The sequence below is a fragment of the Apodemus sylvaticus genome, chromosome 8 (genome assembly GCF_947179515.1).
Source record: "Apodemus sylvaticus chromosome 8, mApoSyl1.1, whole genome shotgun sequence".
NCBI classification, from domain to species: Eukaryota; Metazoa; Chordata; class Mammalia; order Rodentia; family Muridae; genus Apodemus; species Apodemus sylvaticus.
This window is the reverse complement of record NC_067479.1, coordinates 69,844,266-69,969,772: the sequence shown is the minus strand read 5'-3', so window position 1 is coordinate 69,969,772 and position 125,507 is coordinate 69,844,266. Positions and strand designations below refer to the sequence as shown.

Below are 125,507 nucleotides of genomic sequence, written 5' to 3'. Positions count from 1 at the left end.
ACTTTTATCAACAAACTAAAACCACCAAATTAGATGAGTAAGTAGTGGGAATGAACTAGCTTTTATAAATGCTTTTATATATTTTCTACAACAGCCATATATTACTTTTAGTCAGAAAAGAATTGCATAATTATCTAGAAGAAAAAGACAGATCACCTAAAGAATAACACTTCAAATGCATGCTACTTATCTGTAGATCAAGCTAACAGTTGAAAATGCATAGAGAAGTCAGGTGAGGTGGCTCACACTCGTGATCCCAGAACTTGCAGGTAGCAGGAGATCAGGAGTTCAAGGACAGCCTTGAACAAAACAAAAAATATAAACATACAAGGAAGGAAATGCTGAGAAAGTGCCATTAGTTAGAGTGTGTGGCATAAAGAAAGGGAAGGTTTTTACACGGTAGTTTCAAGCCAGGTTTAAGAGTGGGGTGATCAAAAAACTGTAATATACCTTAAAGGATCTCAGCCGGGCACAAATGCAAAAACTGAAACAAACAAACGAGACATAAAACCTTTCTCCATTTAACAAGCGACAGGAAAGATGGGCCTGTTACCTCAGTCAGCAGACAAATGTGAGACCTTGTTATTCAGCTGATACTTCAAAATACTTAGGTTAGGGGTTTTCCTTAGTAGGTTTTTTTTGTTTTTTGCTGTTTGGCTTTTTGTTTTGTTTTGTTTTTTGGGTTTTTTTTTTGTTTTGTTTTGTTTTTTGTTTTTTCAAGACTGGGTTTCTCTGTGTAGCCCTGGCTGTCCTAGAACTCACTCTATAGACCAGGCTGGCCTCGAACTCAGAAACCCACCTGCCTTTGCCTCCCAAGTGCTGGGATTAAAGGTGTGTACCACCACTGCCTGGCCAGCTTTATTTTTTATTTATTTATATTTTAATGTGTTTGAAGGTCACAACTTTAATATGAAAAAGATAAAAAGCATGTTTTTCAGGATGAAAAAAATATATTGTGTTCAGATTGCTGTTCACCAAGGATGCTTCTATGGTGGAATAACAAGACCTTCTTTTGCTGACTTTTCCATGTTGTAGGGTCATTTTGAGAACAGATTTATTTTTTTAATTTCTACTTCTTTTTTACTTTAATTTTTTTTTTTTTAAGACAAGGGTTTGCTATGTCCCTAAACTCATCATGTAGTTGCAGTGGGCCTGAGGCTGTTGGATCCTTCTGCCTTTGCCTCCTGGGTGCTAGGATTACAGGCAAATACCATTACCTGCCCCACACCTACTTTTTATATGGCTATAAAATACAACATGCATAAAACTAGAAATTGGCCTATTCTTAAAAATTCTGTCAACTTTCCATTGTATGCTTAGGTTCAACTACACCTTTTATTGAAATGATCCTTTTTTTGCCCACCATAGAACCGGCTGGGTTCAATGAAAAGAAAACCTGTAGGGTGTGTCTTGTGGACAGGACATCACTGTCCCACTACCTGCAAACCCCTTCTCTGACCACCAGGCAGCCTGCTAGTCAGAGCCGGGACAATCAGTGCATCCTGTCCTAGGACGTCTGTCTGCTGTCTGCTCTTTCTCCCTGGAGTTCTCAGCTCCTGGCTGTGACAGCAGGCAGAGGGAGGACAGGCCCCACAACTGTACACGCCACCCCCCCACTTCCCACATGGCTGGATGCATTCACTTACCCAGTTCTCCTCTATTACTCCAACGTTATATTTATCACCCTCTCCTGGGTTGATGGGTTGCTTCTGCTCAGCATAGAACTCCTGGAGAGCTGCTAAGGTATGGGCTGAGAGCTGGGGTGTGTCATCGTCTTCTGAATCACTCATCTCACCAAGTGTCTGCGACCTGCAGTGCAAGAATGTACCTTGTATGGACTTGTTTCCTGTGCCCACAGATAACAATGAGTTTTTTTTTTCCTGAGGTGGGGTTTGTCCATGTAGCCCCCAGGTGTTCTGGAACTTGCTCTGTAGATGAGGCCTCAAACTCACAGAGGTCCACCTGTCTGGAATTAAAGGCATGACCACCCTTGCCTAGTGAGAAGTGAATTTTCAACAGAAAGCAGACATATTTAGGACTTCCTGGGATGGAAGAAATGGCTTAGCAGGTGAAATCACTGGCTGTGCAGCCCTGGTAACCTGAGGTCAATCTTTGGGATCCCTGTAAAAAAGTCAGATAAAGGGTTGGAGAGATGGTTCAGCAGTCTCTGCTCTTCCAGTGGATCTGGTTCTAGCCTCAGTAGCCCACAACCTTCTATAACTCCAGTCCAACTCCAGAGGATATGATGCCGCTTCTGGCCTTTATTGGAAACCAGGCATGATGTGGTGCATGGACAGCTATTAAGGCAAATGCTCATACACATAAAATGCAAATAAAACCAACAAACCAACCAACCAGATGGGGTGGCTTGCATGATATCCCAGACGCAGTACTGTTAAGAGATAGGAGGTAGAGACAGGAGGTGGATGCAGCAGAAACCCTGAAAGAAGGCATGATAGCCAAGCATGGGCACACCCCTTTAATCCCAGCACTTGGGAGGCAGAGGCAGGTGGATCTCTGAGTCTGGCCAAGTCTACATAGCTAGCTTCACGACAGCCAGGGTTACACGGGGACACTGTCTCAAAAAGCAAGCAAGCAAACAAACAGGCCTGGGAAGGAACCCACTCTGGAGAGTGGTTCTCTAACTTGCCCATATGCCTGGAGCCACACCTATGCTCATGTGCATGCACACACCATGAGCTCTAATAAAAGCACTCTCTCATATTCTTCTGTGTCTTTCTTTCCCAGTGGTCTCTAAGTTTTTCCTATTTATTTCTGCCTTGGTGCACTTTTTACGTGTTTTTAGTACTTTGGGTTTACTGCGGTTCTTGGATATGCAGAGTTTATAGTTTTGCATCAGATTTGATAAAAAGCCTTGGCCATGTGCATTCTGGGAATCAAACTCAGGGCACCAGGCTTGCCCAGAAGAAACTTTACCCATTGAAGCAGCTCAGCAGATTCATCTTTGATACACAGTTTTCATGTCTACAAACAGGAAGTCTTTTTCATAGCCATACTAAATGTGTTCAACCTTTTCTTTATCTACTTTGCTTTTTTATTTAGGTGTTTTGCCTTCACATAGTCCACACACCACATGAATGTCTGGTGCCCAAAACCTTGAAAACTTTGTGTATACATAGCCTAGATGTCCCTTAACTTCTTTTTTTTTTTTAAAGATTTATTTATTTATTATATGTAAGTACACTGTAGCTATCTTCAGACACCCTAGAATAGGGCCATCAGATCTCATTATGGATGGTTGTGAGCCACCATGTGGTTGCTGGGATTTGAATTCAGGACCTTCAGAAGAGCAGTCAGTGCTGTTAATCTCTGAGCCATCTCTCCAGCCCCCGTCCCTTAACTTCTTAAACTGAGGGTTACGACCTCATACATGAGGCTTCACAGATAGATGTGCAATGGCGGGCAGGAGTGTTGGCATCAGTGAAAGGTTATTAGATATGCAACAAGCAAAAGATGAATGAAAGCTCAGCACCTGGGGAGCCTGAGGTCGGTTCACGCAGCACTGTCCCGCACAGCTCGGCAGCCTCGGCTCTGCACACACAACTCGAGGCGTGGCATCAAGCCACACAGCACATTAGGAACTGTGTTGTCTGTACTGTGCTCAGTTTTCTCCTCTTACAGACACCAGGCTTGGCACTGTCCTACCGGCATTCCTCAGTACTCAAGTGTCAAGTCAGTATTTTCACATTGGACTGCAGCAGAGTATTTGATTTTGAAAACTGTTGTTTGTGAGGCTGGAGAAATGGTTCAGCAGCTAAGAGCTGCACAGACTTTTCTTTCGGAGGGCCTGAGTTGGGTTCCCAGCACACACACCGGGAGGCTGATGACCCTAACTCCGGTTCCAAGGGACCATGGCCTTCTTCTGGCTTGCCCAGGCACTGCACACGCCCACAAAAGGACACTTAATTTTATTATTATTATTATTTTTTTTTTTTTGGTTTTTCGAGACAGGTTTCTCTGTGTAGCCCTGGCCGTCCTGGAACTCACTCTGTAGACCAGGCTGGCCTCGAACTCAGAACTCAGAAATCCGCCTGCCTCTGCCTCCCAAGTGCTGGGATTAAAGGCGTGCGCCACCACTGCACGGCAGGACACTTAATTTTTAAAACCTGTCTCAGACAATTAAAAATCTTTTTAAAAGGTGCTGTTGTAACTGGTCACTTGAGTTTCATAAAAGTTCATTGAATGAATTTTGCCTTGGAATTAACATTTCTGAAGTGGCACTAATGAGACACCTACCACTCATAGTACATACTTATTTGAAGTGTTCTTCTTAATGACAACCACACCAAAAAACTAACCAACTCCAGGAAATGTTGGAGACTCTACAGCCTGCAATAGTAACAATTCAGCCATGACATAATTCATTATGTAAAAAGAATTAAGTCTATTGTGTGCAAATCTGTCTTTAGCTTTAATAGTAAAATTACATATATACCAAAGAATTGCTTTAAAATAAACTTACAGAGGCTAGAGAGATGACTTAGTGGCTAAGAGCACAGGCTGCTCTTGCAGAGGACCCAGGCTCAACTCCCGGCACCCACATGCTGACTCACAACTATCTGTAACTCCAGCTTCAGGGGATCCAATGCCCTCTTCTCGGCTTAGCAGGCACTTGGCATGCACAGGGCACACATATGTACATACACGCAGGCAAAGTGCCCAAACATATTCACTTAAAAATTAAATAAAACGTGTGTAGGTACCATCAGTAAATGTTTGCTTTGCTTTTTTTTTTTTTTTAATTGCCTATGTATGAAGAGTGACAAAAAATTTAGGTGAGGATCACTAGTGTAAAAAGATTTTTATATATTGCTGTATTTTTTAATCCCATTTATTTCCAGAAAAAGGGCTAAAATATTTTCATTTTGCATTCATAGCACTCTTGCCTATCACAGTTTGTCCTCTTTCTTTTTTTTTTTTTTTCTTTTGTTGTTTTTTCCACATATGGTTTCTCTGCGTAGCCCTGGCTGTCCTGGAACTCACTCTGTAGACCAGGCTGGCCTTGAACTCAGAAATCTACCTGCCTCTGCCTCCCAAGTGCTGGGATTAAAAGTGTGTACCACCACCGCCTGGCGTTTGTCCTCTTTCTAAAAATCTATTTATTCTATATACTCATATATATATACAGAATATGAATATACATACATAAAACTCAGTGATATCCTGTAGTAAAATTTAAAATATTAAGGGCTTGAGCTATGGCTTGCCTAGCATGTGCAAAACCATAGGGTTAATCCCTAGTTCTACACGAAGAAAATATAAATAGCTTCATTTAAGTAAAGTTCAAAACTGTGAAGATTAAAATAAAAGTACATGAAAGCCGTAAGTTTATACAGTGGTTACCTGTGTGTGTGAGAACTATGCTTGGTAAAGTTCTATCTATTAAGGTAGTAGGGGAAGACAGAAGTTCCTGTCATTACTAACCATTTGGGGGTGAGAGTGGGGGAGAAATACGGAAGACAGAGTCTCACTATGTCACCCAGGCTCTCTTGGAACTCACTACATAGCTTAGGCTAGCCTCAAACTCATCATCCTGCTGCCTCAGCTTCCTGAGATTACAGGAACCTGTGTGGCTGTTTTGTACTGCCTTTTTTGTAATATCAAAGGAGGTTTGTGAAATTGATTTAAGTGGGTCTGAAAAGGTCTGCGTCATATTATCCTGACTTGGAGTGTCTACTGGCTCAGATTCTAGACCAGTGGATCTCATGGAAGAGCCAGGAGTCACTCTTCTTCCAGGAGAAACACTTGCAAACACCTGAAAACAGTTTTGTTATCATAATCAAGGGCATTGCTGACAACCAGTGAACAAGGGTCAACTATGATCTGAACTTTCTATAGTTCATAGGACAACCCTCTACTCCAAGGACATATCCAGCCCAAAATGTCCTTAGTGCAGAGGTTCAGAAACTCTAGAGACAAAGAAATGGCAAGGTGGGGATTGTTCTACTACAGAAATGTGGCTCAGCACCGTAGGGCAACAGAGAAGAACCTGATGAGAAGTAAGTCAAGGCAATTTGCCTTGACAGGGAAGAATGGAGACGGGGTTAGAGAAAGATGGACTACCATGAGCGAAGGAGATTTGCAATGATCATCATCACCAGGGATTCTTCATTTGTATAAAAACCTTTTATTTCCATGTATCAAATCTACCAAAACAACAACAAAAACTAACAATACTGTATGTTTCCCCAAAGTATCTAAGTGCCTTCTCCAAGATATTTAGGTCAAGACAGTGTAAGCCAGCAGGAGGAGAATGAACCAAAGATTCATTGCAGAGCTGTTAGTAAACTGCAAGAAGGGTACCTGGACTAGCAGGCGAATGGAGGAACATGGAATGCCAGGAATGCTCCACCTGCAGCTTTGTTCCAGAGCATGAACTCGGTAGACGACATTTTGCAATGTCAAAAGGCGTAGATATTCTCACGATAAGTAATCTTATTGATTCAAGCCAGGGTTTGTGTAGCCTTGGCTGTCTGGGAACTTGCTCTGTAGACAAAGCTATCTATCTATCTATCTGTCTGTTTGAACTTGTTCTGTAGACAAAGCTATCTGTCCGTCCATCCATCCATCCATCCATCCATCCATGATAGGATTTCTTTGTAGCCTTGGCTGTCCCAGAAAATACTCTATAGACCAGACTGGCCTTGAACTCAAAGATCTGTCTGCCTGTGCCTCTTGAGTGCTGGACTAAGGGCATACACTGCCAAACATCCAGCTATCAAAATCTTGTGCTTTTATTTTCCTACAAGTCTCTGTCTGAGGTAAGCCCTTTACTTTCTAAATACTGCTTATTTTGTTAAGTATTTATTTCTTATTAAAGAAAGATTGTTGAGTGTGGTGGCACGGGGAAAATGAGGGATCAGTGAGTTTGAGTTCAAGGCCAGCCTGACTACACAGTGTGACAATCTCAAAATAATAAATCCCACCATGACCTGAGATAAAATTTCCACAGAGAAAGCAGGCCATAAACACACAACATGGTAAATTCTGACGTACAGCCAGGCCAGCCAAGTCCCAGGCCAAGGCTCGTGGCTTTCCCCTCCTCCCAATCAGGTTAGAGCACCATTGGACCGGACCACTAAGGACTTGTTTCCGGTTCAAGGTGTCCAAGCCCACGGACCCCGCAGGAGCGAGGCCCCTACTGGGAAAGTCTCAAAGGGTCTGTGTGGAACCGGCTCGGCCACCGCAGTCTCCACTGACCCACACCGCAGTTCGGAACCCACCCGAAACAGCCCTTAGTCCTCTGCCGCCCCACTCCGCGCCCACCACTCACCACTGACACATGCGCAGTCGTAACAGTGCGGTGGGGGTGAGGGGCGGGGACCTCCGCGTTTGCGCTAGTGCAGACCTAGCCAATGAGCGTCTAGTCCCGCCCCGTCAGCTTCCGGCTTCCACAATCAAGGCTTTAATTAGGTTGGCGTAGTCAGGCTGGTACTTAGGAGTCTTAGTATTGAATCACTGACTAAAACAATAAAGGATTCATAATATTGAGATTCAGAAAAACTTTTCAAACCCATTAGTCTTTCAGAGCTTTCAGTGTTGAATTCGCAGTATATGAACACACATTTTACCAATCTGTCATGGTAGCTGGCACACAATATACCTTAATTAAAACTAAAGCTCCCTTTCATTCGGCAATTATCAAGTCACATGTAATCTTTTCTTTCCCAGGGGTCGGCAAACTACACTACGTTCCTGCTGTTCTCCCTCTATCGATTTCATGATCGGGCTGAGCAGCTTTAAATCATCGCTCAGATGCTGGCGCCATCCAAAAGGCAGCTTGACGATGAATAGTGTCACAATTTCTATATACAATAGTGTTTCATCTGTAAAAACATTTTGATTTCGATTTGTCTGACGGAATGACTACCCTATTAAACCAAATAGTTCAGATCAAGTGTAACATCAAAATGGCAAGAAAGAAAAACTATTGAATATGAAGAAACCATCTATTTTTATGACTGAATTTAAAAAAAAAATGAACCCATGTGTTAAAGCAAACTATTTTGCACTTTATTTTTTATTTTTACTTTTTGGTTTTTCGATACAGGGTTTCTCTGTATAGCCCTGGGTGTCCTAGAACTCACTCTAGACCAGGGGGGCCTCGAACTCAGAAATCTGCCTGCCTCTGCCTCCCAAGTGCTGGGATTAAAGGTGTGGGCCACCATTGCCCAGTCTGCACCTACTTTTTTTTAAAGTTTCCATACCTTTTAGTATGTATAGCACAATGATTACCTTCATGTATTCAATTATATGCTATTTTTAAATATTAAAGTGTCACCAGAAAGCTCAACCCTTTTGTTTTTCAATGAGAGTTTCTCTACGTAGTTCTGGCTGGCCTCATTTTGTAGACCAGGCTGGCCTCAAACTCACAAAGATCTGCATGCAACTGCCTTGAAAAACTGGCATTAAAGGTGATTACCACTACCACCTATCTAAAACTGTTAGTTGGTGGCCACTTCATGCAATACATAAAAGTTAATATTTTCTCCATGAAATTTATGCATTGCAATTAAATGTTTCTCAAAAATCATAAAACTAGTACAAAGGCAAACTAGTCCTTATTGAAGTAAAAAAGTTTTTCAGTCAAATTGGATCTGTAAGATGCTTTCAAATCACATTTGAATTAAGGAATTATTCCTTTTATATTTAGTAATGGTGCAGAGAGTATACCTTGAAAGATCTCATTTAGAAATATGTGGTTCTGGGGCCCCAGTGGTCAGAGGAGGCAGGTAATTCTCTGAGAGTTTAAGGTCTGGACTACACAAGTTCATGGAGAGTAGCACTACATACTAAGACCCTGTCGCATAAAAACAACAAACTAACTAACTGAGTTTTTCTTTTTCTTATTTATTTTTTTGCACTGGGACCAAGTTGAGCCTCCAGCTTTAACCTTTAAAGGAGAAAGGACTGGCAATTCCACAATGCTTGGCCCTTTAAAAAATATTTTTTTTAATAATATAACACATATTACTGAAACATAAATCCAGACTTTACCATTTGAGAACTTTACCACAAAAATCACCTTAAGTGATAAAACAAAGGGAGATCTCTAGAATTCTAGTTCCACAAGATACAAGATACTAGACTGAATCGAAAGAAATCCAATTAAGGTTTTAACTTCACACAAATTAAAAATAATTAAAATTATTAATCAACTCAAAATAAGACTTGATAATGAGTTAAGCCATGCTAGTGTTGGCAGGAAAGTCAAGTTTGGGAATCAGATTTTTGACTCTTAGAAACAGCAGCACCAGGTGCACAGCAATGCCGTGCTTTCAGTGATACCCCGCAAAGTCCAGCGTGGCCACCGCACTGAAGTGGTGACGAAGTCTAAAGGCTCATCATTCACTGATGACATCAGCCCTTCTAAAGGAACTGGACAGAAGGTGCTGCTCACAATCCTTCCCTCCCTCCCTGTCTCTCCAACTTCAGCCCTGTGAACAAACAAAAAACCCTCACTAGACACTCATGCCTTCATCTTGGACTTTCTGGCAACCAGACCATGAGAAACAATGCTGTTCTTTAAACTAATCAACTCTAGTTGATAGCACTCCCGAATAGCACAAGTGGACCAAGACAGCTGGCGGAAAACATGGTCATTTTGAAACAAGAGGCAAGTAGTATATGTAACATAAAAATGTTAAGGACTGTCTATGGAGAGCTCAGTGAAGAAAGTGCTGCCCTTTCATGTGTGCCTGAACCCACCTGAGGTCTTATGCACACGCAATGTTTAATGACTGTTAGATGTTGAGCCTTTGTTAGAATAAATTTACCAAGTGAGTGTACTTATAAATAGTAACATAGAAGTTAGTGAGCATCCAATACTACTTTTCACTGTTTTAAAGTTTTATTTTGGGAGACTGAAGAAATGGCACCGTGGGAACTGTTCTTCTAGAGGATAAATTCGGTTCCTGCCGGGTGACTCAAGTTCCTAAAACTCTGGCACCAAGGGATCTCACCTCCTTTTCTGTCTCCCAGATACCAGGCATGCACATGGGGCATATACTCTCGTAACCACTCACATAAACATTGGGGTAAAGTACCTTTAAGAACATTACCACTCTGAGAATAAAATACCCCATCCCTACTAAGTTCCACTAATATCAGTTTTTTCTCTTTTTTCAATATTGTATTACTTTGTGGTGTGTTTTGTGTGCATGTATGCTATATACCATATGCATCCAGGGGCCAGTAGATGTTGGATCCCCAGGGACTGGGATTATGGATGGTTGTGAGCCATATATGGGTGCTGAGATTCAACCTGGGTCTTCTACATAAATAAGTGTTCTCGCTCCATCTTTCCAGCCCTCACAGTGTGTTTCCTCCCCATCACTTCAGGAAAACACCAGAGATTTTATCAAGTTGGGTCTCATGCTCTCGGCTAAAATCCACTCAACAGAGAACAACTCAGTAGGTTGATGATGTGTGTGCTCAGATTTATGTCAAACTGTGTGGAATTTGATCCACAAACTTCCCTCTTGGATGTCACCAACTATGCCCTTTGTGTCCAGTTAGTTCTAACGTAAAGTTTAAAGGCTCAGAATCCCATCCATTCATAACCCATGGATGGTTCCTGCCTATGTGTATGGCTCTACCTTTAATACATAGAAACAAAATTCCAAACACAAGAAACATTGATTATTCTAAGCAAAATCAGGTTAAGATTTATTTTCAAGATACATTTTCTTCCTTTAAAAAATTAGCTTCTGAGCCAGGTGGTGGTAGCGCACGCCTGTAATCTCAGCACTCTGGGAGGCAGAGGCAGGTGGATTTCTGAGTTTGAGGCCAGCCTGGTCTACAGAGTGAGTTCCAGGACAGCCGAGGCTATACAGAGAAACCCTGTCTCAAAAAAACCAAGTACAATTTTAAAAAAAAAATTAAAATAAATAAATAAATAAATAAATAAATAAATAAATAAGCTTCTGGGCTGGAGAGATGGTTCAGCATACAACAAGAGGACTGGAGTTCCCAGCACCCACATATAAAGAAAGCCTAATGTGCACATCTGGAGCCCTGGCACCACTTATGGGAGGGAAGATAAAAGATTCATCTAGGCATTTCTGGTTGCCAGGCCAGATCTAAGTTCTGTAAGACACCTTGTCCCAAGGGATTAAGGCAGTAATAGAGCAGCAGGCCACCCAACATCCTCCTCTTGCCTTTCAGATATTAAAAACACACATTGCTCCCACATCAGCTCACAAATGTTTGTAACCTGAGCTCTAGGGGGTTCAACTTCCTCTTTAGGAACTTCCCTCAACTTCCCTCTTAAAAATAAATTATTTTAGCAATATATACCCAGTGTAGTATCTACACATCATTTCATAGACAATAACATTTCAGTAATTGTCTCCCTAAGTACCCTTAATGGTTTGGATGGGAATGACCCCACCCCTACCCCCCACGGCCTATAGATTTGAATGCCTTTAATCAGGGAATGGCACTATTTGAAATGATAAGGTGTGGCTTTGCTGGAGGAAGTATATCACTGGGGATGGACTCTGAGGTTTCAAAAGTCCAAGACAGTTGCAGTGGTTCTTTCTGCTGCCTGCTGATCCAGATGTTGAACTTTCAGCTACTTCTCCAGCACCATGCTTCCAACCATGACTAAAGCCTCTGAATCTATAAGCCAGGCCTACTTAAAAGCTTTCCTCTTTGTAAGAGTTGCTGTGGCCATGGTGTCTCTTCACAGTAATACAACACTAAGACATAAATTGGTACCAGAAGTGGGATATTGCTATGAAAAAGCCTGACTATGCTTATTGGTGGACTTTGGGCTTAACGAGCCATACCTGGGGCATGGAAGAAGAGTGAGGCTCAGAGAGGTTATGATGGCCTGGGCTCAAGGTTTCAGAGAATATTAGTAAGTGGCCTAAAGACTGTTCTTGTGATATTTTGGAGAACATGGCTGATTTATGCTCATGTATGAAAGCATACCTGAAGCTAAACTGAAGTTCTGGATTACTGGTATTAGCAAAAGAGATTTCAAGAGAGCCTAGTTTTGACAGTCATATGGTTATTAATGGTCATTTTTATGTAGATCTGTAACAAAAAGGTGCAAGCTGAGCAAGAAAAATACAAAATGTACAGTTTGAGGGGAAAAAGGACCATCAGGAAGTACAACAGAGCTAACTTCAGTGTTCAGCAGCGTAAAGAAAAGCCTAATGCTAGGTGGAAGGACAGTGGTAAACTAAGGGCAGGACCACACCCAGCTGAGCTTCCGACCTCTGAGATGGAGCAGGGAGGCCACTGTGTGAAGCTGTGAACATGAGGCTAGGACTTCATTGGAGACCCCAAGATATTAATGTTAGAGCTTCGAGAAAGCTGCAGACCAGGTGGGGGGGAGGGGGGAGGGGAGAGAGGGGGGATGGGGAGAGAGAGAGAGAGAGAGAGAGAGAGAGAGAGAGAGAGAGAGAGAGGGAGAGGGAGAGGGAGAGGGAGAGGGAGAGGGAGAGGGAGAGGGACAGGGAGAGGGAGAGGGAGAGGGAGGGAGGGAGGGAGGGAGGTTGTAACCAACAAAGCTGAAAGGAGTTGGAGACCTGAAGAATGCTTTGATATCAATGAGATGTAGAATTTGGAGTTTACCCAGCTCCCTTCTGTTCTTGTTTTAGCCCAGTAATTCCCCCCTATGCTCCAATTCTTCCCTTTTGGAATGATAATGCACATCCTATGCTACTGTATGTTGTAAATATATGGTCTATCTTTTGTTATTTTACAGGGGATTACATTTAAGAGTTGTTTCTATGAGTCTCAAAAGAGATTTGGGATTTCTGAAGTGTCGAAAATGTTATAGACTATGGAGACTTTTAGTTGGACTGAACACATTTTTGCTTTATGATATTGCTACAAGCCTATAGGGGCCAGGGAGTGAAATGTGGCTGTTTAAATAGGAATGCCTCCTTCCCCTTCAGGTCCACAGATTTGAATGCTTGTACACCAGAGAGTAGCACTATTTGAAAGGATTAGGAGGTGTGGCTTTGTTGGAGGGAAGTGTATTATTTGGAGTGGAGTTTGAAGTTTCAAAAATCCAGTCCAGGCCTAGTGATTCTCCTCCTGCTGCTGACAGATCTGGATGTAGAACTCTCAGCTCTTTTTCCAGCACCGTGTCTGCCTGTGTGCTGCCATGCTTCCCACCATGGTGATAACTGAACCTGTGAGCCAGCCCCACTTAAATGTTGTCCTTTATAAGAGTTGCTCTGGTTGTGGTGTCTCTTCACAGCAGCAGAACACTAAGACAGTACCCATGAACAAATCACACATGGTCAAGCCAAAAATGTAATAAAAATATTTAGTGAAAACACATATTTTAACGCCGATTGATGGATTAAAAATACAAATAGTTTTATCAAGTTGATATTCAGGTTATAACTGGTTGTACACATAGCCTTGGTTTATTTCCTAAAACCATATTGCAGTTATCTTTTGAAAAATTAAATGCCTTCATTAGTTATATTAATAGAGGTAAATATTTAAACAGTACACACTCCCTGGGTCTCTTAAAAAAAACTAAAAAGTCTTAGTGTAAGTTTAAAATTTTAATATTTATAAATTTAAAAACGTTACACGTGCTGAATGATAGCAGTGCTGGCGCTGTGACCACTGAGCCACAGCTCACGGCACAGAGCTTCTTTCTTTGTACAGAGAATAAGATCACAATACCAGGATTTGCAATTTGTCATAATTTCGTGGTAAAAGATACCACTCAAGGAAACCCGGGCTCAGAGCACACTTGAGGTCAGATTCCCCACCCCACCCCCACCCCTGGTAGGTACATAGTGCAGATAAGGTAAATTTCTTCAGGCCAGGGAAATTAGCCACCAGAACACACCTGACAGCTCCTAACAGTTAAGAGGCCTAAAAATGCAAACAGGACCAGAAATCCAAACCTTCCCAAGACTGGGAAGTTCTGGGAACAGGTGAAGAGCAGGCCACAGTGGGGACAGGGAGCTGACTAGTGTCAGTCACACAACTCCCACTCGACAGGAGGAAATCATCACAACTGAACATCTCAGTCTTTACAGAGACTTCCACATACACAGCTATAGACAGAAACATCACTTCATCCATCTTCAAGACTAGCAAAATGAATGTCCATAATTAATCTTTTAGTTTTACCTTAACCAAATATATTCTTTGGCTATATAGGTCATGGTTTCCCATTATAATCAACCAGGAACACTTCACAATTTTTATGCCTAAGGTAAAATGAAGTTCAGCTTGAGCCATGGCCCTTTAAATCAACTTGAATTCAACAAGATGTCGAAATTGGACATTTTCCTTTCTAATTCTAGAAAGCCAAGTTTTAAAGAAATGCAGTGATTTTAGAAAAAGTCAAGAGAAAATCCACTTACATTTTAAAATAATTTAAAATACTATTACATACCCAAGTCATCTATGTTACTCTGTGGGAGATTTTGTAGAAAATTATAATATTAAAAACCTATCTAGCCGGATATGGTGGCACACGCCTTTAATCCCAGCATTCAGGAGGCAGGTGGACCTCTGAGTTTGAAGTCAAAAGAGTGAGTTCTAGGACAGCCAGGGCTACACAGAAAAACCCTGTCTAGAAAACCAACCAAACCAAGCCTCCCTCATATCTGAATGAGTTCCTTACTCTTTCTTAGAAAGAAAGAGTCCCTCTGTACAACACTGCAGTTCCTTCAGACTTGAAATGCTATGTTTTACTCAGAAAACAATATTGATAATTACTTGCAAGGCAAAGCTAGGAAGGGCCGATGACAATCACCTCTAACAGCAGAGATGGCAAGCAAACATATGTAAAAATATAACAAACAAAAGTATTTTCTGGGTTCAAATCAACACCACTAATCCCCTAGGAAGTTCCAACCTGAAATTATCAAAATGAAGAGCTAGCTTTCCTTCAGTATTTGAGGGATTCATACAAGTATTAACAGAAATAAGAGACAGGTGAGTATTCAGATTTGACTTCAAAGAGTGTTGAGTGGGGAAAATTATAGATTTGTTTACAAGTGAAATTGTGACAAAGAGTAGTATAGTTACCCTCTCATCTGAACATACTCAATGATTATCATTAGATATTTTTCCATACAATAAATTTGAAAAATTTAAGTTAAATTTAGGGTAAGAATTACAAAATGTCATTTCTAGCTAACAAAAGCAATACAGTCACGTTGACATACACAGTCTTCCATCAGAATCAGAAAGAGTCAACCACTATGTTGGAAAAGGACACTGTCTGAGAGCTGAACTATCCAAAGAGCCACGGACACAACACAAGGACAGCAGATGAATTACCCTTTCCAGAGACCCGAAGGAGCAACTGTAGGAGCTGTTACGTTAGCACCAGTGTTAACAACCTCCACGTGACTGTGTAAATTACTTAGTGATTGTGCCCTGAAAAGCGAATGGTCAAGAATCATAAAATGAGATAAACTGAATGGAAGTGTGGAAAAATAAAGGCTAAAAGGTACTGTATGAACAAAAAGCTGAAAAATTAAATACTTGACAGTGTCCCTTTACGTGTATTTTTAAAAGGGCACATATAATTTTTTGTTTTAAAAACACTGTCCAACAACTTAACAGTCTGTTTGAGCATGAAGTCAGTGGCCTCAACACCCACTGGGGCATGAACATCAGGGGGGCAGGGGAGTGGGACACTAATACAGTTCAGAAGTCCATGAAGTGGTAGGAAACAAAGCAAAAAACAAAACTGGGCCAAAAACCAAACTAAACAAATACTCAGTAAAGCAAACAAACACACTAACACCCAGAAAGGTCTAAGTGGGACACTTAACAGGCATTCCCATTATCTAAAATATGGTGGGGTCTTTTTCTCTCATCTTGCCACTAATCATTCTGGAGATCATTTAAGAATTATTTGGTCCTATCCAAAATAAATCTTCCTTCAATTAATAAGGGTGTAACAGAATTGGAGTATATTATCCTAGGATCTCATCAAATTTAATAAATATAGTTCTGTCTGAATACAAGCTATCATACACAGATAGATGCCTTATTACTTACCAAAGCATCCTTTCCTACAAATCTCTGCTTGAACTTGATAACTGCTTTGTCCTGGCCAGTGACCTATTTATTCAGTCGGATCTCAAGGCCTTCTGTCAAAAGGCCCATACCCTTCATACACACACACACACACACACACACACACACACACACAGGTACACAGAAAACACACCTACTGAGGAAACAGAGACAACAAGAACAATACAAAATAGACTGATTGCTGCTGCAGATCAATTAAAGAGAAAAAAAATCTAAAAACAACCTTTCCAAGTATTTAAAATACAAAGCATGTAGAATTATACTTCTTTGCAGTAGAGATATTTTTTCCATACTTACTGTTACTGAATGGTGATCAATTTAGAAGAAAGGACTCTCAACAAGTCATGGCCCTAAGCTTTGCATCCTCACACACCTGCCATCACAGGTACAGGATGGAGTTTAGATGCTCTGCTTCTACAGTTACACAGAATCCCCAGAGCATCAGCTATTAAGATGCACAGACTGTGCAGTTCAGGTAGTACCTGCCAGATGGTTCAGCAGAGGTGTCAGGAACAGCAGAGGAGCCTGCCCTTCCATGGCAGTCTCAGATGCACCTAGGTCAGAGGCCTCTAGTTGCCACTACATTGTCCTGCAGTGGGCAGTGCCAGAGGCCTGCTGTTTATAAATGAGCTTTCATTTTCATAATTAAAGCTGACACAAAAATTAAAAGGAGCACGGGAGCAGTATAAAAATCCTGATTAGAAAAGCCAGAGGATCAAAGAGAATTTTTCCTTTTTTAAAGATAGATCATACATTGTAACCCAGACTAGCCTGGCCTTCACTCTCAGCTTCCTGAATGCCAGGAGTATAGACATGCACCTCCATGACTAGCTAAAGTTACATTTTTTAAGTCTTTGAAATTGAATTAGTGCGGCTCCTGTGACATGAGGATAACGCCCACTTCAGCATAATTATTGCCCCTAATGCCCCAATGTGCAATAGTCTGTGTGAAATTAGTAATTCACACCCATTAAAAAGTTATTGCTTAAGCAAGCCATTCCGAGTAGATGCGGGCTGTGTGGCTGGACAAAACACACTGAGAAAGGCAACCACGCTGGGATGCTCTTCCATCCACTGAGAAACATAAATACATGATCAAAGGGGCAAGAGGTTCATAGCAGCTAATACCCAAAGCCAACTCTTAAGTGTCAAGACTTAATTTCTCTCTAAAACAAATCTGGTTTGTCTTTTCCTCTTAAAATTAAGGCAATGAAATGGCTACAGTTCCTAAAGTTATCTTTATGGAACAAAAATATACACGTATTTTCCTCAAGTTCAGGCATCACAGTCTGATTAGAAACCTGAAATAATTACACAAAACCTGCAACAGTTAGGCTGAAAGGGAAGGGAAGGAAGGAAGTGGAGAGAGGGTGAACTATGAAACCAACAGACACTCGTCCGGATCTTCTTCCTGCGCAATTATAATCACTGAAGGGTGGAAATGTCGGAAAGCACAAAACCTGTCACCAGGTTTCAGCATCTCTTGCATTGATTCAAAACTTTTAGGGTAACGAAGGGGAGGAGCTTATTAAAATGGATACTCTAGAGTCCAACAACCAAATATTCTACTAACACACAGTAGGGACCATGAATCCCCTCCTACAACCAGCTCCTCAAGAGATGAGGATCTATGGACATTTTGAAATCTAATGCCGAGAACAACTTTGGCTAGCCACCTATGCATTGATGAAAAGGGAAAAGGCACTGAATATGAATTTCATGGTGCCCATATCTGTTTGCACATATATGGAATTGCATTTTGAAAAATGTAAATCACCATTCAGAATCTAGAAGACAAGTATATGGCATATCATGGCTACACTTAGTGACAAGCTGATTTCAAGTTGACCTCTCCTGTTTCACCGAACTCCACATCAAAGTCTCAGGCTTTCCAAAATCCAAAATGGCCAAACGAACTGAGGAACAGGACAAGACTCAAGTCAACTTTCAGCAATTCAGTGCACTTTGCAGAAAGGATCTAAGTTAAGCATATAGCTCTGTTGTTTATTTTACACAAAGGAGACCACCAACATTTGCCATGAATTCTTCTAAACTCTTCAGGAAGGCCATCTTCTGTTTCCGGTCCAGCGTAGGAGGAGTGCTGCTTGCTGTGAGCTTGTTGAAGGCATCTGCTAATCTCTGGTAAATGATTGGGTCTTGTTGACTTGATAGTAATGTCTCAACCAGTTCAGAATACTCAGCCTGCAGAAGAAATAAGGTAGCCATAAGAATGTTTTCCTTAGAGATCCTCACAGGGAATGTGGGGTTGGTTCTGAGACAGGGAAGACAAAAACTCTAACAGTTCAATGTTCAGGTCTTATTCTCACCTTATCTATGTGCTAATTAATTTAATATGTATGCTACTATGAAACTGACACTATCAATATTCCCATTTCCGGACGAAGGTTCTGCCAGACTGAGTAATATTGAGCATCACACTGCTACAAAGCAAAGTACAGACATTCTGGCTCCAGACCCACATGGTCTCAGCTTTGCTTTATTGCCTCTTCTGGTTCGTCTGCATTTTGTTCTTAACTTCTGTGCCTGGAATGTTAAGGTGAACATTCTCTAGTGGCTCATGCAAATACACTGTCCTCCCAGTTCTGAGGGCAGCAGGAGCATGGCAAAGGGTTGAGAGCTCTCTCAACGTTGAGGCAGAACACTTTGAAAGTCCCAAGACAGCACTGTAGCAGTGGCTTTGACCTAGGACAGAGAAGCACTATGGAGAAAGCTGATCTGCCATTAATTTTCATGAGCTTCTGAGAATATCACAACATCCAAATGAGGGCATAAGATAGTATATAAAGCAAAGAGAAGTAGGGTACAGCCTTCTAACCTCCCACCCCACTATCTACAACACAGAGCCAGGGTGTGGCTGCCTGAACTGCCTTCTGCAAAGGATAGGCCTGCTCAGTCAGGAGGCCAGGATAATCTCCTGACGGTTAAGAAATAGTACTGCTTCTGAGCAAGGCAGCAGGAATCACATCAGCTATTCTAAAGTGCCCACTCTCTTTAGATTGTGTGTGTGTGTGTGTTGTGTGTGTAAAAACATCTTGCAGAGTTGGTACCCTCCTTCCAGCAATGAACATAGGACTAAGGCACCTAAAGCATCCTCTGAGCCTCCCTCCCGGGCCCTTTGGAGCTTCTTTAAAATGGAAAGTCTACAAAGGCTCTTGACAAGGGAGTCAAAATGTACTGACTTATACACATGGAGAAAGAAGCCCATGATACCTTAGTAACCAAAGGTCAGAAAGACAGAAAAGGCGCACACATCTGAAAGGAAATACTTGTAAGTAGTTGCCACAAGAGAACAGCACAAGAAAGGAAGGCCTAGAACACTTTCAGCCTGGGGTACACATTGCTACAGTAATCCCATAGCAATGATGTTTTAGGACCTTTAAAGTTCAACAAAAAAATAACACATCATTTAGAAGGAAGGGCCTTACAAGTTAGGATCTGAAAATCCTACTTTTTGGAAGGCAAAGCTTCTCTAACTAATCACTTAGCCATACTATGGTATGAAAGGAATGGGAAATTAAGCCATACCCTTCCCCAATTTCCTCTTTTATTACTTGATAGGCAGTTTTTTAGGAGGCTGGTGTTCCTCTGTTACATTAATCCCATAGCAATATTTTAGGATCCTTAAAAAAAAAAAAAAAAAAAAAAAAAAAAAAAAAAAGAAGAACAACAAAATCAAACAAAACAAAAAACCCAACCAACATTATTTTAAATCAAAAATAATACTCTGTTCTTTACATTTACAGGCAAACTCCTGCTCCCAATCTGATTCACCTTGCCACTTTATGAAATCTGAATTTCTCAAAGATAACAATCACTCTCTTGTATACATACACCTGGCTCCTAGCACAATCGATTAAAGCCAAGCTTTTGGATGAGAAAAGCATCAGAGAATGGCTCCTAACAGAGATGGGATCTTTTGATTTGAGAAACAGATGTCTATAAATATAAAACATAACCCTAGAGCACATGAGGGAACTAAGAAGCGCCTTGAGGTCATGGACTTAGGTGTCCCTGGACCCACGAAGAGCTGCTCTGCAAGGGTTGCAATACCTGGTGTAAACACACCAATGTGTAGAACGCTTCGCCTGCTGCAGTAGTCATCTCCGTGTTGTGCTTTTGCAAGACCAGCATATCAAAAACCAGCTGAAAGTACATAATAAGACACATCCATAAACACAGAATAATTATTTAAATCTCTAGTCCCTTTCTGGTCTGAAAAAGGGAATCGTGGTTATAGCTGATTTCTTACATTAACACTTCAATTATTAAACCATTACTTTTAATCCACAGAAAACACACAGATGTTACTTTCTTTGGAATCTAAATTAAAATTATCAAATTCCTCATAATATTTATAGCATCATTCAAGAATACAAAATGGGCTAAGCAGTGGTGGAGCATATCTTTAATCCCAGCACTCAGCAGTCAGAGGCAGGTGGATGTCTGAGTTTAAGGCCAGACCGGTCTATAGAGTGAGTTCCAGGTTAGTGAGGGCTACAGAGAAATCCTGTCTTAAAAAACAAAACAAACGGCCGGGCAGTGGTGGCACACGCCTGTAATCCCGGCACTTGGGAGGCAGAGGCAGGCAGATTTCTGAGTTAGAGGCCAACCTGGTCTACAGAGTGAGTTCCAGGACAGCCAGGGCTACACAGAGAAATCCTGTCTCAAAACAAAACAAAACAAAACAAAACAAAACACCCCCCAAAATCCCAAAACAAACAAACAAAAAACCAAAACAGAAGTGGAAGAGAACATGTTCCTGAAGAATTGGTTGTTACACACCTTTCATCTCAGCGCATAGGAGGCAGAAGGAAGCAAATCTGAGTTAGAGGCCAGCATGGCTTATACAGCAAGCTCAGTAACAGCCAAAGATACAAAGAGAAACCCTGTCTCAAAAGCCAAAAATCAAATCAAACCAACACACAACTACAAAAAACAGTGAATAAAATATTTCCTTTTCCCTAACCGAATGTAAGTACATCTTAATTTGAATTGAGAGTTTCATGGGTCTGGCAAGATAACTCAGGGGTTAAGAGCACTGGCTGCCCTTCCAAAGGACCCTGATTCTATGCCCAGCATCCACATAGTAGTAGTTCCCGACTGTCTATAAATCCGGTTCGTTCCAGGGGATCTGATGCCTTTTTCTGGTTTCCACAGACATTAGACATTCATGTGATACAAAGACATCCATCCAGACAACACCCATACACCTATAAATAAAAAGGCTCCCTCTTCGTAGTTTGAGGACGGCCTTGGTCATTCTGTAACCGAGCCTGGACTTAGCCGCAGCTTCCTGGTTAGCTGGCATGGCAGGCTAGTCCCAGGCGAGGGCTTCACTCAGCTTGGCTAAGTAGATGGTTCTCCAACTTATGCACCAAACATCTTACCTTAAGGAAGTGTCGTGTTGCTAGAAAAAGTGGTGAATCCGATTCCTGTGCTTTAGCACACTGTTCAGCTAAGGGCGTCAAGGCCTCGAGACAGAGCTGGCATACTTCTGAACTCATTCTGAACACAACGGTCAAAGAGCAAACTCTATCACATATACCTCACTTTATGGAAGATCAAAAAAAAAAAAGACAGCTATATTATACATAGGACTTTTTGTAGGAAAGAATACAGATGGTGGGGGTAGGCCAGATTGCAGGGTCTTGACTGAGTTAGAAAAGAAGTATTTCCATACCAGATGGCCTCTGAGAGGTTCCTTGTCCAGTAATGTCTAGCTTGTATAATGATGACATTATGTCAGCAAACTAAGAATAGAGAACCAACTGCAATACATCACATGACCTAATGAAGGAATGACCCAAGGACCAGGTGCTAGATGTATGAAAAGAAAAAAAGATCACAGAAATTCACAAAAGAAACAGAATTAGAGCCAGGCATGGTGGTGCAAACCTTTGATCACAGCACTGGGTAGGCTGAAGCAGGTGGATATCTGAGCCTAGGACCAGCCTGGTCTACAGAGTGCATCCAGGACAACCAAGCTACACAGAAAAACCCTGACGAAGAGGAGAGGGAGAGGGAGAGGGAGAGGGAGAGGGAGAGGGAGAGGGAGAGGGAGAGGGAGAGGGAGAGGAGAAGGGGAGAGGGAGAGGAGAAGGGGAGAGGAAGAGGAGAAGGGGAGAGGGAGAGGAGAAGGGGAGAGGGAGAGGGAGAGAAGAGAAAAGAAGAGAAAAGAAAAGAAGAGAATTGAATTAAAGCAGTTACAAATTGAGCTATAAAAGAAAAACAATCATTTTAAAAACTCCCTCCCCTAATGACAATGTTCATTTAAAGGATACGATGTCATTCCTAGTTCTAGGGAATACATCAGACTCTTAAACAGGTCCTCTGGAAGCTGGGGTATCTTTTCAGGAAAAATCTCACAAATAAATGTGATCAATTTGTAATATTGATTACAAAGGGTTGGAAACTGAAAAAGAAATATTAAATATTTTTGTTTAATACTGTCTAATAAAACAAAAAACTAACAAGCTCATAACCAGTATAACAATTTTCAAGATGTATACAAAATATAGATAACATTAAGACCTGCAGAAATGCAAAATACGTAACAATAAAAGAAATCTTTTGGTAGCTGCTACTGAAAAAAAATACATAGTAGAAAGAATTCTCTTCCTAGAGGCTAATGGGAGATACAGAAAATTCCTGATATTCTATGTTGACCCTGAACAAATAAACAAAGCAGTCAAACAACTAAATGATCCAGGAACAAAGGCTCTAGTTAATGCGTATTCCCATTTAAATGTGTTAGAAACATGTCAAACTGATACACAGCAGCCAGAGAGTGGAGTAGTCAGTCCTTTCCCATCTTTCTGCGTGGCCGACCCTGAAGAACTGAAGGAAAGCAGGTAGTCTAGTCTAACCAGAGAAGATGGACACCAAGTGTGCACAATGGCTGATGTAGGGTGGAGAAATACTAAAAGCAAGCCAGTGTACAAAGCTGAGGCTCCCCTCAGAGTAGTTACAAAAACTCTTGGTTCATGGGTTGGCAGGCATTGCCCAACAGACATTCCTCAGGGAGGGAAGTACACAGGAGAGCCTAAAGTTACCCGGAAGTCTTGTCTCCATCTCCCGCCCACCACCTGCCCCACCCACCTTATCAGATCCAGTTAGTGCACAGGAGCATGGGAGACATTCCTAGACACACACACCCTTCTCCTTCTTCTCTATGTATCCTTCTTGCCTTATCCTTCTGTGATAACACACATACCTCCCCACCCCCCCCAGAGTGCTTCTGGAATGATTAACAGGTACCCTCGGTGCCACCTACCTTAATATTAACTGATAGAACCAAGGCACAATACAGCCATAATGTGAAAAAAAAAAAAAGATTTAAGTTTACCTTGGTTTCTAATATCACATTTCTGCATGGAAGGGCTTGGAAAATAGCCACCATCGCTGGCTCCTTTGGCCAAGAATGAAGTTTACAAACAATGACAAATTTAAAGAGAATCAAAACTGCCAGAACTGTTTTCCTGTGGTAGTCCCTGATAAAATGAATCACTAACTATCTGCACACACAGGACTAGGGCTCGTGTACTAAGAATAAACTGTAGTAGAAATATAGAACAGAAATATTAATACTCTTATGTTCATATTATTTTAATTACCTTCAAAAGATCTTGTGACATTAAGGGCAGAATTAGGTTTACTCCATATAAAACGACATCAGCTGCTGACACAGATCTGCCCGCTGCTTGTCCTGGCTCATGTCCTCTAAACACTTCATCTATCAAAATAAAAAGCATACTTGTACTGTCATAACTTAAATCTCCAAAGCGAATATACCCTTATGAAAACATGAAAAGAGTCAAGCTTAAAGACACAAGAAATCCATTAATGGATATCAGAGAAACCTGATAAGCCCAGCCCACGCCATCCTTTTGTATTATAGTTGGAGGATCTGAGTACCCAATACAGTAACAGTGTATAAACGTAAGGGCAAAAGACATTCTTGAAATCAAAGTTAACATTAATGCCTTACTTTAGTACCTCCAGATAACTAACAGGGTAGACAGTGAACAAGAAAAATGGATCAACAAAATCAACAGAGCAGAACAACTTCAAGAACTGGACAAGCGACTAACGCAGGCTGCTATGGTCCCAGCTTAGAGAACCTCAACAGAAGGAAAAAAATCTCCCACCATGAATGCACAATAAGAGGCAACACTAGATACAAGGTTTTCTCTTATAAAACAACCCACTTCTATCAGGTTTGAAGATAAAGTTAGCAGATTGGAAAGCTAACTAGTGAGGGGAGACTGTGAGAACCTTGCACTGAAGGCAAGGGTAAGCATTTAACGGCACTGGAGATAGACAGCCCCTCAGCCTCTTGTGTTTGTAGAGCAGCTGCACTTCTTCCTGCCTGTTACTCTGAGAACAAACTTGTAGAACAAGCAAGTTTGGCAGTAGCGTATGAAGGAAGCAAAGATAAGCTGTGCTAATGAGTTTTACTGATTGACCAAGCTCTTGTCTGTAAGTACTCTATTTTTATTTCATTTGCATTCATGCTTTGCCTACATGTCTATGTGAAGGTGTCAGATCCCCTGAAATTGGAGTAACAGGGAGTTATAAGCTACCATGTGGATGCTGGAAATTGAACCCAGATCCTCGGGAAGAGCAGCCAGTGTTCTTAATGGCTCAGTCATCTCTCCAACCCTGTGGGACTCTAATGGCCCAGTGTTATGGAGGAAAGATCTAAGGAGCTCCAACCCCAGATGCCTCAAACAGGAATTGACTATCAAGTCTAAAATCCAGTACTTCCCAATCCAATGGATTTTCCATGCTATATCCATAAAATGCTGAGTTTGATGGGCAATCATCTCAAAAGACATAGGAAAGCCAATGAAAAACCCCTCTAAAGCAGTGAATCTCAATGCTTTGAATATTTGATATAGTTCTTCATGTTGTGGTTAACTCCAACCAAAGAATTATTTCATTTGTCTATCATAACTGCAATTCTGATATGCAGGATATCTGCTAAGAGGACTCAATGTACAGACTGAGAGCAGCTGCCCTAGAGCCCAGGTCACAGACACAGAGATCTGAAGTGAGCTCTAATGTACCAGCTATGAGCACGTGGGTGAGTGCACCACAACCTGTGATGCTCCCTCATCAGCAAAGTGAGCACGGCAATGGCGCCTGCGGGAACAGCAGCGGCTGGCTTTTATCAAGAACTGCATAGCTGAGGAGAAAAGGGAGGCAGAAGCCATTTTTTCTTTTAGATTAAAAAACATGTGTGATAGTTGTAGAATAAATTGACTTTTATACTGAAAAAGAAAATGGAGCAAATAAAAGTTGATATTCACATTTCTAAAGAAGATAAAGATCTTCATCTTTACCTTCACTTCAACTAAAGAAATTTACTACCATTTGTTTGGAAAAGTGAGCTTACTCAAGGGATTTTACTGGAAGAAAATAACTGCTTTACAAAAACAGTAATAACAAATATAAAGGGCACTGTAAGAGACTTTACCTGTGTCACTAAAATCTATGAACTCCTTTGAGAGAAGGTTTGTGAGCAGCTCCATGATGAGCAGCAGGTCCTGGTACTGCTCCTCCTCCGCTGTCACGTCTATCCTTTGCCGCCCTAAGTTATTCTTAGAATACACTTGTAACAAAGTAAGGCAGGCTTCATATAAATGCATAGCTTTGGACTGTAAGAAAATATGAGGAGTGGTATTACTTGGTAGGATCTAGTAGATGAGTCAAAGCGTAAATCGACTAAATTACAATAATAGCTCTACTACTAACAATATTAGTAAATCCTTATCTCAGAAAATAAGGTAAACACCCACCTTTGACTTCTAGCAGGCATGTGTGCATGCACATGTGCAGACATGCGATCTCTCTCTCTCTCTCTCTCTCACACACACACACACACACACACACTAACAATCAACAATAATAACAGGAGCTGAACGTGGTGGCACATGCCTTTAATCTCAGCTCCTGGAAGGGAGAGGCAGATGGAGTTTTGTGAGTTTGAGGACAACTTTGTCTACACAGGGAGACCGTCTCACAAAACCAAACCAAACCAAACACCCCTCCAACAAAAAGAAAACAATTAAAAATCAATAATAAAGGTAAACTTATAAAACAGCTATATTTAATATATTTAATACATTAGTCCTCCTATAACATTAACATTTTGGAGTAAGAATTATATTCATTCAGACTGACTCCCTATCTTGGAGAAATACAACTATGCATTAAATGTGAAGCAAAGAACAGAGTATCACTGATTCAGAGACTTGTAATGCTGAAGGAATAAAACTTACCTCTCCAAGGTAGCATATTTGTTTGTGTGCAACTTCAACAAAAACTTCTATAATGAGATTGACAGTTTCTGGAGTATTTTTGTAAACTTCCATTAAACCAATGCAATTATTAAGGAAGTCCATTAAAAAATTAAAAAGGATGGCTACATTGTCAATCTGGGTGGCCTCAGCAATGCCACACAGGGCCTCCAAGGTGGCAGTGATCTCCTGCTTGACTTCCTCCTGCTGACACATCTGCTGAAAGTTCTCCTGGTTTATCACTCTCAGAAATCTCTGCTGAAGAGGCTGAAGAACCTGCGGAAGGGCATCACAGCATAAACTTCCTGAGATGTAGAATGAACTCCTCAGCATGGATGAGGATGTTTCCCAAATATTCTCACTGGTGCAGAAGGAGCACACAAAACAAGGACTGCTGAACCACTAAGCTCCTACCCTGTAAGTCTCTGAAACAGGGTCATGCTAGATACAACAGGCTAGTCTCAATTTCACAGGAATCCTATCTCTGATTCCTAGCTGCTGGAATTCAGACTGAGGATCATCATAGTTTGTGCTATATAGCAAGAAATGACATCTAAGTCAGAGAATAAAGTTCCATTGGTCCCATTCAGTTATTTTTTTTTGGGGGGGGGGGATTTTATTCTCTCACAATTCTTTTTAGCATTGCACATGTGTTGGCATTAGGTATCCACTTTATTGAGGTAAGGTAGTTGCTGAATCTAAAGCTTGCTAATTTGGCCAGAATAGGTACCAGTTTGCCCTAGAGATGCTCTGTCTCTGTCTTACAAGTTAGGGTAACTTAAGGGGGATTTTAAGTGAACCCCCATGCATGCCCAGCTTTTTACGCAATGTTCAAAGTCTGAACCTTCGTCCAGCCCCCTATTTGTTTTTTAATAGTTTCACTATGCATCCCTGTCTAGCTTCAAACTGGTATTTGAATTCTCTTGCCTCTGCTTCATAGAGGGGTGGTTGTATGTGTGATTGTGCGCGCGAGCGTACAGGGTCTCTAGTCACCATTCATTTTTTGAATTCTGCTGCTTCTCCACATTTTCCCAGGTGATTGGCCAAATAAGTATAAAATGGAAAAAAAAATCAGAACTACTCAATAGGGAATCAACAAAGTTTTTCTCCATCAAGAGTCAGAGAGTAAGTACTGTATTCTGTGCAATTCAGCAGCGCTATATGAACATAGAGTGATAACTCAGTGAAGGCTTATCTATAGACACAGCAACCATGTTGGGTCTGAGAGCCAGTTTGCCAATTTCTATTGTAATACAGTCAAATTATAAAGCCCTTGTCTGCGCCCCCCCCCCCCTACAATTCTTGGCATAGAATACAACTTCAGATAATCAGTCCTGCTTTGGGTATTAAAAGTATTTATAGGGCTGAAGAAATGTCTTAGATGGTAATGTACTTGCTACACATGGTAGTTTGAGTAAGAATGGACCCCATAGCTGGGTGGTGGTGGCGCACACCTGTAATTCCAGCACTCTGGGAGGCAGAGGCAGGTGGATTTCTGAGTTCGAGGACAGCCTGGTCTACAGAGTGAGCTCCAGGACAGCCAGGACTATACAGAGAAACCCTGTCTTGAATGAAAAACAAACAAACAAATACTTGGTTCCTAGTTGGTAGAACTTTTTGGTAAGGATTAGAAGGCGTAGCCTTCTTGTTGGAAGAGGTAAGCCATCTTTCCTAGTTAGCTTCTCTCTGCCTCATGGTTGTTGTCTCAACATGTAAGCTATTGCTCCAGTGCCATATTTGCCTGTCTACTGCCATGTTCTCTGCCATGGTGGTTATAGAGCCATTCTCTGAAACTGTAAGCAAGCCCATAATCAAATGTTTTATTTTATAAGTTACCTTGGTCATAGTGTGTTTTCATAGCAATAGAACAGAACACCAACCAAGTCACTACATAAAGTGTTCAACCTGAGTTCAAACCCCAGCACTCACGAATAAACTGAGTGCCTCTAATTGCAGTGCTGGGAAACAGAGACAAGCTGAGCCCTGGGGTTTGTAGGCCAGACACAGTAAGAGACCTTATGTCAGAGACTAAGGATGAGAGCAACTGCCCCAAAGTTCCACGGTCAGTTTCTGTGTGTTCACATCTCTATGTGGGAGGTATGTTCACATGCACGCAGGTGCTCACACAACCAGAGCTATCAGCTCCTGTACCTGGACTTACAGGGAGCTGAGAGCCGCCCAAAGTGGATTCTAGGAGACAAACTTGTATACTCAAGAAGAGTAGCTTGTGTTCTTAACCACGGAATCATTTCTCTGGACTCCAGCACCAAAGGGAGGATTTAAAAAGTCATCCTGTTTTAGCTTAGCCATAAAAACATAATGACTGTCTGCCCTTGAACCCTTAACTTTGCAGGTATTAACACTCTAGACACAAGGACACGAGGCCAGACCTCTACATATACCCTTGATCCAAGAAATAAACTATTCTAGAAGGTGCCCACACTATGGCTGAATTAGAAGCTCAGAAAGTGACCTCATTTAAACAAAGTTGTTTGAGATTAAGTTAGAATTTGGTCATAATGGAATGTGTTCTACTCCAATACAGTCAGTATCCTATACATGGAGGAAATTTGCATGCAGAGTCCACAGAGAACCTGTAAACAACAGATGTGCCGAAGGCTGTCACTAACTACCAAAAGCCACAGCCTTGGCTTTGCAGACCTTAAGAAGAATTCTGAGTGTGTTCTTTGTGTCTTCTCTGGACGCACAGGCAGCCTCCTAAATGCAAGATAGCAAGAATCTGTTGCTAAGGCCACAATGGTAAGAGAAGTGCCAAGAAACAAAATGCACTGTGGTTTTCAAATCCTTTTCAAGACAAAGCAGGTCTGTGGCTCTTCTTGTCACAGTTTCTTTCACTTTTGGGGAGAGGCTGACTAACCCAAGGCCTTGGCACGCTAAAGCAAGTGCTCTAGCTCCTTGACACCCACCATGCTTTTTGTATTTCATAACGACACACCAATTTATGCTCTCATCTGGCTTGGAAAAATGTACCTGAAGCATAATAAATAATAATAGTAATAATAATAATAACAACAACAACAACAACAACCATTAATAATAGTCAATGTGTCAGACAAGTAGGGCTGGATAACCCTTGAGACAGTATTTATCAAATAAGCTTCCAATGGTTGATGAGCAGGAAAAATGTAAGGGAAGTTAATGCTGAAAGTTTGTCTCCAGACTCTTTTCTAATATCTGTAAGGTGAAAGAAGAACTAAAAGAGAAGCAACTTTTACCTCAGTCCAATACTGCTGCTTGGTTTCTGTGTCCATATGTGCAAACCCTCCCAAGACCAGAGCCTTCATCAGTGTCCTCTGCACCGGGCTAGAGAGGAAGTTAAGAGGTGGGCTTCGGCTTGCAAACTGCTTCGCGAGGTTCCACCAGTTTTCACACTGAATTACTAAGTTTGCCCTTCGGGTAGAAATAATAAAACAGAAGTTATGTTCACTACATATATATCTACAAAGAAAAGAAAAATTGGACAGGGCCAGAGAGGTGGCTCAATGGTTAGAGGTGACTACTGCCAAGGACTGGGTTCAGTTCCTAGCACCCACATGGCAGCTCACAACGACCTGTAACTCCAGTTTCTGGGGATCGATTTTCTCTCCAGGCATTTGCAGACACATGGTGCAAGTGAACTCATGCAGGCAAGTCACACAATAAAAGGAATGGAGGGTTGAGGAGTACATGGCATCTAATTTTAAAACCTGCTGAGGCAACAAGGCCTTGCTATGTTACTCAGATTGACCACATTCTTGTAATCTTCCTTTCTCAGCCTCCTTAGTACTGAGCATATGGGTATGACTGGATATAACTCTTAAATCTGCTTGTGTGTGGATATCTGAGTCTGTGTGCAGCACATGCATAGGTGTCTCTAGCAGACAGAAGACAACACCAGATCCTCTTGAACTGGAGTTCCAGGCAGCTGTGAGCCACTCGGTGTGGGTTCTGGGGAACACACGTTGGTCCTCTTAACTGCTGAGCTGTCTCTTCTCCCCCTCTGCATGCAAATTTCAAAGAATAGAATCATAAGCTCAATATGGACTCTTGAGTTACAATGGTCTTTATTTAAACCCAGTAATTGCTCAAGAACATAACATTTTTTACTTAATTTCTTTTCATCATCAATTTTCTGATGTAAAACGAGAATGGCTGTATAGTCATTTCCTTGTGGAAGGTGGGAAAGGATCAGGGAACTCCTAAGACTAAGGAAGCCCATCTCCCAGATTCTATCAGTGATGGTCAATTGCTAAGGAGACTCACTGGTGCTATGGTTTCCCTGAACTCATGCAAGGCGCTCCAGTGATGAGCATTTATTAGAAGCCATCCAATGGGGGAATGGGGGGGGGGGGTTACTTCTGGTGATGCAGCTTCCCTGTAAGTAACCCTTCACCACACTCTAATAAATTCACTGCTTCAGCCAACTGGGCTTGTCCCTTGGTCTGTTGCTATCCTCTCTATCTGGGATAGGTAGAATCAAATTCCCTAGGGAAAACATGGGACAGGGACAAGGAGATAGAACAGCCCTGAATCTCATGCTCAAGTGAGATCTTTACAAGCAATACTCAGAACAGCAGTCACAACCAATAGCATAAACAATGATAAAATTCCTATGCAATAAAAAAATTAAAATACATCTACAATTTGCTATAGAAAGCATTAAAAGTTTTACTTTGCAACATCAGTTTAAACATCAGTTGTTCTCACCAATAAATGGGAATCACTGAGCCAGGCAGGGTGACACATGCCTTTAATGCCAGGACTTGGGAGGCAGAGGTAGGCTATCTATCTATGAGTTGAAGCCACAGAGGTCTACAGAGTAAGCTCCAGGACTGCCAAGGGGCTGAGGGGGCAGAAAGGTGTGTGTGTGAGGCACACTGAAACATATCAAAGGAGAATATTACACATGAAAGTGGGTTTTTAAAAGATTATTATTTTGTGTGTATGAATATGTTTTGCCTGCATGTATGTCTATGTATGTCTCACACTGTGTGTGTCCAGTGGCCACAGATGACCAAGATGGCATCCAATCTTTTAGAACCAGAGTCACCTACACTTGTAAGCTACAAGTTGTGTGCTGGGGATCAAGTCAGGGTCCTCAAAAGGGCAGCCAGTGTTCTTTTGGTTGTTTTGTTTGTTTGTCAAGACAGGGCTTCTGTGTAGCCCTGGCTGTCCTAGAACTCAGTTTGTAGACCAGGCTGGCCTTGAACCCACGGAAATCTGCCTGCCTCTGCCTTCCGGAGTGCTGGGATTAAAAGTGTGCAATATCACCAACCTGCTTAGCCAGTATATGTAAGTTTTGAGGCATCTTTCCAGCTCCTGAAAGTTTTCAAAACAGGATTTCTGATGCCAACAGCCAGTGCAAGTATCCACTAATAAAGCAGAAAGCTGCCATTCGCATTCATAACAACACTAAGAAGAGGTTTTAAAATACCACTCTGAAAATAGAGACCTTAAATGGGCTGAGATATTGTAACCATTTGCCAGTATAAAGAGAAAACCGAGGTCCTTGCTTCTTCTCACTCCTTACCTTTCTCTTCTTTCTACCAAAGTGACAAGGAGCTGAACAGTATCATTCGCAAGGTCCTGCTCACTGCTCCACACTGACAGATTGCTGATGACCTTTTGTAAGAGGTAGCCGATAATCCACTGGGAACCCTCTGTATCCGCTCCAAATGCTGTGCTCAATGGCAAACTTATCTTAAGAGAAAAGGTAAGAATTTCTAAAATCAGAAAGATCAGCTAAAAAAATAACCCACAGAAAATCAACAAAAAAATTAGCATCGAAGCCTGAAGCGGTTCTCACTTCACATTAGTTTTATCATTTTTCATCTGTTGAAAAGATAATCCTTAATCCACCCATGTTTTCAACTCATTTTTTTCTGTCAGTTTTAGTCTCAGTAATTATTAAGAAACTGAAGTGACATATATGAAATAAATAGATGTGCATATCCAAAGACAATATAAAAACATATTATTCTAATGGTAAAGTATCTTAATATTGGCTAAAATCTATAGAAACAAATGCCATACTCTAAAAAAGTAAAGCAATAGCATTTGAGTCCCTTATATTTTTTTCTGTAAAAATCCTTTTCATTTCTTTATATCAGAGATGTCTCTCTCAAACAGGTTCTGTCGTCTTCATCTCCTCCTCCTCCTGTTCCTGTTCCTCCTCTTCTTTCTCTATTTTTCTTTTAAGACAGTTTCTCTGTGTGGCTATGGCTGTCCTGGAACTCAAAGATCTATTTAACTCTGCCTCCCAAGGGCTGGGACTAAAGGCATGTCACCAAACCCAGCTAACAGGTTTGTTTTCATATGTGAGACAGACAGACAAAATTATCCTACCTCAAAACTGCCATCATCATAAACCCAAGACTTACTGGTTTGATGTCCTCACCTGATCATACAGTTTTTCGTCTACCAGGAGGTAAGTCTTGGCCCAGCGTTTTAGAAACCAAACAATATCTTTGCCCATTTGAGGGCTGAGTAGGTGAGTGAGATCTGCTCTTATTGCTCGAGATTCAACTTCTGAGACTCTTAACACAGCAGACAACAGCCTGTGGGGAGAAAACACAAGTTGCTAACCCTATTTTTTTCCCCTATAAAAACCATTTTTGTTTCTTTCTCCTAGGCTATGTGTGAAAATTTCATCAATAGGGTTGTAGATAAAGTCCCCACATCATTTCTGATCTTCTAGAGTCAAGACAAAGGAGGGCTGAGAAGCATCCCTCTGCTCAGGGTGAAACTGCAGGTGTAACTCTCTCAGCATCACTGTCTAAAGCGTAGTTCCCAATTCAAAAATGAAGGAACACAAAAAATTAAATGTTCAGAGTATAAGCCAAATTATTCATCATTCCTCCAGTAGACAGTTTATATTTTTGTGTCACAAAAGACAAGTCCTGTTATGCTTTAAGATCGGAGAATTGACTTATTAGAATGTTGTAAGTACTCAACCTTGTCTCCAAGTCCCATAGTCCTGCAAATTGTCTCATAATCTTGATTCTTAATGACATCTTAAAAACCTTCCTAGAATGATTACCTACCTAAGTAGGTAATAACATACTGCCTATTCCCATGTTACAGGAATAGGAAAGGGACATACCAGAAATTTTATACTTTTAACTTGACTTTAGCAAAAAACAAGGAAACACAGGCTGTAAGAGTATTGGTGCCCAGACTAAGACTACAATTACTATGGTCTGGCGTCTGCTCTATACCTTCCTGAAGGCTGAAATTCCTGTGTAATCAAACTAGATGGACATGCACCTTCTTCACTGACCTGACTTCTCACCAAGAAGGACTTGGTGCTGCTGACCACCCTGACCCCTTGAAGGAGCGCCCTCCACAGTTGCCTTGGTCTTACTTCCTATGTCCCCATCTGTCTGCTTACTGTTTCCCAGTCTCTATGGAAGCCTCTTCTCTGGCCCGTCTTTAACTCAGAAGTGTCCATCATATACCCCTATACCCTGTCTACAGAAGTTTCCATCATATACCCCTGTATTCGCTGTCTACACGCTGTGTGAACCAGTGCTCAGATTTTCTAAATTTCAGAGTATGTGTGAACAAGAATAACAGAAATCCCAATAACTAACTTCATGTTCATCAATAATGATGTAATACATTTTTTTCTGTAATACTAAATTATTTTAAAATATAATTAAAAACCCAAGAGAATTTGAAATAAAATGGTTATATTGGAAGTTTAAAAGTATGCACTGCAATTTAATGTTTGTGGTGTTGACAACTACCACCATCTATTTAAAACAATCTTCCTTTATTTGAACTTTATTTCCCCCAAAGAACATTATTTACCAATTGCACTATTTTCTATAATACATTTATACATTCACATTTTTCATGTATTTTCAATGATCATAAAACTGTAAGAAGACCTTTAAAAATTAAAGTCTTCTGCATTGACTTACTATTGTTATACTTAACAGCATACTATAAAACAAAATATAACACAAATTTAAACTATAAAATAATTTACCCCAGTGCTAAGGTTCCAAACTAGAAGCCTATATACATGCTAGGCAAAGTGGTCTACCACTAAGCTACACTGTCAGCCCAATTTGGTATATTTTGGGAGATAACACAAAAGGGCCTTTGTATCTCCTACTTATGAATATTACTCCTTGCCGGATTGAACCAAAGGTTAATTTCTTTCTCAAGAGATGTACACTGGCGGGGGGCGGGGGGGAGACGGAAAAATGTGTTTCCTTTAAAAAACAAGTTATTTTTTCAAACACTAAGGTCATCTGTTATTTGAATTACTTAAGTAATATAACAAAACTCAAAATCAAGTCATTCCATCTGGCCAAACCCTTTCGGTGTTGTGTGATGCAATGTACTGCATGGTTGGCTACTTAGCCACCAACACCAGAGGACCTGCAACTGCCCTTCTTTCTCGTTGGTAGTCTCTGGGCACCAAAGTCTCTGCCATTCCAGACACACTGGATGAACATGAGCCTTTCTTTCATCTAGTGGAAGAGAGGTGAGAGGGCAGCAGAAACAGAGGTCAGGCAGTCCTTCAGAAGCGTCCTTCCTCATTTCCCTTCTCTATACCATGCCCAGAAATCAGCAGTAGCCTGGAGAACTCTCAAACCCAAGGGCCAAATTCTCCCTAAGACTGAAAATGAACTGCTTCCCAACTTGACCTGTCAGTTAATGCCACCTTCCACAAGACTATAAAATAGCTCCCTTTCCTCCTGCAAATCCTGAGCCCAACAGACCCCTCTCTCCTGCTTCTCTGACCTCTCCTCTCCTATGATAACAGTGCCTCTCTACTCCACAATGCCTTCCTTCCTCTCATCTGCCAAGCAGCAGTCGGCCAAGTATTCTGCCAGGAGATCGGGTGAATAAGACTCCTCAAACGTTCTGCTGTCTTAGGCATTCCATTCCATCCTTAAATCCCAACCAAAGGTTGAGTTGAAGAAACAACTGAGCCAAATACTTTTTAGTTGTTAATATTTCTTGATCAATACCCTAGTCAAGTTATACTGCCAAACACTTTATATTCCAGCAATCCTTGGCTTCCCAATCAGTCTGTTATTACATCTGCATCCAAACTGTAATAAACCAAAAGTCAGCATGCTGAATCAGGCCTTAACGTCTCACAACCTTCTGCTGTGACCTAGTCTGGGTACTACTGATAACTATGGTTAAATATGACTAGACCCAAAGGCGGTTTCCCCACTTCTCCATTTATTACATTGGTAATCAGAGTAGGAATCAGGGAAAGCTCTGTGACTTACTTCGCTTTTGAGAACTGACAGCAACACCTCAATCTTCTTCAGTGCAAAGGTTAACTTTTCCTCCTACTTATTTCTATAATCCCATCTCCTTTAAAAATCTATTTTTCTTGGCTTGGTCCACAACAGCATTCTGGCCATAGCTGCTTGACCGTGCCAGTTATTTTATTTTATTTTATTTTATCTCTAGCTGGAATGTTCTTCCCCTGAGTACATTCAAGACTCTTTTATCAACAACTTCAGTGCTTGCTCAGGTGTCATTTAAATGAAACATGTGAATCACACTACTTAAGATCACAAGAAGTCCTGCAGGAGTGTGGGCTTCAGGTGCCCTGCCCTAGCTGGCTCATCACCCACAGCACTTCCTGTCTTCTAAGCCATCCCATCACTGCTACCCAGCTCTCCCTTAGCAAGAACTCTTAACGGGGGAGAAGATATTGCTTGTTTTGTTCATGAATGTATCCCATGTGCTCATAAAGTTTGCAACCCATGAAGATACTCAATAAAGGATTCTTAAGAAAAGAAATTCATTTTCTTTAAGAAATATGAACTATATTTTTAGTAGAGCAAAGGTTGTTTCTCCTATATATCAAATCAATTTCACAATCACTCTTTAGATAAAAACAACAGCAAAAACCTATTCTAACTCCATAGTTTGTGCTCTGAAATATGAACATGATTTGCTCTCACACCAGTATAAGGGAAATGGTCCTAATGGTGCCTGCTAGCCTGCTACAAGAAATAGGGACAGCGTACCTATGGCAGAGCTCAGAAATAAACAGTCCTAGAAATAACGTTCACCAGAATACAAACCAAAGCAAAAAAAAAAAAAAAAGAAAAAGAAAAAAAAAAATCACAAAATCTAATCACAACAGGAACCTCAAAAGAAAGAAACGTTTGCTTATATTTATGGCAAACAAAAGAATGTACCAATAAAGGAAATAAATAAAGTCCCAAACAATTTCTTGGTATCAGCTTAATATTTGACCTTAAAACAACAACATAACAGCAATAACCCTGTATCTTCTATTGCAGAGGTTTAAATGTTCTCTTATGTTTGCATTGAAAAAATAAAGTAGGACAAACTCTTGAGTAACTGACAAACCAATGCTATCATCTTGTCTACAGTCTCCAAGGCCAACTGAGACTCAAAGACAATGAAATAAAACTTAAAACCATTTTCAAATCAATTTTTAAGAATACAATTAATTCAGATTTACCCGCTTTAGTTTCACAATTAAGAATTAATGAAAACATTGCCTTTACTAATAGGAACACAAACAGTGAATCTTCTCAGAGACAGTCTTGCTGCCTTTTAATTACTGTTGACAGGGCTCGAGTTTCACATATTTAGGATAACTATTTCTATAATATAATAATGACAGTTTCCCTTAAGAAGCCACTGACATATAGTTTCCACTTTCATAAGCAATGCATACTTGTTAAGGCTCAAAGTTTAGAAACTGGTTTCTAAAACCTGTTTTTCCCTCGCGAAGGGTTGCTGTGCATACATCATAACTGCTTACTGATGGACAGACACTACGCTCTTAATAATTTATAGTGAATGCTGTTTCCAAGTCTTACATCCACTCAGTTCACATTTGCTCTCATCAGGACTGGATAGCCCTGCCAACCCCTGCTAGCGTGCCTTGCCACCCTTGTGTTTCGAGGCTGCTCTACGTTTCTTTCATGTATCCAATAAGCAGCGCAGCGCGCCTACCCTCCAGTCATCGCCCCATCAACTCAGAGTCTATGAGACAATAAATTACAAGAGTGCAGCTATAGAGTTCATATTACCTAATCACAGAATCTGTTCTGCTGTACCCTGGGATGGAAGAAGCCTTTTCTCCTGGAGATCCCAAAATTTGAAGTGTTGTATTAATGTCAACTTCAGATGAATGCTTAATGGAATATTCCATTATTTCTGGAGGTATTAGCGGAGTCTCTCCCTGAGTATCATCAGCTAAGAGGTAGCCTTCAGTTTAAAAAAAATTAAAAATGAACACTTAACAAATCTATTTACCAAATTGCACTATAAATGCTTTCAGTTTTGATTTATATACATCACATAGGTTGATGTAAAAGTAAATTATAATGTTAAACTGCTATTTCAAGATGAGGTGCAGCAACTATCAATTTCTTAGATAACTAAAACCCTCAAAAATACAGCAAAGGATCAGGACAAATGGCTTAGTCATCAATCTCATAATGCATGGTGACATGTAGGCTTTGAAAACGTGAGTAATTTATTCTGGTAAGTTAATGGGAATTCTGCTATTATATTAGGAATTTAGTAATATACAACTTTTTAAAAGTCAAGTGTTTTTTGTTTTGTTTTTTTCCTTGATTACAATATAGAAATATAGAATCAATAGGATCAGTGGTCAAGGAAAAAGATCCTAACAGTCAGGCTGCCTAGCCTTGCATCCTGGCTCCAGAACTTAACTGCAGTGTGACCATCTCTTACACTTTCAGCTTCTTCTTCATCTGTTTGTTGGGAATGATGATGGTGATGGTTAACATCACAGAACACTACTAACTCAAGGGGCTACAATGTGATCCAAAGCAAACACTTGGCATATAACAGGCCCAAATACATGATAGCCAGTGGTTTTTAAAAACTGTCTATCGCTCTACGTCAACCAGCATCTGTATCCAGGTCATTCAGCACTATATATGACATGTATATACTGTTGATGTCTGAGATGGGGTCTTGCTAGGTAGGCCAAGCTGGCCTCAAAACCACAATCCTCCTGCCGCAGCCTTCCTTTGAGCTGGAATTACAAGGATATGCCACCACACCCAGCTCTAAACTATTCTTTTTAATATACGAGGCTTCATTTAGGTTTAAATGATTTCACGGGCAACTACATTAGGAGGAAAAAGTAACTAACCTGTAACTAAAATAAGCCAGTGGATATCTTCATAGAGATCATCAAGCATTTTGTTGTTAATGGTGCTTGATCCAGGTGAAGCAAGTAACTGCTGCTGCTGCCGTTGTAATTGGCCATGGAGTCTTGTCACCCTTTCTTCTAATAAACTAAAAGAGGAAAGAAACAATAGCTTAATCAAGTGCAGGTTAGGAAGATCTAGGACAACTGATAACCTCCATATAACAAAACAATATAAATTAAAATGTTAGCACAAAATACATATATTTAAAAATATTAAAGTACACTATTCTCAAGAGAACTCTCAAGAGACTATTCTCAAGAGCACTAGAAGAAACATAATGCATATTTAATAAGATAGAATTAAAATAACACTTTACAAACAAGCAAGGTTTATGAGACAGGCATTTGAAACTGGTTATTCCAAGTCATTTCTCATGCCTGGTTTTCCGTAATTCCTGCAGTCGATAAATACTGTATTGCCTGAGCTCCAACTGTCTAAGCTAGAGAATGCAATCCTAACATGGTTCTGTCCACTGGGTCCAGTGTGATGGGGAGCTGGGGGAGGGGTTCAAAGCTCTCTAGGGAACTGTGAGCAGAAAGCACTTCTCCAGGGGCTCCTGGACTGTGTGTACCTTGTCAGAAGAGGCATACAGTGTTCGGCAGCAATTCTTCCTAGCATTCCTACACTGGCTAGTTGATCAGAAAACTGATCTCGATCATCTTCTTGGAGTTCACTTATTTCTTCTTCCTCACGAGAGGCCACACCATTGGCAGTCTATTTGGTGAAAGGAAGAGAGACAATAAGGAAGTTCAGCATCATGTTCCAGGAGGCGCGTGTGTCTGTGACCCTGTCAGGTGGCTTCAGGAAGAGCTGGACAGAGCCAACCTACACTATAGGTACAGCTTTCTAGGATTCCTTTCTAACATTGCTAGCAGCCCTGGTAGCTCAAATGGTGAGAAGAAAGGGGAAGGGGAAGGGAAAGGGGGAGGGGAAAGGGAGGGGAAAGAAGGAACCGCTTCTCTGTGCATGTGTTAATAGCCAGCTGCATATCTACAGTCTACCTCTTACACTAGAGACAAGTCACTTGCCATTAAAACAATCTAGCATCTTACAATTCCCTAGTTCTTTGAATATAGGATATTATTCAATACAGGATGTTACCTGTATTGAATGTTACCTGTATTACCTAACAAGAGAGAAGTGGCTAACTGGAAACTTGAAAAAGGGATGATTATAATTAACAGCCCACATATGAAAACTGGTAGATACACAAGGAACCACATTTCTCTCAGCAAATCTTTGAGGGAACCTATCCCAAATTTCTAGTGTTTTAAGTGTTTTATGTTGTCTAATATGATTAAATAGAGCCTATAATAATTTTGCATTCCACCTTGCTTAAAACTTACCAAATTCCTTGTGCCGTCTGGAGCAGCAAGGTGACACTGAATATAGGAATTGAACACCTGAACTGCATGCTGCGTGAAAAAGCCTTTATGGAAATGCTTGTCATCTCGGACCAAAGTTAGCCAGGACTCCAGCAATTTATCATAAGCTTCCATGTATACCATGTCGTCCTTATCAAGCTACAAGGAAAGAGGAGTCAGTAAACAAGTATCTAGAGAAACAAAATGGGCATTGCAAGAGGTATGCATCTATGTACAAAAACAATTTTAAAAATGCTTTTTAAAGTATTTCCAATTACTAAGCATTTATTAACCTTCTAAAATTTCCCTAATTCCAAAAGAAACAATTCTTTGACAATATGGAATTAAAGTTTATTTTAAAAGACTAATTGTTCAGTGCTTTGTGGAATGTATATTTTTAAAATAAAAGAGTTTTAACTTTTTGAAAAGCTAAAAAATAGACCATATAATATTATAAGTATTCTTTTTTTTAAAGATTTATTTATTTTATTTATATGAGTACACTCTAGCTGTCTTCAGACACACCAGAAGAGGGCATTGGATTCCATTACAGATTGGTCGTGAGCCACCATGTGGTTGCTGAGAATTGAACTCAGGACCTGTGGAAGAGCAAGCAGCCAGTGCTCTTAACCACTGAGCCATTTCTCCAGCCCAATTAAGTATAATTCTTACACATTTGTTTTTCTTGTGCTGGGATAAAATCCCAGTGACACACTTTAAAAAAGAAAGAAAGAAAAAGAGTAAGCAGGTAAGAAACCAAGGGGAAGCCAGCCAGGCCTCTCCTCATCCAGCTGAGCCTCTTACCCCATGGTGCAGAGACTGTTATGATCATAACTATTCAGGTGATTATTTGTAATTTTCATTTCCCATTCTTTCTTGCCCATGAATAGCTAATATTTCTCAGTTAAAATTTCATACTAAAACCATCCAACTGAGACATAAGGAATTTCCCAAGAAATACTTAAGATATACAAATAGCAGACTACAGAGCTATTTGTGGTCTAAAATCCCTCCTTAGATCGATCTAATATTCTGCTGGAAAACAAAAAACAAAAAACAAAAACCACTGTACTGAAAAAGCTGCAAAGACCAGGAAGTGGGCTGCTCTGGACCACAGCAGAGAATGCACTGCACCTGAGAAGCTAAGGCCTCACATGGTAAGATGAAAGGCAAGAACCATCCAGACAGCCTCGGGAGGACAGAGGTCAAGCTCCTCAGTTCAACTCCCAGCACCCACATGGTGGCTCACAACCATCTGTAATGGGATCTGATGCTCTCTTCTGGTGTGTCTGAAGTCAGCTACAGTGTACTCACATATATAAACTAAATAAATCTTTAAAAAAAAAGTAACTTCAATGCTCATGGAAGTACATTTAACAAAAGCACATGACACAGTTTTGTTTTTGTTTTTGTTTTTAAAGAAAGCCACACTGCCTGTACTGTGCAATATGGCAGGGGCTCAGGTGAAGATGATCGACGTACGTTACATACACGTGTGAAAACTATTCTTTACAGTTAATACACACTGCTTTTTAAAAAGTCAGGAAAAACAGAAACACAGATAAAAACCAAAGCACGCTGGTTATAAACAATGGGAAAGTGGCCTTGTTCCTTCTATAATTTCCTCAAATACAAAGAGCCAAGCATTGGAATCCTGAAGTGAATAGGATCCGTTCTTCCCTTAGAAACATCTGTGGCTTGTTTATATACTTAACAAGGCGTGTGCTTTGCAGACATCATTTGTCAAGTCTTAACAGTTTATCTTGCCAAAATAAACAGACTGCTAACATATCTAACAGGACTTCGGAGTAGCACCCTCTGATCTAGTCTCAAAAAGAAAAATACAGGACATTTTAAAGACCTACTATCATTTTTCTAAGTACATATTTAAGACATGAATTTAAATGTAACAGCCTTTTTTAAAAAGTTAAAACCTTACATTTGTATTATTAAAGGAATTCTCCATAATGCTTCCATTAAACTCTGATATTAGAATGATCAAGTAGAATACACAAGACCTTTCACAATGGATGCTGATTTAAAATAAAGACTGAGCTTCTTAGAAAAAAACAAATCTTTGGTTCCCTCTGTACACCAAGTACACCAATAAAGTAACTCATCAGGCAGTGTGAGAAATTTGGTTGATGACAATTGGCAACTGGATCTTCAGTCTAATCCCAGAGAAGTGAAACCTAAGCTAGTGCTTTTTCATAATGCCTTGGCTCTGCTCCACGGCCACTCTGGCCCAGACCCAGCAGCCTGCTGGCAGGCAGCATGTGCAGATGACTAAGGAGGCCAATCTAGACACTATGTGCTCATGCTCCGGGCGGGCACTGTCAGGCCCAGTGCCAGAAGGGCTTTGGAGAGGGGCTTAGAGCGTATGGGACCTACTTGACCCCACTTTACTCCATCTGAATATGAAGAGGGGAATGGAAATCAAGACACGATTATCAGCACTTCTCTCTTTGCCTGTAACTACCTGAAGATGTAGAGAAGTGTGAGGATCAGAGCTTCAGACACAGAAAAAGGGGGACACTTATGCTTTAGTAAATTTGAGTATATAATCCCCAAAATAGTGAAATGACAGGATCTGCTCTGGGCACTATCTGACAATGAATATAATTTCAGTAACTAAAGCCCAACATCATTCTATAATTCCAAGTACAGGATATTCTGGGAAGGGAAGATTATAGAGACAATAAGAGTCTCGACATGTCTTAGTCAGGGTTTCTATTCCTGCACAAACATGACCAAGAAGCAAGTTGGGGAGGAAAGGGTTTATTGAGCTTATACTTCCACATTGTAGTTCATCACTAAAGGAAGTCAGAACTGGAACTCAATCAGGTCAGGAAGCAGGAGCTGATGCAGAGGCCATGGAGGGATGTTTCTTACTGGCTTGCTTTCCCTGGCTTGCTCAGCCTGCTCTCTTATAGGACCCAAGAATCCCAGCCCAGGGATGGTACCACCCACAAGGGGCCCTCCCACTTGATCACTAATTGAGAAAATGCCTCACAGTTGGATCTCATGGAGGCACTTCCCCAACTGAAGCTCCTTTCTCTGTGATAACTCCAGCCTGTGTCAAGTTGACACACAAAACCAGCCAGTACAGTGGTGCACACATTTAAATTCCATCATTTGGGAGGCAGGGGTAGAGAGAAAAAGGGAGAGGAGAAAGAAAGAAGAGGGGGAGGGGGAAGGGGGAGGAGGCAGGGAGAGTGATGCTATCACCCAGTAGTTTCCACAACCTGGTATAGAAGAATGAACAGGTGAAGCTCACAGAATTTTTACAGATGTCAAATACTCTTTAAGGTAAGATTTATGTCATTAGGCATCTGTGCAAATCCAAAGCCTTTATTCCACCAGGAGACTGGACATGGTGGCAAAGGCCTTAAACCTAGCTCTTGGGAGGCAAATAGAGAAATAGGTGGATCCCTGTGAACTCTAGCCTGGTGGACACAAGTTCTACGACAGTCAAAACTACATAGAGACACTGTCTCTAGACATAGAGACAGAGACACTGGTATAATAATAATAATAATAATAATTTAGACCACCAGAAATGAGCCCCATGGAACCCATGGACTCTGAGAGACAACCATGAATCAATACAACAACAACAAATCTAGATTACCAGAAATGAGTCCTGTGGAACCCATGGACTCTGAATGACAGCCATGAATCAACGCAGGTACAGCAATAACACAGATACCACTCTAATACAGGCATAATGGGGCACATGATGATGAGGGAAAAGTATATGAGATCATCCTGTGTTTTCACTCTGGCCCTAGAGATGCCTTATTAAATGTAGTCTTTACACTGCTACCTATCTATGTAAATACATCAGATATTTTGAAAGTAGACAAATAAGTAGACTAACTTGCCTGTATTTACAAACTTGCTTCTTATCTGCAAACAACTCCAAATCTACCCCCCACCCAACAGTAATGATCCTGTCCACAACCCATCCCTCTGTGCTTCCCCACCATGGTAAGCAAATAGTCAATGCCAATTCCAAATTCTTCCATGAAATCAGAAAGCACTTTCTTCTCTCTTTAGAGAGGATCTCATTATGCATCCCTGTAAGCTGTACTGGAACTTGTTGTGTAGATCAGGCTGGCTTAAATTTCAGACTCCTGGGAACTAGTATTTGCCCACCTAGAAAACATTTTCTATCAAATACCAAACGTCTTCAATTCGCCCTCCCCCAGCCCATTTTCATATTAACAGAGCCTAAACTGAGGGCCTCAGGTGTGGTGGATAAGTGCTCTACACTGAGCTGCATTCTCAGCCTGTCTTACCAGTGTTCTGTTGCTGGGAAGAGATACCAACCACAAACAGGCAATTCTCACAAAGAAACCATTTCATTGGGGCTTGCTTCAGAAGTTTAGTGCATTATTATGGCAGGGAACATGGCAGCACACAGGCAGACATGGCGCTGAAGCAGTGGCTGAGAGCTCTACTTCTGAATCCACTGGCAGTGGGAAGAGAGGGCCACGCCTGCCTTAAAGCCTGCCCTCAGTGATTCACTTCCTCCCAAGGCCACACTATTCCATGGGCCATACCTCTTAATCCTTCCCAAGAAGCAGTGCTCCCTGAGGACTAAGCATTTAAATATGAGCCTATGGGGGCCATGCTTATTCAACCACCACACAGCGCCCAGCCTATTTTCCTAAGTATGGTTCATATACATAAAAATATGCAACAAAATTGATGTGAACAACTAATCTCACAGAGAATTTTATTTTTAAGGATAACTTCTAAGGAGTTCTTCCCCCACCCCCACAGGGTTTCTCTGTATAGCCCTGGCTGTCCTGGAACTCACTCTGTAGACCAGGCTGGCCTCGAACTTAGAAATCCGCCTGCCTCTGCCTCCCAAGTGCTGGGATTAAAGGCATGCACCACCACTGCCCAGATCTAAGGAACTCCAGAGTTTCCTATTTCCAGGCTATAAGAGCTTTGAGAATCAAAATAAAATCAACTACCACAGATGGCAGAGAGACAGATAAAGTGTCATATACACCAGCTGGGGTACTCACTAGCAGCAGCATCTACTTGTAGACAGGATGAACAAATCGTTTGGCAGAACCAAGGTATATAAGAGAAATCTGATCACAGGAGCAGGAGGGGAGCAGGGAACTAGACACACTTCAGATACACATGTGAGAAGGGGGCTCTCTCAATACACTGCTTCTTTGCTCTGAGGCCCTGACTAATCTCAGGCTGGCTGGCTGACCGACCATCTTGCTGCCTTAGCCTCCTGAGTGCTGGGAGTGCCAACATGAGCTATCCATTGTGCCACGCTCGGTACTCTGCACTTAATCTGCGCTGGGGATAAAGAGCTGTTCCCTCTGTATTATTCTTTACATTTAAACAAAACATGTGATAAAGTATTTCACAAGGTTTAAACTATTTTGGTACTGGCACAACCTCACACATAATAACACACCACAAACAAAATTTGCATTGTACAGTATAAAGCAACACACACACAGATAGACCATATCTTTTATGTTGTTTTTCTGTTGTATCATTCTGTTGTATCATCAGAAGTTAAATATGGCAATAATAACTTTTTTTTTTTAAGACAGAGGGGCTAGAGAGATGGCTTAGTGGTTAAGAGCACTGGCTGCTTTTCTACTGGCTGGGTTCAACTCTGGCAAGCACATGCCAGCTTACGCCATCTGTAACTTCAGTTCCCAGGAATAGGACACCCTCGCATAGACATATATACAGGAAAAACATCAAGGCACATAAAATAAAAATAAATAAAACATTTTAAAATAAGAAAGAATACTATATTAAAGAACAGTGAGATGGTAAATAAGTCTTACTCTAATGCCACAATACTTCAAATGCTTTCTTACAAGACTTAAAAAACCTATTTAAAACATTAAAATTGATTAACATCCAAGTCACAAAATATAGTATGATTTGTGATCCAACCTGAATTAAATATAAACAAAGCAAATTTTTTTTCTCTTTTTCATTCACAGATAGAAATTTTCTGTGTAGCACTGGCTGTCCTGGAACTCTGTAGACCAATCTGCTTCTCAAGTATGGGACTAAATATGTGTACCACCACACTAAGCTTTGCAAGTAATTATTAAAATACCTTTTAATAAACTTTATTTAAGATTATTAAATAGTTACAAGTTTTCATATAGAGCCAAAATTATCATTATTTTTTGAAAGAATATTCTTTCAACATGCAAAGCTTAAAGCAGTATTCTTATGTCTCATCTCAGCTTTTTCTACGAAAAAAGAAATGCAAGCATGAAGAGTGGGCAGGGGCTATGATGGCCTCTCAGGATCACAGGGAAGGAGGCTTCTCAACAAATCATGCACAACAAAAGGTCAAGTTACACCAAACAACATCGGCTCCTATTGCTTTCTGCTCTCTACTTCAAAGCCAATTAAGGGGAAAAAATAAAGAAAAAGAGAAAATAATAAAAAGTCCCTTTTATGAGAGTCTGTCTCACTGAGCACAGGCTGGCCTCAGATAGGCATTTTCCCATCAGAAGGAGGACAGGTAGAGGGCAGAGGCAGAGGCAAAGGCAGGAAACACAGAATGAGACCCAGACTCTAAAAACCCACCCAACCCACCATAAAACAAAATGGGGGCAGGATGGGGACATCACAAAGAACCGTTAGCCTGATTCTGCCAAGAAGGAAACATACTTAATGAAGTTGAAAAAGTCTCCCAACATCGTGTTTATGATCACTCAGCCCATGACCACAATCAACCTTCAGATGTATCTTCAACTTCCTAAGCTGTTTATTTACATACTCAATCTTTCCAAAGTTTCCTTAAAGGATTATTTGTTTTCCATCTCAGTACAACAATTATGCATTATAACTAGTATCTGGTAGCCAAGAAAACAAAAGATGACGCACATAAGTAAGAAGATCTAATCTGCTTTGACTGGATTTGTTTGTGACCCTCAGCTATTAATGGATTATTCTCCAATATACACAAGATTTAACTGCCTTTTAAGGAAATCTGTTTAGTATTCATACAAGTCACAGGACAGGGACAACCCCCAACCTTCAACTTCCCCAGGCCTGCCTAAGGTGGCTTCCACAATTTATGCAAAGCTGCAGACAACTTTTCTTTCTGTCCTATTAGCAGCCAGTTGCCCTTAAAAATAACTATTAAAAACAGATAAACTTCGAGAATTAAAAGACATAAACAGTTGTTATCCTTAATGAAACCTATTAGGTATAGTCTAACTTTGAGTTAGCATGCCTTCTGAGAGAAACTAAGAAATATCTGCTTCTGTGAAAGTGGATTTGGCTTCTTATATTCTGACATTTCTATGCCAAATTGACAGAAAGCCTCAAGTACAAATAAATTTCAAAGATAAAATATTTAAACCAAAAATATTACATATATTCTAGTCAGTCTACTAAGAACCCTCTTAGAGAAGCTAAAGGTAGTTGTGTGTCTAAACAGATGATCAACATACTAAATCCTGACTCCATCTTACTCAAAAGAGAAAAAAATAAAAAAAATCAAGAAATACAAGAAAGTCATGTTACATCAAACTTCACATCTGAGTCTGAGCCTGTGGAAGGGCTTTTAGGCTAAGACATTTAACTTCAATATGGACTTTTATGTTTAGAACAGAAATGACCATCCTGGAAAGTGCAAATTTCACATGTCTATAAAGTTCTACTCCTCTAATGTATAGTTTTCCATCACATACAGCCCTGCCTTCCCTGTTCACAATCTCTCATTAAATCCTAAAAGAGCCTAATTACATACATACAATCATTCCCAGATCCCTAACACTTCAGTAGCCTTATAAATTGCCAAATATTGCCAAAGACATAAACTAGGGATTTAACACGAAATTCTAAGAGCTATCTTCTTTTAATTTATAGCCAAAAAAAAAAAAAAAAAAAGAAAACAATTTCAACAACTAAGTAATAGTAGTCAATTATTTCCAATGATTATTATAGTAACTGCTACAAAGTAACTGTTGTCAAGAAGTTTTGTATAATATTTTCTAAAGTTAAAGATAAAAACTGGGAGGCAGAGGCAGGTGGATTTCTGAGTTCGAGGCCAGCCTGGTCTACAGAGTGAGTTCTAGGACAGTCAGGGCTACACAGAGAAACCCTGTCTCCAAAAAAAAAAAAAAAAAAAAAGATAAAAATTGGAAAGCATCTGAAAATGTGTATCTAGCCCTCAAAATCATTAATATTATTACCAGACTTAGTTTGAATATAAATCAGTTTACCAAAATACACTATTAAACAATACACACATAATTTCCAACTAAGTCTTAAATAAAAATACTAATAACATTGATAAAATTTAATTATACATAATTACATCCAACCATGAAGTTATTTAACAGTTCTTTTAAAACACTTTTAAAATGGACTAATCAACATAATTTAACAAAAATATGGAATTTTAACTATCTCAAAATGATTATTTCCAAGGCTACTTTAAATCCACAAATTTCAAAGGTCACGTTTCCATACATACTGCCACTCAAAAACATACAAAATGTAATTTTAATAACAGCTACTAGTCTTCAGTCACAATAACTGTCATGAGACAATGCTCTAGCAGCAGCACCAATTTTCTAAGACACAGACAGACTTTAGAAGTCACTCACCACTTCTTCCAATGCAGCACTTCGCCCAAAAGAACAAGTGAGGTGTGTGAGGCAGTTCACAAAGGAAGAGAAGAGCTCACTAGGGACGGAAGTTAAAACATTCCGAGGGAACACAGTTATCAGATTGCTGATAATGCTGGAGATTCCGACGGCTTCAGAATCTTCTATTTCAATTCTACAAATCAAATAATGAGGATTAATCCACACAAAATAAGTTACATTTCCAAACACAAAAATATTATCACTCATTCATTTCTAAAGGCACATCTCTGAATTAATCTCAAATTAGCCATACAATTCTACTTCAAAACACAGAACAGGAAAAGACAAAAATCCTTAGGTTTTTTTTTTCCCCCTTTGTATTAAATACTAGAAGAAAAATGTTCCCTCTCAGTTCAAAAGGCAAAGTATACCTACCCATTGATAGTGCTCAGCAAGCCCTCAATGAAGTGTGCTAGGTAATCAACCTGGGATCCTTCATCGGGGAAGACGGGTCCATGGAGAGAGGCTAACTGAGCAAGGCACTGCAGAGAGTCCTGTGCCATATCTGAATCTTCTCTGATTTTTCGATGTACCTGTTAGAAAGAATTACTAATCCATAAAAACAAATTCTTCTTTTGTAGGGGTCACGTGAGAATCATGTCGAATGAGGTAAGAGAAAAATTCACGGTAGCTGGTCATTTCTAGAAAATTAACTCTTCAGTTAAACCAAACCTGAAAAATCGTTCTTCAGTTCAACTGACATCATAGACCATGATTTTAGGCATTTCAGTTAACTTTTAGCTGAGGGCTACCTACATTTTGAAAATTGAACTGTCTCCAGTATATTATGACAAGGCGAGAAAACAGATGCTAGCCAGTCAGACATACTGCTTCTGCTAAAAACAGCAACGACGACAGTCATCTGTATTATGCTAACTATGCCCCGCCACAGCTTCTTGCTAAAGTTAGCAGACAAGTTCAATCCAGTATATAGATGCTGTCTTAGTGGAAGTGAACAGTTGCACACTTAGAAAACCTACCAGCCACCCCTAGATATGCCCCACTCATCGACAGAGAGCATCTGCTTAAGTTCTAAGATGGTCTAGCCTCCTTAAATTTCATTTTATATCATACTGTCACTATTAATACTGAATGTTTTTAAATTCAACTTGCACTTAATAGATCAATTTAAACGTACAACTAGATTTTAATTTAATGACAAAATATTGATACAGACAATTACTACCCAGTGTTTTAATATAAAGAAAAGGTTCTCAGAATATTGCTCCTTCAATACTCCTAAATTTTCAGATACTAAAGACTTCACTTCTATGATCTGACATTAAAATAGAACAGGAAATGCCAGAACAGACCTCTAAGGTGGCTATCCACATTCACCTCCACATGCAATACCAACCAGCCATCTGCCTCTTCCTACAGGCATTTAACTGAAGCACGCCCACACTCCTTTCTTTTTTGAACCACCACTGTTCTCTATTTGTTTCAAGTTATGTATCTTTGACTCTGTCAGTCATTTATGAATTACTTGACACCAGAATGTTTTTGTTGGATTTTAAATGCATTCATTGGTGCAGTGCGGGGCAGAGTAAACACAGTAAATCCTTCTTAACCAATTCCATTAACCTTAGCCTCTAGGCTTCTTGAGGTCAAGACAAGAAATTTAAACCAGCATAATAGATCTAAAAATTATAGTTAAGTGACTTACTAATAGGCTTAAAATATATTATGCTCTGGTCTAGAACAGGGGTTGTCAAGCCACTGACCCATGGCCCAATCTGGGTGGATGTAGAGGTTAAAGCGGGGCTTTTCTCATGTTTATACAGTGAGAGAAAGAAAGAAAAATAAATCAAAAGAAGATTAGACAAAGTACTTAATTTTAACAACCATCAGCAAAGTTTTCCTGTAATACCAGCTCTCCTTAATTGTTTATTTTTAACTTAGGACTCCCCACTACAATGAGAAATACCATCTCTCGATTTGAGTATGACCATATTCTATACAAGGCCTATAATATTTACTGTGGGCCAGCCCTGACAGCACATTGAAAGAGTTTGTTAACCTTGGTCTGAAAGAAAAATACTTTTCAATCTATATACTAATGAATTTTAGGCTTTACATAGTAACTTCAAAGTACAAACCACAAAATCATATGTAGATTTTGGTTGCAAACTCTAGAATACATACTTTTAAGATCTTTATCTTAAGAGCACAATTAATTCTGTATCTTTGCTTTGAATCCTAATCAACAGTTCACTGAGATGCCCAAGACCATATTCCACCAACACAAACAGTGCAAACTGGGACAAGGGAAATCTGTCACATAGTCTGCTCCACATAGAAGCCATGTCCACTCATACCTGGACCATATGAAAACACAAAAGAATGAATGTGCTTAATGAGAGAGCTAGTATTTACAATTAAAAAACAAAACAAAACAAAACAAACAAACAACAAAAAAAAAAACAACTGTTCTGGGACCAAGGATTAATTTGTTTCATGAAAAAGAGTCATAAAACTCATGTTAAACATGTAATTCTTGTGATACAGACTCATGGGCTGTCACATTGCAAAAGCATTCTCTCATAACTGAACATGGATTTCAATCTGAACAATAACATACAATTAAAAAACAGATCTACCACCTCTGTACAGAACGGAAATAAGGGGGGATCAAGTCTTAATGATCACCCAGGGAGACAAATGGAAATACCAGTCACCAAATAAGCATAGAGAAGGCACAAGGCAGCAGGAGGAGAGATTTTGGCTGAAGTGTGCTTGAACATCAGATGCCAGTGTGCCACCCACACCGAAACATCCAGTAAGCATACAGGTCACCATGAGTCTGGCACAGTGTGGAGGGCGTGGGAAGTAGAGAAGCGCTAAGAATGCCAAGACCCACACGGAGGGCAGACACTAGAGTCACAACCAGGAAAGTGCTGCCTGAAAGCAGGAGGGAAGGAAAAACTGACAGCTTTGTAAACTGCTAAGGAGCAGAATACAACCAAAACCATTTAAAATTTCAAATACGGTCAAGAAATTTAAATCTTCAGTACGTGCAATAGTACATTTATCTACTGAAATCTAGCATAATAATGATATCTAATGGAAGGAAAAATTAAACTGAGTAATTAATTCATATAAATGATGGTAAATCTAGCAAAACTCAAATAGAAAGATTAAGACATGTTCTTTGCAACAAATTAAAATTGTTTATAAATTGCTTAAATGCAAACAGCTATACTCATAAACTACCAAAATGTCAAAGCAGAAAAGAGTTAACTTTTAAATTCAAAATTATTTGCATGTATGTGGTAGTTCATAGCTGACAGCAGCAGCTGTCTGCTTTGTCTAGACAGCTGCTCAGACCTAGTGGAGATGTTTGCAGCACGCCAGCAACTTTTTCACCTTTTCATAAACTGCTGGAGTGGACCTACTCTCTGTCGAGCAAATACAAAGAATCAAACTTGGACTTGTATCAAAACAATTCCTGTTAGACGAGATGCCCCACAAAGTCCTTAAAATTTAATTTCTAGTACTGTTTGATCTTGGTTATGGTTTTAGATTTTCCCCCTCTGGTTTTAAAAAGGAAACTGAATACTCAGACTGAGGATTTTCATAGGAAACCCCTTAGGAAGGGCAGAGCAGAGGCCTAGAGGCGCAGCGCTCACCAGGCACACAGAAGAGCCACGGTGCAATCTCCACAGCTACAAAACAAGGCACTATGGTAGAAAGTACGTTTGTGTATGCCTAAGCATGGACAAACCAGTTTTAGACATTTTAAAATATATACCACAGTACTAAAATATAAGTGGCTTAGTCACAAAAAGCTCCTCCATGCTTCAAAACACATGAAAAGATAAGAAACTATAATGATTCTGATTAAACGAAATTCCCTTATTCTATTCTTATCGCTCTGATTGGTTTACTTAGATTTTATTTTTATTTTGTACAAGTCACTTGATCTAACTACACACTTATTCTGTAACTAAAAATTGGCAACAAACATATACATGTATTTTTTAATTCTAAAACTCACTGGCACTCGTGGGAATAGACTGCTTGCTTTTTGTAGTAGATATACTTAGAGGCCACTTTAAGATTAAAATTGAAATATTTAAGATAAATTGACCTTAAACATTAATGTAGCTCAGGTCTTGTGAATACAGCTCACTAAGGAACAGTTCTCAAAAGCAGCCCAGGGATCTGCCAACTTGCTAGCTACTGCAGACTGTGTTCATAAGAGCACTATCGCGTTTCTGCTCTTCATTACGCACTGCATACACGCACACAGAAAGCTTTCTCTAAGGTCACATGATTTAAAATATCAACTGAATGAAATATAAAACAGGAAAATCTTGACTTTTATTAAAGCAGATGCTAGAGAGATTTGCCAAAATATAAAGCAAACAAAAGCAAAACCCAGTTTGCCAGTTGTTTTCACGACACATTTCAAAGTATTAGTTCATTGAAGGTATTTATGTTATGATGCATTGGGTTTTTTGTTGATATTTTTAGTGAAATAATGCATGTTTTCAAATTTTCAGCCAGATCTCAGTTTACTTTTATTATGAGAACATGCTATATTTTAGTTATCTTTTTTGTCTATCAGTTTGACTTTGTAATGTTATGTAACAATAGCTACGTGACCCACAAAAACAAAAGCTAGTAAGTAGGAAGTTCTGAATTTTTAAGACTGCAAAGAGTGGTTAAAAGTCTAAGACATGTTGCTGTAGGATCGAAGCCCTTCAAAATGTGATAGCACATCAGCAACAACTTTGTCATATAATTTGTCTTTCAGCAAGTCAGTCCTGAGAAGAGAAACCAACAGGGGGGAAATCTGTCCTGTTTTACTTAAGAAAAACAAAGGCATTTCCTCTTACCATGCCCCTTGCTAACCAGAGCTGAAGAGAGGACTTACTGTGAAGAAAAGCTCCATGACTCTGCTGTCCAGAAGAGCCTCTCGCCAGGACTCTGTTGGCTTCAACAGCACGTTTTGTGAGGATTCAAACATAGCTATATAATGTCTGCCCAGTTATCTAGTGTCAAGGTCAACAACAATAACATTCTTACTTTGTCTAAACTATAAGTATACCCTAAATATAACAGCAGCCAGCCAGAAAGAATGCAATGGAAACAGTTTAAGCCTCTTCACATATGCTACATAATTCATGCCTGAAGCTAAGGAATAAAGGCATTAAGTGCTGAAAAAAGAATGTTATAGGAATGTTAGGTGACGGTTTTAGTCCCTATGTGTGCCATACCATGGTGGTGCAGAAACCTTTGGAATTAGAGATCTTAATAGAGGAAACAGAAGTGGGGAAAGTGACTTAAAAACAGACATCAAAAACTAAAGAATCAATTTCAATAAATTTGTCCCATTACTTTTCCCAATACTTTAAACAGCTAAAATCGTATACACAAACTGAGTCTCACATAGACTATAGGGAAAAATAGCAGTTTCTAAAAGAAATATGTTCACAGGAAAAGAACATGAAAGAGCAACTATATCTCATACTAAAACAGAAAAATTGAGATCACAGTAGCCCAAAACCAAGTCAAAACAAAGAATTAAGCAGTTGACGGAAAACTCATTTTTATTCAAAATTCCCCTATGCTCAAGGGAGGCAGAAAGGTGACTTCAGAAGCTGTCCTTTGTCCTCTACACACACACACACACACACACACACACACACACACACACACACACACACGCTCACGCACACACACCTTAATATGCATGAGCATATACCACACACACACACTGAGCAAGTAACATTTCCCATAGACTCAAACAGTATATAAGGTGTTGAGCTATTCAATATCAAATATGTTTCAACTGAATAAATTTGCTGCACATAAATTAATCATCATAATAAGTCTGTGTCTGTAGATGTTGATGGATGTAATTTCCTCAATGGCACTGCCACAGAACTGAGGCTTTAAGAAGAGCAGGCTGTCTGGAATGGAAATGGTTCTTTGTGAAGCAAGACTAAACTAGGCAGTATTCACATCATTCAGTGAGAAATCAATACAGGAATCTGTGATGACACTCTGCAAAGATCAGATTCAAATGCTACCATTTCCTTATACCCAACTCATTCTTTTTAGAGAGAAATTATTGTCAGAAAATACTGAAGGATGTACACAACCCTGCTCTGGAAGCATCCTTTAAGAGTCAATTGTTTACAGGACTGTTTCTTGTCTCCGAAGAGGGCACTGAGTGATCCTAAGAAAGGAAGTCACTGTCTCTTCTGATGCCATTCCCAAACCCCGAATTCTGACTAACAGAACAGGTTCACTTAGTATTTCCCTCTTCCTTTATCCGCCCCCTTGTGGACACAGAGAATGAAGCCCTAAGGAAAGGAAACGAGAACAGGACAAAGAAAAACCAGCCAATGACCAATGGAAAGTGATTCCTTCCCTCAAAGGTACTAGGGGACATCTGTCTCATTACCTTTTAGAAAAACAAACTGAGGGTCTTACTGCTGATATCTGTTGTCTATTTCAACTGCAGGTCTGCTGGCTAGTCTTTTCTAAGCTTTTGAAGTTCTCAAAAAGCAGGTGAGGGGTCTTTAGTGTTCAGAACAGATCATTTGAGTAAAGAAATCAAGACTTTTTATCTCCTGAAACAAACACCCATTTATCTTTTTTAGTTCTAGTGTCATTTTAATAAAGGTATTTCTTTTTATTATGTGAAGGGTCAGTAATGAAACAGAATCAATTATTTAAATAGTGCATAATCTGAAATGGTGTGATGCCCTCTTCAGTCTAGAGATCACAAGACACTGTGAGGGGAACACATACATGCAGATCTAGACATATCAAAATGTATGTAGACAGACCATACATATCAAAATAATGTAAAGAACGAAGGTAGTTCAATTTTTAAAATTTGTTTAAAAACAAAAACACAAAAAGCAAATAAAATCATTATATAGTCAGAATATAGAAATCTAACTTTTCTACTCTTACAACAATGTCCTAAAAAAATGCTGAGCCAGGTACAGTGACTCATGCTTTTAAACCCATCACCAGGGGAGGCAGAACTCTACATAGTGAGTTCCAGGACAGCAAGGATTACACAGATATCCTGATCTCAAAAAACAACAAACAAACAAACAATTGAGTGCTAACAAAAACATTTGGTAAGTAAAAGTACTAGCTGTGCACATCTGATGGCTGTCTAAATTCAATCCCTTGACCCTACTTAAAGGCAGAAGGGAAGCCATTCTCAGCTTTGTCCTCTGACCTTCGCATGCAGCACGGCACTTCAGCTGTGTGCCAAGAGAGATGTGCTCACGCTCACTTTCTCTCACACTATAACAACTATAACAGCAAAGGACTTTGAATTAAGAAATTACTTTAGGGGATGGAGAGATGGTTCAGCAGTTCAGAAGAGCATCAACTGCTCTTCTGAAGGTCCTGAGTTCAAATCCCAGCAACCACCCAGTGGCTTACAACCATCTGTAATGAGATCAGTGCCCTCTTCTGGTGTGTCTGAAAACAGCTACAGTGTACTTACATATAATAAAAGAATAAATCTTTAAAAAATTACTTTAATGTTAAATAAAGCAAATTTCATTAAAAATAACTTCAATAAGCAATAGTTGCTCTTTTATAAGATTACAAAGGTTTGATTCTTACTGACAAAAGAAATATGTTCTGGTTTCTAGATACCATATTTTCTTATCTTTTAAATACATGTCATCAATAAAAAGTGTCTCTTAATGACTGCTCAGTTATCTTCGGTGTCTGTAATACACAGAAGACAGATCTCATGAAGCACAAGAATCACAACAGCTATTACTTTGCCAACACAAAAAAAAAAATGTACAAATTCCAAAGTTTTCTGAGTGATAATTTTAAATACGTTTCTAAATATTTAAATATTTGTATAATTTACATTTTATATAATTCATTTGAACCAACAAAATATAACCTTATAAAGTAAGGTACTCATATGGAGCTGCATTCTGTTTTATAATAAGCCTGTGTCGCTCTGAAAATTTTGTCAACCTCATCTAACCTTCTCTTTTTCGTGTTTGACCAAAGAAGCTACAAAGTCCCCATGTGCAGGCTCTGCCTGTCACTGTACTAAGCACAAACCCACTCACTCAGCCAGGTTCTAGCAAAGGGCAGAACTGAAGTGCAAAAACTCAACCAGGCTTCCAAGCTCAATGCCATCTTAATCTCTTGGAAAATCAGTCAGAGCTGCATGTAAATTCTACTGTAGCTTGGAGCAGAAACTAATTCAATATTCTCTGCTCCTTTCCACAAAGAGTCTCTCAAACTTTCCAAAGGGAAAAAACTTACAGACTTCTGAGGAATCAAAAACACATCCACACCACCTGCCCTACTCTGTAACTTCAGTACCAAGACAAACACACACTAGGCCAAGAGCAGAGGACAAGTTTAATCACCCCCTACAAGTGATTCTCACTGGCTAACCCTACGAAGTCTTCTGTGTCAAGTTCTTGAATAACAGACTGCTCTCAGTAAATACATCCATCTCAACTGCAGGGCAAAGCTGCAGGTTGAAAAATATATGAGTAATTACTTAAAGAAATTAGTTCTTGCCAATTTACTAACAACTTCAGTAGAGGTATCATATTGTGACAGTGAAAGGAAAAAAAATATGAGGATGTGGTTCAGCTGGCAAAACGATCATTCTGTATGCATGCAGACCTGGGTTCAAACTCCAACTCCACATAAACAGGGAACACATGCTTATAATACCAGCACTAGGGAAATACGGGCTAGAAGGATAGCCACAGATATAATAAAACAGTGCTGAGGAAGATGCAATGTTAACTCTAATCACTGAACCTCTTCTCAGTGGGAACATGATCTCTATCTAAACAAATAGACAACACTACCAAGAGAACTACCAGAACATTTAAAACTGCCTTTGTATGTTCAACTGAGTGAACTAGTAATTTTCCATTAATGGCAATAGGTTTGTATTGCTGTCACCAGTGCAATTAAATTAAGAACCCAAATCTGCTAATGATACACTAAATGTTAAAAATTGCTTCAATTAGTCCTCAAAGGGGCTAAACTGAGGTGGTCATGATGTGCTTTTTACTTAGCAGCTTTTTAAAAACAGCAAAGACCCTGCTGCTTAGTTAAATGCATAGAAAGACCTAGGAGGAGTCAATTTAGAAATCAATACTCTCCACATAGCCCTTCTTTTCTTATGACTCACTATTCAGCAAACCTATAGCAGAGAAGACCTATATAATCCAGAGAGCGGCTCCATTCCCACAACTATCACTTTCCAAATTCAGCTGCAGAGCACACGCTGTGCCCTGCTGTGGCATTCGTGGAGAATGAACAGAAATAACCTAGGCTGGCAATTAAGAACCCAGCAGATTTCCTTACAAGTGTTAAGTATTTTAAATAAATCATTTTCCAATAAGAGACATAGTTAAAGTAGGCAAACCATATTTGCCTAAACTTACACCTGAATGAATGAACTTCCTGGCCCAAAAGGTAAGGGGTATCAAACAGTGCTGCCACCAACAAACACACAGGCCGCAGCTTCTCAGACACTTTTGACCTGTGTTTCCTAGGCAGCTGGATGAACGCTGTGAAAGCAAGTTCACTCACTGGATTTAAAAATATTTTTTTATTCCATCCCTTCTATTCTTGCACTTAACTTAAACTACACAAAGTACTACACGAACACTTTCTCTGCTCAGAGGCTTTCTCTGCCTCTGAGCACTGTCGCTCCATGCTCCTGCACTGTAAGTGCCCTCTATGGCAGTGACATAGAAGCACAGTGTGGTACAGTGGCACCAGGCAGAACCAAGGCAGGCAGGAGCAACATGTCCAAGAGCTACAAGACTAACCAGAACCTTCTCAGCAATTACACATACGGTCAGCACAGTCAACTGTACTGCTCTTTACTGACTCTCTCCCCACAATGGCCCAGAGTCAGAAACTCTGCTGTTTCTTTTTAAATATGTTTTCTGGACCATGGAAAACACTCCTGAAAAGGATAATGCACACATTATCATTCAAATACTGATTAGTCATTTTACCAACTTTCCAGTGTTTAACATCAGATAGCAATACAAACAAGAGTGGGAATGAAACTGACTACTCGGTGGACTGAAGAAAGTACTACACAACACTGCTTTATATCTGTACTTAAATATTCTATCAGGTTTCTAGATTGTGTTCCTCCAGTTTCAAGCCATCTTAGACAGAGCTGACCCAAACAAATTTAATAAAGCTCTATCATGACGTCATGCACCCCACACCAGCACGTGGCTTCCTACCTTCCTCACATCTCAGCTGGAGTCTATGCTATCTCAACATTTATATCACTGAGCAAACATTATAGCATCTCATCTTTCCCAAATCCTATTTCTCTTTTACTCTTGGACAATCAATATTCTCCTCTCCAATACTTCAAGTATAAAGCGTGTCCTCCTCTGACTCAAGCTCCCAGTCTAGGGACAGCACAGCTGACTGGTTCTATGGAGTGTCTACACTCACCTTTCGCAGTCACTAGACATGACTCCATCTCTAAATACGGCTTTGCCCTCTCCCTCAAACACATTTCCAACAGTTCAATTAAGTCTAAGCAGATGAGCTGTAACTGGAAACCATCTCCAAGTGACCCCTTGAAGCAGACTCTGACTTCCTTTATTTGAAAACTTTTCTTCCCCAGTTCTCCTGACCTGCTTCTCCCACACACTCAGTTGGTCTTCTGTCTCCTTGATTTCTTTCTGCTTTTTCGAGACAGGGTTTCTCTGTGTATCCCTGGCCGTCCTGGAACTCACTCTGTAGACCAGATTGGCCTGGAACTCAGAGATCTACCTGCCTCTGCCTCCCAAATGCTGGGATTAAAGGTGTGCGCCACCACCGCCCGGCTTCTTTCTGCTTTTTAAGACCCTGACTTTCTGTTATTCTTTGCAGGACTGATACCACTATCTTAATTTCTTTTCTTTCCTTTTTTTTTTTTAAGATTTATTTATTATTATATGTAAGTACACTGTAGCTGTCTTCAGTCACCAGAAGAGGGTGTCAGATCTCATCATGGATGGTTGTGAGCCACCGTGTGGCTGCTGGGATTTGAACTCATGATCTTCAGAAGAGCAGTCGGTGCTCTTAACCGCTGAGCCACTTCTCCAGCCCCCCCACTATCTTAAATGGCCCATATTACAGTAATGACTCCCCAAATTCTATCTTCATTCCAAATCATTCCTACCATACAATCCTCCTAAGGGATCACAGGGAGACGAGTGGCGATGACTAGTCAGTAAAGCAGCATGATAAACCTTGGCATGCCAGGTATTTTTAAAGGCTTCATGGAGACATAATTCACATACTACATGATTGTTCAGTGATGCAAGCGTTTTACTATGTTCACAGTTATGAACATTTTCATCATCCCAGCAGTGGCACGCTTTACAGTCCTCCCCCATGTCTTCCCAGACAGACACTAGTGCTCTGGGTAACCCTATGTATTCTGTCTCCAACTTGCTTATTCTGAGTGCTGCATATACAAGCAATCACGTATTAAAGTTCTCTCTAAATAGCTGCTTTCACAGTACTCTTTCTGAATATAATTTTTTCAAAGTTTACCTGTGTTAGTATGTCTGAGCACTTCATTTATTTTAACTAACAAATAATATATCATTATATGGATATGCCACATCTTATTTATTCACTTATCAGCTGATGGACCCTTGAGCTGTTCCTGGTTCATAGAGAATACTGTTGTGAGCATTCAGGGTTTTTCCCTCATATCTACAGTAAAAAGCATACCATGAAGCAGTTATATTATCAGTTTATATAGATAATACATCAAATAAAAAGATAAAAACCTAAAATATATTAAGAAAATTACATATCAAGATTTACGTGAATGAACACAGCATGGTATCATTCTAAGTGATCACATGCATTTGACACGAGATAGACTAAGACATTTCATAAGGCCTATTTGCTACATTTGTTCTCCCTATAAGATAATCATTTTGTTAAATGCAATTGATACCTATGTTAATTAAGCTTCACTATTTGACTCTCTCTATGGTACAAATCTAAACACTCACTTTTCCAACTTTGCCCCTACCAACTGAATGCTATAGATGGTTCTCCAAGCAACTGTCAAAAATATAACTCAGTCAGAATTGGGTTCTTGAGAAGGATTTCACTAATTAACGCCTAAACTGTACATTCACTTAATGTCATTGCCAAGTTCTTCTAAACTGAAATCTATCATTCAAGAGTACTCAGCTGGTATAGTCTAGCTTACCAATATATAGAACTACACCGCACTGGACACATAAACATTCACTCACTTATAAGTATGAAGGAAGTAGACAAATATTCTCATGAGCCAGGCACGGTGGTACATATCAGAACTTTTGAGGCTGAGGCAGGAGAAAAGAGGCCAAGGCCAATGTCTCTGATTTTTTTCTTTCTTTTATTTTTTATATTTATGTCTGTCTGTGCATGTGTGTATGGGTGTCCATGGAGGCCAGGAGAGTGTTAGATCCCTTGGAGCCTGAGCTGCCCAACATCAATCGGTGCTGGGAACCAAACTTGAATCCTCTGGGAGAGCAGCAAGCATTCTCACCAGATTAGCCATCTCTCCCATCTAGACCCTCTTTTGGGTCTCATGCTTCACAGGCTAGCCTAAAACTCATTATGCCTTGGACTTCTCATCACAGGCTGCACAGCTCACCCAGCAGCCCTCCAGACGGTTAGAGGAATTATGTCCTTAGGCAACACTGCAGTGGTGCTTATTTTCCAATGCTTTATCTAAGGACTTCACAAAGTATTTTATGTGTATCTTTCAGACAAACTTTGTTTTCAAACTCTTAGGAAACTGTTTCTCTTTTCAAAATAGTAACACTCTGCCAACTATATTTTCCCCTAAAACACTTTGAATTGGCTATAATATATGCACTGTAATTTTTATTGATTTTTACTACATACATAATTAATGTTTTGATAGCTCCATATGGACTGGAACTTTTAAAATCTGTTCCAAGTCTTTTCAATGTGTTTTTTGTTTTGTTGGTTTTCTAAAAACTGTCTTGCATTGAAACTCTAGCTGGCTGAGAACTCACGCAATCCTTCTTTCATCTCCCAAATGAATGCTGTATTTACAGGTGTGTGCTAACATACACGACCTTCTTATAAAAACTTATTTTGTGTACATTGGTGTTTTGCCTGCATATATGTCTGTGGACCATATGGGTGGCTGGTGCCTGAGGCGGCCAGAAGAAGGCATTATATCCTCTGAAATGAATTATAGATGGCTCTGTGCTAGGACTAGAACCCTGGTCCTCTAGAAGAGCAGCTAGTGCTCTTAACTACTAAGCTATCTTTCCACTCTGGTTTTGTTTTTTAAATTTTTCTCTCATACAATATACTCTGACATAAGTTTCTCTTCCCAGCCTCCCCTAACTAACTCCCCCCGCCCCAGATTCACTCCTTCAGAAAAGGGCAGGATAACAAGACACAGCATAACAAGTTACAATTAGACTGCTGGGTGGTGGTGGTAGTGCACACTTTTAATCCCTGCAGAGGCAATCAGGTCTCTGTGAGTCTCTGAGGCCAGCCAGGTTTACAGAGCCAGTTCCAGAACAGCCAGAGCTACTCACAGAAACCCTATCTTGAAAGTCAAAGCAACAACAACAAAAACAAGCGGCAATAAAACTAGGCACAAACTGGGCGGTGGTGGTGCACACCTGTAATCACACCTGTAATCCCAGCACTTGGGAGGCAGAGGCAGGCGGATTTCTGAATTCAAGGCCAGCCTGGTCTACAAAGTGAGTTCCGGGACAGTCAGGGCTACACAGAGAAACCCTGTTTGGGGGGGCGGGGGGGGGGCGTGCCTCGGCGGAAACTAATCACAAACCCTCATATCAGGGCTGGACAAGGCAACCCAGTAGGAGGGAAAGGTCCCCAAGAGTAGATGGAAGAGTCAGAGAGCTCCCACTCCCATTGTTAGGAGCCCCACAAAACCACCAAGCTAACAGCCATGGCATGCCTGCAAAGGACCTAGTGCAGACCCACGCAGGCTCAGTGATTGTCCCTTTAGTTGTTTTTTTGTTGTCTTGTTTTGTTTTTTAAACTAAGTTAGGGCAGTCTAATCTTTCTTCACAACAAGATCCTGCACAGTGGTACTTAAACTCTAACACTAGACGCTTGAATAAAATCTGCCAAGTCATCCTTTAATAAACAAAACAGGGAACTGGAGAGAGGGCTCAGCAGTTAAGAGCACAAGTGCTGTTCTTACAGAGGACCTGGGTTTGATACCTGGGACCCACACATGGTTCACAGCTGCCTGTAACTCCTGATCCAGGGGATCTGATTAACCTCATCTGACCTCTGCAGAGACCAAGCAAAAATGTGACCAGACACAGGCATGCAGGCACGCACACGCAAAGCAAAACATTCATACAATAAAGGTAAATAAAGGTATAAAATCAAAAGGAAACAAAGAAAGAACAAGTTGGATGTGGTAACATATACCTATAATTCTCCCATTTGGGAGAATGAAGAAAAAAAAAATCATGAGTTCAAAACCAGATTATGCTGGGCAGTGGTGGTGCACGCCTTTAATCCCAGCACTTGGGAGGCAGAAGCAGGCAGATTTCTGAGTTCTGGGCCAGCCTGGTCTACAGTGTGAGTTCCAGGACAGCCAGGGCTACACAGAGAAACCCTGTCTCGAAAAACCACACGCCACCAAAAAAGGACCAGATTGCTAGATTTGCAGGTTGTCTTACCTCATAAGAGAGGAGCAGAAAAAAAAAAAAAAAAAGTAGCCTGAAGCAAACCATGTGGCATTCCAAAGAAAAATGTTTTAAAAATGAAAAGTTAAGAAAGTATGTGCCTAGGACTCAGTATGTGCCTTGAAAACTCAGGCTTAAAATCCTGAGGAGCTGAAGCAGGAAGACAGCTGTGAGTTCAAGGCCAGCCTGTGCTACAAAATCAGTTCTCTCAAAAACTCAAAGCAAAAAAAAAAAAAAAAAAAAAAGATTGTAAAGAATCAAACATATATTCTAACAACATGAAACCGGCTAACAGGTGAAAGAGAAAGGACAGGCCTAACGGAGAGCGCGGCTAACTCAGCAGCAAGCTGAGTCCCCTTCCAATAGGACTGCCCTGGGCAACAACGCCCAGAGAGTGCCTACTTTACCCAGGCAATGGCCCACTTTCTCCCACACCACCTGCCTTTTATAGTTACTTTCCTAGTAGGTAAATATAGTAACTTGACAATGGAGATCACAGCTCACCACACGTCTCCCGGCTTTACAGGCCTCAAACCTACATATACGAAAGAAGCACATCTGGACTCTAATGGAACCAAGATGAGCCTCATCCTGAAGTTCTGATAAGATTTCTTCTCTTCTTAGGAATAGCATTCTTCTCTGAAACAAACTCTTCCAGAGCCCTAGGAAGATCAGACTAAAGCCCCCAGCAGCAGCTGACTCTGAGTGTGTGTTAGTCACCAGCCTCTCTTTCTGTTTGGAAAAATTAAGATTCAGAAAGGTTCAGCAATTTGTTGGAGATCAACTGAGGCTTGAACCTGGATCTGCCTAACTGAACAATGCTCCAAGCAGGCACCACAGCATTCCACGATACATGACGACGCTTAGCAGCAGACACTCAGGACAAAAGCAGGGTGCTTCTAACTAAGCAAAGTCAGCAGAACAATCTCATTTAATAACACAGCCAAGGAGAAAATGGTTCTACTGCTGAATAAAATGCATTTTGCACATTTTGTCTTTTCCTTCCCAGGATTACCATCCTTTTCCTCAATCAGCAATAGCCTTATTAGCCACCAAATGCTGTCACATATTCAATCCTCTTCAAAACATAGTAAATATGACATTATCCTTTCTATAGTCTACTGTACTATGGTATAATAAAATTCCATTTCTCCAAAAAGAAAAATGAAGCCTTCACTCAACAGAATGCTTCACACACACAAAAAAAGCCGATGCATACGACTGAGCTTCCTGATTCCATCTCCTACAGAGTCACCATGAACTCAGCCCTTCCCATTGTTAAAGGATATAATTTGGAGGGAGAAAATTCCAGCTCAGGACCTGGTTGGCGAGTGCAAGGTACCGCTGAAACACTGAGGACATCTGAGCGCTGAGGTTCTCCCGTCTGCTGAACTCCTGTAGAACTCCAACTGTTAACATGAAGATCTGGCGAAGGTCTTCTTCCTATGGACAATAAATCACATGCAGTTTTGCATGACGCTTACTCAAAGTGCATTCCTTTTTAGAATCATAAAACAAACAAGAACCTTAAGGTTTCCATTAGATGGTACTACTTCCTTAAGAATATTTTCCATCTTGAGTCTTCTAACATCAGTGTGCTTTCAAGTGACACCATTAACTGTGATCTAAATGTTCTTCCATGCAGGAGCCTTTGAGGGCGAATGTGACAGCAGAGCTGGCAGAGCCAGTTGCTAGAGTGCAGAGCCTCAGGACTTAAGCCAATGCCTTCACATAACTCTACTACAGAGCCAAACAATACACTCGAGAGACAAAGAGCCCACACCATCTGCAATAACATTTTAAATACACGACTTTCTTTGGCACTGGCCAGTCCTATTTTTAAAGCCAGCAGAATCCTATCAATTGAAATATTTATATCAAAACTTGATAAGAAAACAATAAACTAAGGAATATTTATTATAGCATTCTCTTTTGTTATTTAAAAATGAAAACTGAATAATCTCAACTTATCAATTACAGAAATCAAACATCAATATACTATATTCTATGAAATTTTAGCACAAGTTTTCAGGCATAAGCTACCACTTAAATATCTAAAGCAAATGCTCTCATCACTGGGAACAAACCAAATAAAAAGTGGACCGCCCAATAATTAAAACATAAAACAAAGGTACCAATACCTGAAAGACTCGTTTGCAGTTACCATGGAATTCCATACTCAGTCCAATGTTGCTAGTTTTACTTGAACTTGAAAATTCACTCAATAGAGCAGTTAGAATAGAACAGGCCAGAGTTTGCTATAGCAATAAGAAATAATTGTAAGTCATTACTTTTTTCAAAGCTTTGTTTCAATATATTTTGTTCAAACATAATTTCTGTGTTACAGCTTCAGAGCCTCTAACTGCCCAGCAGAACCCTGGATGTTACTAAGAAGACTGGCTCTCCTTTCAGGTAGTGTGGAAAATGCTAACATTACATCTGGACTCATGGAGGGCTGGAACCCAGGACAGGATTCTATTCAACCCTAGAGTGCAACTGACATTTTAAATGGTTGTTAAATAATTAAGTAATTGTTGGACACCTTTGTTTCATTTACTTTACACAACAATCCATTACCTTTATACACCTGAAACAACTGTGACTTGAAGAGGGTAGGTGACTGACTGCCAGAGGCTATCAACATTAGTGTCAGGCCTCCCACTCCCACTCTTACTTTCTGATCAATGTAAAATGTGTTCTCAAACAGGTGAAAAGTAACACTGACTTTAGTCTCCAAAATTATCCAACAGGTACTACCTCAAAACTTTTTAAATCAAAGAAAGAAACTTTTCCTTCTCATTGGGTCCACTAGATACACTTAAAATACCAACTCCTCAAATCTTAATCACAGACTATTTAGAGTCAAGGTAACAAGGATGGAGATAAGGCTATGAATTATTTTGGCACATTTCCAGGGGTTACACAGAAATATGCACACTACCTCTGAACAACCAAAAGATTAAAGTCAAGATGATACTGTTTCTGCTTACCAGCTTATACAACAGCTGAACACAGCGGGACCCACCCCACCAACTGCATCTTTGTTCAAAAAACGCTTCTGATGTTAGTACCTTGACCTTACAGATGCTTTAGTTTGGCAAATCTTAGCAAATATACATAAAGTGAAATTCCTAAAGGCTTGTAGAGCTAATGTTTAAGGTTCGTAACAGTTACATACTTTTACTTTTTAAAAATTTTTCCTTTAAAAATGTTTTTTAAAAGTGTTAAAGGAAGTAGGTACTGTTCACCTCTTAATCACAATAAAAATAAGCACAGATAAGCAATTTCAAAAATTCTGGAGAATCCAGAAGTATCTATTAAAGGTGCCTTCTATAATAATGAAAACTCTACTGCTTTTGTGCATACATATCACTTTTGTTACTATTTACTGGTTGTGCTGAGGACTGAACCAAGGTCATTACATCAGTAGGCAAGTGTTCCTCATCAGAAATTAACTTAGCCTTGTCCTCCCACACTCGTTTACTTCAAAATATACAGTCACATTAATACAAAAGTTCACTTATCCTCAAACTTCCAGAAACATATGTGCCTGTTTAAGTACCTTTGTGGGACTGAGGAAAACAGTCTGAAAAATCAGGCACAAGCACCTCATGCAGAAAGCAATCTGTCCCTGTCTACTGTTCAAAGGGATTTCAAACATTTATCAAGTTAAATAATCCTCATTTTAAAATGGCTTTCTTTTAAATGGTGATTAAAGTGTCAATCAGCCAGCACAGAGGCATAGGCCTCCGAATCCTCACTACTTGGATGCTAAAGCCGGGGGATCATTGGAGACCGGCTTAAGAGACTATATAGTGTGACTCTGCCTCAAAAATACTCCCCAAAAAGTTAAAAAGAAAATTAAAGCACCAGCCATCAATACTTCACAGATACATTAAAATAATGTCGTACATCTTTAAATGTGATTATATGCATAAATGCACAAACACACCTTTTTGGTGGGGGAAATACACTAAATAAGATAAACAAAATTATATTAAATTAATATAGTTTGGAGAAAAACATTAACTCACAAGACCTGATAACTTCTGAGATTCTGTAATTCTGAAGACAATTTTAGTAGTCTGTATTCTGTAACTCTTAGCCTTAGTTCTTAACCATACTTTCTAAGTAATCTCTCACTGACTAAAATATTATGAAGAAATAAAAAATTTGAAAACATGTCTAAATCAAAAAAATTAAACTCAGATATTAATCATTGAACACAATTTACACATTAACTTTGCTTTTGAAAATCCAGAAGCACTTGTTAAATGCAAACTGTCAACATCCTTACAAATAATGCGCTATAATTCTTTTCCATAAGTAACTTATCACAGGTTGGTTTCTGGGTATTTATACAAAGCGGTATATTTTAAAACTATGGTCATTGATTTTTAGTATAATACCTAATTAATTATTAAAACATTCACAATAAAGATTTTCTCTTCTATGAAATAAATGATTTCCTAAACTCCTATTCAGGGTCAAATGAATGGATGAAGATACAAACAAGGCAAAACTAAGTGGACCTTGCTGGGTAACTGAGGTCTTCAACAAGCATGTTCCCTTTAGCTGTACAGTACAGCTCAGCAGACAGGGAGCCGACAGGGCTCAGCTGCATCAGAAACATTGCCAGCCAACAAAGCAAACTCACCGGATGCACAGACACCCGTACAGGCGAGTGAAAGTACAGTTTCATCCCTCTCCCTTCCCCTCCCCCACCCTTCAGATGAATGTCCGTTTATTAAGGAAAAGGGAGAGAAGAGCTTCTGCGGGTGAGAGAGGTTCCTAAGGTGGAACCTCTAACCCTTACTGTCAATACACAAACATCGAGAACAAAATTATCACAGATTTAGCTTCCTAAACATGAGTATTTTTCAGCCTATGAAAATAGTATAGCATATCTTAATATTAGAAAAAAATAAAAGGTTAAAAAAAAGTTAAAAGAAAATAAAATTACCTATAATCTTATTGTCTGGGGATTATTACTGTAAATTATTTATATATAGCTCTTTAGTTTCTTAATGTGTGTACATACATTAGTTACAAAACATACAATTTATATACTTTATACTCCTTTTTCTGCTTTAGTTTTAAAACAAATAGAAATCTTTAAGTAAAAATTGTTTTGTATTTCACTACCTCACTTAGAAACATATGTGAAGATAATTATATAACATGTAAATATCAAATGCTATTTGACCCATACCTAAACTCATCACTTTTCAGAAAACTAAAATATAGTAATATATTCTCAAACACTACCAAAAAAAGTTCAATTTGAAAAACTTGTGTAGATATGAGATTAGCATCATAACCTCGAATTATACTATACTATTCTAACTAAAGGATACCAAATGAAAAACTCACTTCTTGGAGAAAGTACATTAAGTACTGATTATAAAGGAATGAAGCAAAGTACCCTGCTATATCACAAGAGAATTAATTAAGCACAGCATGGACGTGTAAGACTCAGATTCCTATGTTACTCCCGACAATACTTAACCGACAACTAATCAATCCCCCGAGGGTGAAGTTATTATACCCTCATTATATTGGAATGGAGACAGAAAGTAAAGCAAAAAGCAGCTGCGAGAAAAAATTTCCCTGACAGAACTAAGAACTGTCAATAGTTCCTGGGAGAGACTCTGGGTCTGACTTACCACTGGAGAAGGTTCCTGTCTGCTAGCTGCAGGCATTCAGTGCTCAGGGGACACAAGTGCAGTGCCTTTTACTCCCCCTCCAACCACCAGCACTTTCAAGTGCTATCTATCCCTGCCCTTTGTCAGTCACGGCTAGACAGCATTCTATACTATAGAGTGACTCTGATACTCAAGACGGTATCAGATACTCAAGAGAGTAACAAAAGCTGTCGTTAGAATTTTCAGTGAAATCTGATGAAAATGGACTGAGAAACGAGATTTTCATACTAAGGAGGGTTTTGACTGAAACCATAAGCACAAATTTTCAGAATTTTAAGAGGTTATCACAAGAATGCTTCATTTATCTAAGATCATAAAGAAAGAATAAGTTCATATCTATTATTTTCTAAGTATAACAAAAAATGTTTAAAATAAAACTTTGTCCTATATATTTTTCGACTTGTTATAGCAATTATATGACAATGAATGACTACTTGGAAGCCACTCAAGAAGAAAAGCCCTAGGTTGTTAGAGAAACAAAGAGCTATCAGATCCTGTTGATTTATGTCCACTTCACAGGGTTTCTCAAGTGGCCTTTGTGGCAGTCTGCAGCTCACTGTTGCTGGCAACAGGACAACACCAGCAGGCAGCTCTTCACCCGTCATCCTCCTTTGGTAACCATTTAGAAACCAAGTTACAAAGTCTATTGTGCCTGTGTCTGAAACACATTATCAATAAAAACAGCCTGTAGAAGTCCTTAGGAATACAAAAAAAAAAACCTACTGTTTAAGACTAGGGAAACAGAAAAATGTGAATTCAAACATTCTGTTTCCCATTTAACTGTAGGCAAGGCACTTGATTTATCATTTGGATAAAGTCTCATCTACTCTTTGCCTACCTAATCCAGTTACTCTGCATTCAAATTAAATGACTTCATGTAAGTGCTGTGTAAATGTAACAATTAGGATAAGGTAGAACAAAGGTAGTATTTTTGTAATTATCATACAATTGGGTTGTTTAGGTCCTACCTCTTGAATGCCAAAATTAGAACTACAAGATAAATTACCATTTAGAAGAGAGTATTAGATATTGCTTGAATAATGAATCTTCAGTTATTTGTATTTAGCACTATTAACACAGAAGGTAGAAATTAATATATTAAGTTTCCTAATTTTTTTAAAAGGTTACTTTCTATGTATCTGAGTATTTGCATGTATTACATAACCAGGAGAAGGCATCAAATCTCTAGCAGTTACAGACAGTTGTGAGCCACCATGCAGTGCTGAGAACCAAACCCAGATCCTCTAGAAGATCTTAACCACTGAATAATCCCTTACATCCACTCCCATTTTTGCTGTTTACAAATTCAGAAAGATAAAGCAAATAGAAAACAAGGCAATAAGGTCTCAATCATACAAAAGAAAAGTCTTCATGCGCTGAGAATGCAGCTGAGCTGGTTGAGTGCTTGTCTAGTATTGCATGAAGCCCTAGTTTTGGTCCCAGGAATTACATAAAATTGAGTGTTGGTGGTACATGACTGCAATTTTGGTACTTGGAAGATAATACAGAAGGATCAGAAGGCTGAGGTATCCATAGCTATAGCCCAAATTTTTAGGTCAACCTGGGATACATGACATCTGCTCTCAAAAAAAAAAAAACTGTTTTCATAGTATAGCTTCTTTCACTGAAGTACTAGAAATTCAGAAGTTTATTCACTGGCTGACAATTTTTAAAACTCTGTCTTCATCTTCCAGTAGCATTCACATTTCTCATCAAAGCCATTCATTTCATGCTCATGGGGGGAAAAAGGCTAAAAAAAAAAGAAAAAAGCCCCCCAGAGACAGATTGCTTTCCCACTTCACAAGTTACTAACTCCAGCTGACAAAATAGAATGCTCTTGTTGGGGAGAGGACTGTCTCTTATAATAGCCTGGCTCTTGCTTCAGGATCTTTATTACCAAGAATAAACTGTATGAAAGGTTGCCATACTATATAGCAGATCTCCAGCTGCTCTTCTAAGAAAACATCAATAGACTCTGCGATAAGGGAGATTAACTTGGCTATCTCATCCAGGGGCAGCCCGGGGTAGACAAGTGGATTTTACACCCACTTCTGCCCAACATGAAAAAGAGGGGAAGAAGGCTTAACCGTCCTTCAGAATGATTTAACATAGGCTTATTACTTTCAAAGGAAATAAGGCAAACATGAAATAGATTAGATTTCTAGTTTGTATGTCAGTCTAAAAAATAGCCTAAGCTATTCTTCTAGGAAGGAGAATTTCCCTATTCCTCTCAAGCTAGTATTGACAGTAAACCTGACAGTTCCCAGCTGGCATGAAATAACCACAGTACCCATCACAACCACAGAAGTTAAGACAGTCTGCCCACAAGGATGAGCATGAAATGGCAAAGTTCTTAACTGCATATGCGTGATTACATCATCAGCACACCACGGCATATGGAAAGCTAAACTGCCTAAGAAATGCTCCTTAAAAAAATTCTATGTCCTGTTCTGGTTTGCTTTTATCTTATTTTATTATTATTTTTAGATAATTGTATTCTAATCACAAAGAAAGTGTGCAAATTTGGGTGGACAAGAAGAATGTAAGAGGAGTTTAGCAAGGGGCAACCATCAGAATATATTATATGAAAAGTCTATTTTCAATAAAAAAAATAAACTAAAAAAAACAGTTCATGAAGGCTAAAGATACAGCACAGTGGTAAAGCAAGGCACTATTATCAAATATACTCTCCCAAGGTTTTACACATTTATCAAAATTTCCATAAAATGATCTGCAAGAAACTACAATCATGATAATTTTTTAAAAGCATTTAAAGGAAAGCTAGTGTACTGATATTATATTTCACTAGTGGATATAGCCTTCTGTGTTTCAACACTTAGAATAGTTATATAGGGTGAGTTATTAGCACTTATGTTCACAAATTTTTCAAAGACTGGGTTGAGAGGCTAGTAGGGAGATGGTGGAAACCCTTCTGAAGGAGCAGCCCCTTAGATGACACTAGGACACCTGCTTTACATACTAAAGAATTAATGCCTAGACAATTTACAGTGTGTATTTGTTCCAAGTAAGAAGGTAGTGACTGGCAGCACTGTAACTAAGTATGAAGAAAAAAGAAGTTGCTCTACAACTGCCAACTGCCTCACAACCCACAGAAGGTTCATGAGGCAGTACAGGGAGAGACAACAGCACCAGTGCCTAGAAGGTAAGCAGCAGAAGGTCCGTGGAACTGCCATTTCTCGAGGTAGTAAGAGGGGAAGTGAGTTATCTGACTTCACAGCTCCTAAGGTCAACTCTTTCTATCCACAGAAAACCATCCACTAGGCTCAGCTGCATGGCTCAGAAGGTAAAGGCACGGCATCCAGCGTTCCACATAAAGTTCCACGTACACGTTTCTGGCCACTGGCTGCGTCAGCATGCTGCCTTCCTACCAAAGCTCTAGCCGTTTCTTCTAAGGTTATTCCTGTCTCTGAGACTAAGGAAGCCTTACATTTTTGAACCACTCCCACAAATTCTTCACTATCCAAGAAGAAGATACATTAAAACATTTTACTGGTCTGCAATCTCATTTTCTAGACCTACTGAGCTGGCTTCATACTACCTGGTAAAGATGTGTAACCACAATATTTATATTTTACTTACCATATAAACAACCTGTGGTCTCCCAGGACCAAGAGACATTCAGGAGAACAAGGGCAAGCTGAAAACCCCTGCACTAAAGCCCTAGCTAGAAAAACAATCTAATCCAGAGAGCATTAGCCCCAGGTCTCAATGACACTGTTTCAGTCCAATCCTGTCCACTGTAACAGGCCAGACAATCAAAATGCAACAGACTGTCCCAAAGCAAAATCTAAACAGGGAGCAGTAACTCACCCCAGATTATCAGGGCACACTGACCATCAGACTACACACGGTCATTCCCATGAAAGGGAAGCCTACCGAGTCCATACAAGTCATCTGATTGTCATTTTAAACCTATTCTAACACTAGCACTGGTCTACCTTAAAACAGAAACAGCTTCAGTGCTCAGTAGCACAGCACTTGCCTTGCCTATGCAAGGGTCTGCATTCAAGTCCCACCACAACTAATAAATAAGTGTCATACCGCTTACAGAAGGGTCCCTGAAAATTGTATAGCCTCACACATAAGTCTCTCAAGTAATTTTAAAAAATTAATTGTGATAGTTGGAAAACTACTGAGAATATTAAAGATTTGATACCTAAGAATAAGAATGGCCAGGTACTAACTCCATTGTACAAGGATCATCCCAGGGACCAGAGCTGGTCAGTAATACAGCCTCTGGTGAGGCATTTCTACAACCAGACATGCCCTAAATGTGGACAACACAGGGAAACCATGTACCTTTAAGTAATTTGGTCAAGAAAAATGGCCTGACATCTGCTCACCGGATGAACCTATAAGTCATGGTGTTGTTAATGATTTTTATTTATGCCAGATACCATTTATATTTAACTCAACCATTTCTTAATTATTGGTACTTTCCAAGGCTTATTAAAACTGGAGGTTGGGGCTGGAGAGATGACTCAGCGGTTAAGAGCACTGACTGCTCTTCCAAAGGTCCCGAGTTTAAGTCCCAGCAACCACATGGTGGCTCACAGCCATCTGTAAAGAGATCTGACACCCTCTTCCGGTCCATCTGAGGATAACTACAGTGTACTTACATATAATAATAAATAAATCTTAAAAAAAAAAAAAAACTGGAGGTGGAAAAATGTTCAAAAGAATGATTAAAAATATGAAAAAACCAAAAATGGTGGTATATGTCTTTAATCCCATAATTTAGGAGTCAGGGGGAAACAGGCAGATCTCTGCGAATTCCAGGCCAGCTGGGCTACAAACTAAGTCTTGGTCTCTCTAAACACAGAAAAAAAGAATATCATGGTATATTAACTCATCATGTTTTACAATCAAATAAAATATAAATAAAAAATAAAAAATATTTATAGATACAAGCAGTTAGCATACTTACCACAGTGGGATTGCCACTACTTATCAACTGGCTGACTTCATGAAATATGCTTTTGCAGTCAATTGACTTATCTAATGATCCTCTTTTTACAATTACTGCTACTGCTAATAGAATCTGTTCCCGAACATACTTTTGGAGGCTGCAAAACATAAAAATTGTGAAAACATTTACCTCTATTTTATATAAACACTCACAAGTTTCTCACTATCTCAGGAGCTTCTAATAATACCACCTAACCTGAGAGTAGTATAGTCTACCAAGTTACAGACAGACTCATATGCTGGTAAGCTCTGTTATTTACTAGCTGTGCAACCCAAAATAAAGTTTTTTTTCTTCTTCTTTAAAAGGGAGAAAAAAGGCCAGGCGGTAGTGGTGCACACCTGTAATCCCAGCACTCTGGGAGGCAGAGGCAGGCGGATTCCTGACTTTGAGGCCAGCCTGGTCTACAGAGTGAGTTCCAGGACAGCCAGGGCTACACAGAGAAACCCTGTCTCAAAAAGAGCAAATCCAAAAAGAAAGCAAAAAACAAAATGGAGACAACAGTCAGGATTACTGTAAAACTAAAATTTCACCCTAATCTAGGCTACATAGTTAGTTTCGAGCCATGCTGATCTATAAGACTGTTACAAAAAAGCAAATGTCAAACAACAAAACCTCTTCAACCCTAGGATTGTGTCCACCACACACAAACACACAAAACACTTTAGGCAGTGCTCAAGACATGCTAAGTCAGTGCCTCACTGAGCACTTATGGTGGGGTATCACTAAGATTAAGATAATTCTGACTTGACATCCATCTCCAACCTGCAGTACCTCAACCCTTGCTGTATAATGAGTAAACTCCAAGGTCTACAAAAAATGTTTGTCACCTCTGGGTGACAGTACAAGAGTTCATTCCTAGTCAAGTACTCTGTAAGGCCTATACTTAAATGACTTTTCAGAACTTCTTTTTTTTTCTTTTTCTTTTTCTTTTCTTTTCTTTTTTTTTTTTTTTTACAGTAAGGTGACAAACTCATTTAACACAGCCTTTATTTTTATTTCAAAACACAATTCTGGGAAACAAAATATTTAACAACAGTTGAGTAGTAATTAAAATAAAAATCACAGTTTCCACAAATCCAAACCAGACCTGAACTGCTGAAAGGTAGATTACTTGGCTTACCAAAAAAAAAAAAAAAAAAAAGTTAATGTTAAAGGGGTTAAAAGAGGTTGTATTATAAGGTTGATGTTTTTGGATCTTAACCTTTTAAGAAGTGGTTCTGTTAAAAAGGGTTAAACAAATATCTTAACAATGTGACCCCTGCCCTATGGCCAAGCTACATCCCTTACCATGGGCAACAAGACCAATTGTAGCCTTCCTGGAAGAGTCCCAGTGTCCTGTTGTCCCGAGTAATTATTAATAGTGCTTACTTTTACTTTCAAAGGTATCCCAGTCTGGACACAGTTATACACACAGTCATGTGCTTTTAAAGTCTGCGACAGTCAAGCTCCACCCTGCTCTCTGACCTCACTCTCTCCACACACTCAGTAGGCAGGCATATGGAACTCCTCAGTCTCTGGCTCAACCCTTTTATGCTTCCAGCCCTTCAAACTTCTAGTCCCTCTGCCAAAACTGTGATGTCACTTTCTCCAGAAAGGAATCACTAAAGGCTCCCAAGGCACCAGCATATGACATGACTTATCTGTTACTACTACTTTATGCTATCCTGAAAAATCAGCCACTAAGCACACTAGTATATGTAAAACTCAGGAACTGCCATATAGAAGGCATTTATTAATGACTTCAAACATGTGTCACTATATCAAGACTGAAGTCAAAATATTCCTTCCATATTTTTGGGTCGGAGTAGTAGCACGTGCCTTTACTACTAGCACTTGAGAAGCAAAGGCTGGTGGGTCTCAGAATGCCAGTCTAGTCCACATAGCAAGTCCTAGGCCAGCCAGAACTTCATAGTGAGGCCCTACCTAAAAGAAAAAAATCTCTATTGGCAAGAACTAGAAAATGAAAACATTTAATGAATTTTATGTAAGAGTTTCTGTAAATTAACATGTTCAAGAAACATTATTAACTCAATTAATTATCAGAAAGTTAGTTAAAAAAAAGATTAACAAGCCAGGCAGTGGTGACCCATGCCTTTACTCCCAGCACTTGGGAGGCAGAGGCACATGGATTTCTGAGTTTGAAGCCAGCCTGGTCTACAGAGTGAGTTCCAGGACAGCCAGGGCTACACAGAGAAACCATGTCTCGAAAAAAACCAAAAAAATAAATAAATTAAAAAAATAAAGATTAACAGCTGGGCAGGGTGGTACACACCTGTAATCCCAGCACTCTGGGAGGCAGATGCAGGCGGATTTCTGAGTTCGAAGTCAGCCTGGTCTACAGAGTGAGTTCCAGAACAGCCAGGGCTATACAGAGAAACCCTGTCTCAAAAAAACAAAATCCAAAATAAAAAAAAAAAATTACCAGAAACTGAGCAAGAGCACAGAATGTGGCAGCCTGCTGACTATACATATACATTCCTTTCTTGACTAATCTGCCACCTGCACCTGGGAAGGAGGCACACTGTATCAAACCAGACCCAAACTTACCTCAGTTAGGAGGTAAGAAAGAACCCTATGCATGTCGTGGTTAAGGACCTAAACACAGAAGCCCTGTGTACACTTCTCTGTACCAATAAGCTAGCTGTGTAACCCTCCTTGTATAGTACCTCAAGATATGTTACTTGACTCTGATCTACACCAGAGAGCATTCTATAAAATAAGAATGCCCGAGTAATTAAAAGACGAAATAAGGGCAGAATTACTCAGCCTTTAAAGAGATGTGACAAGGGCTACAGAGCTGGCTCAGTGGATAAGAGTACTTACTGCTCTTATAAAAGACTTAGGTTTGGTTCCCAGCAACCATGTAGTGGCTCACAACCACCTACAACCACCTCTTCTGACTTCTTTGAGCACCAGACATGCATGTATATATGTATATATGTATGTGTGTGTGTGTGCGTGTATATATATATATATACATACATACATATATATATGTATATATGTGTATATATATATGCATGTATATATGTATGCATACACACACACACACATATACACACACACACATATACACATACACACATATACATGCAAACAAAATACTCATACACAGGAGCTGGGGAAATGGGTCGGTCAAGAGCACGTACTGCTCTTCTAGAGAACATGGGTTCAGTTCTCAGCACACACATGGTGGCTCACAACCATCTATAACTCCAGTTTCAGAGGATTTAATGCCTTCTTGTATCTCCATTGGCACACATGCAGTGCACAGATATACATGTAAGCAAAAAATTCATACATGTAGTGTAAAATGAATAAATAAATCTTTAAAAAATTTAAAGTAATCATACACATAAAATGTTTTTAATAAGCAAAAGGCATGATAACAGGATATAACAGGCCACGCGGTGGTGGTACATGCCTGCAATCCCAGCACTCTGGGAGGCAGAGGCAGGCAGATTTCTGAGTTCGAGGCCAGCCTGGTCTAGAGAGTGAATTCCATGACAGCCAGGACTATACAGAGAAACCCTGTCTCAAAGAGAAATTTCCAAAATAGTGTAGGGGAGGAGGCAGTCATTTTTTTTTTTTGCAGGGGGGGGGGAAGTGGGGGGAGTTGGATTTGGTTTTGTCGGGATAGGGTTTCTCTGTGGAGCCCTGGCTGTCCTGGAACTCACTCTGTAGACCAGAGTGGCCTCGAACTCAGAAATCTGCCTGCCCCTGCCTCCCAGAGTGCTGGGATTACAGGCGTGGGCCACCACAGCCTGGCAGGAGGCAGTACTTACACGCAGCGGCATAAGATCTTTGGTTCCACCACCTAACACCATACATATAGCACTAACACATACCTGCAGTTGAGAAAAGAAATAAACTATTTCAATACAACCTTTTATAACCAACTCTAAAATAGCTTCTAACTAGTCAAAATGATTTAAGAATAGAATTAATCTTGATAGCACAAGTGAGTGTGTATATATCATACATATACAATGCCCCACTCCATCCACCCCACCTCTGTAGAGCCCTGGATCCATGGAGTGGAGCGGGAGGCGGGACATTCTACTACAATGAACCCTGAACGCTGAAGAAACTGTTCTGAGTTGACGCAAGCACATAAAGTGTCACCAAATCACTGCTCTAGGAAAGTAAAAACAGAACAAAGTCCCAAGAAAATAAAGAGGCTTTCTGACAATAGCCAGGTCTGGAGTTAGGGGTTACCACAAAGACTGCTCTTCAGACACGGGGCCTAAATACTAAAGCTACTAGTGGCATTTTTTTCCTTTCTTTTTGGAGACAGGCTTTCTTTGTGTAGCCTTGGCTGTCCTGAACTCACTCTCTAGATCAGGCTGGCCTCGAACTCTGAAATCCGCCTGCCTCTGCCTCCAAAGTGCTGGGATTAAAGGCGTGCACCACCACACCTGGCCTTTTCTTTTCTTTTTTCTTTTCTTTTCTTTCTTCCTTCCTTCCTTTCTCTTTAAAATAACTTCTTTATGTATATGAGCACACCAATGCTCTCTTCAGACACACCAGAAGAGGGCATCAGATCTCATTACAGATGCATGTGAGCAGCATGCGGTTGCTGGGAGTCGAACCCAGGACCTCTGGAACAGTAGTCAGTGCTCTTACTGAGCCATCTCTCCAGCTCCCCTTTTTTCTTTTTTATATGAGTGCACTGTCACTGTCTTCAGACACACCAGAAGAGGGCATCAAATCCCATTATAGATGGTTGTGATGGTTGTGTTCCTTACTGCTGAGCAATCTCTCCAACCTTTTTCTTTTTCTTAAAAATTAGTTAATTTTTATTTTATGTACATTGGTGCTTTCACTCCATGGACATCTGAGAGGATGCTGGATCCCCTGGATCAGGAGCTATAGACAGTTGTAAGATGCCAGGTGGATACTGGGAATTGAACCCTGGTCCTCTTAAGAACAGCTAGTGCTCTTAATCACTGAGCCACCTCTCCAGCCCCCCCTGGCAAATATTTCTTTTCTTTTCTTTCTTTTTTTTTTAATTCCAGTCTCTAGGGACAATTTCATACTTCAAGCCAGTCTAGGTTTGTCTCATAGCATTCCTTCTGCCTTAGCCTTCCAAATGCTGAAATTAGAGGCATGATAGTATCAGTCCTACCTTAAAATAACTAAACAAAAAAGCCTGAGTTACACACTCAGCCCCTAATCTTTAAAAAAGTATTGTTACAGATAAACATGGTTAGTTCCTTTATTATATAAACATAAACATGAAGATTTCTCTCAACTTTTCTTTAACTACAAGAATATATTATCGGGGCTGGAAAGATGGCTCAGTGGTTAAGAGCACTGACTGCTCTTCCAAAGGTCCTGAGTTCAAATCCCAGCAACCACATGGTGGCTCACAACCATCCATAAACAAGATCTGACAAACAAGATCTGACGCCCTCTTCTAGAGTGTCTGAAGACAGCTACAGTGTACTTATATATAATAAATAAATCTTTAAAAAAAAAAAAGAATATTATCAAGTCGGGCAGTGGTGGCGCACAACTTTAATACCAGCACTTGGGAGGCAGAGGCAGGAGGATTTCTGAGTTTGAGGCCAGCCTGGTCTTCAGAGTGAGTTCCAGGACAGCCAGGGTTACACAGGAGAAACCCTGTCTCACGCCCCACCCCCCAAATCAAATTTTAAATTTAAAATTTATTATTAATCAAAATGTATTTGAAATTATTTTGCCAATACAGATCAAAAACCAAATACAGCAAAAATGTGTTAATGCCATAAAGAATCAATGTATAGTCTTGTAAGAATGTTTAAACATTAAAGAAAATCCACTTTAACTCACTCCTGAAATTTAATCTTTTTCAAAGTAAACAGAATTTAATAGTTTTTCTCCCAAAAATGTTTTCTATGCATATATGTATCTAATATTTGCTTACTGATGGTTTAATTTCTTCCTCTTCCTTTCTGGGACTATGCAGCTACATCTTATAATACTCAGCCCATGCTAAACTTCCTCTAAACATATTAAAGGAAATAAACTATCCTACCAAGCATCTAAGAACAAGAAAATGTAAGTTTTGACAGTTAAAAGTTAACATTTATTTATTGATTTGATTTGATTTGATTTGATTTGTTTTTTTTCGAGGCAGGGTTTCTCTGTATAGCACTGGCTGTCCTGGAACTCACTCTGTAGACCAGGCTGGCCTCGAACTCAGAAATCGGCTTGCCTCTGCTGCCCAAGTGCTGGGATTACAGGCGTGCGCCACCACGCCCGGCTTCTAACTTTAATTTATAATCAAATTCTTCAAAGTTCAACAAGAACAGTATCATGTATTTCTTTAGGACTAGAAACTTAAGTAAAAGGTACAATTTTTATCCAGTATGAAAACAAGCTACAATCATGCATAAAATTTCAAACTACCAACTCCAGCACAGAGCTTGTCCATAAACCTCGCCATTGAAAAAGAAGGGTCTGAACACAGCCTCCTTTATTTCAGTGCTGCCACCCCAGATACTCACTTAGGCCTTTGCAAGACATAGGTGAGGAGGAATGTTCTCAGCGACTCGATGCTGCCTTTTTCCAAGAGAACCCACTCTCGGACAACTGCTTCCATTATGGCTGTGGCAGCTTGGAAAAGGACATAGTCCACTTTACTGGTCTCTGGGGAGAAAATTTAAAAACCCTCTTTAAGCAGTAGTTCATGTTACCATGTGTATTTTGCATTTGTTAATTTTAAGACAGAACTTTTCAGACAAGGAATAAGATGGTTACCTGGTCTGGTTTTAATCCAGTGACCTTGCTCTAGCACCACAAAGAGGTTAGTTCCTCTCAGAAGACACCTCAGGCAGGTGGCAGCTAATCACCGATCACAATTTTCACAAACTTTCCTCACCTCTCTTCAACTGTTACTTCCAAAGCATGAAGAACTAAAAAATAACACAGCTTTAAAAAGTAAAAATAAAAATATGAAGCAATCAGAAAGTGGACTAAAAGATTCTCACCCTGTGCAAAACCAGAATTTTTTTATTGGAAAAATACCTTATTAAACTGGTCTTTGAACATTACTATTTGTGATGAGCCATGCTGCTAAAATATTGTGGCTTTTAAATAAGCAAGCATCCAGCAGGATGACCCACCTCAATAGCAAGTTCAGAAGTAACCACATCCAAGTTGTTTCAAAATAGTCAAATATAATGAGCCACATTTACACAAGGTGAGAAGTTCTTGTTAATTTTCTGATTGCAGTACTGATCAAACTGAGTAAAACCCCAAGGCTGCACTTAGAAAGACCCAGCCTACCTGGCAAGGTATAGTATCTAAGCTAAGACCTGAATCAGGAAAAAATAGAAAACTAACACCCTGAAAAAATATTTTAAATTAATTTTCTATTTTTTCTGTTAACGTACACTGCTGTAGTTTTTAAACAGCACTATCAAAAGGGAGAAACAGTCAAAATGAAGTCAAGAAAATGTAGAAATTCTCTGAAGGTCTAAAAAATAACCATGTGAAACTCTTAATAAAGTCTGATTAGACCCCAGATTATATGCCAAGAACACTGGCTATAAGTATCTGAAAGCCATGAGGAATTAAGTTTAGGCCTAAAGTGGTGTCTTTGAGTGCTCAAATGAGCAGAAGTACAGTTGGACACTGTTTCTAGTTCAAGCTCATGTCAATAAAAATGTTACCAATGTTCTTAACACATTGCCTGTGAAGATATGGGAGTCCCTGCATAAGAACATGTCCTTATAGACAGGAGGTTCCAATACAGCAAAAGTAGAAAGAACCAATCTGGGCCTTCTGCTTCTAAAGTTCGATTAGTCCTTGCTACATTAACATGAATTGATTAAGTTAATGATTGGAAGTCACAAAAACTTAAAACTTTACAATATAAGTGATTAATTTTAAAAATGTGACCTTATTATAATTTTTTTTTAATTTTCCAGAAGTGAGGATGGAGTGGTAGGAGTTTTATCAGAGTCAAACAATTTTAGCCAGCAACAGGTTGTTATATCTATCTCCCTTAAGAAGAAACAGGCCAGTGTGATAAAGGTGAGTTGTATAATCTCACCACAGACTTCCTTTTGAGAGGATGTTATTTGTCTTCATTTCCATCTACAATGAAATTCTTAACTACAGATTTTAAGAAGGAAAATATACGAAGGCCTCACAGAAGGTTAAAAACAGCAAAGATCATCATATACAACTGCTCCATCTTATTATAGCTGAAGACACTGTTCCCCAATAGAGAGGAAATGTGACATCACAAAGCTACCTAAAAACACTAATCCTTGCTAAGCACATACTCCCACAGGCAAGACCAAGAAGGTACCTTCTGTCAGCTGAGTACTGAGGCGCACTTATTTTTAATTAAATGTGCTTTTATCCTAGCCTTTTTCCTGTCTTATACAAGAATGACACTTGAAAGTTTTCAAGAGACATTTCTCAACTTTTCTTCAACACCTACCTCTACATGGCAGGAAATGAGGATCTCTAACTTACTATATAAGAAGCTGTCTCTAAGGATAGAGAAATCCTGGAAAAGAAAGCCAAATTCCAAATTGAAAAGTAGGACTTTCCTAAATGAGTGTTACATTTCTGATAAACACTACTATTAGCCTTCAAAGCGTGCACTTACACAGAGCACATGTTTATAAAAGAAGCTAGAAAGCACTCTGCACACTGGCCAGGACTCCCGAGCAGAGCCTCTGCAGACAGGCAGGCCTCAGTCTCACTCTGGCATGAAGAGGGCTGACACTAACTCACAACTCAGCTACAATTTCTTACATCCCTCCAGGAGGAGCTGCTGCTGGCTGTGACAGTGCTATGATAAACTACTTGAGACTTTATTGGAGAATGCCTTCTTTGCTACCACAGTAACTTCAATGATTATAGAACTATAAGTAATTTTTATTCTGAAATAAAAAACATTGGTTTGTCTGAAACATGATAGCACCCTTTGAATAAAACTAATTGTAAAATAAAAGTAAGGCTACTATAGAGAGATGATCAGCCACTGCAGTCTAACCTTAAAGATGTCTGTTCAAACCACAGACTGTAAGCTCTGAAATGCCAGCGACTCCCCATATAATGACACCTACATCTACTAATAGTAATGTCTCAATTGAAGACAATAGTGACAGCATTACCAATGACAATTTTCTAGATACAAAAGTCAAGTTTACTAACCCAACTGAACGTGCTGGTTTGTCTCCATTAGTGCTGTCTGCCTAAGATGAGTGAGTAGAGCCCATTCCTCCCTGAGAAGAAAAGGAGCCCTACAGAGGTGACTTCAGAAGTAGCACTAAGCCAGTTCCCCTCATTTCTTGATTATTTCTTTAGCAAGAATTAAACCCAGGCTTGTTTGTCTTTTAAAATGAAACAAAACAAAAACATTTAACCCTAAAAAACTAGTAAGTTCCCAAGTGCCAAAGACCTCTTAGGTGAAATAGTCTAAAAGTGTTCATGACAAAAAAACACAAGCATGCAGTATGTACATACGTGCACACAGAGACAGTCAGACAACTGTGTGTTCATGCGCACACACAAGCAAAGAAGCAAACACTAAGAGGGAAATGGATAAAAAAAAGGGGGGAGGTGAAATGAAAAACCGCATAAAACTAAAGCCAGAAAGGAGGAGTTTGTAAGAGGACAGAAAAGAGAAGCCATCAAAGAGAAAACTCGCCCTTTATCAGAATATATTTCCCAGACATTCTACAAAATGACATACAATCCCTAAATAAGAATGTGAAAATTCTGAGCTGTGATTGACTGCCACTTGTATGAGAAGTCTTCTTAGAGGAATTTGCCCTTCTGTGCTGGTGGCAACTGAGTAAGGGGTTAAAAAGATTTTTGGTCAAGTTTAGATGCAAACATTAACGTAACCCAGAGCTTCGAAGTACACTCATGATAGTGCATGTTGCTGCGTACTCCATCCATCAAGCAGTTAACCAGTGACACCCAAGCTACTTTGAAAGCACAACTAGAATTAAGCACAACTAGAAGCAGCAACACTGTTCTTTACAGTGTCCAGACAAGCTCTGCCCTTATGAAAGCTACCGTACATCATAAATACACAAACTGAGAAATTGAGAGGGCTATTAGCAAATAAACACTAATAAATGCTTATAACATAAGTCAACAATCACAGCTGCATTCAACAGAAAGTCAGATAAAATGCTGGGGGAGCCCTAGACAAGGCAGGTGAGTTATCTGCCATTAAATTAAAACTCCAACTATTTTAGGCTAGTAGTTTAGCACAACAGTCTTCAAATCTGTTATTTTGAAATAATTTCAGGGTAAAGATGAGGTGTTACTCCTTTTAAAGTCTTTAGGCTGATGTTTTGGTTCTTCCTTTTATTTAATATTAATTAAATATACTGTATGAGCAAAAGAACAAATGTCTTAGTAACAGAAACAAATACATTCAAGTATAAAACTCAACCATAAGTCCATTAAAACAGCTTCATTTTGCATTGAAAAGGCAGTTGTTACAACTACTGCTTTAAAGGTAAGCTTTTCTAAGCAAAACATCTACCTTCCTACTGATGCTAGCTCCTGACAGCCAAAACAGTCACAAATTTTAGATGATCATCTTAAAAATGATAATAAAAACTAGTAAGTGGAGTTATGTGGTTATGTTTACTTTATTGTCCACAAAATGCTTTTTTTATGCATGACAACATAGGGACCTCCCAAAGCCTTAAGATAGCTATGCCATGCCCACAAAGCCAAACAGTATTATTTTCATTGCAAAGATGACAGAGGCTCAGAGAGGCTGACCTCTTCAATTGACAATGTGCAGAAGCACCACTGACAGCCAGATCTCATAGTCAACAAAACTCTCTCCACTACAACCTAAGACCACTCACTTTATAAGCCTGATATGTGAAACATTTTAGAAGACATGATCATTATTATAGCTTATTTCTGTATAAAAACCAGAGTGCTGGGAAGTACAGATAAACCCTACCAAAATCATAAGAATGGTCAGGTGTTTTAGTTCCTATCAAGTAATCAATTTTGTAGTCATAAACAGACTCAAAAAATGTAAAAACCTTAAGTATCAGCAATAAAAATACCTCCAACTAAACAAAAAGGCCAACAGTAATCAAGTCACAGAATGAAAACCATGCTGGTGTTGGTGGCACATTCCTTTAATCCTAGCGCTCAGGAGGCAGAGGCCAGCCTGGTTTACAGAACATGCTGCAAGACAGCCAGGGCTATACAGAAAAACTCTTCCTTGAAAAACAACAAACAAACAAAATGAAATCTCCCCTTTTATTAGTATCAAAAAGTACAGAAGAGGCAAATGGCAACATTATATACAACTTTCAGAAAATGCCGTCTCAGACAAGAGAACGATCATTCCTGTGTTTTGTTAGAAACCATTCCTGTGTATGTTAGACATAAGAATTCATAAGTACAAGTCACTCCTTTATTTATTGATAACCTTCCCAAAAGTGACTAATTTGGCTAAGGAAGATGAGTATAAACCAATTTTTAAAAAGAAAAATATGGAAAAGAACTAAAAGAGAGAAAATACAGATCTTCCCCTAACAATCTTAATTTTCAAACAAGCATTAGGGAACTTAATTACAATTCCTATAATGATATACCATTTGAAAACAGAAAAACAAAAAACAAAAAACAAACAAACAAAAAATAGATCCTTCTCCCTAAACTTCCTTTCTGGTTTCACAAAATACTGTAAATATACTAACTGCAATAGAAAAATCCTTAGTGAAAATGACGAACTGCACAAACCTGCTTGTATTAAAAGGGATTTATTCAAGCACAAGCTCTGGTTATGTGAAAATATTTTTAAAGTGAAAACTTACCCAAAATATGCCTGCAAACTGCAAATGGTGACTTGGATTTCCTAAATGATAGGAATATGTGCTCTGCATGCTGGCGCTGCTCCGTGCTGACCATGGAAGGTGGTGCCTTGGGAGTGAAAACAAAGACAGAGCAACCAAATGAGAAAGCCTGCACAGCTCCAGCCCTCTCCCAGCTGCAGAGAACAACGTTTCACTTTGGGGAGAGGGAGAAGGGTAAAACGTTTGCTTTAAGTTTTTAAGGACAGAACTTCAAAATAAATATATAAAATACAGTTTCAGGAGAAAACGAAGAAACAAGCTATGCCTCAGAGATGTTTAAAACTGCCTACAACTTGGAAAAGGAGATGCTTAGATATACCAGTTTTAGTTTTTTTTTAAAATTAGGTTATCTCAACATCCTTTGCTTCAAAAATCTACTACTCAGACTAATTTAACAAATTTCAAATGCCAAAACTCTTCAGTGCACAGAAATTGAATCCAAGTTACCAAAAATATGTAAATATTAAAAGTTTGGCATTCATGGAACATTATATAAATTCTCTGAATAATAAATTCTATCAAAAATTTAAATTCCTCTTTGGTGAAATAACTTGTCTTCCAAAGCTATTTCTTTACTGGAAAAGATTTAGCTAAAATATATTCCTATTACAAGGTTTATTTCTCTACTAAAAAAGACTTAGCTAAATATTTCTCCATTACATGGCTTAATTATCTTTTGATATAAGACCTTCGGGAAAGGGAGGAGAATGGGAGAGATAACAGTTTATTATTCCAACCAATACAATGAAAGACAACCAAGACGTGGTGGTGGCACATGCTTGAGAGGAGAATCTAAGTATGAGGCCAGCCTAGGGCACATATTAACATAGTGAGGCATTAGCTCAGAAAAAGAAAAGAGAAGAGAAGAGAAGAGAAGAAGAGAAAAGAAAAGAAAAGACTTTTAAAAGATGAAACACATTTTTTCAACCAAGCAGACTAACATTTTATGTAGTATCAATCTCTAAATGCTGACACTCTACCCGTTTAATTCCTGTACTTAGTTAAAACCAGTCCACATTATTCCTAAGGTTATAGCACCCTCTACAGCTTTCCAGAGAAAAAACAAACTTTGTAATGCAGAACTGACTTAAATTCTTTAATATTTTAAATTAGGTTTTAGTAACAAAATACTGGGAGTAACTACCTACACTAGAAGTTTTTGTCCTGTTATCTGTAGACTTTTATTCTCACCAGAAGAGTTTAAGGTTTCCATACTTAACACTGCAGATTAGTAAACACTACCCACTCATAGGCTGTATAGAGAAATCAACGCTGGGTTACCTGGGCAGTCTGGATCATTTTTCCTCATTATCCTTATGCTAGTTATTCTATAAATAAAAACTCCCTCTACAGATAACGGTGCAAAAGTACTCTGCCACTCATACATACTTTATAAAAAGTAAAGGTATAAATACATTAATGTATAGCATATAACTTAAAGGTTTATTATTTAAGTACCTATTTAGATATTATCCACACGAGATCACTAGGTCAATATATTTGGCAGGACAGAATTTACTTTAGATTGCTAAATCCAAAACTGTAACTTCTTTCTTGAAAGAGAGTTGTTGTTCTGTGTATTTGTGGTCCTGGGTACTTGCCAGAAAGATAACTTAAGTAAGGGGTCCTGGGTAAGGCAGAAAGATAACTTGAGTGCAAGAGTTCAAAGTAGTCTGGGTACTATAAGTATATGCAGTCTCAACAACTGTAAAAGTGCTTTAAAATGCTTTGGCAATGATTTCCAAAAGTTATCTCCTCAGAAAATCCAAAAAAAACTAGAGATGGCTCCATGGGTAAGAACACTTGCTATGCAAGCATGAAGACCTGAGTTCAAATGCCCAGCATCCATGTAAAAATTGATCATGACTACACATACCTGTAACTTCAGTATGGGAATGAAAAGGGTTGGGAGCAGATCCTAGGCACTCCCCATCAGGCAGCCTAGCTGAAGCAGTGAGCATCAAGCTCAGTACCTTAAGGTAATAAGCAAGAGAACAGAAAATACTCAGAAGGAGAGAGGGAAGGAGACCAGGAAAGGGAACAAGTTAGGAGTAAAAAAGCACACTGTGTGCGTGCATGTGTGCATGCACGCTTGGATTAAATTCAAGTTGTGCACATATGATAAATTAAGTGTGCACATGATAATAAATACTTTCTCCTCAATGTTCTCCAAGTAGTCCTGACCTAATAATGTGCCGCATCCACACCTGCCAAAGTTCTTTCCTTCAGAAATCCCAACTCATCCTCTAAAAACCATCTTCAGCCCTTCCTTCACTGTCCTTCCCTCACTGAGTACAATCTCCTTCTCTATGTACCAGTTACCAACCTCTCCACAGACAGAGTTCCCTTCTTTCCTCCGCCTTGTTAGGTTTCTGGCACCAGGGGCTTTGTTCTACTCACCTCTGCGTCCCTAGAACCTACCATATACAACAGCAGCACTTACTAAAAGGGGACCTAGCACTGAGAGATGCTTAGCACTGCAAGCATAATTACAGGGACAGCGAAGGAAAGCAGCTATAATCACCCTCATCCTGACAACTTTGAGGAAGATGCAATAGTCCACCTCCCACCACCACCCCATCCCCACACTCTAAGCTTCACCTTCCTGTAGTTCTTCACTTACCTACAAATGAATTGTAATCTGGAAACACACACACACACACACACACAAAATTCCAAAAATAAGCAACTCTGATCTATGTGCTAATCTCAGTGTGAAGACCCTTCCATGCAGCCAGAGAGGCAAAATCAGCTTTGCCTAGCACATGCACTACTCATTAGTCTCCTAGCAGCCATCTTGGTAATCAGACAAAATGTCACAGTATGCCAGTGTTTATGTTCAAGCAAAATTTATTTTCCTGAACAATTAGTTCAAAACACAAAGGCAATGTTATGATGCTAGCGATTTTAAGACAGCACACTGTCATAACCTCTCTATCTCATTGTAAATATTATTGCTTATTTCTGGACCTAACTTATAAAGTACTCTTCATCATAGGTAGGAATATGTAAGGAAAACTATACAGGAAAAACTAATAGCAGTAACTACAGATTTTAGACATTCACTGACTATTAGAATGTACCTTTTGCAGACAAAAGAACTAATGCATGTTGCCTCTGTGTTTCACACAAGAAACTAAGCTACAGAGAATATCATTAATATGCTCAGGGACCCTCCAGAATGGGAATCTGAACTAGGAACCAAATCCAGGCAGTATGACCAAAGGATTCTCACTGAACAAAGTCCTTAGATAGCTCAAAGTAGAAGAGTGGACCGCCCTTAAGTCTTCCTCAGGGACACAATCCAGACACGGAGATGTTTTTCATGGCCTGTACAGCTCAGTAAAGAATGGTAACAAGAGACCTTTTAGAAGCTATTTGCGCTCTCTCATTGACAACAACAGTGAAAACTCCCACTTCACATTTGGAATAAAAGGTATCAGAAGTGGATGCAATGGAAGACAAGAGCAGGGAACGCTGATAGCAAGAGACTAATCTTGGCATCTTCAGGTAAATAAATAGGAGAAAACTGAGTGTGTTCCTCACAAAACCCAACACAAAAAGATTGACATTTCTTTCCCCAACTTCACCATCCCACCAGAACAGACTTATCAGTTTACAAAATCTGGTAAAAACCTACAGTGACTCAGAGCCAAAAGAATTCAAAACTGGAATTCTGGAGATAATGTACTAATGCAGGGGTAAAATGGCACACATGCACAGTGTTTGAGTGTGCTCCATATGTATGGGGGTTCAAAGTCTTTGAATGGCTTCTGTTTAAATATATTTGACATAGAATATACTTAGCACCATGCCAGAGCTAGGAATGCACTTACATTCCTACAAGACAAGGCAGGAATCAATCCCAAGTTCATAAGCCCTACATCCACCAATTCATTCTAATCACTACTACCATGCTGCTAAGCCTTCCTTCAGCTACCAATTCCAAACCCCATTCTATAGAACTTCCAGCCAGGCGGTGGTGGTGCACACCTGTAATTCCAGCACTCTGGGAGGCAGAGGCAGGCGGATTTCTGAGTTCGAGGCCAGCCTGGCCTACAGAGTGAGTTCCAGGACAGCCAGGGCTATACAGAGAAACCCTGTCTCGAAAAAACCAAATCCAAAAAAAAAAAAAAAGAACTTCCACTCTTTACCTAGGAATCAATGACTGTGTTCTAAACTGTAAGTAATAGTCATAACATTACAATCATTACAAAACTGTCAGGCAGAATACCAAATTCTTTTCACATATTAACTCATTAATTTCAGGTCCTTGTAAGAACTATCTTCCTTCTTTTAAATGGAGAAACTAAGATTTAGGAATTGTTAAATCCCCATGATTCCCAAGTTAGTAAGAATCATAACCAGAATTTGACCTCAAATACACACAACATTAAAACTTATCCCCAGGCTGGGAAGTGGTGGTAAATGCTTTTAATCCCAGCACTAGGGAGGCAGAAGCAAGTCAAATAAATCTCTGAATTCAAAGCCAGCCTGGTCTACAGAGTGAGTTCCAGGATACCCAAAGCTACACAGAGAAACCCTGTCTCACAAAAACAACAAAACAAACAAACCTTATCCCAGGGATAAACACTGAGTCCTGTCTCTCAGATGTCTGGTAGAATATGCTAACATTCTTAGCTTACTATATATACCATTATATACAGGTCATGAAGAAGACAGAAGTCAGACTGAATAATCAGGTACTGTTTGTAGACAGAAAAAAAACACTGCAAGAGTAAAAGAAAACATGGTTTGAAGCCATACCATAAATACATAATTAACACTTACTTTTTTTTTAATAGATGGCTTCATGTTCTAATTACAAAATGACAGACATGCCACCCAAACACACAAATATTAGTAGCCTTTGATTCAATCTGTGAAGAGTTCAATTAGAATTTACTTAACTTTCAGTTTTCCCTTTATAGTTTCTTGAACCTTTGGTTCTTACAACTGTTCCTATCTAAACTTAAAACTACTCCTATAAAATAATATTTTGATATTTTACATTTATTCTGTTATTCCAGCACCCAGAAAGAAATCAGATGGCAATTCTGAGTTCCAGACCAGCCTGGTCTACATAGGGGGACCTTGTCTCCTTGTCTCCCAGCACTAAGAGGCAGAGGCAGGCAGATCTATCTCTATGTGTTCCAGGTCAGTCAGTTTTGAGAGCCCTTCTCTCAAAAACAACATAACAACCACAACATCCAAATAATTAAATAACTAATTAATTAATTGAATGAATGAATGAATGAGCATGTTTAATGGCATTCTACAAGAAGTCATACAGATTGGAGGCACTGTCCTTTTCTGCTATCAAGTGAGAGGCATGGCCCGGATTAACCCCTCAAGCTGTTCCAGTACATTTTCCAAAGTTGTCCTACCAACTGTTTCTTCTCAGACTTTGTTTTTAATGATATTATTCTTACTTTCAAAGTCTTAAAAGAAAGAAAGAAAGAAAGAAAGAAAGAAAGAAAGAAAGAAAGAAAGAAAGAAAGAAAGAAAGAAAGAAAGAAAGAAAAGAAAAGAAAGAGAAGAGAAAAGAAGAGAAAAGAAGAGAAAAGAAGAGAAAAAGGAAAGAAAGATTGACTCTGTATCAAGCACCAAGCTTGACAATCCAGGAGACCCGTGTCTAATGCCTCCCAGGATGCTGAGCTCTCCACTAAGACTCCTGTCTTCTTCGACCACCTTCTCCAATTTGTTGCAAATATTCCTCACAACTTTGTCTTAACTCATGTCCTCCTCATTCCCACACAGACACATCTGTGTCTCTCGTCCTGATTGTAGGCAGTTCTACACTCTCATAGCCCCTTTTCACAGCCTTAACTATTATTTGATGACAAGAATTGGATATACAACCAGAGGAGCCCGGCTTCTCGAAAAAAACAAACAAAAAAAAATTATTCCTTGGGCTGAGGAGATGGCTCAGCAGTGACTGCTCTTTCAAAGATTCTGAGTTCAATTCTCAGCAACCACATGGTGGCTCTCAACCATCTGTAACAAGATCTGACACCCTTTTTTTGTTTTGTTTTTGTGGGTTTTTTTCGAGACAGGGTTTCTCTGTGTAACCCTGGCTGTCCTGGAACTCACTCTGTAGACCAGGCTGGCCTCGAACTCAGAAATCCGCCTGCCTCTGCCTCCCAAGTGCTGGGATTACAGGCGTGCGCCACCACCGCCCAGCCAAATAAATCTTTTAAAAAACATTATTCCCTGTTTTATTTAATTTTTTAAGATTTATTTCAGTTTGAGAGATGGCTCAGTGGTTAAGAGCACCGACTGCTCTTCCAGAGGTCCTGAGTTCGATTCCCAGCAACCACATGATGGCTTGTAGCCATCTGTAATAGAATTCAATGCCCTCTTCTGGTTTGTCTGAAGACAGCTGCAGTGTACTCATACATAAATAAATATTTTTTTTAAAAAAATTTCAATTGTAATTATGTCTATGTGTGTATGCATGTGAGTACAAGTGCCCTTAGAAGCCAGAGGTATAGGATCCCTAGTACTAGAGTTAAAGGTGGTTGTGAGTCACTTAACATGGGTGCTGGGGACATGAAGTTAGGTCCTCTTCAATAGCAGTACCTGTTTTTAGCCACTCAGCCATGTCTCCAGTCCCATTCATTACCCTACTGTAGTTGAAAAACAGACGCCAGTTGTGGTGGCGCATGCCGGGAGGATTTGCTGAAGGAGGCAGAGGCAGGAGGATCACGAGCTGAGGCCAGCCTGGGCTACACATTTGGGCTGGAGAGATGGCTCAGAGGTTAAGAGCACTGACTTCTCTTCCAGTGGTTCTGAGTTCAAATCCCAGCAACCACATGGTGGCTCACAACCATCTGTAATAGGATCCAATGCCCTCTTCTGGTGTGTCTGAAGACAGCTACAGTATACTTGTATAAATAAAATAAATAAATCTTAAAAAGAAAAAAGAAAAAAGAAAAACAGACACCAAGGCTAACTAACTTGATAAATATCACAGACCATTATTGTTAGAACGAAACAAAACAAACAACAGATATTCTAGACCCTTTATTACAATGCCTTTTAATTCCCATGACTTCAATAACTTTTCCACTTGTACTTTTACACACATGCACACACAAACACACACACAGTGTGACTTCTCTATGATGACACCTGAGAGGTGAAAGTAAATAATTTCATAATTAAACATGGCTTTATTATAGATTACAATAAAGTTTTTATTAATTTTTAAGATGAACATTGAGAAAAAGTCTGAGCCTGTTTGAGAAATTAAACCTCACTTTCCCCATACATACATACACACACACACACACACACACACACACACACACACACAAACACAGTCATTTCTCCAGCAGTTATTTTGGCATTAAAAAAATAAAATTAATATATTCCACACCCCAAGCTTGTTCAGAATCTCAGTACCTTCCACAATTCCTAAGTCCCACCAATGTGCAAACTCAAGGTAATTATAGTGGCAAAGAGGACTTAGACAGGGCCACAGCTGCCTGTTTTCTCTGGGTCACAACATCCTACTCTCCTCTGCAGTTAACTATTCATTTTCTTCATTCAATATATCCTAAAGCAACTACCCTAAGAGAAGCCTTGTGCCAGACCCTAGGCATAAACTATTACAGAAAAGCAAGCAAAGTCCCACACTATAGTAAGAGTCTAACAAGGAAGACCAGTATTGATCAAATAACATATAGGCAGTTATGAATGTAGGTCAGTATAGAACAGGTGAGCCTTACCTTCCAGGTCAACAAAGGCCTCCCTGAAAAGTGAAGAACACTCTTTAGACAGAATGAATTGTTTATGAAATGCCTTGTGACAGGATGGAAAACCGAAAGAACTACTAAGAAAACTGGAGTGGCCACAGAGAGGGAGAAGTATTCCAAGAAGCTTGGCAAGCCAGTAGCTTATCCAAAGCCTGCTGTTGCCCTTTGGGTCCTCTGAATGGGTCTGTTCAAACCTGCGAAGTCTGTCTCCAGACTCTCCCACAGCATTCTCCACTTCAAATGACTCTCAAATGCACATGATGTGACCCTCCATAAGCTTGATGGTGCAGGACACAAGCCAGTTAGCAATTCACACAACCCCTAATGTTGCAGGGCCTTCTGCTGGCTACAGCAGTCAGCAAGTCACACTGCGTATCACTGCAATGCTTAGAAATGTTACCCCCCCCCCAAAAAAAAAGAAAAGAAAAAAAAGAAAGAAAATCAATAGATAACATTTCTAAAATCAAAAAAAAAAAAAAGAAAAGAAATGTTACCAAAGCAGGGAGGGCCACAAACAAGCACTAGTCTAGACAAAAGAAACAACTACAGGAACTAAGAAACAGAGTGTTAACTAGGCAAAAGTTAGAGAGGGCCATCTACAGTCAACTCAACAGAGACAGGTAAGGCTCTGAAAGAGAGCCAATCAATGGTGACAGATGGGTGACTCAGTAATGCAAGAGCCAAGCAGGCTTCAGGGGCGGGCACTGTATAGTCACATGAGGTCCCACTCCCAAAAGGGCATTACTAGGATGCCCTGAAGTGCTTAGGAACTTGTGTTTTCTAAGAAAAGCCCAGCAGACAATAAGATATGTGTGAATTGTGAAGACAGAATAGAATGGTAGCCAACCGCATGAGTTACTTTAGGGTAAACTGGGGCACCAAGGTCTCTCAGGAGTCTGAGGTGAGACCTAGGCCTGACTGGCAGTAGTGACATACTAGGGTACTTCATACTCAGACCATACAGGAACCTACAGTGGGAAACCATCTTGCCTATATATCACCAGAGCCTAACCCTAAACCCTAACCCTAACCACAACCTGAGCACCACGGACAAAAAATTGTCACCCACACTCAGTGAACTTCAATTATAGGACAAAGAGAATTAATCACTTCAAGAAATCACTAGAATTCTTCAGTTTACTGGTTTTGAATTTCCACCAAAAAAGGCAAGTAACTAAAAGCTTAGAAATGGAGAAATTAGTTTTAAACACAGGGCCCGATACACACTGGGCTAGAGCTCTATCCCCGAAGCCGTCCCACCAGATTACGGTGATATTTTAATACAAACACTTTACATGACCTAATTTTTAATGAGGAAAAAGTTCCAAATTACTTTCTTATAACTGAAGATAAAACAGCAAGATACATAATCAGGGACTTTAAATTCTATAACTCATGAAGTGACTCTCTTAGGAATGCACTGTATGACTTCTACCAAAAACTGTCAGAAGAAAAACAGAAATACTGTGTACATTTACACCCAAACTAAATTCAAACTTACATAAGACTGATTTGTATAGTTAAAAATGTTTTAAAAATCTGTAAGAATTATCAGCTCTAAATGTAGGTTAATACCCCAAAATAATGAACTAGAAAAGTACTCTAATATTATTAACTTTAAAATACAGTAGCTGTAGTAATAGATGCATCAACAGAAATATCTTCTTAAAAGAAAAAACTGCAGTCTTATATTTGGCAAGAGCCACTGATGTTACTTTCAACTCTACTGACTGAAGATGAACTTGCAAAACGAATTTTGAAAACAACACGTCACACTGTTCAACTGTTCAAGGTCAGCCTGGTCTATGTTACAGACCAGCCAGGAAGACTGCATAGTGAGATCTTATCTCAAAAGAAAACAATAACACAAAATATAACCAAAAAAGGTAATACATTTATAGAAAGACATGACCAATCAAGATATCAAATCAACTATATTATATATAAACCATAAGGTCTAGAGAGATGTCCCAGTGTAGAGTACTGGCTGTTCTTCCAAAGGACGTAGGTTCAATTCCCCACCCCCAGACAGGATTTCTCTGTATAGTCCTGGCTGTCCTGGAACTCACTCTGTAGATCAGGCTGGCCTCGAACCCAGAAATCCACCTGCCTCTGCTTCCCAAGTGCTAGGATTACAGGCGTGCCCCACCACACCCGGCTGGTTCAATTCTCAATATCCACATAGTGGCTCACAACCTTATGTAAACTCCAGTTCCAGGGAATCTGACACTCTTTTCTGACCTCAGTATGCAAATGGTATATAAACATACATATAGGCCAAACACCCATAGACAAAGTTAATAATAGTAATTATTTTTTTGGGAAGGTGTTGGGTTGGTTTTTTTTTTTTTTTTTGAGACAGGGTTTCTCTGTGTAGCCCTGGCTGTCCTGGAACTCACTCTGTAGACCAGGCTCAGAACTCAGAAATCTACCTGCCTCTGCCTCCCAAGTGCTGGAATTAAAGGTGTGCGCCACCACTGCCAGGCAATTATTTTTTAAACATTGTGATACCATAATACCATGCCCTGTGACTTCTCTTACTCACAAATTACTATTACATCTATGTGCACAGTGTGCAACCATTCATGCACACCTGTGATGATGCTTTCCATCTTGTCCCGTCTGAGACAAGGTCTCTTTTTGAATCCAGAGCTCATCTACTGTTGAAACTGGCTGGGCAGCCAGCAAGCCCCAGGGACTGCTTGTCTGTGTCTCCCCAGGGCTGAGTGCATCTGGCTTCCAGGAAACGGAATAGAGGTCCTCATGCTTGCCCAGTGTGCACTACACCAACTAGGCCACCCCTACCACCTGCTTTATAATAAAATATTTAACAAGAAAAGGCTTTGGGTTTTACAATCTTCAGCAGAACTTTCAATCTCCTTTCTAACATTTTCACTTTGCACTGGGCCTTGCAAGATTATGAAGCCAGTCCTGGTAGAAAAAGAAGACTCTTGGTGGGAAGAGTTTTATAGCTGGAATGTAAAGTAGGACTAAGAGCTCCACTGAGCTTTCAGATCTAAGGGGTTTCAGCCATTAAAGACCAGGAAGCAGAATGAAACACTGTCTACTTAATCAGGACTTCTCTACAGAAGACAACAGAAGCAGGATTGTTACAGTCACCAAGACTGATTGAACAGTCTAAACCTTGAAAGACTCTACTCTGAAATACTGTTATTTGGAAGTGACCTAACTTTTCTCACAACTACAGCTGAATAGAGAGTAAGTCCCTACTGCCTTTCTATTAACTTTTCCTGACTTGAAAGGCATTTTTCTCTTTATTTGTTGACAGAATTATGCTAAGCTAGCAGCAGTAGCACAAATCTGTGGAAACAGAATAACCTGACCTACAAATAAAACACTACAAACCCAGCATTAGTATAAACTATGAAACACTTGTGATTTTAAGATAAAAGTCCTTGATTTGAAAATTATATTATGCAGGGCAGTGGTGGTGCACGCCTGTAATCCCAGCATTTGGGAGACAGAGGCAGGCAGATTTCTGAGTTCAAGGCCAGCCTGGTCTACAGAGTGAGTTCCAGGACAGGCAGAGCTACACAGAGAAACCCTGTCTTGAAAGAAAAAAAAAAACAAAACCTGAAAATTACATTACACACACACACACACACACACACACACACACTCATGTATCTAAACATCACCTGGTTTCCCCCACCCCAAAAAATACAATTATCAACTAAAAATATTAATTCTGGGGGACTAAAGAGATGGTATAGCAGTTAAGAGCATATACTGCTCTTGCAGGGGACCTGAATTCAAAAATTATTTATGATTCAAGTAATGTTTTTACTTGAAGTAAAAATTTCAAATTATATATTAAAACAGATATGAGGGCTGGAGAGATGGTTCAGAGGAGTAAGAGCACTGGCTGCTCTTCCAGAGGTTCTGAGTTCAATTCCCAGCAACCACATGGTGGCTCACAACCATCTGTAATGAGATCTGGTGCCCTCTCCTGGTGTAGACATACAGACAGACAGAACACTATATACATAATAAATAAATCTTTAAAAAAAATTAGGCTGGATGTGGTGGCACACAGATTGTGTCGCCAATCTGATCTATTTAGGAAGTTCCAAGACACCCAGGGCTACATAAAAAGATCTGGTCTCAGGGCTAGAGAGATGGCTCAGCAGTTAAGAGCACTGACTGCTCTTCTCAAGGTCCTGAGTTCAAATCCCAGCAACTACATGGTGGCTCACAACCATCTGTTATGATATCTGACGCCCTCTTCTGGAGTGTCTGAAGACAGTCACAGTGTACTTACATATAATAACTAAATAAAAAATCTTTAAAAAGAAGATCTGGTCTCAAACTGTGTCTCCCTACCCCACCCTACCCCAAAAAGCACTACATATTATTAGATCTATGGATTTTTTAAAAATTTCATTAACTAACATAGAATACCAGTTCACTTGTATAGACTGAATAAATGCCTACAAGTGAAATAGCAGGAGGAAAAAAAAGATGAACTTTTAAGGCTTCTGGAACTCAGTGCAAACCTTTACCACAATTTGTCATATTTTCTACTTCTACTAGCGGAGTCTACTTTCCCTTATTTTGACAGTTTAAAGCACCATTGTATTTACTTGCTTTGGATCATTGTTACAACTTTCTATTCTTTTCGAGACAGTGCACTAACAGTTCAATTATTGTAGTTTCTTCTATACACACTTTGGTAAGTGGCACATCAAATCTGAAGACCCTTCATTTTTGCTTTAAAAATGTTCTTGGTGGCTAGGTGTGGTAGCACATGCCTTTAATCCCAGCACTTACTTGGGAGGCAAAGGCAGGTGAATCTCTGTGAGTTCAAGGTGAGCCTGGTCTATGTAGTGAGCTCCAGGACAGGACAGGATTGTGTAGAGAGACACTGTCTTAAAATTAAAAACAAACAAAAAAAGTTCTTGATTATTTTCATAATTATTCTTTTTTTTGTTTGCTGTTTGTTTTATTTTTATTCTTAGGGTTTTTTTTTTTTTTTTTGAAACAGGGTCTCACTATATACGTAGCCTTGGCTGTCTTAGAATTCTCTAAGTAGACCAGGACTAGTCTCAAACACAGAGACCTCCTACTTCTGCTCCCTAAGCGCTAGAATTAAACGAATGAGCAGGTATGTATGTCCTGTATGTATGTCTTTATAATGTTAGAGATGTTCCACGTGGAGACTCAAGAAGCAGTCATTGCAGAAGAGTGGTAGAACAGCTTAGGGAATTTGTAATTGCCCTCATATTCCACACTTCTGTATAGCTTTAGTTGTTACTGTTCAGAAAGGTATTGCTAAGACCACTTTAAGTCAGGTCTAATACTCACACTATATCATCATTGATATAAAAATGAATAAATAAATAGGAAAAACCATAGAATATGTGTTATAAAATCCAGTGGAAAAGGCAAAGCATATTTAAAATGCCATGCAGATTACATAAGAAGGAAAAATGGGGTGGGAAATATTTGTGAATTGACTTACTTTAAAATAATACAGTTCAAGCCGGGCGGTGGTGGGAGGCAGAGGCAGGCGGATTTCTGAGTTCGAGGCCAGCCTGGTCTACAGAGTGAGTTCCAGGACAGCCAGGACTACACAGAGAAACCCTGTCTCAAAAAAAACCAAATCCAAAAAAAAAAAAAACATACAGTTCAGTATTTCTGCTATAATCTATGATATAATATGTGGTTTTTTTTTTGTTGTTGTTTTTGTTTTTTTTGCTTTTCGAGACAGGGTTTCTCTGTGCAGCCCTGGCTGTCCTGGAACTGGTAGAACAGGCTGGCCTCAAACTCAGAAATCAGACTGCCCCTGCTTCCCAAGTGCTGGGATTAAAGGGGTGCACCACCACCACCCTGGCAATATGTATTTTCAATATCAAGTTTTCAAGACTACATTTAGGTAACCTGATAAAACTTGAAACCAAAAAAAAAAACTCAATGAAGAGAATGTTAGCATAGGAAGTATGATTGGTTTTACTCTGTAAAATAGCTACCATCCTCAAGTAAAAGTCAACAACCTGAATCTTTTTGAAAAACTGAATTTGGGAAGCTTATTTAAATACTTCTCCATGCAGATAAGGTGGTACATACCTATAATCCCAGCACTCAGGAGGCTGAGGCAAGGAGACAGAAAATTCAAGGCCAGAGTAGACTACAAAGCACGTTCCAGAACAGGCCCTGTCTCAAAACAAAACTATTTTCCTTGTCAGGTATGGTAGTACACACTTTCATTCTAGCACTTGGTGGCAAAGGCATGCCACTTACCTACAGACCTGCATTCCAAGCCAGCTAAGACTAAAACATGAGACCCTGTCAGTTCCCCATTTTCCACAATGTTTTCAGAAAATTGCGTAATTGCATTGGTTATGGTGACGAATTTACAATAGCACTTCCCCATTCTAGCTCATCTACCTTTACATTTATTTCCTATCAAGCAGTGATCGCAGAAACCATCCCCTATTAATACCTTTCAGACAAAAATCATTTTTTTCCCACCATGTGGCTTCTGGGGATCCAACTCAGGTCAAGGCTTGGTGGCAAGAACCTTTACCAAGTGACCCATCTCACTAAGTCCTTTATACCTGCACCCTGTAGGTCCATCATAATACTTCATGTTTGACACCTTATTCCATAACCTTAAAAGAACTGATTCTAACTGTATCCTTGTAGGATAATAGGCTGATTTCGAGAAAAACAACATGTTGAATTAAAAATTAACAGTTAAAAAGTGTTAGGATTTAGCTTATGCCTATGATCTAGCTCTCTGAAGGCTGCTGAAGGACCACAAAAATGTCAAGGCCAGCATGGGCTACAAACATGAGTTCTAACCTAGCCTATGCTACAGAGTAAAAGAGTTATAAATTCTGAAATGGGAATCTGGTAAACTAAGTAATGGATCAATTTCATCACTAAATTTGCTGTGACCTTACTGCTTTGAACCTCAGTTTCTCTCAACAGTGCAAAGCTGCTACAGGAATTCATAATACAGAACCTATACTCTAGCACACAACAGAATCATAGTACCATTTTTCTTACCCACCTATAAACAGTCGATAAAAACTAGTCTTGCCAGGAAGAAAAGATATACAGTGCCAAGCACAAATTCTAAATTCCATCAGGCCAACGATGAACATCATCAATTAACCTATCAATTTAAATACTAGAGCACTGTAGTGTTCTTTGAATCTAGAATCTAATTTAAAACAGTACCCTTATCTCCTAGGAAATCAGGTATTTTCAGGGGTTCTGTATTTGGGGATTTTAGTAAACTTTTATTAAACTTAAGTTTTTACTGCATATTTTTTAAAAGATTTATTTATGTTTTTTATCTGCATGGCTCATAGAGGTCATCAGATACCCTGAAACTGGAGTCAAGGACAGTTGTAAATCAACAGGGTCCTCTGCTAAAGCAACAAGTGATCTTAATCCCTGAGCCATCGCTCTCTCTAGTCCGTCTTCTCACTTTCTAAAAGCCAAAGCATCTGATATTATATGGGAAGACAAAACTTAATGAGTGATACTAATGACTGCTCTAGAATTGGCTCAAATACAATTTTTAAATGTTTTAACTTTAATTTTTAATTACGTGCTACATCTGTGTATGGGTATATGCATGTCAGTGCAGATGACCTGGAACTGGAGTTACAGTTGGCTGAACCACCTGGAAACCTGCTCAGGTCCTCTGGAAGAGCAGCATGTGCTCTTAACTACTGAGCAGTCTCTCCAGGCCTTAACTAAAACATCCTTAAATGTGATGCTCCAACACAATCCTTAACGCTAACCTTAAAGTAAAAAGTTCAGGGTGAAAAAAAAAATCTGGCTGCATTTAGTTGTTAAAATGTCTAAATCATTTCAAGAAATAAAATGGACCTCTAAGTAAAAAAAAAGAAAAAAGAAAGAAAGAAAAGAAACCTACAAATGCAGTCGTCATAATTTAACCCCCCCAAAAAAATGAATGAAAGAAAAAAAGAAATCAAGCTGAGCCATCAAGCATAAGACAAGATAGTTTATCCTTACTTTTGCTCCCTGTGGAGAATACTGTTTATAATCCGGACTCGTCCTGCTCAAACACTCTCATCAAACTATTTCGTGGTAGTTGTAAGACTTCAGCTAATGAGTACCACAGAGTCAGTTTTCCAAAACACGAAACCCACAAGGAGCTCGGTCTTGAAGCAAGTTTTGCCCCAACGACCTTGGTCCTAAAGATTAGCCTCTCTCCCTCCTGCCGGTCCGTCCACGTGCCGCCTGCTGCGGTTACCCAGAACTGCCTGCATGTCAGGCAAAGAGCTAGGGGACCCTATCCACAAGGGGACGAGGGTTGCTAACAGCACCCAGACTATGCCATCCCTCCCCTAACAGATCAACTCCCCAGCGTCCTGCGCACAGTCCCAAGAATGTTCCCTGATCCAAGTCCTGCGGGGTTCACCCCGTGCCTTGCTCTGCTACCCAGTCTGCCTAGCGAGTTATAGAGCGAAGCTGGCGACACAGGAAACTCTCCATCTTACACCACTACACCCAAATGCCAGGCTGAGGAGCAAGGCGGTCAGGGAAGGAGACAGCACTAGAAAGTAAGGCACTAGAAAGTAAAGAACCAAGGCAGGAGGGAAAGTAGGATGGAGAATCCTGCGCCACGCCACCACCACCTCCACTTCAGGGTTCATCCCAAGGCCCTTCCCGGCCACCAACCCAGCGGACAGCAGGCCTGACCCGGGAGAGCCAGCCGGAGTCCCACTGATCCCGCGGCTCTCCGGGCCGGGCGTCCTCACCATCAGAACTTTGGCCGCGTTCTCCAGCTGAGCGATCACTTCTGGGGGCCCCAGCGCCGCCGCCATCATGGTCTCTCTTCAATGACGCGCCATGCGCTGCATTATGGGAGCAGGCGCCGCGGCCGGCCAATCGCCGCCGCGACCCCGGCGCCTCTCGCGCCTCCGGGGCTGTCGCAGCCGCCGCCGGCGTCACGTCTTCAGCGGCCTGACGGGACCGCCGAGTCTTGAGCAGCTGGGAGGAGACAAACGTGAGCCCGGTCGCGGCGCTGGGATGAGGGCGGCGGCAGCCGGCACCGGGCGAGGCCGGGCGGTTGGCTCTGTCAGCCGCGGCCGGGCATCCCGCGCGGGTCTGAGCTGCGCATGCGTGGTTCGCTGCTGGGTGCGGGCCGCGAGATCCTGGATCCCAGCCGCGCAGCCCACGAGCTGCGGGTTAAGGTACGGGTGTCCTGCCCGTGCGGCAGCTTTCTCTCGCTTGCTTAGGCTGTCCAGCCCGGAGCAGGATCTCTTAGCCTTGGAAGCGCCCTCCTAAAGGTGTGCCTACGCCCAGAAGCCAGGCGTTTCAGGCCTCCCGCTCCGCGGTTCTTTCTGCTGTGAGCAGGGGGCATCCGAAGATGGAAGGCTTGGTTTTCTTGATTGAAACCATTTGGCTTCCTGAAATCAGTGAGAACTCAGCTACCACCAGCTTTGTGCTTCGGGAGTTAACAGCTTTGTGTTTATAATAGCAGTGCTAAGGAAAGGTGCGTTAAGTAAGTGCAACGCGCTGTCTTCCCTTCTGTTCTATAGGGGTTTTTTTTTTTTTAAGTCTACGTCCAGGAAAGTGATCCTGACATTAGCTAGTTCAATGTTCAAAAGGTAGTCTAGTTGAAGTATTTGTATTGTTTCGACCTGACATCTCCCTTTTCTAAGTTTTATTGAGTGCCTGTTCTGCTTTCTGGAAGTAAATCCACATTTGTGAGTTCCTTCTGTTGAAGCCTTCCTGGTTTTCCCAGAGATTTGTAAGTCTGCCCCCTACCCCACCTCCCACACACAAAAACACACACACTTTTGAGGTTTTGTGTCTCCGAACAAAATGAGAATGGCATTAATTTTTAAATGATTTCTTTTTAATTTTATGTGCATTGTGTGCATGTATGTGTGAGAGTGTCAAATCCTGGTGTTACAGACAGTTGTAAGCTGTCCTGTGGGTGCTGGGAACTGAACCTGAGTCCCCTGGATTGCAACCAGTGCTTTTTTTTTTAAGTTGCAAATGTTTTTTAATGATAAAAAAATACCCAGGGTTATTATCAGGGGAGCAGAAAATGAATGCTTTCACAGGAGATGGGGGGACACTTTGCAGCAGGTTTGCTTTGAAGAATGTGTCCATACAGCAAAACTGTGACATCATGGCCACCCTGCAATTCTGCTTCTGTGAAGAAAGCCAAGGAACCACGGACAGAGATGCACAGTTATTTTTCTATATATGGGAGTCCATTGTTGCTGTCTGCACACACCAGAAGAGGGCATCAGAACCCATTACAGATGGCTGTGAGCCACCATGTGGTTGCTGGGAATTGAACTCAGATCCTCTGGAAGAGCAGTCGGTGCTCTTAACCACAGCCAGTACTTTTAACCACTAAGCTATCTCTATCTCCCAGAATTGCATCACTATTGAAACAGATGTAATTTCTTCTCTTCACCCTACCCACCCTCAGTACCTTTTTTTTTTTAAACAGGATTTTTCTATTCATTCTATAGACCAGGCCAGCCTCAAACACAAAGATCCACCTGCCTCTGCCTCCTCAGTGCTGGATGGAATTAAAGGCATGGCCAGTTGTTTTTGTTTTTTGTTTGGGTTTGTTTGTTTGTTTTTTGTTTTGTTTTTTGACATCTCTACAATTTTTTGAGAGAGTAAATTAATGAGATGTTTTATTGCTTGAGAAATAAAGTGCCTTTCATTTCATTAACAGATGGAAAAGTTAGTTAAGAATTTGGTTAATGGTTTGACTCTTAAGATTTGTGTGAACCCATGGCTCCAGCCACATATGTAGCAGAGGATGGCCTTGTCAGACATCAATGGGAGGAGAGGCCCTTGGTCCTGTGAGGCTCTTTGCCCCATGTAGGGTAATGCCAGGATAGCGAAGTGGCAGTGGGTGTGTTAGTGAGCAGGGGGGTGGGGTGGGATAGGGGGTTTTCGGAGGGGAAACGAAGAAAGGGGATAACATTTGAAATGTAAATAGAGAAAATACACACACACACACACACACACACACACGCGCGGTTATGTGAACCTAGGCCAGCCAAATGGCACAGCAGATGGTGAGAACAGACTGTAAAGCTGCCCTCTGACTTCTACACCCTTGTCTACTTTCATGCAGCTGTAACATACACTGTGCTAGTTAGTTTTTGTCAACTTAACACAAATCTAGACTTATCTGGTGTACTGGCTGGTTTTGTGTGTCAAGTTGACACAGGCTAGGGTTATCAGAGAAAAAGCTTCAGTTGAGGAAATGCCTCCATAAGATCCAGCTGTGGGGCATTTTCTCAGTTAGTGATCAAGCAGGGAGGACCCCTTGTGGGTGTTGCCATCCCTGGGCTGGTAGTCTTGGGTTCTATAAGAAATCAAGCTAAGCAAGCCAGTAAGAAACATCCCTCCATGGCCTCGGCATCAGCTCCTGCTTCCTGACCTGTTTGAGTTCCAGTCCTGACTTCCTTTAGTGATGAAGAGCAGTGTAGAAATGTAAGCTGAATAAACCCTTTCCTCCCCAACTTGCTTCTTGGTCATGATGTTTGTGCAGGAATAGAAACCCTGACTAACATCTGGGAAAGGGAGATCTTGAAATATTACTTCCATCAAATTATCCTGTGAGCAGATTTGTGGGGCATTTTCTTTTTTTTTTTCCCCCGAGACAGGGTTTCTCTGTGTAGCCCTGGCTGTCCTAGAACTCACTCTGTAGACCAGGCTAGCCTCGAACTCAGAAATCCACCTGCCTCTGCCTCCCAAGTACTGGGATTACAGACATGTGCCACCACACCCGGCTCTGTGGGACATTTTCTTGGTTAATAGTTGATGTGCTAAGGCAGGTAGTTTGAGATCAGCCTGGTCTACAGACTAAGTTCCAGGTCAGCCAGGGCTACCCAGAACAACCTGTCTTTGTTAAAACAACAACAACTAAGATCTTTTAAAATAATTAGTTTTCTATCATCTTGCTTCTTTCCAACTATGTTGGGGTGGTTTGGTTTGGTTTGTTTGTGAGACAGGGTTTCTCTGGGTAGCCCTGGCTATCCTGACACTCTGTAGACTGCGTTAGATTTGAACTCAGAGATCTGTCTACTTCTGCCTCTGAATACTGTGATTAAAGATGTGAGCTACTACATTCAGCTATTAAAAATAACAAACTTGTAAGGATGTAGAATCTTGCCAGTTCTCCTCTTTGCCTTGAGTGCTCACTCTGAGGTGCACTTCTGTCATTGCAATTCACCACCTTCACAGAGACCTAACATCTACCACTACCTAGGCTTGAACTTTGACTCTCTAAAGCTGTAAGCTAAAAGACCTTGTATTTCTCCCACTAGTAGCCTGCGCAAAGCCGACTGAGAAGCATCTCTGTGGGACTGAGGAAATGGACTGCTTAGGTTTTTTGTCAACTTGGTACAAACTCGAGCCATCTGAGAAAAGGAACAGTCTCCACCATGTTGTCTTATGGGCATGTCTATGGGCATTTTCTTGATTCATGATTTATAAGGGAGGGCGTAGCCCCATTTGTGGGTGGTGCTACCTTTGGATAGATGATCTTGGCTTTATAAGAAAACAAGCTGAGGGTTGAAGAGATGGCTCAGTGGTTAAGAGCGCTGACTGCTCTTCCAAAGGTCCTGAGTTCAAATCCCAGCCACCACATGGTAGCTCACAACCATCCATAATGAGATCTGATGCCCTCTTCTGGTGTGTCTAAAGACAGCTACACTGTACTTACATATAATAATAAAATAAATCTAAAAAGAAAGAAAGAAAGAAAACTAGCTGAGCAAGCCCTGGAGAATAAGTGTGTAAGTAGAATTCCTCCATGGTCTCTGCTTCAGTCTCTGCCTTGAGTTCCTGCCCTGACTTCTCAGTGATGGACAGTAAGATGAAATAAACACCTTTGTCAAAGTCATGATTTTTCTCAAAGCAGCAGAGAAACAACCAGAATAGAAGAGAACTCAGTCCATAAAGGGCTTGCCTTTCATCTATAAGGACCTGAATTCAATCCCTAGAAAGAAAAAAGTAAAATAAAAAGGGGGCTGAAGTGATGGCTCAGCAGCCAAGAACTTCTCTTGTAGTACACAGATCTAGTTCACTGCAGACACATACACACATATTCCGCTCACATGGATGCAGTGTTCATGTGTACACCAGGAAAAAAAGTCAGCATTGAATTATGAAATCTGTAAATGCAAGTGAATGAAATATGGTAATCCAGCTTTTTACACCTGGCACCATACTTTCATTGACTATTCCCATGTCTTTCTCAACCTGATGGATTCTGTCCTTCTGAAACCATAAGCCAAAATAAACTTTTCTTCTCTAAATTGGTCTTTACTTGTGGTATTTTATCATAGCAACAGAAAAGTAACTAATACAGGTTTAAAAAAAAAAAAGCAAGAAATTACAATTTGATGGTGGTATGTGTGTTTCAAGTATACAATGCTATTTCATGAAAATTTATCAAAGATGGGCCTAAAAACTAGGCTTACTTAAAACTACTTGATACTGATGGAACTGAAGAGTGCCTCTGTGCTGAAGGTAAAAAGGAACCATTGAAAGAGGGATGCTAGCCGTGCGGTGGTGGCTCACACCTCTAGTTCCAGCACTTGGGAGGCAGAGGCAGGTGGATTTCTGAGTTCAAGAACAGCCTGGTCTCCAGAATGAGTTCCAGGACAGCCAGAGTAGGTCAAACCCAAGATGTCTTCTAGTGATTGAGAAAGGCAAACCTGCTTGCAACGATGGCTAGGAATCCTCCAGTATGAGTGATGGAAACAAATCCTTATCTTACTTCAGGTTTTAGGAAAAGGGATATCACTAAGTGAAATACAGTTAACCCCCAGAACATTGCAGCTGCAGAAACCAGCAGCTCCCAGTGTGTTACTCCTCTCTAATATACGACACAGCCTGCTAAAGCCAGAGAGATCTGAGAACTTCACCTTCAGCCATTCTAGGGCTGGCTCAGTGGTTAAGAGCACTAGCTACTCTTCCAGGAGACCTGAGTTCTCTGTCATAACTCTGTAACTACAGATCTAGGGAATCTGACATCCTCAAACATACATGCATAAGGACAAAACTCCAATGCACATTCAAATAAAACTCTTCACTCTATAATCTTTTTGCCTCTTATTTTCTGTTACTTTCTAATTTTGCATATGTCTTGTGATGCTTTTGTACCCTTCTCAGATTTTGGGACTATATTTATGTTTCTTTAAGGTTCCAGGAAGAAGACAGTAGAAGCCAGAAGATTAGAAGAGATTGCCAGAGTTAGTTTGAGGTCAAGAAGAGCACTTCAGTCAGAACCTGAGAAGCCATTTTAATCTGTCAGCTTGGAGAGGAGTTTGGGCCAGAACAATGGAGTTGAACCAGCCAGCCAGAGTTCAGAAAGAGCTAAAAAAGATGAGTTTATTCAGCAGTAAGCCTCCAGGATGACAATTACACTTGGCCAATAACAGTTAAATTTACAGTTCTGCCATTGTGTTACCTAGTTCTTAATGTTGATCACTGAAACACTTGAATACTTGAAGATTGAGAGTTGACTTATAGATGTTTTGCAGTGCTGGAACACCGTTTTAGTCACTGTTTTATTGCTATGAAGAGACACCATGACCAAGGCAAGACCTAAAAAGAAAAATATGTGGGGCTGAAGAGATAGATGGCTCAGTGGTTACGAGCACTGACTGCTCTTTTAGAGAACTCAGATTCAATTCCTAGCACCTGCACGGCAGCTCACAACTGTTTGAAGCTCTAGAATACAATACCCTCACATAGACATACAGACAAAACACCAGTGTCCATTAAAATAAGTACATTATAGGAAAAGAAGTATGTGATTGAGGTCTTGCTTACAGTTTCAGAACTGAGTCCATGACCATCATGGCGGGGAGCATGGCGGCAGGTAGGCATGGCGCTGGAGAAGGAGCCGAGAATTACATCCTGATCCACAGACCACAGCAAGGAGATGGAGACTGAGCCCACCATAGTGACACACTTCCTCCAACAAAGCCGACCTACTCCAACAGTCCTCCAAACAGTTCCACTCCCCTGCCCCCCCCCCACCTCCGTGGCTAAGCATTCAAATCTATAGCCCAATGGGGTCATTCTCATCCACACTAGCACAAGGCAAGCATTCTACCTAGATCCATATTTCTCACCCATGGCAGGATATCTGCCTCAAGAAAAGATTCACATCTTTTCTCCCAACAAAGCTCAAGTTCCACTTTGGGGTTTGGTTTGTTGGTTTCTCGTCTTGCCTGAGATCAAGTCCAAATTCTTATACATCCTAGGCAAGGGCCGAACCACTGAGCTATACCCCCTAACCCTCAAGTCTTCTTATCAAAGACTATTCCAAGCACCTTGTCTGACTGTCCTGTCTCAGAGTTCTGTTGCTGTGGTGAAACACCACAACTAAATGCAACTTGGGAAGGGGAGCGTTAATTTTTGTAATACTTCTACATCACAGTTCATCATCAAAGACTGTGGAGGCAGCAGCTGATGCAGAGACCACAGAGGAATGCTGCTCACTGGCTTCCTTCCCCTGGCTTGCTCAGCCTGCTTTCTTTTATAGCACTCAGGCCCACCAGCCCATGATTTATACGATTTATACTTCTCACAATGGGCTTGGCCCTCCTGCATTGATCACTAATAAAATGCCCTACAGGAGTGTGTACAGCCCAATCTTATGGAGAGTCTCTATTCCCAAAAGGCTTTAGCTTGTGTCAAGTTGACAAACTAATCAGGACAACCCTTACCTTTATTCAGAATGGAGAATTGGATTTGAAGCAATTCTCTATCCTTTCTATGGTGTTAATTTCTTCTCTAGGTCCAAAGCCTGGAGGTTAAATGGTACAAAAATTAAAATTTGAAAAGTAAATAATAATGACCTAATATATGTAACCAAAGCAGATAATCCTATTTGCTTTATTCTCTCTTTTTTTTTTTTTTTTTTTTTTTTTTTTTTTTTTTTTTGGTTTTTTGAGACAGGGTTTCTCTGTGTAGCCCTGGCTGTCCTGGAACTCATTCTGTAGACCAGGCTGGCCTTGAACTCAGAAATCTGCCTGCCTCTGCCTCCCAAGTGCTGGGATTACAGGTGTGCGCCACCACCGCCTGGCTGCTTTATTATTTTGACATACCAAAATTTGTTATCAACTCCTACACACACTGCACCCCCTATAGGTTTTGCAAACTAATTTAGGCTTCAATTTTAGGCATTCAATGTGTGTAAGACGATGCTCAGAGTAGTGCTTCAGAATAACATTGCCCACCATTATTTTGTTCCTTTAACATGAAATAAGAAAAGACACACTACTCAATCCATAAAAGACAGACTATGCCATTTAAGAGTGTTTAGCTATTTTGTGATGTTTCAGCCTGGAAGAGAGATAGTACTTAATGAATACTTGAACATAATAAAAAAAGTTGCAAAATAATGTCATATTTCTAAGTGATCATGTAGTATTAACAATACCTTCCACTGGGCGTTGGTGGCACACGCCTTTAATCCCAGCACTTGGGAGGCAGAGGCAGGCCTGTTTCTGAGTTTGAGGCCAGCCTGGTCTACAGAGTTCCAGGACAGCCAGGGCTATACAGAAAAATCATGTCTCAAAAAAACAAACAAACAAAAAATATCTTCCAAGAAAACAGAAACATAAAAAGAAATCACTAGGGAAAAAGTACAATTTTCAAGCATCTTGCTTAACTGCCTTTTTTCCCAAGGAAACAACATGCCAAGAAATTTGATAGCCTTTGAAATACATGCAAATCTCCCTTGCAAAAGCATAGCAACAGCATCCTCTGCTGTTTGAATTTCATTGGTGCTGGTTGTAATAGCTCTAATTTTATGATTTTTATTTTTTTGCTCTCTTTTGATTAGTTTCCTTAATGGTTTGCCCATCTTGTTTACCTCATTAAAGAACAGATTTTTTTGTTTAATTAATTCTATTATTCATTTACATCCTATTCATTAATTTTTGATGACCTTTAAAAAGATTTCAGGGGCTGGGCCAGATGGTGGTAGCCTCTGCCTTTAGTCCCAGCACTTGGGAGACAGAGGCAGGTGGATCTCTATGAGTTTGAAGCCAATACAGAGCCATACAGAGTAAGTTCCAGGACAGCCAAACTACACTGAGAAACCCTGTCTCAAAGAAAAAATTGGTGGAGGTGGGCAGCGTAGAAAACAAAGGATTTCATTATAACATTTATATATATATATATATATATATGTATATAGATAGATAGATAGATAGATAGATAGATATAGATATAGATATAGATATATACACAAATATGTATGTGCCGGGATTAAAGGCGTGTACCATCACCGCCTGGTGTGAGATACTATTCTTAGTTAGGTAAATTAATATAATAATGGGGATCCAGCCAGGGCTTCCTGCAGGCAGGGCAGGTACTCTGCCAACAGAGTTACAGCTCTTTTTATTGGCCATTTGTATTTTCTTCCATTTTATTGTTGTTGTTGTTTTGTTTTGTAGCATAGAATAGAGTTTATTTAGGGCATGGGGAAGGGAGTTAAGAGAGTAGTAGAGGCAGAGAAAGGCAGAAAGAGGGAGAGAGTAGAGAAGTAGAGGCTGGCCACTACCATGTGGGGGGGCTGGGAACTGGGAGAGAGGGGAGCAAGGGGGCAAGGGGGTGAGGGAAGGAGGGAAGGAGAGGGAGATGAGAGGGGGGGAGAGAGAGAGGCGAGAGTAAGAGAGCCCATTTGTATTTTCTTCCAGTTCATTTTTCAGTTGTTTTGTTCTGTATTTTCTTTATTTAAGAATTAGAGAATTGAGCCGGGAGGTGGTGGCGCACACCTGTAATCCCAGCACTCTGGGAGGCAGAGGCAGGCGGATTTCTGAGTTCGAGGCCAGCCTGGTCTACAAAGTGAGTTCCAGGACAGCCAGGGCTATACAGAGAAACCCTGTCTCAAAAAAACCAAATCCAAAAAAAAAAAAAAAAAGAATTAGAGAATTGAGTTCAGTTTTATTGTTTTCAAAAGTTGCAAAAAAGAAAGAAAAGAAAAGAAATCACACAATGAAAGTAGCCAGACCCAAAGACTACATACAACTTAATGAACCTAATGAATATGGTTAGAGTAGCCATTTGGAACAGGAACTGTTCCTCTCCCTTCCCCTTCTGCCCCCCCCCCTGGTTTTTCAAGATACAGTTCTTTTTCTGTGTGACCCTGGCTGTTCTGGAATTCACTTTGTAGACCAGGCTGACATCAGACTCAGGGGGAAAAAAAGAGAGAGAGATTCTCTTCTCATACAGTATAACTTGACTACAGTTTCCCAGTGAGAAAATAAGAATTTTAAAAAGCTGGGTGGTGGTATCCCATGCCTTTCTTCCCAGCACTCAGGAGGCAGAGGCAGACAGATCTCTGTGAGTTTGAGGCCAGTCTGGTCTACAGTTTGAGTTCCAAGATATCTAGGACTACACAATGAAATCCTGTCTTGCAAAAACAACAACAAAAATGTGTTTTTTAAACCTCTAATGAATTGTGTTGGAATTTTGGTGGGGATTTAGTTGAATCTGTAGATTGCTTTTGGTAGGATGGCCATTAACATTGTATTAATCCTACCAATTTATGAGCATGGGAGATCTTTCCTGATAAGTTATTTCTCAGCCAGGTGAAATAAGCCAATTCAAGTCAGATTAAAATATATATAAATACAGGTTTACTGGGAAACTGTTCTTGGCCAGGAGAGTTCACTGGCCCAGGAAGGAGGCCAGGGAAGCCACCTCGAGGAGGGAGATGGGGGCGGAGGGGAGAAGAGCGTTTGTGCAGAAAAGGACAAATGGGGGCAGGAGAGACCAAAATGTCTGAATTCTATAGGGAAGAGCCTCTGGGGAAGGGCAGCACAGCCCTCGGCCTGGAAAGCTCAGGGTAGAGGGCAGGGTGTGCCAGGTAGGGAGTGAGGGATGCTGGAAGAACCTGGAGACCAGGTCTGCACTGGTGTGTAAAATACGCACCTCAGCCCATTGTCCAGGGTCTGAAACCCAACACCCAAGCCTTTTGTTGATAATAAATGAATAGGGGTGAGGTAATTGTCTATGTTGTTACTGGGGGGCGGGGAGGCAAAAAGCTGGACTGTCAGCCAAGTCCAGGAGGAGCTGATGGTTTCACTGCTGTCCAGACTGTGAGACCATGGCGGGGTCGGGGGAGGTGGGTAGGAGAGTGCAGGCCCACTTGAAACAGTCGGTGGGGCTGGGCTGGAGTACCTGTGGGAACTGCTTTGGGGCTATCTTTGGTGCAGGTTCTGAGGGAATGCCTGGGCCTGACAGGATGCTGGAACAGATATATATATATATATATATATTAGGGAAGGAGATAAGGTGTTTAGAGAGAAAAACTTGTTTCTTGGGTGAACATTTAAAACCTCTAGGCCCATGATCTTGGCAGGTCGAGGGAGGGAAGGTCCCTGGACCAGGGAAAAGGAGAGGGCTCCTGTGGAGCAGTGGACCCTACCACCAGAAAGAAGAACTGGTAAGGTTGTGGCAAAGTTCAGAACCCTGATGAGACTCATAGTTGAACATGGCAGGAGTTTGAACTAGCTCCTGACCGAGACACCCCACTAGAAGGACCACGATAACCTGCCACATAGAGACAACACCTGAAGTCTGTCCCCCATGCAGGTAGAGCATCCCTACCATCTCAGACCAGACCAACAGGAAGCACCTACCCCTAGATCCCATCCCACTCCAAAATGTTTATAAGGTCCCTGTCCACAGGAATAAAATGTATCAGTCATTTAACCAAAGATCCTCTGAGAGCGCCCGTCTTCCTGAGCTGTAACACTCCAGAGGAGAGTTTTCGCTGGTAGTGTGCACTTGGCCGCAGCTACTTCCTGCTTGGTGGCATGGCTCCGGCTCCAGTTCCTAGCTGCCCACTGAGTCTCACAGGGCAGCAAGAAAGCTGTACCACTAGTGGTTCTGGTGACAACCGAGCCCTGGGAAACATGCCACACTGGCGGATTCCCCCCTGGCTGGGCCCCCAGGATGCAGACTGGCAGGCTCCCATCCTCGTGAATAGGCAGGAAGGGAGGGAAACAGGCTGTCGGTTGACAGTTGGAGATATAAGAATCTTTTATAAGTTTACAAAAAGATAATTTTCAGATATGCTAGTATAACCACTGTTCGGTGTTCAAGCTCTGAACTTTGAAGTCTTAACACAGCACAGCACAGCGAGGGGCGGGGACCTGAGGCTTTTTCCTTCCTCCCATGGCCCTTGACTCACTCCCCGTCACCATCCAAGGTTTTTGCACATCCTCCAACCTTCATAACTTGCATTTACCAACCTCAAACACCTTCCTAGACCGCAAACACTTTCTTAGAAGCCTTCATATCATCGGACCTTACGTTTCCATCTTCTGGTGTCTTCAATCTCTTCAATGTCTTAAAGTTTGTATTATATGTCTTTTGCTTGGTTATAGTTATCCCAAAATTTTTTTTTTGAGGCTATTGCGAAAGGTAGTTTTGCTCTGATTTCATTGTCAGTCTGCCATTTGTATGTAGGAGGGCTATGATTTTTGTGTGTTAATTTTATATCCTTACACTTTCTGAAAGAGTTTACCAGCTGTCAGTGTTCCCCAGTGGGGTTTCTAGGATCTTTTATGTATACTATCATATCATCTACAAATAAAGGTACTTTGGTGTTTTCCTGTCCTACTTGTATCTCCTTGATCTTCCATCTTATTGCTCTGAGAGACCAGATCTTGGGTTCAGACTCCATCTTAGAGAACCTGACCTAAAGCTAAGCTTGATTAACTAACAGGTCGGTACCTAGCACAGGTTTCTAGGTTATCCCCCAACAAATCTGCACCTCCAGGCTACAAGCCTGCCCCTGACACCTCACTTCCTAACAACTACCAGTTGGAAGAAAAGCAGAAATTAAGTTTATGTTTAACACCTAGCACCAGCCAATTCTGTTGAAGGACAGCAATAGCCCCCCAATTTGGATGTTTTCCAGGCTCCAACCTCCCCACCCCTTGTTTGCCATTTCCTATTAGCCTCCTGCCAGTGAAAGTTCAGGGCTGCTTCACCACACCATCCTGTAGTTCTGTTCCATGGGGCCGGCAGTGAGTAAGCCCAAACTGGAGTTTGTAATAAAGAGACCCTAATGTGATTGCATCTGAGTTGGCTCCTGGTTGGTCTGTTGGGCTGGCAAACGCTTCTTGGAACTACAGCTCTAGCTAAGACTTCAATACTATAGTGAACAGGCATGGACAGAGTGGGGGTCCTTACCTTGTTTTCTTCGTTTTAGAAAAAATACTGTGAGTTTCTCTTCATTTAGGCTGATTTGGCTGTGGACTTACTGTAACCTGCTTTTATTATGTTGAGGTATGTATCTTGTATCCCCAGTCTGTCAGGATTTTATCATGGAAGGGTGTTAAATTTTGTCAAATGCCTTTTCTGCATGTAATGGGATGATCATGTGGTTTGGTTTGGTTTGGTTTTTTTGTTTTTTTGAGACAGGGTTTCTCTGTGTAGCCCTGGCTGTCCTGGAACTCACTCTGTAGATCATGCTGGCCTCGAACTCAGAAATCTGCCTGCCTCTGCCTCCCAGAGTGCTGGGATTACAGGTGTGAAACCCCTCCCCCCCCCAAGGTTGGGACATTTTCAATTACTGCTTCTATTTCACTAGAGATTATGGTTCATGGTTCTGTTTAAATTAACTTTGGAAGGTTGTACATATGAAACTATATCCATTTCGTTTTGATTTTTCAGTTTGGTGATATACACATTTTAAAGTATGTCCTTATAATTTTCTGAATTTCCTCAGTATCTGAAATAATGTTCCCCTTTTCATCTCTAATTGATTTGGGTCTCCTGTCCTAGAACTTACTCTGTAAGATCAGGCTGGCCCTTAAACTCAGAGATTCACCTGTCTCTGTCTCCTGAGTGCTGGGATCAAAGGTGTGCACCATCACCTCCCAGCTCTTTCTCTGTCTTTTAATTTGAGTAAAGGTTTGTCAGTCCTACTGGTTTTCTCAAGAAACCCAATCTCTGTTTCACTGATTCTATTTTTTTGTTTTGTTTTGTTTTTTTTGGTTTTGTTTTTGTTTTTTTGTTTTTTTGAGACAGGGTTGAGACAGCCCTGGCTGTCCTAGAACTCACTCTGTAGACCAGGCTGGCCTCAAACTCAGTGATCCGCCTGCCTCTGCCTCCCAAGTGCTGGGATTACAGGTGTGTGCACCACTGCCCAGCTTGTTTCACTGATTCTTTGTATTGTTTTGTGTTGTTTGCTTGTTTCTATCTTTCTTTTTTTTTGTTTGTTTGTTTGTTTTTTGAGACAGGATTTCTCTGTGTAGCCCTGGCTGTCCTGAAACTCACTCTGTAGACCAGGCTGGCCTCGAACTCAGAAATCCGCCTGCCTCTGCCTCGCAAGTGTTGGGATTAAAGGCGTGCCCCACCACCGCCCATCTTGCTGGTTTCTATTTCATTGGTTTTGGCCCTGAGTTTATTTTTTGTCATATATTCTATTTGAGTTTATCTCTTGTTCAAGAGCTTTCTACTGTGTCACTAAGTTTACCAATATGATCTGTCTCATTTTTTTGGTGTAGTGCTATATGAATTTGCCTCTTAGGACCACCTTCACTATGTCCTGAAAGGTTTGAAATGCTGTGTTCTCATTTCATTTGTTTGTTTGTTTGTTTGTTTGTTTGTTTGAGACTGGGTTTCTCCATGGAGCTCCTGGCTGTCCTAGAATTCTATATGTAGATTAGGCTGGCCTATAGTTTAGAGAGAGCTACCTGCCTCTGCCTACTGGACGCTGGATTAAAGGAACACACTACTATGCCTGGCCTCTCCATGTCTTATAGTCCACTGGTGAGATTTACTTATGAGCATTTTGTTTAAGACTTCCTAAATCTTTCACCTCTAGTTTTATTTTGTTTCAATTTTCTTTAGTGATTCTATTTTTTGTTGTTGTTAAATTCAACTTTCATGTCTTGAATTGTTTTATTTCATTCAACTGTTTGTCTTTTCAGAGACTCCACAGGGATTTACTTGAGTCCTCTTAAGGTCCTTGAGCATATTCGTGATTGCTACTTTGAAGTCCTTGTCTTGTGCTTTTCCCAAGGCCTATAGGCTACTGGCTTTTGGTGAAGGCATATTGTATTGGCTTTTCACATTCTTTTTTTTCCTTTTTTTTTTTTTTTTTTTTTGAGACAGGGTTTCTCTGTGTAGCCCTGGCTGTCCTGGAACTCACTTTGTAGACCAGGCTGGCGCCTGCCTCTGCCTCCCAAGTGCTGGGATTACAGGTGTGTGCCAGCACTGCCCGGCGGCTTTTCACATTCTTGATGTCGATATCTGGTCTGGTCTTTGTTGGGTAGGTGTTCTGGTCTGGTTACTGTTGCCTCTCCTCAGTCCTCCCCCTACTCCCCATCGCATGGATCTCATATCAAGTTGCAGTAAGATTAGGTGCATCTTCTCCTATTGAGGCTAGAGAGAAAGCCCAGTAGGAGGAAAGGGTTCCAAAGATAGGCAGTAGAGTCAGAGAAAGCACCTGCCCCTGCTGTTAGCAGTCCCATATGAAGACCAAGATGCACAACTATTGTATATGGGCAGAGGGCCTAGCTCAGTGCCATGCAGGCTAACTGGTTGTCATTTCAGTCTCTGTGAGCCCTTTTGGGCCCAGGTTAGTTGGTTCTGTAGGTTTGTGATGATGTCCTTGACCTCTCTGGCCCCTATAATCCTTCTTCCCCATCTTCCCCAGGGTTCCCCACGGCTCATCATGAGCTTACAGTCATCTCTTGCCTTAGCCTTCTGAGTACTGACAGTGCAGTGTGAGCCACGTGCTCCAATAAAGCCCATTGTTTTGTATAATTACCATATGCTAATGAAAATATCTAAAAATACAAACCCAAGCAGTGTCTGGAGTGAACAGTTTTGATAAACTGGAAATTACTTCAGCCTAGCAGCCCTAAGGCATTTGCCTCATTACATAGGCTTGGCCACCAGGTGGCGCCCACTCCCAGCAATTTTTAGAACAAACTCTGGATGCCTTACTTCCTATTGGGCAGGTCACTAGAACTCAATTACCTCCCATTTCCCATGCTTGCTTTAACAAAAGAAAAGAATCGATTGGATAAGGGAGTATGTAATCCAGAAAAGGAACGGCTTTTTGTTTGTTTGTTTGTTTGTTTGTTTGTTTGTTTGTTTTAAGAGTGTAGTAAAGGCAGTGACGATGGCTTAGTAAAAAGTACTTGATGCATAGGTATAAGGACCTAAGCTGGGATCCCTGCATCCCAGTAAAAAGCCAGGCACCTTGGCCCAAGCCTACAGTCCCTGGATTTGATGGAGGAAGTTAGACACACAAAAGGGTCCCTCCAGCGTGTTGCCCAGACAGCCTAGACTAGTGACTCTCGGCAATGAACACTTGCAAGTAAAGATGTGTGGACAGACTATATACCATGTGACCTGTGACACACTGTGACACACTACAGTTTTCACGACAAGTTGTTTTTATTCTATTCTATTTTATCTTATCATTTATTATACGAGCAGAGGACAGATAGGAAAGGATGGGGAGATGAGTGAGATTGGGGTACATGATGTGAAAATCACAAAAATTCAATAAAAAGTTGTTGAGTTTGGTTTTGCTGTCTATTATAATGCTAAGGGTGGAGACCCAAGTGGGGCCGTGTCGCCCTAACCCAACTTATTTCTGACTGGTAAATAAGGAAGCCAACAGCTGGGCAGAAGGGACAGAGGTGGGGCTTAGGATTCCTTAGGATTTGGGGTCAGAGTTGAACTGTGAGGAGAAGAAGGTGGAAGGGGAGAGAGAACTTGCCATTGGATAGGAGTTGTGAGAACATGGCCCTGGAGGCAGCAGATGAAACCCAGTAAGTTATAACTCAGAATTAACGTTAGGAAAGTAGATCCAACAGCCTAGAGAGCAGATGTCCGCCTGGCTCTTGTGCTGTTTAAGGCTTATTATAAATATAAAGGTTGTGTGTGTCTTTTATCCAGGAATTAAATGGTCAAAGGTAGGGTAGAAACCCTGGATTGGGATTAAAAATTTCTACAACCAAAGTTAAGTTTGGTCAACTCAAACTTATGAAATTAGAGCCTTCTCATCCCACAAAAATTCAAAATGGATCACAGATCTACCGAACTGTTGGGGTTAAATTAGAAAATACTTGGAGAGAATATAGGAGTACCATTTTCATGATGTTTCACGATTAAGTACGGACTTCTTAGGCACAGCACCAAGAGTACAAGCAACCGAAGAAATCGGTTATCAGACGCATCCTGGCGTGCACAGCTGTAACCCCAGTGCTTATCAGACACATCCTGGCATGCACAGCTGTAACCCCAGTGCTTATCAGACGCATCCTGGCGTGCACAGCTGTAACCCCAGTGCTTATCAGACGCATCCTGGCGTGCACAGCTGTAACCCCAGTGCTTATCAGACGCATCCTGGTGTGCACAGCTGTAACCCCAGTGCTTATCAGACGCATCCTGGCGTGCACAGCTGTAATCCCAGTGCTTAGGAGAACCAACTGAAGGCCAACCTGGGCGGCTGGAGATGCTTATCTCAGAAAATGGGGATGTAATTTAGTCGTAAATCCCAGTACTGCAAAGAAAAATGTATACCATCAAAATTAAAAATATTTATACTTGAGAAGACTCCATTTAGAAACTGAAAACAAGCTGGATAGTGGTGGCACCCACCTTTACTCCCAGCATTTGAGAGGCAGAGGCAAGCCAATCTCTTGAGTTCAATAACAGCCTGTTCTGAGTGGACAGCCAGGGCTACACAGAAAAACCCTGTCTCCGAACCCCTAAAACTAAAATAAAAAAAAGCAAAAACAAAAAAACCCCAGAAACTAAAAATCAAGCAGGGTGGTGGTGGTGGTGGTGGTGCATTCCTTTAATCCCAGCACCTGGGAGGCAGAGGCAGGTGGATTTCTGAGTTTGAAGCCAGGACAGCAAGGGCTACACAGATTAACTTTTGTCTCAAAAAAATGAAAGGAAGGAGGGAAGGAAGGAATCAAGGATAGGACAGGACAGTAAAAAGAAAGGAAGGGAGGGAGGGAGGGAGGGAGGAAGGAAGGAAGGAAGGAAGGAAGGAAGGAAGGAAGGAAGGAAGGAAGGAAGGAAGGAAGGAAGGAAGGAAGGAAGGAAGGAAGGGAAGAGAAGAAACGAGAAGAAAAAGAAGAGAAGAGGAAGCAAAAAGAAACTGAACATTAGGGCAGGAAAGATGCCTCAGTGTTTAAATCCCGGCCCGGGGTTTCTACCCCATTTTTGGTTATTGAGTTCCCAGATAAAACACACTCACAGCCTTTATATTTACAATAAGCCCTAAACAGCACCCGAGCTGGGCTGCTAAACTGCCTACCCTCCATGCTGGTAGCATCTGCTTCTATCAGTAACCCCGAGTTACTACTGTAGTTCGTCTGGGCTGCTCTCAGCTCCAATTGGCCAGCGCTCAGGGCCACACTTCTTGACTCTTAACCCATGGTGGCTTCTCCTTTTCTTCTCCTGCACCTCCTCCTCCTTCCTCGAGATCCTCCTCTGCCCCCAAGCCCACAAAACCTAAACCCCACCTATACTTCTTCTGCCAAGCTATTGGCTGTCAGCATCTTTATTCACCAATCAGAATTAACTTGGGGGCAGGGTCACAGAGGCTCCATCAAGTCTCAGGTCGTGGGGGCCCACACTTAGCATTGTAATAGACAATAAAAGACAAAACCTCACCACCTCAGTGGTTGAGAGCACTGACTGCCTTTCCAAAAGACCAAGGTTCAATTCCCAACAACTCCAGTCGCAGAGGATGCGATGGCATCTGCTGGCCTCTGTGGGCACCGCACACACATGTGAAAACATCCATACACATAAAACATACTAAAGAACTGGAAGTCAAATGTCCTGGGAGTGGTAATTAAAATGGTATTTGAAAGCCATATTTGTGTCAAGGCACTTGTACAAAGAATATATAAAGTCACTCTCACAAGCCATGAGCAAAATAAATTTAAAATAGATTTAAAAATAAGTGAATAATTTGGAGACATTTTCTCATTAAAGATATAAAACGAATAATCCCATGAAATGAGCTATCACTAGTGCTTAAGGAAATGCACATCAGAACCACAATGCAGTAACACTCCCTTAACCACTATGGCTTAAGAAAGAAGACAGACAGGAAGAGTGTGAGCGCCGCTGGGAGAGCATGGTGCTGCCCTGCAGTCCTGGGATGCAGGCTGGTTGGTTCCTTGCTTTGGGAAAACAGTTTGGCAATTCCTCAACTTAAACACCTGCTCATCATTTGATTCAGCAATTTTACACTCAGGGTATGGTCCAGAGAAATGAAAACATATCTATACAAAAGCTGCTCACACGCAGAACTATCAGAACTATCCACGGAAGACCCACGGTGGGAACCATGCAAGTGTCTGTCGACCAGGGACTGCACAAATCAAGCAGGGCGTTCTGGGGAACAATATTGCTTGGCCATGAAAGCAAGGAAGTGCTGGCAGGTGCTACAGGGTGGATAAACCTGGAAAACGTGCTGCTAAGAGAAAGAAGCCAGACACAAGAGGCCACACAGTCCTTAAGGTTACTGATAAAAACTATCTAGAAGAGGCAGATCCATAGAGACCAAAGGTAGACTCAGCTTCCTCTGAGGTGGTCCATAGAGGGGACTGATTGCTGAAGGGAACAGTGGTAAAATTATGGTCATTATGCAACTACAGACATATGTTAAAACATACCAAATTGTATAGTTTTTTTTCTTTCTTTTCATGGCTGTGTTTTAATTTTTTAAAATTGTGCCTATGGGTGTTGGCCTGCCTGTATGTCTGTGTATCACATGCATGCAGTACTTTTCGAGGCCAGAAGGCGGCAGTGGATCTTCTGGAACTGGAATTACAAACTATTGTAAGCTTCCATATGTGCTGGTGTGTGTGTGTGTGTGTGTGTGTGTGAAGGGGGGGGGATCCAAGGTCCTCTGGAAAAGCAGCCAGTGCTCTTAACTGAGCCATCTCTCTGGCCCCCTGTTTTCTTTTTTTTTTTTTTTAAAGATTTATTTATTTATTATATGTAAGTACACTGTAGCTGTTTTCGGACACTCCAGAAGAGGGCATCAGATCTCGTTTCAGATGGTTGTGAGCCACCATGTGGTTGCTGGGATTTGAACTCAGGACCTTCGGAAGAACAGTCGGTGCTCTTAACCGCTGAGCCATCTCTCCAGCCCCTGTTTTCTTTTATTAAGATAAGGTTTTTACACTGTAGCTCAGGCTAACCTTGAATTCATGACCTTCCTGCCTAAGTCTCTGAAGTGCTGGCATTACAGATGTACATTGCAGAACTGGACACTTTAAACAAGTGGGTGTTGTAATATGTGAATCATATCTTAGTAATGCTATTATTTCAAGCAAGTAAGACAGAGTCGTGTGAGGAGACCTCAGATGAAAGTGGGAAAATAAAAATAAAGCAGTGCAAAGCTTTTAGAAAGAACTTAGGTGAAGGAGAGACAATTGCGGAAGATGTATAGAACACCGTGAAAATAACCTCAGGGAGCTGCAGACAAGCAATAAAGGGATTAGATAAGCGTGATTAGCAAAGAGAATAACCTCTAGGGAACAACAACCACCACAAAATGGCTACCCCTCCAAAAAAAAAAAATTAATACAACCCTGAATGATAAAGTCAAGGGAATCTTCCAGAAAGTGATTTAAAAAGAGACAGCGATGGCACGCTGTTGTGATTATTCTGAAACACATGGTTTTAACTGTAGCTTGAATATAAAAGTGTCCCACACATTTCCCACGTTCCCCAGCTGGTGGCCCTGTTTGGGAAGGTTGTGGAGGCTTGAGGTTTTATAGGGGGACACTTCCTGCGTCTCTTCCTCCCTTCTGTGGAGGGTGCAGTGTGAACAGCTGCTTCACACGCCTGCCACCCCGCCTTCTCCGTCACGATCACTGCAGTGAGAAATATAACTAATACATCTAACAGTTACTTCCTAATAACACAGCTCTAGCCAGCGACTCCCCAAAGCCCTGCAGTAATTAAAGTGGCACATGCTCTTCTGTGTATTAACAGTTGATTCCTGCTTGCCAGGTCCTAACAAGAGGGTGTGGCCTGGCGGCATCTCAAAGACCAAGGGAGGATTAGAAGGCTGGGACTTTTCAGCTCTGTCTTCTCAGCTCTGGGGAAGAGAGGGGAACTGAGGCATACATCGACCTCTGTGACCAGGAATCACTCATGCCATCCTGGTTAGTTTATCAGCCTGACACAAGCTAGAGTCCTCTGGGAAGAGAAGCCGCCTCAATTGAGAAAATGCTTCCATCAGATTGGTTTATAGGCTAGTGTACAGGGCATTTTCTTGGTTGATGATTTATGTAGGAGAGCCTAGCACTCTAGGATGCGGTGCTACCCCTAGGATGGTAGTCCTTAGGTGTTTAAGAAAGCAGCTGAATGCCTGGCATGGCGGCAAAAGCCTTGGTCTCAGCCCTTGGGACGCAGAGGCAGGGTTATCCGAGTTCAAGGACAGCCTAGCCTAGACAGTAAGTTTCAGATCAGCAGTAGCTACACTGTGAGACCCGGTTTAAACACAAAAGAAAGCAGGCTCAGTGAGCCATGGAGGCTATGCCAGTAGGCAGCGCTCCTCCACAACTTCTGCTCTAGGCTCCTGCCTTGTGTTCGTTCATGATGGGATGACTGTGGGGTTAAATACGCTGCTGCTTCTGGTCATAGCTTTATCACAGCAATAAAAACCTGATAAATATTTACATCTATAGAAAGAAATCCTCATAAAAACTCTACAGGCCCTCCCCCTGTGCCTTCCTTAAGTGTTTCCTTATCTGCATGTTTTTGTAATATCCTTCATAATAAACCTGGGTAGGCACTACTTAACAAATCCATCAAAGCCAGAGATACACAGTGGAGCTCCAATTTATTTCCTTTAGACTGGGTCCTACTGTGTAACTCTGGCTGGCCCCGAACTCACTGAGGTCCACCTACCTCTGCCTCCCAAGTACTGAGATTAAAGGTATGTATCAGAAATCCCACCATGGGGCCCTGATTCATAGCTGCTTAGTCCGTTGACAGGCTTCTGGTTGTCAGCTGAAGCGGAGGCATTCTTGGGGACAGATCCCTCAACCTGTAGGCCCTGACCTGACCTCCTACATACTAGCTGCTGTATGTAGGATTGCTTGTTGGCAGCAGATAGCCCACCTTCCGAGGTCACAGAAGTCTCCTGTGTTGACAGATCTGGGGTAAGAACAAAGGAGAAAAATCACTTTTGTTTCCCTGGAAAATGTACAGTAAGTCCACTGTCCAGGGAACAGGCACTGAAAACACAGAATAAAGGTCAGAGAAAACAGTCTGGCTATGAAGCACACACTTTAAAATCCCAGCACTCAGGCATCAGCAGCCTGGGCCAGAGGGAGTTCCAGGACAGCCAGGACACAGAGAGACCCTGTATTGAAAAGAAAAACTATAGCAATACATTTCAAAAAGTTGAAGAACCTGGGTCTGAAGGTTGACAGCTCTGAGTGTTGAAAAGACACAAAGCCAACAATCTCTGTCAGGGACCATCTTCATGGGGCACAAAAGGACTATCTTAGATAGTTCTTAGAAAAAGCAGCGGGGCGGTGGTGGCACACGCCTGTAATCCCAGCACTTGGGAGGCAGGCAGGCGGATTTCTGAGTTTGAGGCCAGCCTGGTCTACATAGTGAGTTCCAGGACGGTCAGGGCTATACAGAGAAACCCTGTCTCCAAAAAAAAAAAAAAAAAAAAAAAAAAGCAGCCACCAAAAAGGAAAAAAGAAAAAGCAATCACCTATCAATACTGGAACCCCAATACTACCCACCTGCCTCTCAGAGACCTATCCTGTTGGCCTGTGTCATGGAGGTCCTGTAGTTTTAGATCTCAAAGCCGGGTCCCTTCCTGTAGTCCAGCTAGGGGGTAGATGTTGGGGTGGACCAATTCAAAGCCCTGGATCTGGGGCCTTAGATAGACCTGAGCTGGTCAGTCCAGTGGAGAAGCATCACCTGTCAATAAAAAGCCTATGGCCAATTATCTGAGGCAGGATTGGAAGGTGAGACATCCTGAGAGAGAGCAGGAGTCTGGAAATAGGCACAGAATATTTGCCCCAACAATAGAGACAACCTCGTGAAACTGAGGAGAGGTAACTAATCATGAGTCAGGGCTTAGAATAAACTAGTACGTAAGTGATGAGCTAATCAGGGAACTAAACCAAAGATTTTATTCATTTCAAAAAAACAACCACCAGGTCTGAGGAGCAGACCAGAGCACACGCGCGTGTGTACACTCACTCACTCACACACACACACACACACACACACACACACACACACACACATGCGCTCTAATCCTGAGACTTGTTAGAGCTAAAGGCAGAAAGATCATGAGCTTGAAGTCAGCTACATAAACATAAACGTGACTGGCTCAAGAAACCAACCAGCCAACCAGATTGGCCTTAGAGGCCTGAAACACTGGAAGTGGAGTAAGAAGGGCAAAGGCTGTACTCTGCGTTTTCTCTTGAGAATTTTATGCCCAAGTGTATTTTCAGTCTAGTAGAAAAAAAAAAAAGAGTATTTTCATCATACATTTTTTTCCAGGCACAAATAATTAAAAAAAAAACAAAAAACAAAAAAACAAAAAACGAAGACCTGGCATTGTGGCAAACATAGGAAAAGAGACAGGAGAACTCGGGAGATGGCGGCTCTTACCAGTTAGGAAGCAGCCTCATGCAGAGCACACAGGATGAGGCACTTACACTCCTGGAAGCAGCCTGGCCCTGGGCAGATGCTTTGGAGAGAATCAAACAGGAATCAAAAGGGGGGAAAAGACCTCTACCCCAGTAAAAGATGGAAAAATCTCAAGCAAAACTAAACAGTCTG

General features: G+C 40.6%; 2 protein-coding genes across 4 annotated transcripts in view; both read right to left on the bottom strand.

Moving 5' to 3' along the window:
- Eef1akmt1 (EEF1A lysine methyltransferase 1) overlaps positions 1-7,355 on the bottom strand; it is a 19,928-nt gene extending 12,573 nt beyond the window's left edge. The window contains exons 1-2 of the mRNA XM_052191346.1: positions 7,295-7,355; positions 1,647-1,809 (exon numbers count right to left, since the gene is read on the bottom strand). Of these exons, the coding sequence (XP_052047306.1) occupies positions 1,647-1,809; positions 7,295-7,305 (174 nt within the window). The 5' untranslated portion in view covers positions 7,306-7,355. The remainder of the gene's footprint in view (positions 1-1,646; positions 1,810-7,294) is intronic.
- A 5,940-nt stretch (positions 7,356-13,295) lies between these two features.
- Xpo4 (exportin 4) lies at positions 13,296-102,545 on the bottom strand. Of its 3 annotated transcripts, none has more exons than XM_052191340.1 (23): positions 102,422-102,545; positions 85,861-85,966; positions 80,542-80,683; positions 74,009-74,147; positions 65,497-65,613; positions 64,645-64,798; positions 53,512-53,624; positions 49,008-49,165; positions 48,591-48,765; positions 39,943-40,119; positions 39,168-39,310; positions 38,536-38,681; positions 37,439-37,616; positions 32,785-32,944; positions 31,918-32,087; positions 29,624-29,798; positions 26,370-26,663; positions 25,565-25,745; positions 23,700-23,818; positions 22,368-22,498; positions 21,474-21,591; positions 20,137-20,229; positions 13,296-18,267 (listed from the first exon to the last, which is right to left on the bottom strand). In XM_052191340.1, the coding sequence occupies exons 1-23, from the start codon at positions 102,488-102,490 to the stop codon at positions 18,070-18,072; spliced, it is 3,456 nt and encodes a 1,151-aa protein (XP_052047300.1). In that variant the 5' UTR covers positions 102,491-102,545; the 3' UTR covers positions 13,296-18,069. The 3 variants fall into 3 exon arrangements, with proteins under 3 accessions (XP_052047300.1, XP_052047301.1, XP_052047302.1); XM_052191341.1 differs by lacking the exon at positions 102,422-102,545 and adding an exon at positions 80,795-80,949 and having other exon boundaries at positions 85,861-85,951; XM_052191342.1 differs by lacking the exons at positions 80,542-80,683; positions 85,861-85,966; positions 102,422-102,545 and adding an exon at positions 77,836-77,889.
- Positions 102,546-125,507: the final 22,962 nt, after the last annotated feature.

Coding starts and splice junctions, on each gene's coding strand:
- Xpo4 (XM_052191340.1), bottom strand. CDS start 102,490: ATGATGGCGGCGGCGCTGGGGCCCCCAGAAGTGATCGCTCAGCTGGAG. Junction 80,684..85,860: donor AGTTTGCAGGCATATTTTGG/GTAAGTTTTCAC, acceptor TTTTCTCCCCAG/AGACCAGTAAAGTGGACTAT. Junction 38,682..39,167: donor TGTATGCCTCTTCTGACAAG/GTACACACAGTC, acceptor TTCCTCTTTTAG/TTTATTAGAAGAAAGGGTGA.